Source organism: Carassius auratus, chromosome 21 (assembly GCF_003368295.1).
Source record: "Carassius auratus strain Wakin chromosome 21, ASM336829v1, whole genome shotgun sequence".
NCBI classification, from domain to species: domain Eukaryota; kingdom Metazoa; phylum Chordata; class Actinopteri; order Cypriniformes; family Cyprinidae; genus Carassius; species Carassius auratus.
Window position 1 is genome coordinate 24,676,602 of NC_039263.1, and position 140,000 is coordinate 24,816,601.

The window sequence follows — 140,000 nt, forward strand, 5'->3', positions numbered from 1 at the left end:
ACCAATATTCAAATATAGCCACATTTGGTAGAAATAGTGACAAAAAAGGCAAAGTACTGTAAAAAATACAATACTGTTTTGTAGTTATGCAGTACTGTTTAAATTACTGTGGAAATTGCATTACGGTACATTGCTGTAAAACCAAAAAATTCAGTCACTTCCTGGCAACCATGCTGCCACAGAAAAATGGTTAACAGTGTGGGTGTGTGTTCATTGCTGTATTTGTGAAACAGAAGCAGAGCAGAAACTGTTTTGCATAGGACTAATCATCTGTTTTGCATAAAACCCATGATATGTTTTTCATAGTGCATTATTTAAAGTGAAAAAGAGAGGCAGCTATAAAAATAACAATAACACAAGGTAAGGGTACTTACCTAAAGTATATGTACATGGTAACAAATAAGAAACACGACTGTACTTACTACAACAGTCGTGCACGCATGGTAATTCATTTGTACATACAGAGAAGTGTGGGTAAGAATGGTCACTTAGATTCTGACCTTAATTATGATAGCTTTTTTTCTAAACTTAATCTTCCAAACCTTAGTGAATCCTCTAGGTCTGATCTAGAATCTGTACTTTCAATTGAAGATTTGTTAGAGGCAATTCATTGCTTTTCATCTGGGAAAGCAGCAGGCCCGGATGGGTTTGGCTGTGAATTTTTTTAAAGCTTTTAGTAAGAAGCTGGCCCCTTATATGCTGAGAATGCTACAAGATCCAATGCAAAGGAAAGGCTTCCTGATTATTTGTATGAAGCAAATATTGTGTAATTCCGAAAAAAGGAAAAGCTGAAACAGATCCGGCTAACTATAGACCCATTGTTCTTTTAAATTTTGATCAAAAAGTTTTGACTAAAATATTGGCTTCCAGATTAGCACAACATATCTCAACAATTATTCATCCTGACAAAAATGGGTTTATTCCAGAAGGTTTTTCCATTCTGTAATGTCCGCCTACTACTTAATATTTTATATTATGATCATCAGTTAGCCGACCATTCTGCAGCCGTTATTTCACTAGATGCCCAAAAAGCCTTCGATCAGATTGAGTGGCCATATATGTTTGAGACTTTGAAAACAGTTCGGATTTGGCGACAAATTTATCAACTGGTTCAAAATTGCTTTACTTCCGTCCGTCCTCATCTGTATTGACCAATGTATTAGATCCAGCTCTTTTGAACTGAACCGGGGTGTACGACAAGGTGATCCTCTTTCACCTCTACTTTTTAACATTGCGCTCGAGCCATTAGCGGTAGGAATTAGAACTCATCCACATATCCATGGAATCTCTTTGGGCAATGCTGAAAATATGATAAGCTTATATGCAGATGATCTCTTACTGTATATCACAGATCCTGTGGTTTCTGTCCCGAAAATCTTAGATTACATTGACACTTTTAGTAAACTTTTAGGATACACCATAAATTGGAGTAAAAGTGAATTTTGCCCCTAACAAATAAATTAAGTGATACTTTTTTGAGCAGTATACCAATTAAAATAGTGGATGATCACTTTTACATATCTCGGACTGAAAATTTCAAAGAACCCTAAGCAGCTGTTTAATTTAATTTTTTTTAGACATGATTAATAAACTTAAACGAAGCATTGAAGCCTGGAAACTGCTTCCCTTTATCGCTAATTGGCCGTGTGAATGTGATAAAGATGATTACTCTTCCTAAAGTTTCTATATCTTTTTCAAAATCTCCCCAATTTTTTTGCCGGCAACTTTTTTTAAGCAACTTGATTCAGTAATTCTTTCATTTGTATGGAATGGTAAAACACCTCGCATAGCAAAAGCCCACTTGCAAAAACCTTCTGATTGTGGAGGCCTTGGCCTTCCCAACCTTAAGCATTATTATTGGGCAGCAAATGCCAGGGCTCTCACTTTCTGGCAAAAGGGGTATTCTGGATGATATGCTACCTGAGACTTCTCCTTTATGGGTACGTGCAGAGGCGATGTCAGTGCCAGAGTCTTCTCTCCCAGCTTTACTTTTTACAGAGTGTAAATCTATAAATAAATTAGCTAGCAATAATTTTGTATTAAGAAATTCCCTCAAGATTTTGAATCAGATCAAAAAAATCTATAAACTACCAAAAGTCTCAGTCAATACACCAATATCATGCAATCCTTCGTTTGAGACTTCTCGGATTGATGGAGCTTTTTCAGGATGGAGAAAAAAAGTTTTATGCTGTATAGGAGATCTTTATATAGCAGATCAATTTCCATCCTTTTTGCAGCTTAAAAATACATTTGTTCATCCCCGCAGTCTCACTTCTTCCATTATCTGCAAATTAGAAATTATGTTAAAGAAAAATATTCCACAATTTATAAATAAACCTGAAAGCAATGTTATTCACACACTTTTCTCCTCTAATCCTGAAACTAGACATTTGGTATCTCGTTTTGTTCATGCTTTTACAACACCTATAAGCACCAAGCACCTTAAAATAGCCTGGTCTACTGAATTAAGCAACGACGTGTCTGATGAGATCTGGGAAGAAGGTCCGTCGAGAATAAAGAGTTGTTCTGTAAATTCAAGATATAAACTAATCCAGTTCAAAGTTATGCATCGTATTCATTACTCCAAAACTAGATTGAACAAAATATTTCCCTCAGTTTCTTCTCAATGTGATAGGTGCAAGATAGCAGATGGGACATTGGCACATTTATTTTGGTTTTGCCTTATTCTTTATGATTTTTGGTCTAACATTTTTGAATTGTTTTCAAGCGCATGTGGAGTTAACATTCAGCCCGACCACAATCTGGCCATTTTGGGCTATTCTGATGTTATGGATACTATCCCTCGTACTCATCAGCACGCGCTAATGGTAGGCTTAATCGCAGCCAAAAAGATTATACTCCTCAATTGGAAAACCTCACAAGCTCCTTGTTTTCAGAGATGGTTAAATGAGATGCTTCATATCATTCAAATGGAACAGCTACATTTTGGTGAGCTTGGCGCACTAAAAAGATTTGAAGCCACTTGGGGACCTCTCTTGAGTCTTTTGGAAGTTCAAAAATAATATACTCTGTAATCATATCCTTTTATTTTATTTATTTATTTATTTATTTATTTATTTAATTCGTACCAGTTTTATTTACTTCTCCAATGGTGATATTACTGATTTACAACACAACTGTGAATATTGTCAGTTATGCCTACTCTCAATAATTATTATGTATATATATTTGCTGACTGAGGCAATCCAGATGTTTTTTTTTTGTTTTGTTTTTTGTGTGTATCCTTGTTGTCTACTGTTGGTAGTTTATTTATGTTTCTGTGTTTGTTAATGCAACTTTAAAACTTTAAATAAAATATATATATAAAAAAGAATGGTCACTTAGAGGTAGTGCCTGTACATATTAACTAATTAGATACTTTACTGTTCTTTATAATGTATATACATGGTATATATGCAGTTCTTATGGACAAGTGGGTACAAACAGGCATGATAACCAATAAGACACATTACTGTATAAACATGATTAAGTTTAACAAAGTTTGAAAAACTTCCGTAAATGGTGCACCTTATATTGCAGTCCTATTTCCATATACTTACTATGTACGTACTGGTGTATGTACCTATTAGTTCATGTACAGGGCATGGACCAAGGTACATACTGAGTCAAGTCCTGTGTAAACCAGTATGTACATACACACACACACACACACACACACACACACACACTCACACATATCAATCTACACTTAATACACCACATTGACAATACAAAAAAAAAAAAAAAGTATAATGCTACTAGCTATTAGTATCTGCATTTGTGTTAAGCGATGTTAAATGTGTTCTGAGTTTTTCACACAACAGAAAAATTTTATTAACACCCCAGCCAAATTTGAATGATAAAAAAAACTAAAATAAGTCATCAAAATCTTGTGACAAATGCGTAGGAAAAAAAATAAGCTCTCCGCTCTCTAGGGGGCGTGTCCGCTGTTGGCATTGAAACCACGCCCACTCATGGGAAAGCTGCCATATCTCTCAACTGTTGAATACCACTACAACCTGAATGGATACTACTGATACTTCCACTAGTAGCTTTTTGAGTTATAAAGCCATACTGGTTTTAGCGTGGAAGGTCATTATTTAATTGTAGAAACATGGCAAGTCGAAACCTTATCATCTTCGAGGTGAAAGTGCAACCTCCCGTTCTCTCATGAAACCACTAAAGCTTCAATTCTAGACTTTAGAGCCTGGCTCCAAAGGGAAGTCAGTCCATAGATGTCCCATGTTAAAATGGCCAACTTTGCAGCAGAAAAAAATATATTTGCAACCTTTTTTTTATTATATTAAGCCTTAAAGTTCTGCATAATTAAGGGTGTGGCTACTTAAGTGATAGGTGGATTGACGCTCTGCTCTAGAGTGTGAAACTCGCTAGACTGTAAAACTTTAATGAATTAAACGTCTCCAGTTGTGTTCATTGCAATGGATTTTATCAAGTTACAAGAAAAAGTAGGAAAATGATTTTAATTGTGAAAAGTTATATATAAGCCAGGCTAGAACAATGACCCCAACGAATAACATCGGTCCATACTCTCTAACACAAATAACTGGCCTGGTGGGCATCTGGGCAGAGGCATTACCTCTTCTAAGGCTGTGCAGACCTTTGCCTGGACTTCCCATATGATTGTGGAGACAACGAGTCTCTCAGGTATAATACATTTGGGTGCTCAGAGTAGACAGGTGCTCAGAAAGTTCAAAAATGCAAGACAATGTATCGGGTTTGATGTTCTTGGAATCCAGACAGTAGGAAAAATAGAAAAGTAGGAAAGTCAGAATGACCGAAAAACAGTGCCCATCGAGCCTGCCTGAAGTTAAGTCATTAAGTCATCTGTGTCACATGAAGCGACCATGAACTGACGTGTGGAATCAGGGGACACGAGAATGGGAGCACGAGAATGAACACACTTGACCACCTGAATGTCGTATTAGTGGAGTTCAAGGCAGTCAGAGGAGTTGATAGTTGGCTGAAATTGCAAATGAAACGCCGGTAGAAATTGGCGAATCCCAGGAACCTTGCAGGCCCTTATGGTAATCCGGGGTTGGCCAATCCACCACAGCCTTATCCTTATTGGGATCCATACACATTCCCTTGGACAAGATGATGTACCCCAAAAACGGAACTGACTGTGCTTGAAACGCGCACTTCTCTACCTTAATAAAATACCCATTCTCGAGCAGGTTCTGGAGCACTCAACTGACGGGCTGAACATGTTCCTGAAGAGGAGAGGAAAATATCAATATGTCATCCAGGTAGACATATATAATCTGACTGACCATGTCTATCAGCACTTCATTGACTAGTGCTTGGAAGACCGCAGGGGAGTTAGATAACCCGAAGGACATAGCAAGATATTCAAAGTGAAGAGTAAGAGCAAGTCTCAAATAAGACGGGACTGCCAACGGTCACTCTTGGCAGTGCAGTAATAAATAAGCAGCCGATTCCTTGGTGCTCCAAGCAGCGAAATCCACAAAAGGTGAGAGATGGAATCCACAGGAATATCCAAGGCAAGAGAAACTCGAGTACACTCAGTAACAACACCAAACAATCTGACAACACAGGTCGGAAAGCACAGATATTAAATAGCTGGGCTGATAGGCCACAGCCGGTGCTAGTCAGGTGATGACACTGATCACCGGCAACATCCACATCCACACATACATCCCCTAAATGATCATTAACTCATTTTTGACAAAAATAAAGTTATGGCATGTTGGCTTTGCACAGCAGCACTGCTATCACTATCGTCAAGCTAGGTGAGTGTGGTTACATTCATGCATTTAGCAGACACTTTTATCCAAAGCCACTTACAGTGCATTCAGGTTAACAATTTTTACCTATCATGTGTTCCCTGGGAAGCGAATTTTACGAGTGACGACACAGACACTACATCCATGTTTTTTTACAGTCTATGGTGTGGCTCATGGTTGCTTAGCAATGCCAGTCACCAAGAGAGTGCATGCTCCAGTGCACTTTAAAAAGAAAGTGGGACAACTCACGTTTCCATGCGTTTTTAGATGCAAATTGTAAATGCTCCATGTTTTTCAATTGCATGTAGTCTTTAATTTGTACAGTGGCATAGCCAGGATGTTTTCATAGAGCTTGCCAGGAAGGGGCCAACAACCAGTTTTGTTGGGTACAGAAATCTTCATTCTTTCAATATAAAATGTGTTTATAAAGTACTACAATATTTTAATTCCTGAAACACAACTGAATACAATTGATTTATATTTAACTGTAATTGAGGAGTTTGTGAATTATTAGGCCTATATCACATAATACTGAGTGAATATGACATTTTAGTATTATTCCTCACCTCCAACCATTAAAAAATAAAGTAGGTGACTATTGCTTTAGTACTCACTCAGCTTGGTTCTTATTCTCAAAACCCTCAAAAGCTTGTTCTCCAACATTCCATACTCAAGGATGAGACATGCAGATAGTTATAAGAATGTAAAAAATAAATCGACAGCACATAAATACCTGGATATAAAATGTGTTATGTTATGCATTTGAATGGTTCCATTTCTTTTTGTACTTTTCAAATAAAAAAAACACACATATTTTCTAGTATAAATGTACTGTGCTCATATTTACTTGTGCATTCAATTAGAAAATTAAAAAAATACATTTCAGCTTGTGCATTTTACTGTGATCTGGAAATGCAGACTATATTTTAGTGCATTTGAGAGACATTCTGAAATGTAATGCATGCATGCAAAGTTTGCAGCTTTAATCCCCTTTTTGGTAGATGGTAATTTAAGATGGTTGACAGGGCAGGAAAGTTTGTTTTACTGACATGCATCCTAACAACATCTCATCATACCACAGTTCATTGTTGTTGTACTGAAGCTCATTTGGCTGCTGAGCCTTTTCTGCGTTCATTTGAATCACACCTGGCCATGAGTTAAAGCTGAAATGCGCGTCTGAAATGTCTCCCGTTTGACGAAGATGCAAACAAATGTGGCGGTTCCGCATCTTAAACAATGCTAATAAATGGACAAAAAACTTTGGGTGGGGGGAGGGGGGTTGGGGTCAGAGCACTTGGGGTATTTCTTGAAAAATTAGCTGAAAAATAAGTAGCTTCAGAAAAAAAGAAATTACTGCAGCAATGTGGCTTGGCATGGAGTGGATCAGTCTGTGGCACTGCTCAGGTGTTATGAGAGCCCAGGTTGCTCTGATAGTGGCCTTCAGCTCTTCTGAATGGTTGGGTCTGGCATATTGCATCTTCCTCTTCACAATACCCCATAGATTTTCTACGGGGTTAAGGTCAGGTGAGTTTGCTGGCCAATTAAGAACAGGGATACCATGGACCTTAAACCAGGCACTGGTAGCTTTAGCACTGTGTGCAGGGGCCTGTTGGAAAATGAAATCTGCATCTCCATAAAGTTGGTCAACAGCAGGAAGCATGAAGTGCTCTAACACTTCCTGGTATACGGCTGTGTTGACCTTTGACCTCAGAAAACACAGTGGACCAACACCAGCAGATGACATGGCACCCAAACCATCACTGACTGTGGAAACTTTACACTGGACCTCAAACAATGTGGATTGTGTGCCTCTCCTCTCTTTCTCCAGACTCTGGGACCCGGATATCCAAAGTGAATGCAAAATTTACTTTCATCAGAGAACATACCTTTGGACCATTTGGCAGGAGTCCAGTCCTTTTTGAAGCGAGACACTTCTGACGCTGTTTGTTGTTCAAGAGTGGCTTGACACAAGGAATGCGACAGCTGAAACCCAAGAACCACTACACACAGACATATACAAGACGTATATGTCTGTGTGTAGTGGTTCTTGAAGCACTGACTCCAGCTGCAGTCCACTCTTTCTGTATCTCCCCCACATTTTTGAATGGATTTTGTTGCCATATAGTGAGACAACATCTGTGTTACAAAGTGTATTGCTAATGTTGCTTGCAGTGTAGGAATACCGATGCAACATTGCTGTAATACAAACCAATACAGATTTAGTTAAATGAAAGATGTAAACCCAGACACAAATTAGTTAATTGGCGGTCCAAAGGGGAATCAAATCATTTTACTATATTTACCTATGTAATTAATTTTGGTGAACCACCATTTTAAAAACTCTTTGGGACTTAAATATTACTGAATTCCAGGAATGGCCCATATAAATCTGAGCATCTCCTCACAGAAGAGACTGAGCACTGTTTGTGCAGAGATTGTACAGTTAGGAAATGGCCCTGATTGGTCCTCATGGGGGTCAAAATCTTGGTTTCCATTATCCTTCTGCATGCATTTTGTATTATTTAATTTGTGACTTGTCAAAGTGACTTATTTTTTGCTCTAAGATCTACTAGTAAAAACAATAATGACATTACGTCAATAATGTCATTGACCCCCTGAGGGTTTTCTGAAGCACCTCCTTTCACTGAATAGTTTAAAATGTCCTGTATCACACCCTGGCATAACCACACAGAAGAGAAGCAGCACAGGTGTTTGTCCATCTGATTCTGACGTTTGACAAATTTAAAGTCTTAGTTCGATTTGATCAGTGCTCATGGAGCTCAAAGTTCTCTTGCTTTCTATTATATATTTGCATACATGTGGTAAGTACATCTGTAATTAAAAGTGATATGATTTTCATGGCTTGTTCATTTGCTTTAATTCAAATTATATGACTTTTTGTTCATTTTAAAGTGTGAAACAGACTAATTAAGTTTTTAAAGTTGCACAGGAAGATAAAAACAATCAAACCTGCATTTGATAAATCACAATAGACAGGTTGCTAACTGTATAATTTACAGTAGACAGCCCTGTGTTTTGAGATATTGAGATAAACATATTCTTCATGGTCTCTGAGCAAATGAGTTACAACTGTCACCTTTATTTGCCTGGCAATGAAATAAAAACCCAATGTTTTGTATAATAATAATAATAATAATAATAATAATAATAATAATAATAATAATAATTCCTTACATTTATATAGCACTTTTCTAGACACTCAAAGCGCTTGTATGTTTGGTTACAGATGCCTCTGAACTCAATTTCACTGTTACGACACAGCCTAATAAGACAACAGAAAACTCCAGTACGGGATGGAAAAACTCTTCAGAAAAAGCAACCACAACCAGTTACCCAAAAATAACTCCAGGTAAAGTTTCCAGACTATATTCCAAATTGAGGAGCTCATTTGTTGAGTGTATAAAATGGTAGAGTGGGGGGGGGGGGGGATGACAGGAATGTTAAGAAAAATTAATACAAGACGTAGTCAGCCAGACGATGAACATTATTAACAGCAATTATTATATGATGCAGTCACACTTGTAGCAATATTTGTTAGTTCTGTTGTTGATTCAGGGTTAGCATCATCTGGGGTCCTCTGAGGGTCAGCATCATCTCTTCTCAGGTGTTCTGGATCCAGACTGGAGCTTGTGTAAATCCTAGTTACCAAAACAGAGAAACAAATAGAGACATCATTAGCATAGCTGCTGTTCCAACAAAGTAAAATTAATTAGTTTAACCCAAGCTAAAGAATAAGAATGCGTATTTGATCAGATACAACTGCAGTCACAAATTAAGAGATGCATTATTCAAATGCTTGGTGAAAGAGATGCGTTTTTAATCTAGATTTAAACAGAGAGAGTGTGTCTGAACCCCGAACATTATCAGGAATGCTATTCCAGAGTTTGGAAGCCATGTTTCTGAAAGAAAACAGTGTTTGTTATAGGAACACATGCAACTTGATGGACAGAACCACACGCTTGTATTTCAACGTTGCTGTTAATGTTATGGTTATTTTAGCAAATAGTTTGCTCCAGAAATTCAGTTCAACAGCCTTACGTTGAAAATGGTAGATTTTATCACTCGACGGAATCTACACATGCATTTTAGGTCAAGTCAAGTCAAGTCACCTTTATTTATATAGTGCTTTAAGAAAAAGGATAGTTTCAGCAACTGAACATCATTAATTAGGAAAACAGTGTCTCAATAATGCAAAATGACAGTTAAAGGCAGTTCATTATTGAATTCAGTGATTTCATCTCTGTTCAGTTTAAATAGTGTTTGTCCATTAATTTGCAATCAAGTCAACGATATCACTATAAATGAAGTGACCCCAACTAAGCAAGCTAGAGGCGACGGCGCCTGAAATAGCCCTGATTGGTCCTCATGGGGGTCAAAATCTTGGTTTCCATTATTCTTCTGCATGCATTTTGTATTATTTAATTTGTGACTTGTCAAAGTGACTTATTTTTTGCTCTGAGATCTACTAGTAAAAACAATAATGACATTACGTCAGTAATGTCATTGACCCCCTGAGGGTTTTCTGAAGCACCTCCTTTCACTGAATAGTTTAAAATGTCCTGTATCACACCCTGGCATAACCACACAGAAGAGACGCAGCGCATGTGTTTGTCCATCTGATTCTGACGTTTGACAAATTTAATGTCTTAGTTCGATTTGATCAGTGCTCATGGAGGTCAAAGTTCTCTTGCTTTCTATTGTATATGTGCATACATGTGGTAAGTACATCTGTAATTAAAAGTGATATGACTTTCATGGCTTGTTCATTTGCTTTAATTCACATTGTATGACTTTTTGTTCATTTTAAAGTGTTAAATAAACTAATTAAGTTTTTAAATTTACACAGTAAGATAAAAACAATCAAACCTGCATTTGATAAATTACAATAGACAGGTTGCTAACTGTATAATTTACAGTAGACAGCCCTGTGTTTTGAAATATTAAGATAAACATATTCTTCATGGCTTCTGAACAAATGTGTTACAACAGTCACCTTTATTTGCCTGGCAATGCAATAAAAACCCAATGTTTTGTATGTTTGGTTACAGATGCCTCTATACGCAATTTCACTGTTACGACACAGCCTAATAAGACAACAGAAAACTCCAGTACGGGAGGGAAAAACTCTTCAGAAAAAGCAGCCACAACCAGTTACCCAAAAATAACTCCAGGTAAAGTTTCCAGACCTCCAGAAGCAATTTTTAACATCATGTAACATGAAATCATAGCTACAGTACATAATCCAATATTCCAAGTTGAGGAGCTCATATGTTGAGTGTATAAAATGATATACAGTGTGATATACAAATGTGCCGTCCTAGTTTTTGATACGCGACGCGCCAATGCACGCAATACTATGTGTTGTCGGTGGGGGCGACATTGCAAGTATTGTACAATAATTCAAGTATATTGTGTTTACAGAAGAAGAAGGTCTGAATACAATGGTGGGCGAATATGAAAAATTATGCGAACTTATACGTATTCATCCACATTTATCTCTGCATTGCCTTTGTTGCCACCGATGTAAAATCAGCAACAGAATACACTCCTCTTCAGTTGCCATTGTGATTAGAATATCATGTGACCCGACTCTACTAATATCACCCGACTCTACTACCCCCTGTTGCATGAGCGGTGTATTGCATACATGCATCGCCCGTGACGCTTGCATCCACTGTTTAGACTATGAAAGGGAGCGCGTCGCTCGCGTTGCTTGCTCGCGTTGCTTGCTCGCGTTTCTCGTGTTGACTATGAAACGGCCCTTAGTCACAATATGACATAAATTATAAACCAAGTATGACATAAAACATGAAAGGATGCTATCAGTATTTTTACTGTAAATGAAATGTTTGTTGTAGCATGAATTGTTTAGCTCAACACCATCATCTTAAAAACCTTTTCACACTGCGCTTTTACTTCGAGCTATGAAACTTTGCCCCGAAGAACGACTTAGCATCGATTCTGCAGTTAACACTGCGTCAAATTTTTTTAGGTGAAATCCATTATGTAGTCTAATCTATTTTTGTCTTTCTACCAGCCAGTGATGTTCAATTCGATTCAATTAATTTCAATTCAAGTTTATTTGTATAGCGCTTTTTACGATACAAATCATTACAAAGCAACTTTACAGAAAACTACGTTTCTGCAATATTTAGTAGTAGCTTATAAGTAGTGACTGTCAGTTTATCTGCATATGACAGGATTTTTAAGAAAAATTAATACAAGACGTAGTCAGCCAGACGATGAACATTATTAACAGCAATTATTATATGATGCAGTCACACTTGTAGCAATATTTGTTAGTTCTGTTGTTGATTCAGGTTTAGCATCATCTGGGGTTCTCTGAGGGTCAGCATCATCTCTTCTCAAATGTTCTGGATCCAGACTGGAGCTTGTGTAAATCCTAGTTACCAAAACAGAGAAACAAATAGAGACATCATTAGCGTAGCTGCTGTTCAGTAAAATTAATTAGTTTAACCCAAGCTAAAGAATAAGAATGTGCATTTGATCAGATACAACTGCAGTCACAAATTATGATATTAATTATTCAATTGATTGGCGAAAAAGATGTGTTTTTAATCTAGATTTAAACAGAGAGCGTGTCTGAACCCCGAACATTATCAGGAACACTATACCATAGTTTGGGAGCCATGTTTCTGAAAGAAAACAGTGTTTGTTATAGGAACACATGCAACTTGATGGACAGAACCGCACGCTTGTATTTCAGCGTTACTGTTAATGTTATGGTTATTTTAGCAAATAGTTTGCTCCATAAATTCAGTTCAACAGCCTTACGTTGAAAAGGGTAGATTTTATCACTCGATGGAATCTACAAATGCATTTTAGGTCAAGTCAAGTCAAGTCACCTTTATTTATATAGCACTTTAAAGAAAAAGGATTGTGTCAAAGCAACTGAACATCATTAATTAGGAAAACAGTGTGTCAATACAGTTCATCATTGAATTCAGTGATATCAGCTCAGTATAGTTTAAATAGTTTCTGTCCAATCATTTGCAATCAAGTCAACAATATCGCTGTAGATGAAGTGACCCCAACCAAGTAAGCCAGAGGAGACGGCGGCAAGGAACCGAAAATCCATCGGTGACAGAATGGAGAAAAAAACCTTTGGAGAAACCAGGCTCTGTTGGGGGGCCAGTTCTCCTCTGACCAGACAAAACCAGTAGTTCAATTCCACGCTGCAGCAAAGTCAGATTGGGTATTCTTGCTCTGTCCAAGCAATAAATTAATGAACCACAATTTTAAAAACTCTGGGGGATTTAAATATTACTGAATCCCATATAAATCTGAGCATCTCCTCACAGAAGAGACTGAGCACTGTTTGTGCAGAGATTGTACATTTGTGAAATGCCCCATGATTGGTCCTCATGGGGGTCAAAATCTTGGTTTCCATTATCCTTCTGCATGCATTTTGTATTATTTAATTTTTGACTTGTCAAAGTGACTTATTTTTTGCTCTGAGATCTACTAGTAAAAACAATAATGACATTACATCAATAATGTCATTGACCCCCTGAGGGTTTTCTGAAGCACCTCCTTTCACTGAATAGTTTAAAATGTCCTGTATCACACCCTGGCATAACCACACAGAAGAGAAGCAGCACAGGTGTTTGTCCATCTGATTCTGACGTTTGACAAATTTAAAATCTTAGTTCGATTTGATCAGTGCTCATGGAGGTCAAAGTTCTCTTGCTTTCTATTATATATGTGCATACATGTGGTACGTACATCTGTAATTAAAAGTGATATGATTTTCATGGCTTGTTAATTTGCTTTAATTCAAATTGTATGACTTTTTGTTCATTTTAAAGTGTGAAACAGACTAATTAAGTTTTTAAATCTACACAGTAAGATAAAAACAATCAAACCTGCATTTGATAAATTACAATAGACAGGTTGCTAACTGTACTATTTACAGTAGACGGCCATTTGTTTTGAGATATTAAGATAAACATATTATTCATGGCCTCTGAACAAATGTGTTACAACAGTCACCTTTATTTGCCTGGCAGTGCAATAAAAACCCAATGTTTCGTTTGGTTACAGATGCCTCTGAACTCAATTCCACTGTTACGACACAGCCTAATAAGACAACAGAAAACTCCATTACGGGAGGGAAAAACTCTTCAGAAAAAGCAACCACAACCAGTTACCCAAAAATAACTCCAGGTAAAGTTTCCAGATCTCCAGAAGCAATTTGTAACATCATTTACATTTACATTTAATCATTTAGCAGACGCTTTTATCCAAAGCGACTTACAAATGAGAACAATAGAAGCAGTCAGGTCAACAAGAGAACAACAACAGTATACAAGTGCTTTTTTTTAGTTAAATGAAAAAGACAAGAAAAGGAAAAGTGCTGGTGTTAGTTGGTTAAGTGCAGGCGAAAAAGATGAGTATTTAGATGTTTCTTGAAAATGAGTAAAGACTCAGCTGTACGAATTGAGATTGGGAGGTCATTCCACCAGCTGGGCACAGTCCAGGAAAAGGTCCGTGAGAGTGATTTTGAACTTCTTTGGGATGGCACCACAAGGCAACGTTCACTTGCAGAGCGCAAACTTCTGGAGGGCACATAAGATTTAACCAGTGAGTTTAGATAAGTCGGTGCCGTGCCAGTGGTCGTCTTGTAGGCAAGCATCAGTACCTTGAATTTGATGCGAGCAGCTACTGGATCCAGTGTAACCTGATGAGGAGAGGAGTAACATGAGCTTTTTTTGGCTCATTGAAGACAACCCTCGCTGCTGCATTCTGGATCATTTGCAGAGGCTTGACAGTACATGCAGGAAGGCCCATCAGGAAAGCATTACAATAGTCCAGTCTGGAGAGAACAAGAGCTTGGACAAGAAGTTGGGTTGCTTGCTCTGACAGGAAGGGTCTAATCTTCCTAATGTTGTATAAGGCAAACCTGCAGGACCGGGTCGTTGTAGCAATGTGGTCAGTGAAGCTTAACTGATGATCCATCACAACTCCTAGGTTTCTGGCTGTCCTCGAAGGAGTTATGGTTGACGAGCCCAGATGTATAGAGAAGTTGTGATGAAGCAATGGGTTAGCTGGAATCACCAGGAGTTCAGTCTTTGTAAGGTTAAGCTGAAGGTGATGGTCATTCATCCAGCTAGAAATGTCACTCAGACAGGCTGAAATGCGAGCAGCTACCGTCGGGTCATCTGGCTGGAATGAGAAGTAGAGTTGGGTGTCATCAGCGTAGCAATGATAAGAAAAGCCATGCTTCTGAATGACAGATCCTAAAGATGTCATGTAGATGGAGAAGAGAAGTGGTCCAAGTACTGAGCCTTGAGGAACCCCAGCAGCAAGGTGGTGTGACTTTGAAACATCACCCCTCCAAGACACACTGAAGGATCTGTCAGAGAGGTAGGACTTAACCCACAGGAGAGCACTTCCAGAGATGCCCATCTTTCTGAGGGTGGACAGGAGAATCTGGTGATTCTCCTGATGATTCTCATGTAACATGAAATCATAACTACAGTACATAATCCAATATTCCAAGTTAAGGAGCTCATATGTTGAGTGTATAAAATGGTAGAGTCTGGGGAATGATGTTCACCCCCCCCCCCACACACACACACCATGAGGACTGTGTATTTTTTTCTGTGAAACTAAAGTTAAATGTGATCAGAAAAGTTATTGTAGTTTTATTGACAATGTGACAAATTATAAATCAAGCATGCTATCAGTAGTTTTACTGTAAATGAAATGTTTGATGTAGCATGAATTATTTAGCTCAACATAATCATCTTAAAAATCTTTTCACACTGCACTTTTACTTCAAGTTATGAAACTTTGCCCTGGAGAAGGACTTAGCATCGATACTGCTGTTAACACCGGGTCAAACATTTTTAGGTGAAATCCATTATGTAGCCTAATCTAGTTCCTCTTCAGGAACTCGAGCTGTGTCAAACAACGCTTTGGGGAATGTGCTTATCATGTGCGACTCTGAATATCGTGTGTAATCAGTCCAATGGAAGAGCGTGACATCACATGCAGGTGACGTAAGCGATCAGGAAGCTATAAAAGCACGTGCAGCACAGCTGGCGTTAGCTTCGCATCTTTCAGCAAGCGCTCTGTGTGTGAATTTCACTTGTCTTGTGAGTCTTATTTACTGTTGTCTGTCCAGTTAGAGCTCCAAGTCATGTCGAAGAGCAAGGCGAAATCTAAACATATTGAAGGCGAATCCAGATCGCGTTATAGGTTTTGTGTTCCTCCCTGCCCACGATATATAACGAGCTGGGATACACACATATGGTCTGCCTGGGAGCGAAGCACGCTGAGTCGGCTCTCCACATTCCGCACTGTGAGAGAATTTTGGTGCAGCTGCTTTGTTCTGGGAGGGCCCTCTTCGAGGAGGTGGCCTTTGCCAGCATTCCCGCGGTGCTGGTCCCGCTTCTGCCGAGGCAGAACGGCAGCTGCACTCATGGGGTTCGCAAGTGGATTTGGTGGAGGCAATGGAGACGGGCGAGTCCCTATCTCCTTCCTCTTCCGCCAGATCTGGCGCCCAATCTCTGGAGTCGGAAGCACGCTCTGCGGTTCCTTCCACCCAGGGAGAGGGATCAACACTCCGCCTCTCTTCCTCCGAGGAGGTTGATGTGGAGTCTGTCGACAGGGATTCGCCACCCCACTCGCCACAGTATGAGGAGCTTTTGGAGGTGGTGACTTGCGTGGTGGCCAAATTGAGTATTGATTTGCCCGTTGAGAAAACAACTGAACCGCAGCGAAGCAAGCTTGATGAACGCTTCCTGCGCAAGAGTCAACCACCTCCTAGCGGGGGCCTTCCAATCTTTCCTTACCTGCATGAAGAGATCGCCAGGTGGAAACGCCCATTTTCAGCCCACCTCTACATCCCCTCATCTGATTATTATGGCAATGTGGTGGGGATGGGAGAGTATGGCTATAGAGCGATGCCCCGGGTGGAACAGATGCTCGCGAGCTATCTGTCCCCCGGTGCTGCATCGTCTCTGAAGGCCCCCGGCATTTCCCTCCAAACCGCTCAGAACAACATCGGCTTTGGTGACGAGGTAGAGGAGATCAAGTCCCATGATATCTCAGAACTTAGAAGGACCACTGATCTCCGCCACCAAGGAGACCGCCCGAGCGATTGGGCGGTCCACGACAGCGATGGTGGCTGCAGAGAGGAACTTATGGTTGACCCTGTCTGAAATGAAAGAGCGGGACAGGGTCTGCCTCATGGATGCGCCGATTGAGCCTTCTGGCCTGTTCAGCGACGCATTCAATTCTGTCGTCGACAGGTTTCAGGAGGCCTGCAAACAGGCGGCGGCATTCCATAAGTTCCATCGTCGCTCTCTAGGGGCATCTGGGTGGGAGATGCCCCAGCCGCACCCTAGCTCCTCGTACCATGAGGCCCAAAAACAGAGCGTCGCCTTTCATGCTCCTCTGCGTTGGGAACGAGAGTCTCAGCTCTCGACCGAGGTCTTCTAAGCCCAAGCAAGATCTGAGGGCAGTCATTGAAGCTAAGAAGTCCTCGGCCAAGAAGCCCTGACGCCAGAAGCCCACGGTGCCCATCTCCCCTCAGAGCCCTCTGGGGGCCGATCTGCCAACCCTGCCAGTGTTCCCGGGTGCAGCGCTCCCCAGCAAGCATCGTTCTCAGTATTAGAGCTGTAATCGGGCCTTAAAAGTTAGGCCTGACAGGACCCGAGCCCGACAGGTTTCGGCCCGAGCCCAACAAGTACATTTTGATTGACAGCTTTTTTAAAGCCAGAACCCGTTTACAGCCCGACATTATTCAAATGTGCGCACGCACACAGCTCTTTTGCCTTTTGCCAACAATGAGTAATTTATTCATGTTTTAACATCATTTACTCATAACTAACGTAGACTAGACCACTTGGAAGTTGGAATAAAGAAATAAAATAAGTCCTGTGTCACATCGTAACATCTCAGCATTCTAGATATAGGCTCATTTAACCTATAAATAGACCAACGCACCAATAAAAACGAGTCTTTAAAAAAAATTAAATTAAGATAAATTTTAAATTAAGATGGGTATTTGGCAATAACGAAATTAAGATAAAGGCTGCGCCGGATTTGCTTTATTTAATAAAAGAATAATGCCAACATTAGCATAAATACTCTGTAAACATTATGCATTTAAGACTCAATGAATATTTAGTTATCATTTGAAAAACCTTTACTCACAGAGATTAGGCTAGGTCTACATGTTTTTGTGGAGGAAAATGAATGAATCCCCTGTACATGTCTTCAGCGCGCTCCTGCGCTCACTGATGGTGCGTCATTATTCACTCATTATTCTCATTATAAGCATGGTCAAAACTTTTCCACACCTCAGACTTTGCTTTAGTTGCTGGTGCAACCAAAACGTAATCACCAGAGGCAAGCCTCCGTTACACCTGCTCAGCATTCATTTTCGCATCTTTCTAGCGCTAATCAAAACACATCACATGACCGCTAGTTTACCTCGCAAACCGGAGCGCAAGCCCGAGCCCGGCCCGAGCCCGCGTAAGATGATAGAAATTAAGCCCCGTCGGGTTCAGGCAAAGATCTTCAGCTCTACTCAGTATCTTCCACTCGTGCGGCTCGTCACCGCTGTTATTCAAAGGGGTCATTCCGATGATAGTCTGCCCCAGGCAGGGTCTGGTTATGGAACAGGAAGTGGAAACCCTATTAGAGAAGGACGCCATCGAGGTGGTCCCTCCTCAAGACAGGGAGTTCGGGTTCTACAGCCGATATTTTATAGTTCCAAATAAGGATGGGGGTTACGTCTGTTTGTAGACTTGAGGGTCTTAAATCGTTCAGTTATGAGATTGAAGTTCAAAATGCTCACCATCAAGCATGGTGTAGCTCAGATCAGGTCCGAGGACTGGTTTGTCACAATAGATCTCAAAGATGCATACTTCCACATATCCATACTTCCAAAACACAGGAAGTTTCTGAGGTTCGCTTTCGTGGGCGAAGTCTACCAATATCGAGTACTTCCCTACAGCCTTGCACTCTCACCCCGCACATTCACAAAATCTGTAGACGCATGCAGGGCATCCGCATTCTCAACTATATCGACAATTGGTTGATTTTAGCTCAGTCAAAGCAGGTTGCGGCTCGACATCGAGATGTCATTCTCACACATATTTGGGAGCTGGGTTTGAGACTGAACGCCAAGAAGAGTGTACTTTCTCCGGTTCAGAGAACCACCTATGTAGGCGTAGTATGGTATTCGACCGCGATGCAGGCACGATTGTCCCCTGCTCATATCGAGTCGATCCACATCTCAGTCGAGAGAGTCAAAGAAGGCCAGTCACTCACTGTCAAACAATTTCAAAAAATGTTGGGTCTGATGGCAGCTGCGTCCAACGTGATACCTCTTGGCCTGCTGTACATGAGACCTGTACAGTGGTGGCTCAAGACCAAGGGACTTTCCCCGAGAGGCAATCCACTTCGCACTATCAAGCTCACGCAGCGCTGCCTCCGTGCCTTAGACATGTGGAAGAAACCTTGGTTCTTGAATCAGGGACTGGTGCTGGGAGCTTTTTGTCGCCGTGTAATACTACACTGTAAAAAATTGTCCCGTTAAATAACAGTAATTTACTGGCAGCAGGGGTTCCAGTAAAGTACTGTTAATTTACAGCTTTCAACCATTAATTTACCACTCTTATTTTTTAACAGTATTTTACCGTAAATTCTACCATGGAAATTAACTTCACTCCCACTGCTTCAAACAGTTCTAGTTTTTAAAACTAGCATTCCTACGATGTTAATACTATGAACTTATTTCATTTGATTCCACTGAGAAGGAATATTTCTTAATATAACGATGCAAACACTTAATGTGCAGTAATAAAGTAACTAAATACATGACTTTTACTCAAATCACTGCAGCTCATTGTCATCTACGCCGCACATGTATGTGCTGGAGTACTTAACACAGAGATCACCACTGTATCAGCGACTCCACATTTACTGCCTTTATATAAAGCAGCAGAAAATCTGAATTTGTTGCTCATCATTGACTGAAGCACCGGCTCTACTCTCCAGCACAATGGTGAACAACAAAACTACATTAAACTAAACGATTTCTCTTGTGCAAACACACATTAATACAGTCAAGTTCAGTATTTACTCTCATTATCAGTGTATGACTTTGCCTAATTTTTTTCTATGGATGTTCACAATTATTTTAGTTAAATGAACTTTTTTTTCATTTGGTAAATCTGACGTTTACATTTTACAGTATATTACTGTTTTTCCTTGACTTAACGGCAACAAACTGTAGAAAAACACTTTTTTTTTTGCTGGCAACCATTAATTTACGGCAAGAAACAGTAGAAAAACAGTTATTTACTGGCAGCAGGGGTGCCAGTAAATAACTGTTTTTCTACAGTTTGTTTCCTGTAAATTAATTACAGTTTATTACTGTTAAATTATGTTTCATGCTGTTTTTTCTTTATCTTAAATCTTTAACCCTTTAAATCCCACAAGAAAATCCTCAGTTTTAAATGAACACTTATAATGTGTGCACACTACAGAGTGCTTGAGTAACACTGAATCAGTGAAGTTAATAAGATAATTATGTGATTAATTGATGATTGAGCATTAGTGATAAACACCTGCAGAATCACTGAAGGAAAGAGAAACACAAGAACTACAAATGACTTCACCCACAGCCTTAGATGAAATCAACTGAATAAAAGAATACATCAAATCTCTCAAGATCTGATTAAACAACTACTAAAACAGCTTCACCAGATTCACATTACTAACCAGACTGACTTTATTTCTGTTAGATGTCTACAGAAGAACTTATGGAGAGTTAAATAGGTTTAGGTGTTTTTTTTTCACTACCATGATGGAGATCAGTGTTTACTTTAGTTGGGCTCTTGAACGTGACTTTTCAACAACTAAGGTTTTTTTTTTTTTACATGCTGTAACAATGCGCCTTTGGAACCTGTTATAGCAAAACAAAAGTACACAGAAGAGAAAAAATCTGATATTGTTGTTTATAGATTGACAAGAACAAATACTATTATTTCTGATCTAATCCCATATCTATTCTCTTATTGAATATTGATACTACAGCATGAGAAGGAACACTGCTGAGCCATAAGTTATGAAAGACTGTTAAGAAAATGTCACTCATAATAAACAAAAAAAACCTTTGCTGAAATTTAGACAGAAATATCAAGAATCAGCGTATGAATCACAACAATGGTGACAATCCACAAAATAAATAAACAGATCAGTTCTGAACATCACAACACATGCTACTAAAACTTAAAACAAATGCCAAATTATAAGCACATAAGAATTCAAGAAAATAAGTGAACAATTCAGGGGCATAATTTATTCATGCCGCAATGCATGCTGGGAATCATGGATGAGTTTTATCCTGTGCTGGTACCCAGCATGCATTGCATCATGAACCTTTTGATTGTCACCATTGTTGAGATTCATATGCTGATTGTTGATTTCTCTCTTTGAGTGTTGTGGAGACTGCTGCCCGAAATATTTTTTTTTACTAAAACTAGTCATTAACCTAGTCATTACTTTTCAATCTTACAAAATTGAGGAAACAAAAAAAAAAATTTTCAACACCAAATTAATATATGATTACTATAGCAACACTTTAAGTCAGTCTAGTAGATCATGCCTGACAGAAACAGCCATAATCACTTGACTATCAAAATTAATGTTGCTGTAACAGATGTATCATGAAGATACAAATACAGCAATGAAGCAAAATGTAAAGTGCAAAAGTCAAGGGTCAGGAGCCCAACTAAAGCAAACACTGATCTCCACAATGGTAACGTCAAACAAAACTGTAACATTATCATCTAAATCTCTGTAATTCTCAGTAAGATCTTTCGATCTCTGATCTCTGATCTGATAGAAATAAAGTCAGTCTGGTTAGTAATGAGTGAAGTTGGTAAATCTTCAGTTGATTTCATCTAAGGCTGTGGCTGAAGTCAGTTGTAGTTCTTGTGTTTGTCTTGTTTCTCTTTTCTTCAGTGATTCTACTCATTAACAGCAGCTGTTGATCATTGTCTGAATTCACTCATTAATTTTCATTCTCTCTGTCAGGTGGACTATATTAGTAAACTCATGTGGAATAGTGAATGAGGGTGTAGGGTGTGATTTGAAACACAGCCGCTGAGTGTCGACTTTGAACGTTGTTAATTTACGATATATAGCAGCAGGCTACCTTCTCGAAAACGATGAATATTACCCAGAATGCACTGTTTTAATGAAAAACAGTATGTTACTGTCGAAATTTGGCCGTTTTTTTACAGCGATTTTTAACAGTGTAGCAACGGATGCATCCCTCACTCATGAGTGGCCACCCTGCCCGTGGTCTGTTGAGCGGTCGCCATCTGACATGGCATATCAATTGTCTAGAAATGCTAGCAGTTTATCATGCACTGAAGCACTTCCTCCCAGACCTAAGGGGTTCACCATGTGTTGGTGCGCACCGACAACACATCGGTGGTCTCTTACATCAGCCACCAGGGAGGTCTGTGTTCGCGCCTCTTGTCCTTAGATCCTTGTGTGGTCCCAGAGCAAGCTCCTCTCATTAAGTAGTATATATTCCTGGCAAACTAAATATGGGAGCAGACATACTGTCGAGACCCTGCCTCGGCCCGGGGAATGGAGGCTTCACCCCGAGGTGCTGAAGCAGATATGGAGAGTTTTTGGCAGGGCTCAAGTAGACCTTTTTGTGACTCAAGATACATCTCAATGTTCCCTTTGGTTCTCTCTAGTTCATCCAGGTCCTCTGGGACTGGACGCTATGGTACAGACCTGGCCAAGACACCCCTTAGTTACACATTTCCTCAGCAGTACGAGGCGGAGACCTCCAGTACAGTCCCGTATTCCCCCGTGGAACGTTTATTTGTATAGCGCTTTTTACGATACAAATCATTACAAAGCAACTTTACAGAAAATTACATTCCTACAATATTTAGTAGTAGCTTATTAGTGGTGACTGTCAGTTTGTGTGCGTATGACATGATTTTTCAGGAAAATTAATACAAGACGTGGTCAGCCAGACGATGAACATTATTAACAGCAATTATTATATAATGCAGTCACACTTGTAGCAATATTTGTTAGTTCTGTTGTTGATTCAGGGTTAGCATCTTCTGGGGTCCTCTGAGGGTCAGCATCATCTCTTCTCAGATGTTCTGGATCCAGACTGGAGCTTGTGTAAATCCTAGTTACCAAAACAGAGAAACAGATAGAAACATCATTAGCATAGCTGCTGTTCCAACAAAGTAAAATTAATTAGTTTAACCCAAGCTAAAGAATAAGAATGCGTATTTGATCAGATACAACTGCAGTCACAAATTAAGAGATGCATTATTCAAATGATTGGTGAAAGAGATGCGTTTTTAATCTAGATTTAAACAGAGAGAGTGTGTCTGAACCCCGAACATTATCAGGAATGCTATTCCAGAGTTTGGAAGCCATGTTTCTGAAAGAAAACAGTGTTTGTTATAGGAACACATGCAACTTGATGGACAGAACCGCACGCTTGTATTTCAGCGTTACTGTTAATGTTATGCTTATTTTAGCAAATAGTTTGCTCCAGAAATTCAGTTCAACAGCCTTACGTTGAAAAGGGTAGATTTTATCACTCAACGGAATCTACACATGCATTTTAGTTCAAGTCAAGTCAAGTCACCTTTATTTATGTAGCGCTCTAAACAAAAAGGATTGTGTCAAAGCAACTGAACATCATTAATTAGGAAAACAGTGTGTCAATAATGCAAAATGACAGTTAAAGGCAGTTCATCATTGAATTCAGTGATTTCATCTCCGTTCAGATTAAATAGTGTCTGTGCATTAATTTGCAATCAAGTCAATGATATCGCTGTAGATGAAGTGACCCCAACTAAGCAAGCCAGAGGCGACAGTGGCTAGGAACCGAAACTCGATGTGTGACAGAATGGAAGAAAAACCTTGGGAGAAACCAGGCTCAGTTGGGGGGCCAGTTCTCTTCCAGTTCAATTCCAGACTGCAGCAAAGTCAGACTGGGTGTTTTTGCTCCCATGTAAACCCAGACTCAAATTATTTAATTGGGGGTCCAAGGGGTGGTCCAGTTAGGAAATGGACCCTGATTGGTCCTCATGGGGGTCAAAATCTTGGTTTCCATTATCCTTCTGCATGCCTTTTGAATAATTTAATTTGTGACTTGTCAAAGTGACTTATTTTTTGCTCTGAGATCTACTAGTAAAAACAATATTGACATTACGTCAATAATGTCATTGACCCCCTGAGGGTTTTCTGAAGCACCTCCTTTCACTGAATAGTTTAAAATGTCCTGTATCACACCCTGGCATAACCACACAGAAGAGAAGCAGCACAGGTGTTTGTCCATCTGATTCTGACGTTTGACAAATTTAATGTCTTAGTTCGATTTGATCAGTGCTCATGGAGGTCAAAGTTCTCTTGCTTTCTATTATATATGTGCATACATGTGGTAAGTACATCTGTAATTAAAAGTGATATGACTTTCATGGCTTGTTCATTTGCTTTAATTCACATTGTATGACTTTTTGTTCATTTTAAAGTGTTAAACAGACTAATTAAAATCATAAATTTACACAGGAAGATAAAAACAATCAAACCTGCATTTGTTAAATTACGATAGACAGGTTGCTAACTGTATAATTTACAGTAGACAGCCCTGTGTTTTGAAATATTAAGATAAACATATTCTTCATGGCTTCTGAACAAATGTGTTACAACAGTCACCTTTATTTGCCTGGCAATGCAATAAAAACCCAATGTTTTGTATGTTTGGTTACAGATGCCTCTATACGCAATTTCACTGTTACGACACAGCCTAATAAGACAACAGAAAACTCCAGTACGGGAGGGAAAAACTCAGCCACAACCAGTTACCCAAAAACAACTCCAGGTAAAGTTTCCAGACCTCCAGAAGTAATTTTTAACATCATGTAACATGAAATCATAGCTACAGTACATAATCCAATATTCCAAGTTGAGGAGCTCATATGTTGAGTGTATAAAATGACGGAGTGGGGGAAACACCCACCCCCCCCACACACACACACACACACACACGCACACACACCATGAGGACTGTGTATTTTTTCTGTGAAACTAAAGTTAAATGTGATCAGAAAAGTTATTATAGTTTTAGTCACAATGTGACATAAATTATAAACCAAGTATGAAATAAAACATGAAAGGATGCTATCAATATTTTTACTGTAAATGAAATGTTTGTTGTAGCATGAATTGTTTAGCTCAACACCATCATCTTAAAAACCTTTTCACACTGCGCTTTTACTTCGAGCTATGAAACTTTGCCCCGAAGAACGACTTACCATCGATTCTGCTGTTAACACTGTGTAAAACATTTTTAGGTGAAATCCATTATGTAGCCTAATCTAGTTTTGTCTTTCTACCAGCCAGTGATGTTCAATTCGATTCAATTCAAGTTTATTTGTATAGCGATTTTTAGGATACAAATCATTACAAAGCAACTTTACAGAAAACTAAGTTTCTACAATATTTAGTAGTAGTTTATGAGTGGTGACTGTCAGTTTGTGTGCGTCTGACAGGATTTTTAAGAAAATGTAATACAAGACGTAGTCAGCCAGACGATGAACATTATTAACAGTAATTATTATATGATGCAGTCACACTTGTAGCAATATTTGTTAGTTCTGTTGTTGATTCAGGGTTAGCATCATCTGGGGTCCTCTGAGGGTCAGCATCATCTCTTCTCAGATGTTCTGGATCCAGACTGGAGCTTGTGTAAATCCTAGTTACCAAAACAGAGAAACAAATAGAGACATCATTAGCATAGCTGCTGTTCCAACAAAGTAAAATTAATTAGTTTAACCCAAGCTAAAGAATAAGAATGCGTATTTGATCAGATACAACTGCAGTCACAAATTAAGAGATGCATTATTCAAATGATTGGTGAAAGAGATGCGTTTTTAATCTAGATTTAAACAGAGAGAGTGTGTCCGAACCCCGAACATTATCAGGAATGCTATTCCAGAGTTTGGGAGCCATGTTTCTGAAAGAAAACAGTGTTTGTTATAGGAAAACCTGCAACTTGATGGACAGAACCGCAGGCTTGTATTTCAGTGTTGCAGTTAATGTTATGCTTATTTTAGCAAATAGTTTGCTCCAGAAATTCAGTTCAACAGCCTTGCGTTGAAAAGGGTAGATTTTATCACTCGACGGAATCTACACATGCATTTTAGTTCAAGTCAAGTCAAGTCACCTTTATTTATGTAGCGCTTTAAACAAAAAGGATTGTGTCAAAGCAACTGAACATCATTAATTAGGAAAACAGTGTGTCAATAATGCAAAATGACAGTTAAAGGCAGTTCATCATTGAATTCAGTGACGTCAACTCAGTTCAGTTTAAATAGTGTCTGTGCATTAATTTGCAATCAAGTCAACGATATCGCTGTAGAGGAAGTGACCCCAACTAAGCAAGCCAGAGGCGACAGCGGCAAGGAACCAAAACTCGAGAAGCAACACAGATGTTTGTTCATCTGAATCTGACGTTTGACAAATTTAAAGTCTTAGTTCGATTTGATCAGTGCTCATGGAGGTCAAAGTTCTCTTGCTTTCTATTATATATGTGCATACATGTGGTACGTACATCTGTAATTAAAAGTGATATGATTTTCATGGCTTGTTAATTTGCTTTAAATCACATTGTATGACTTTTTGTTCATTTTAAAATGTGATACAGACTAATTAAGTTTTTAAATTTACACAGTAAGATAAAAACAATCAAACCTGTATTTGATAAATTACGATAGACAGGTTGATAACTGTACAATTTACAGTAGACAGCCCTGTGTTTTGAGATATTAAGATAAACATATTCTTCATGGCCTCTGAGCAAATGAGTTACAACAGTCACCTTTATTTGCCTGGCTCTGCAATAAAAACCCAATTTTATGTATGTTTGGTTACAGATGCCTCTATACGCAATTTCACTGTTACGACACAGCCTAATAAGACAACAGAAAACTCCAGTACGGGATGGAAAAACTCTTCAGAAAAAGCAGCCACAACCAGTTACCCAAAAATAACTCCAGGTAAAGTTTCCAGACTTCCAGAAGCAATTTTTAACATCATGTAACATGAAATCATAGCTACAGTACATAATCCAATATTCCAAGTTGAGGAGCTCATATGTTGAGTGTATAAAATGATGGAGTGGGGGGAAACACCCCCCCCCCCCACACACACACACACACACACACGCACACACCATTAGGACTGTGTTTTTTTCTGTGGCTGGGTCCATCTACAGCAGGTGATGAAAACAGTGTTGTACTTGCCAAAGCAAGTTTATTCACATGCATTTTAGTGTATTGTAATTACCTTGCACTTAGACTGCACTTCTTGACCAAAATGACAAAGTAATTAACTGCAACTGTTTCGTAAACACTAGATTGTAACGAGATGTTCAATGTATACAAACGTTTCCAACATGTTTTGATGTAGGCTAAAGCTGTGTATGTTTAGTTATAATTTGATTTTAACCCAATGACACATACTGTACCAGGTTTTTGTGTTGGGGGCTGCAAAGTGGACAAACCAGTTCTGGGTTAGCTAGGGTAGTTAAATGTGTGATTGCAATATGTAAATGTCCTTGTTTGATTAAAGCCATTATCAGCGTGATTGCAAGGTGACTTACATCGTAAACAATATAATTCCCAATGTCCATATGTGTGCACAGAGGTAAATTGTTCAGGTCTCTGTGCCGCTGCAGGGAGCTGCCTGAGAGCTTTTCCAAACACCGCTGTTTTGCGCTTGGTGTGAGCTTGTTCCTGTAAGGTCCCTTTTCTTTTGCCTTATGTTTTTGCATTGCTTTACTTTCTTCCTTTTCTTTCTCGTATTCGTAGATCTGTCTCGATCTGTTCCGCCGACAAAATAAATGCGCAAAAATGAAAGCGCTCTGAAATGTTTAGTCGCGCCTTTGTGAAGTTCTGAAGGCATTGCCCCTGGCAACAGATAGCGTATCCTGCCATGATGGCCGATTGGCTCAGACCCCTCCCAAATCAACCCAAATCGGCACGTGACTCATCACTCTCAATAACAACCACTGTTTTCTTTCAGAAACATGGCTCCCAAACTCTGGAATAGCGTTCCTGATAATATTTGGGGTTCAGACACACTCTCTCTGTTTAAATCTAGATTAAAAACGCATCTTTTTCGCCAATCAATTGAATAATTAATATCATAATTTGTGACTGCAGTTGTATCTGATCAAATGCACATTCTTATTCTTATTTAGCTTGGGTTAAACTAATTAATTTTACTTTGTTGGAACAGCAGCTATGCTAATGATGTCTCTATTTGTTTCTCTGTTTTGGTAACTAGGATTTACACAAGCTCCAGTCTGGATCCAGAACATCTGAGAAGAGATGATGCTGACCCTCAGAGGACCCCAGATGATGCTAACCCTGAATCAACAACAGAACTAACAAATATTGCTACAAGTGTGACTGCATCATATAATAATTGCTGTTAATAATGTTCATCGTCTGGATGACTACGTCTTGTATAAAAAAAAAAAATTTAAATCCTGTCATATGCAGATAAACTGACAGTCACCACTTATAAGCTACTAATAAATATTGCAAAACGTAGTTTTCTGTAAAGTTGTTTTGTAATGATTTGTATCGTAAAAAGCGCTATACAAATAAACTTGAACTGAAATGAATTGAATTGAAGTGAATCGAATTGAACATCACTGGCTGGTAGAAAGACAAAACTAGATTTGACTACATAATGGATTTCACCTAAAAAAAAATTGACGCAGTGTTAACTGCAGAATCGATGCTAAGTCCTTCTCCGGGGCAAAGTTTCATAGCTCGAAGTAAAAGCGAAGTGTGAAAAGGTTTTTAAGATGATGGTGTTGAGCTAAATAATTGATGCTACAACAAACATTTCATTTACAGTAAAACTACTGATAGCATCCTTTCATGTTTTATTTTATACTTGGTTTATAATTTATGTCACGTGACTAAGGGCCGTTTCATAGTCAACGCGAGAAACGCCAGCAAGCAACATGAGCGACGCGCTCCCTTTCATAGTCTAAACAGTGGACGCAAGCGTCACGGGCGATGCATGTATGCAATACACCGCTCACGCAACAGGGGGTAGTAGAGTCGGGTGATATTAGTAGAGTCGAGTCGCGTGATATTCAGATCACAATGGCAACTGAAGAGGAGTGTATTCTGTTGCTGATTTTACATCGGTGGCAACAAAGGCAACTCAGAGATAAATGTGGATGAATACGTATAAGTTTGCATAATTTTTCCTCTTTGCCCGCCATTGTATTCAAACCTTCTTCTTCTGTAAACACAATATACTTGAATTAATGTACAATACTTGCAATGTCGCCCCCACTGACAACGCATAGTATTGCGTGCATCGGCGTGTCGCGTATCAAAAACTAGGACTACACATTTGGCTACGCACCGACGCATAATGGCGGCTGAAGCGTGACGATGCATAGCCTCGCGGATGCGTATGCGTACAGATGCGTTGACTATGAAATGGCCCTAAAACTATAATAAAAGTTAAATGTGATCAGAAAAGTTATTATAGTTTTAGTCACAATGTGACATAAATTATAAACCAAGTATGAAATAAAACATGAAAGGATGCAGTGATGTTTACTGTAAATTAAATGTTTGTTGTAGCATAAATTGTTTAGCTCAACGCCATCATCTTAAAAACCTTTTCACACTGCGCTTTTACTTCGAGCTATGAAACTTTGCCCCGAAGAACGACTTAGCATCGATTCTGCTGTTAACACTGCGTCAAACATTTTTAGGTGAAATCCATTATGTAGCCTAATCTAGTTTTGTCTTTCTACCAGCCAGTGATGTTCAATTCAATTCAATTCAAGTTTATTTGTATAGCGCTTTTTACGATACAAATCATTACAAAGCAACTTTACAGAAAACTACGTTTCTACAATATTTAGTAGTAGTTTATGAGTGGTGACTGTCAGTTTATCTGCATATGACAGGATTTTTAAGAAAATTTAATACAAGACGTAGTCAGCCAGACGATGCACATTATTAACAGTAATTATTATATGATGCAGTCTCACTTGTAGCAATATTTGTTAGTTCTGTTGTTGATTCAGGGTTAGCATCATCTGGGGTCCTCTGAGGGTCAGCATCATCTCTTGTTAAATTACGATAGACAGGTTGCTAACTGTATAATTTACAGTAGACGGCCCTGTGTTTTGAGATATTAAGATAAACATATTCTTCATGGCCTCTGAGCAAATGTGTTACAACAGTCACCTTTATTTGCCTGGCTCTGCAATAAAAACCCAATTTTATGTATGTTTGGTTACAGGTGCCTCTATACGCAATTTCACTGTTACGACACAGCCTAATAAGACAACAGAAAACTCCAGTACGGGAGGGAAAAACTCAGCCACAACCAGTTACCCAAAAATAACTCCAGGTAAAGTTTCCAGACCTCCAGAAGCAATTTTTAACATCATGTAACATGAAATCATAGCTACAGTACATAATCCAATATTCCAAGTTGAGGAGCTCATATGTTGAGTGTATAAAATGATGGAGTGGGGGGAAACACCCCCCCCCCCACACACACACACACACACCCACACACACCATGAGGACTGTGTATTTTTCTCTGTGAAACTAAAATTAAATGTGATCAGAAAGGTTATCATAGCCATTGTATTCAAACCTTCTTCTTCTGTAAACACATATACTTAAATTAATGTACAATACTTGCATTGTCGCCCCCACCGACAACGCATAGTATGTGTTATGTGTTACAACAGTCACCTTTATTTGCCTGCCAATGCAATAAAAACCCAATTTTATGTATGTTTGGTTACAGATGCCTCTATACGCAATTTCACTGTTACGACACAGCCTAATAAGACAACAGAAAACTCCAGTACGGGAGGGAAAAACTCTTCAGAAAAAGCAGCCACAACCAGTTACCCAAAAATAACTCCAGGTAAAGTTTCCAGACCTCCAGAAGCAATTTTTAACATCATGTAACATGAAATCATAACTACAGTACATAATCCAATATTCCAAGTTGAGGAGCTCATATGTTGAGTGTATACAATGATAGAGTGGGGGGAAACACCCCCACACACACACACACACACACGCACACACACACACCATGAGGACTGTTTATTTTTTTCTGTGAAACTAAAGTTAAATGTGATCAGAAAAGTTATTATAGTTTTAGTCACAATGTGACACAAATTATAAACCAAGTATGAAATAAAACATGAAAGGATGCTATCAGTAGTTTTACTGTAAATGAAATGTTGTTGTAGCATGAATTGTTTAGCTCAACACCATCATCTTAAAAAACCTTTTCACACTGCGCTTTTACTTCGAGCTATGAAACTTTGCCCCGAAGAACGACTTAGCATCGATTCTGCTGTTAACACTGCGTCAAACATTTTTAGGTGAAATCCATTATGTAGTCTAATCTAGTTTTGTCTTTCTGCCAGCCAGTGATGTTCAATTCAATTCAATTCGAGTTTATTTGTATAGCGATTTTTACGATACAAATCATTACAAAGCAACTTTACAGGAAAACTACGTTTCTACAATATTTAGTAGTAGCTTATGAGTGGTGACTGTCAGTTTATCTGCATATGACAGGATTTTTAAGAAAATGTAATACAAGACGTAGTCAGCCAGACGATGAACATTATTAACAGCAATTATTATATGATGCAGTCACACTTGTAGCAATATTTGTTAGTTCTGTTGTTGATTCAGGGTTAGCATCATCTGGGGTCCTCTGAGGGTCAGCATCATCTCTTCTCAGATGTTCTGGATCCAGACTGGAGCTTGTGTAAATCCTAGTTACCAAAACAGAGAAACAAATAGAGACATCATTAGCATAGCTGCTGTTCCAACAAAGTAAAATTAATTAGTTTAACCCAAGCTAAAGAATAAGAATGCGTATTTGATCAGATACAACTGCAGTCACAAATTAAGAGATGCATTATTCAATTGATTGGCAAAAGAGATGTGTTTTTAATCTAGATTTAAAACAGAGAGAGTGTGTCTGAACCCCGAACATTATCAGGAATGCTATTCCAGAGTTTGGAAGCCATGTTTCTGAAAGAAAACAGTGTTTGTTATAGGAACACATGCAACTTGATGGACAGAACCACACGCTTGTATTTCAACGTTGCTGTTAATGTTATGGTTATTTTAGCAAATAGTTTGCTCCAGAAATTCAGTTCAACAGCCTTACGTTGAAAAGGGTAGATTTTATCACTCGATGGAATCTACACATGCATTTTAGGTCAAGTCAAGTCAAGTCACCTTTATTTATATAGGGCTTTAAACAAAAAGGATTGTGTGAAAGCAACTGAACATCATTAATTAGGAAAACAGTGTGTCAATAATGCAAAATGACAGTTAAAAGGCAGTTCCATCATTGAATTCAGTGATTTCATCTCCGTTCAGATTAAATAGTGTCTGTGCATTAATTTGCAATCAAGTCAACGATATCGCTGTAGATGAAGTGACCCCAACTAAGCAAGCCAGAGGCGACAGCGGCAAGGAACCAAAACTCGAGAAGCAGCACAGATGTTTGTCCATCTGAATCTGACGTTTGACAAATTTAAAGTCTTAGTTCGATTTGATCAGTGCTCATGGAGGTCAAAGTTCTCTTGCTTTCTATTATATATTTGCATACATGTGGTAAGTACATCTGTAATTAAAAGTGATATGACTTCCATGGCTTGTTAATTTGCTTTAAATCACATTGTATGACTTTTTGTTCATTTTAAAGTGTGATACAGACTAATTAAGTTTTTAAATTTACACAGGAAGATAAAAACAATCAAACCTGTATTTGATAAATCACAATAGACAGGTTGCTAACTGTATAATTTACAGTAGACGGCCATGTGTTTTGATATATTGAGATAAACATATTTCTCATGGTCTCTGAACAAATGTCTTACAACAGTCACCTTTATTTGCCTGGCAATGAAATAAAAACCCAATGTTTTGTATGTTTGGTTACAGATGCCTCTATACGCAATTTCACTGTTACGACACAGCCTAATAAGACAACAGAAAACTCCAGTACGGGATGGAAAAACTCTTCAGAAAAAGCAGCCACAACCAGTTACCCAAAAATAACTCCAGGTAAAGTTTCCAGACCTGCAGAAGCAATTTTAACATCATGTAACATGAAATCATAACTACAAGTTCATAATCCAATATTCCAAGTTGAGGAGCTCATATGTTGAGTGTATAAAATGACAGAGTGGGGGGGAAACACACCCCCCCACCCCCCCCACCCCCACACACACACATACACACACCATGAGGACTGTGTATTTTTCTCTGTGAAACTTAAAATTAAATGTGATCAGAAAGGTTATCATTGCCATTGTATTCAAACCTTCTTCTTCTGTAAACACAATATACGTAAATTAATGTACAATACTTGCAATGTCGCCCCCACCGACAACGTATAGTATGTGTTATGTGTTACAACAGTCACCTTTATTTGCCTGCCAATGCAATAAAAACCCAATTTTATGTATGTTTGGTTACAGATCCCTCTATACGCAATTTCACTGTTACGACACAGCCTAATAAGACAACAGAAAACTCCAGTACGGGATGGAAAAACTCTTCAGAAAAAGCAGCCACAACCAGTTACCCAAAAATAACTCCAGGTAAAGTTTCCAGACCTCCAGAAGTAATTTTTAACATCATGTAACATGAAATCATAGCTACAGTACATAATCCAATATTCCAAGTTGAGGAGCTCATATGTTGAGTGTATAAAATGACGGAGTGGGGGGAAACACACCCCCCCCACCCCACACACACACACATACACACACACACACCATGAGGACTGTTTATTTTTTTCTGTGAAACTAAAGTTAAATGTGATCAGAAAAGTTATTATAGTTTTAGTCACAATGTGACATAAATTATAAACCAAGTATGAAATAAAACATGAAAGGATGCTATCAATAAATTTACTGTAAATGAAATGTTTGTTGTTGCATGAATTGTTTAGGCTCAACGCCATCATCTTAAAAACCTTTTCTCACTGCGCTTTTACTTCGAGCTATGAAACTTTGCCCCGAAGAACGACTCAGCATCGATTCTGCTGTTAACACTGCGTCAAACATTTTTAGGTGAAATCCATTATGTAGCCAAATCTAGTTTTGTCTTTCTACCAGCCAGTGATGTTCAATTCGATTCAATTCAAGTTTATTTCTATAGCGCTTTTTACGATACAAATCATTACAAAGCAACTTTACAGAAAACTAAGTTTCTACAATATTTAGTAGTAGTTTATGAGTGGTGACTGTCAGTTTATCTGCATATGACAGGATTTTTAAGAAAATTTAATACAAGACGTGGTCAGCAAGACGATGAACATTATTAACAGCAATTATTATATGATGCAGTCTCACTTGTAGCAAAATTGGTTAGTTCTGTTGTTGATTCAGGGTTAGCATCATCTGGGGTCCTCTGAGGGTCAGCATCATCTCTTCTCAGATGTTCTGGATCCAGACTGGAGCTTGTGTAAATCCTAGTTACCAAAACAGAGAAACAAATAGAGACATCATTAGCATAGCTGCTGTTCAGTAAAATTAATTAGTTTAACCCAAGCTAAAGAATAATAATGTGCATTTGATCAGATACAACTGCAGTCACAAATTAAGAGATGCATTATTCAAATGCTTGGCGAAAGAGATGCGTTTTTAAACTAGATTTAAACAGAGAGAGTGTGTCTGAACCCCGAACATTATCAGGAATGCTATTCCAGAGTTTGGAAGCCATGTTTCTGAAAGAAAACAGTGTTTGTTGTAGGAAAACCTGCAACTTGATGGACAGAACCACACGCTTGTATTTCAGTGTTGCAGTTAATGTTATGCTTATTTTAGCAAATAGTTTGCTCCAGAAATTCAGTTCAACAGCCTTACGTTGAAAAGGGTAGATTTTATCACTCGATGGAATCTACACATGCATTTTAGTTCAAGTCAAGTCAAGTCACCTTTATTTATGTAGCGCTCTAAACAAAAAGGATTGTGTCAAAGCAACTGAACATCATTAATTAGGAAAACAGTGTGTCAATAATGCAAAATGACAGTTAAAGGCAGTTCATCACTGAATTCAGTTATGTCAACTCAGTTCAGTTTAAATAGTGTCTGTGCATTAATTTGCAATCAAGTCAACGATATCGCTGTAGATGAAGTGACCCCAACTAAGCAAGCCAGAGGCGACAGCGGCAAGGAACCGAAACTCGAGAAGCAACACAGATGTTTGTCCATCTGAATCTGACGTTTGACAAATTTAAAGTCTTAGTTCGATTTGATCAGTGCTCATGGAGGTCAAAGTTCTCTTGCTTTCTATTATATATTTGCATACATGTGGTAAGTACATCTGTAATTAAAAGTGATATGACTTTCATGGCTTGTTCATTTGCTTTAAATCACATTGTATGACTTTTTGTTCATTTTAAAGTGTGATACAGACTAATTAAGTTTTTAAATTCACACAGGAAGATAAAAACAATCAAACCTGTATTTGATAAATTACAATAGACAGGTTGCTAACTGTACAATTTACAGTAGACAGCCCTGTGTTTTGAGATATTGAGATAAACATATTCTTCATGGCCTCTGAACAAATGTGTTACAACAGTCACCTTTATTTGCCTGGCAATGCAATAAAAACCCAATGTTTTGTATGTTTGGTTACAGATGCCTCTATACGCAATTTCACTGTTACGACACAGCCTAATAAGACAACAGAAAACTCCAGTACGGGAGGGAAAAACTCTTCAGAAAAAGCAGCCACAACCAGTTACCCAAAAATAACTCCAGGTAAAGTTTCCAGACCTCCAGAAGCAATCTGTAACATCATGTGACATGAAATCATAACTACAGTTCATAATCCAATATTCCAAGTTGAGGAGCTCATATGTTGAGTGTATACAATGATAGAGTGGGGGGAAACACCCCCCCCCACACACACACACGCACACACCATTAGGACTGTGTATTTTTTTCTGTGAAACTAAAGTTAAATGTGATCAGAAAAGTTATTATAGTTTTAGTCACAATGTGACATAAATTATAAACCAAGTATGAAATAAAACATGAAAGGATGCTATCAGTAGTTTTACTGTAAATGAAATGTTTGTTGAAGCATGAATTGTTTAGCTCAACACCATCATCTTAAAAACCTTTTCACACTGCGCTTTTACTTCGAGCTAAGAAACTTTGCCCCGAAGAACGACTCAGCATCGATTCTGCTGTTAACACTGCGTCAAACATTTTTTAGGTGAAATCCATTATGTAGTCTAATCTAGTTTTGTCTTTCTACCAGCCAGTGATGTTCAATTCGATTCAATTAATTTCAATTCAAGTTTATTTGTATAGCGCTTTTTACGATACAAATCATTACAAAGCAACTTTACAGAAAACTAAGTTTCTACAATATTTAGTAGTAGTTTATGAGTGGTGACTGTCAGTTTATCTGCATATGACAGGATTTTTCAGAAAACTTAATACAAGACGTGATCAGCCAGACGATGAACATTATAAACAGCAATTATTATATGATGCAGTCACACTTGTAGCAATATTTGTTAGTTCTGTTGTTGATTCAGGGTTAGCATCATCTGGGGTCCTCTGAGGGTCAGCATCATCTCTTCTCAGATGTTCTGGATCCAGACTGGAGCTTGTGTAAATCCTAGTTACCAAAACAATTCCAGACTGCAGCAAAGTCAGATTGGGTGTTCTTGCTCTGTCCAAGCAATAAATTCATGTCTTTGAATATGTTCATCTCATTTTTCAACCAATCAGTTGATGTCAGAGCGACCCATTTCAGGAGCTGACAATAAAAAAAAAAAAAAAAAAAAGAATCAGTCAAGTCTATAAAAATACATAGTTATATTTAGAAGTAAATATAACTATGTATTTACGGGAAAGTCGTGGCCTAATGGTTAGAGGGTTGGACTCCCAATCGAAGGGTTGTGAGTTCTAGTCTCGGGCCGGACGGAATTGTGGGTGGGGGGGTGCATGTACAGTTCTCTCTCCACCTTCAATACCACGACTTAGGTGCCCTTGAGCAAGGCATCAAACCCCCAACTGCTCCCCGGGCGCCGCAGCATAAATGATGAACACTGCTCCGGGTGTGTGCTCACAGTGTGTGTGTGTGTGTGTGTGTGTGTGTGTGTGTTCACTGCTCTGTGTGTGTGCACTTTGGATGGGTTAAATGCAGAGCACAAATTCTGAGTATGGGTCACCATACTTGGCTGAATGTCACTTCACTTTCACTAAATCTGCATATTATAATAAAGCCATTCTAACATCTTGTGTTTCTGCTGCTTCATCAAAGTCTAATATAATTTAGTGTGATGGTAACATGTTGCCATGTAGTAAGACAACATCTGTGTTACAAACTGTATTGCTATTGTAGGAATACAGATGCAACATTGCTGTAACACAAACCAATAAAGATTAAGTAAAATGAAAGATGTAAACCCAGACACAAATTAGTTAATTGACAGTCCAAGGAGGGATAACATCATTTTACAATATTTACCTATGTAATTCAATTTGGTGAACCACCATTTTAAAAACTCTGGGGAACTTAAATATTACTGAATCCCAGGAATGGCCCATATAAATCTGAGCATCTCCTCACAGAAGAGAATGAGCACTGTTTGTGCAGAGATTGTACAGTTAGGAAATGGCCCTGATTGGTCCTCATGGGGGTCAAAATCTTGGTTTCTATTATCCTTCTGCATGCATTTTGTATTATTTAATTTGTGACTTGTCAAAGTGACTTATTTTTTGCTCTAAGATCTACTAGTAAAAACAATAATGACATTACGTCAATAATGTCATTGACCCCCTGAGGGTTTTCTGAAGCACCTCCTTTCACTGAATAGTTTAAAATGTCCTGTATCACACCCTGGCATAACCACACAGAAGTGAAGCAGCACAGGTGTTTGTCCATCTGATTCTGTCGTTTGACAAATTTAAAGTCTTAGTTCGATTTGATCAGTGCTCATGGAGGTCAAAGTTCTCTTGCTTTCTATTATATATTTGCATACATGTGGTAAGTACATCTGTAATTAAAAGTGATATGACTTGCTTTAATTCACATTGTATGACTTTTTGTTCAGTTCAAAGTGTGAAACAGACTAATTAGGTTCATAAATTTACACAGGAAGATAAAAACAATCAAACCTGCATTTGATAAATTACAATAGACAGGTTGCTAACTGTATAATTTACAGTAGACAGCCCTGTGTTTTGAGATATTGAGATAAACATATTCTTCATGGTCTCTGAGCAAATGTGTTACAACTGTCGCCTTTATTTGCCTGGCTCTGCAATAAAAACCCAATGTTTTGTATGTTTGGTTACAGATCCCTCTATACGCAATTTCACTGTTACGACACAGCCTAATAAGACAACAGAAAACTCCAGTACGGAGGGAAAAACTCTTCAGAAAAAGCAGCCACAACCAGTTACCCAAAAATAACTCCAGGTAAAGTTTCCAGACCTGCAGAAGCAATTTTTACATCATGTAACATGAAATCATAACTACAGTTAATAATCCAATGCTCCAAGTTGAGGAGCTCATATGTTGAGTGTATACAATGATAGAGTGGGGGGAAACAACCCCCCCACACACACACACACCCACACACCATGAGGACTGTGTATTTTTTTCTGTGAAACTAAAGTTAAATGTGATCAGAAAAGTAAAGTTATTATAGTTTTAGTCACAATATGACATAAATTATAAACCAAGTATGAAAAAACATGAAAGGATGCTATCAATATTTTTACTGTAAATGAAATGTTTGTTGTAGCATGAATTGTTCAGCTCAACACCATCATCTTAAAAACCTTTTCACACTGCGCTTTTACTTCAAGCTATGAAACTTTGCCCCGGAAAAGGACTTAGCATCGATCAAACATTTTTAGGTGAAATCCATTATGTAGCCAAATCTAGTTTTGTCTTTCTACCAGCCAGTGATGTTCAATTAGATTCAATTCAAGTTTATTTGTATGGCGCTTTTTACGATACAAATCATTACAAAGCAACTTTACAGAAAACTAAGTTTCTACAATATTTAGTAGTAGTTTATGAGTGGTGACTGTCAGTTTATCTGCATATGACAGGATTTTTAAGAAAATGTAATACAAGACGTAGTCATCCAGACGATGAACATTATTAACAGCAATTATTATATGATGCAGTCTCACTTGTAGCAATATTTGTTAGTTCTGTTGTTGATTCAGGGTTAGCATCTTCTGGGGTCCTCTGAGGGTCAGCATCATCTCTTCTCAGGTGTTCTGGATCCAGACTGGAGCTTGTGTAAATCCTAGTTCCCAAAACAGAGAAACAAATAGAGACATCATTAGCATAGCTGCTGTTCCAACAAAGTAAAATTATGAAATTATTAAGAATGCGTATTTGATCAGATACAACTGCAGTCACAAATTATGAGATGCATTATTCAAATGCTTGGTGAAAGAGATGCGTTTTTGATCTAGATTTAAACAGAGAGAGTGTGTCTGAACCCCGAACATTATCAGGAATGCTATTCCAGAGTTTGGGAGCCATGTTTCTGAAAGAAAACAGTGTTTGTTATAGGAACACATGCAACTTGATGGACAGAACCACACGCTTGTATTTCAGCGTTGCTGTTAATGTTATGGTTATTTTAGCAAATAGTTTGCTCCAGAAATTCAGTTCAACAGCCTTACGTTGAAAAGGGTAGATTTTATCACTCGATGGAATCTACACATGCATTTTAGGTCAAGTCAAGTCACCTTTATTTATTTAGTGCTTTAAACAAAAAGGATTGTGTCAAAGCAACTGAACATCATTAATTAGGAAAACAGTGTGTCAATAATGCAAAATGACAGTTAAAGGCAGTTCATCATTGAATTCAGTGATTTCATCTCCGTTCAGATTAAATAGTGTCTGAGCATTAATTTGCAATCAAGTCAATGATATCGCTGTAGATGAAGTGACCCCAACTAAGCAAGCCAGAGGCGACAGCGGCAAGGAACCGAAACTCCATCGGTGGCAGAATGGAAGAAAAACCTTGGGAGAAACCAGGCTCAGTTGGGGGGTCAGTTCTCCTCTGACCAGACGAAACCAGTTGTTCAATTCCAGGCTGCAGCAAAGTCAGATTGGGTGTTTTTGCTCTGTCCAAGCAATAAATTCATGTCTTTGAATATGTTCATATCATTTTTCAACCAGTCAGTTAATGTCAAAGTGACCCATTTCAGGAGCTGACAATTAAAAAAAAAACAGTCAAATACATCATTATATTTAGAGGTAAATCTGCATATTATAATAAAGCCATTCTAACATCCTGTGTTTCTGCTGCTTTGTCAAAGTCTAATATAATTTAGTGTGATGGCAACATGTTGCCATGTAGTACGACAACATCTGTGTTACAAACTGTATTGCTATTGTAGGAATACAGATGCAACATTGCTGTAACACAAACCAATAAAGATTAAGTAAAATGAAAGATGTAAACCCAGACACAAATTAGTTAATTGACAGTCCAAGGAGGGATAACATCATTTTACAATATTTACCTATGTAATTCAATTTGGTGAACCACCATTTTAAAAACTCTGGGGAACTTAAATATTACTGAATCCCAGGAATGGCCCATATAAATCTGAGCATCTCCTCACAGAAGAGAATGAGCACTGTTTGTGCAGAGATTGTACAGTTAGGAAATGGCCCTGATTGGTCCTCATGGGGGTCAAAATCTTGGTTTCTATTATCCTTCTGCATGCATTTTGTATTATTTAATTTGTGACTTGTCAAAGTGACTTATTTTTTGCTCTAAGATCTACTAGTAAAAACAATAATGACATTACGTCAATAATGTCATTGACCCCCTGAGGGTTTTCTGAAGCACCTCCTTTCACTGAATAGTTTAAAATGTCCTGTATCACACCCTGGCATAACCACACAGAAGTGAAGCAGCACAGGTGTTTGTCCATCTGATTCTGACGTTTGACAAATTTAAAGTCTTAGTTCGATTTGATCAGTGCTCATGGAGGTCAAAGTTCTCTTGCTTTCTATTATATATGTGCATACATGTGGTAAGTACATCTGTAATTAAAAGTGATATGACTTGCTTAAATTCACATTGTATGAGTTTTTGTTCATATTATAGTGTTAAACAGACTTATTAAGGTCATAAATTTACACAGGAAGATAAAAACAATCAAACCTGCATTTGTTAAATTACGATAGACAGGTTGCTAACTGTATAATTTACAGTAGACGGCCATGTGTTTTGAGATATTAAGATAAACATATTCTTCATGGCCTCTGAGCAAATGTGTTACAACAGTCACCTTTATTTGCCTGGCTCTACAATAAAAACCCAATGTTTTGTATGTTTGGTTACAGATGCCTCTATACGCAATTTCACTGTTACGACACAGCCTAATAAGACAACAGAAAACTCCAGTACGGGAGGGAAAAACTCCTCAGAAAAAGCAACCACAACCAGTTACCCAAAAATAACTCCAGGTAAAGTTTCCAGACCTGCAGAAGCAATTTTTAACATCATGTAACATGAAATCATAACTACAGTTAATAATCCAATATTCCAAGTTGAGGAGCTCATATGTTGAGTGTATACAATGATAGAGTGGGGGGAAACAACCCCCCCCCCCACACACACACACAAACACACACACCATGAGGACTGTGTATTTCTCTCTGTGAAACTAAAATTAAATGTGATCAGAAAGGTTATCATAGCCATTGTATTCAAACCTTCTTCTTCTGTAAATTAATGTACAATACTTGCAATGTCGCCCCCACCGACAACGCATAGTATGTGTTATGTGTTACAACAGTCACCTTTATTTGCCTGCCAATGCAATAAAAACCCAATTTTATGTATGTTTGGTTACAGATCCCTCTATACGCAATTTCACTGTTACGACACAGCCTAATAAGACAACAGAAAACTCCAGTACGGGATGGAAAAACTCTTCAGAAAAAACAGCCACAACCAGTTACCCAAAAATAACTCCAGGTAAAGTTTCCAGACCTCCAGAAGCAATTTTTAACATCATGTAACATGAAATCATAGCTACAGTACATAATCCAATATTCCAAGTTGAGGAGCTCATATGTTGAGTGTATAACATGACAGAGTGGGGGGAACCCCCCCCCCCCCACACACACACACACAAACACACACACCATTAGGACTGTGTATTTTTTTCTGTGAAACTAAAGTTAAATGTGATCAGAAAAGTTATTATAGTTTTAGTCACAATGTGACTTAAATTATAAACCAAGTATGAAATAAAACATGAAAGGATGCTATCAATATTTTTACTGTAAATGAAATGTTTGTTGTAGCATCAATTTTTAGCTCAACACCATCATCTTAAAAACCTTTTCACACTACGCTTTTACTTCGAGCTAAGAAACTTTGCCCCGAAGAACGACTCAGCATCGATTCTGCTGTTAACACTGCGTCAAAACATTTTTAGGTGAAATCCATTATGTAGCCAAATCTAGTTTTGTCTTTCTACCAGCCAGTGATGTTCAATTCAATTCAATTCAAGTTTATTTGTATAGCGCTTTTTACGATACAAATCATTACAAAGCAACTTTACAGAAAACTATGTTTCTACAATATTTAGTAGTAGTTTATGAGTGGTGACTGTCAGTTTATCTGCATATGACAGGATTTTAAAGAAAATTTAATACAAGACGTAGTCAGCCAGACGATGAACATTATTAACAGCAATTATTATATGATGCAGTCACACTTGTAGCAATATTTGTTAGTTCTGTTGTTGATTCAGGGTTAGCATCATCTGGGGTCCTCTGAGGGTCAGCATCATCTCTTCTCAGATGTTCTGGATCCAGACTGGAGCTTGTGTAAATCCTAGTTACCAAAACAGAGAAACAAATAGAGACATCATTAGCATAGCTGCTGTTCCAACAAAGTAAAATTAATTAGTTTAACCCAAGCTAAAGAATAAGAATGCGTATTTGATCAGATACAACTGCAGGCACAAATTAAGAGATGCATTATTCAAATGCTTGGTGAAAGAGATGTGTTTTTAATCTAGATTTAAACAGAGAGAGTGTGTCTGAACCCCGAACATTATCAGGAATGCTATTCCAGAGTTTGGGAGCCATGTTTCTGAAAGAAAACAGTGTTTGTTATAGGAACACATGCAACTTGATGGACAGAACCACACGCTTGTATTTCAGCGTTGCTGTTAATGTTATGCTTATTTTAGCAAATAGTTTGCTCCAGAAATTCAGTTCAACAGCCTTATGTTGAAAAGGGTAGATTTTATCACTCAACGGAATCTACACATGCATTTTAGGTCAAGTCAAGTCAAGTCACCTTTATTTATGTAGCGCTTTAAAGAAAAAGGATTGTGTCAAAGCAACTGAACATCATTAATCAGGAAAACAGTGTGTCAATAATGCAAAATGACAGTTAAAGGCAGTTCATCACTGAATTCAGTTATGTCAACTCAGTTCAGTTTAAATAGTGTCTGTGCATTAATTTGCAATCAAGTCAACGATATCGCTGTAGATGAAGTGACCCCAACTAAGCAAGCCAGAGGCGACGGTGGCAAGGAACCAAAACTCGAGAAGCAGCACAGATGTTTGTCCATCTGAATCTGACGTTTGACAAATTTAAAGTCTTAGTTCGATTTGATCAGTGCTCATGGAGGTCAAAGTTCTCTTGCTTTCTATTATATATTTGCATACATGTGGTAAGTACATCTGTAATTAAAAGTGATATGACTTTCATTGCTTGTTCATTTGCTTTAATTCACATTGTATGACTTTTTGTTCATTTTAAAGTGTGAAACAGACTAATTAGGTTCATAAATTTACACAAGAAGATAAAAACAATCAAACCTGCATGTGATAAATTACAATAGACAGGTTGCTAACTGTACAATTTACAGTAGACAGCCCTGTGTTTTGAGATATTAAGATAAACATATTCTTCATGGTCTCTGAGCAAATGTGTTACAACAGTCACCTTTATTTGCCTGGCAATGCAATAAAAACCCACTTTTATGTAATTTTGGTTACAGATCCCTCTATACGCAATTTGACTGTTACGACACAGCCTAATAAGACAACAGAAAACTCCAGTACGGGAGGGAACAACTCTTCAGAAAAAGCAGCCACAACCAGTTACCCAAAAATAACTCCAGGTAAAGTTTCCAGACCTGCAGAAGCAATTTTAACATCATGTAACATGAAATCATAACTACAGTTAATAATCCAATGCTCCAAGTTGAGGAGCTCATATGTTGAGTGTATACAATGATAGAGTGGGGGGAAACACCCCCCCCCCCCACACTCACACACACCATTAGGACTGTGTATTTTTTTCTGTGAAACTAAAGTTAAATGTGATCAGAAAAGTTATTATAGTTTTAGTCACAATGTGACACAAATTATAAACCAAGTATGAAATAAAACATGAAAGGATGCTATCAGTAGTTTTACTGTAAATGAAATGTTTGTTGAAGCATGAATTGTTTAGCTCCAACACCATCATCTTAAAAACCTTTTCACACTGCGCTTTTACTTCAAGCTATGAAACTTTGCCCCGAAGAACGACTTAGCATCGATTCTGCTGTTAACACTGCGTCAAACATTTTTAGGTGAAATCTATTATGTAGTCTAATCTAGTTTTGTCTTTCTACCAGCCAGTGATGTTCAATTCGATTCAATTAATTTCAATTCAAGTTTATTTGTATAGCGCTTTTTACGATACAAATCATTACAAAGCAACTTTACAGAAAACTAAGTTTCTACAATATTTAGTAGTAGCTTATGAGTGGTGACTGTCAGTTTGTTTGCGTCTTACAGGATTTTTCAGAAAATGTAATACAAGACGTAGTCATCCAGACGATGAACATTATTAACAGCAATTATTATATGATGCAGTCACACTTGTAGCAATATTTGTTAGTTCTGTTGTTGATTCAGGGTTAGCATCATCTGGGGTCCTCTGAGGGTCAGCATCATCTCTTCTCAGATGTTCTGGATCCAGACTGGAGCTTGTGTAAATCCTAGTTACCAAAACAGAGAAACAAATAGAGACATCATTAGCGTAGCTGCTGTTCCAACAAAGTAAAATTAATTAGTTTAACCCAAGCTAAAGAATAAGAATGTGCATTTGATCAGATACAACTGCAGTCACAAATTAAGAGATGCATTATTCAATTGATTGGGGAAAGAGATGTGTTTTTAATCTAGATTTAAACAGAGAGAGTGTGTCTGAACCCCGAACATTATCAGGAATGCTATTCCAGAGTTTGGGAGCCATGTTTCTGAAAGAAAACAGTGTTTGTTATAGGAACACATGCAACTTGATGGACAGAACCGCACGCTTGTATTTCAGCGTTACTGTTAATGTTATGCTTATTTTAGCAAATAGTTTGCTCCAGAAATTCAGTTCAACAGCCTTACGTTGAAAAGGGTAGATTTTATCACTCAACGGAATCTACACATGCATTTTAGTTCAAGTCAAGTCAAGTCACCTTTATTTATGTAGCGCTTTAAACAAAAAGGATTGTGTCAAAGCAACTGAACATCATTAATTAGGAAAACAGTGTGTCAATAATGCAAAATGACAATTAAAGGCAGTTCATCATTGAATTCAGTGATGTCAACTCAGTTCAGTTTAAATAGTGTCTGTGCATTTATTTGCAATCAAGTCAACGATATCGCTGTAGATGAAGTGACCCCAACTAAGCAAGCCAGAGGAGACAGTGGCAAGGAACCGAAACTCGAGCGGTGGCAGAATGGAGAAAAAAACCTTGGGAGAAACCAGGCTCAGTTGGGGGGTCAGTTCTCCTCTGACCAGAAGAAACCAGTAGTTCAATTCCAGACTGCAGCAAAGTCAGATTGTGCAGAAGAATCATCTGTTTCCAGTTTTTTTTTTTAGGTTATTTTTGCAAACAGTTTGCTCCAGAAATTCAGTTCAACAGCCTTACGTTGAGAAGGGTAGATTTTATCACTCGACGGAATCTATTCATGCATTTTAGGTGTTCTTGCTCTGTCCAAGCAATAAATTCATGTCTTTGAATGAGTGCATCTCATTCTTCAACCGAACAGTTAATGTCAGAGCGACCCATTTCAGGAGCTGACTATAAAAAAATAAAAAAATCAGTCAAGGCTAGAGGCTAGAAATCTGTCGTTACATTTAGAATTAAAACTGCATATTATGTGCAGGCTAGATTTCTTTCTATCTGACCCCCTACACCTAGTTTTGACGTCCAGGTGTGGGTGGGTAAAATAAAACCTTTATTAGGGTGGTCACAGAAAAGTTAAAGAGAGAAAATATGATGTGTGAGATTTCCTTCACATTCCATCACATGGGGAAGTCGTGGCCTAATGGTTAGAGGGTTGGACTCCCAATCGAAGGGTTATGAGTTCTAGTCTTGGGCCGGCAGGAATTGCGGGTGGGGGTAGTGCATGTACAGTTCTCTCTCCACCTTCAATACCACGACTTAGGTGCCCTTGAGCAAGACATCGAACCCCCAACTGCTCCATGGTGCTGTAGCATAAATGATGAACACTGCTCCGGGTGTGTGCTCACAGTGTGTGTGTGTGTGTGTGTTCACTGCTCTGTGTGTGTGTGTTTCGGATGGGTTAAATGCAGAGCACAAATTCTGAGTATGGGTCACCATACTTGGCTGAATGTCACTTCACTTTCATTCAGCAGCAGCAGCTCTTAAAGAAATAGCACCTTCCGAATCAGAAACAGAGATATTAAGATAAACATATTCTTCATTTCCTCTGATCAAATGTGTTACAACAGTCACCTTTATTTGCCTGGCAATGCAATAAAAAACTAATGTTTTGTATGTTTGGTTACAGATGCCTCTGAACTCAATTTCATTGTTACGCCAGAGACCAGTGAGACCGCAGAAAATTCTTCTGGGGATATGGTGTTGTATTTGGAAAATTATCCTGTAATAAACTTTGCATTACAAGAATCCACAACCAGTTACTCAGATATACCTCCAGGTAAAGTTTCCATACTTCAAAAAACTATTTGTAACATATTTTGACATTAAATCACAACTACAGTTGATAATCCAATATTCCAAGTGGAGGTGCTCATATGTTGAGTGTATAAAATGGTAAAGATTGGTAAAAATAGAAAGCCCCCCCCACCCCCACACACACCTTGAGAACTGTGAAACTAAAGTTAAATGTGATCAGAAAAGTTATTATAGTTTTAGTGACAATATTACAAATTATAAACCAAGTATGAAAAATGGCAACACCTGATCACATGCATATTAAGATTGGACAGTTACAGAAATGCACGCATTCTATAGACAGAAGTGTCAGCATCTGAGGGGAAAAGGTCAAATAATGACATCTTGTGAAGAAGAGAGTGTTTCAGTATTATAAGTACAAAACATCAGTTGTAGAAAACTTGATCGTACATTCTGCAATAAGTATATGAGGATGCGAAATGCTAGAGCTGTTATGTAAACAGGTCGCGAGTTTCGTCCATCTAATGACACAGACACCGCGAATATGCAAGCAAGAACCTTAACCCAGGGCTTAGGAAGTGTGAAACTTGAAACAAGGTAGAAAATGTGGTGCATGTGACTTCACTGACCTGTTAAGTGGAATTTCCTGAAGATACTGCCATCGTCGAAGAGTGGAAAGCCCTCTTTCACCTATATTTTTCTGGTGGTGTTGAGAAGTTTCAAAGTTGTTATGCATTTATTTATTTATTGCATGTTTGTTTACAGGTAATATCATTGAGCTTATTACCACCAGTGAAGCATTTAATACATTTAGAGAGCCAAGTAACTGCACCGATCTGAATTGCAACAAGACTCAACAGAACTCATACAGCCTCTCAGAGAAGTCTGTTAACTTCCTCAAAGGCCTGCTGGTCACACGCATCATGCCCTCGTTCTACATCATCTTCCTCTTCATCGGTTTGCCCCTGAATGCTTTGGCCTTCGTCACGTTCACCTGTAAGATTCGAGAGAAGAAACCAGCAGTGATCTACATGACTCACCTGGCGTGTGTGGATCTGCTCTTCACCCTGCTGCTGCCTCTGAAGATCCACTACCAGATGAATGCTTCAGATTGGGTGTTCGGTGAGGCGGCGTGTCGCTTGATCACTGCAGCGTACTACTGCTACATGTACTGCTCCATACTGCTGATGATGTGCACGAGTTTGGACAGGCTTCTGGCCGTGGCGTTTCCCATTCCTTCTTTATCCTGGAGGAGCGCACGGAAAGCCACATACATATGTGTGCTGGTCTGGCTGCTGTCGCTCGCTGGTACCGTGCCGCTTCTCACCATAACACAAACATTCAAGATTAAGGATGTGGGGGTCACTTGCCACGATGTGTTGTATCAAAAAGAGATGTATATGTACCTGTTCTCCTTCCTCTCCTCTTTCTACTTCTTCTTGCCGCTAGTCGTCACCTTAGTGAGTTACACTACCATCATATATGTGCTCACTAACAAGCCTGATCACTTGGCATCATCATCTTCAGGAATGGAAAGGAGAGCTGTGATTATGGCTATAGCTGTGCTGAGTGTGTTTGTTATGTGCTTTGCACCAACCAATATCATCTTGTTTTATCACTGTGTTAGTTTAACCACCGGGGGCAGCACTGAGGGGCAATATTACGTGATTGCTCTGTGTTTGGGGAGTGCAAGTGTTTTTCTGGATCCTCTTCTCTACTACTATGGCTCATCTCAATGCAGAGAGAAGATCAGCTCTCTGATCTGGTGGAGGAAGCCTAAAAACCCCACCACACTATCAAACACATAAAGTCAAACAAAATCGCCCGAATTGAGCTGCAAGTGCACTCAAGCTCACATTCACGATTAGCATCTAAATTTAACATCTGTGAACAAGCAGTGCAAAAGTGCATGCACACATTGATTTATCTTCTGCAGGTTTAATGGTCCTTTACCCACTTGTAAACTCTTGTATGCTTTACTAAATATTTATTTATAAATGCACATTCTTTATTGCTTTGATAATTGGTTTTTTTCCAGGTTAAGTCAACTGCATTTAATTGCAAGTTTTAAATGACTGGAATGATATGTTTATTTTTAATGTTAGTTGCAAATGTATAAACATATAACGTGTAGCATGTATACAACTATATTGCATCGTTAAAGCTTGAATACATTGTATTTTTAACACAAAAATTGAAATGCATTTAGCTTGTATCTCAAGGTGTCTGTAAAATATATATATAGTCTTGATTTTTGTTGCATGATCATTGAAGCATGTATCAATGCTGACAATTGTAACTTTCCTATTTATAATCTACTGTACTATATAAATAAATAATAAAAATAAATAAAAACATATATTCCATAAAAGTCATTTTTAAGAACAGTCAACAAAAGTGCACTTAGTAGTGTAATATTTCCTTACAAAAAAATAAGTTCAAGAAATGTGTCCTACTTGGTAAAAACATCCTGACCCAGGTTTTGCACAAGCAGCGATTCAAATGTCATAGATAAATATTCAAAGACACATTCCTGTACTTTAAAATAAGTTATTCACAAGTTTCTCATTCAGACTCACAGACTGCAGTAAGTCTGTAACTCTCATGGCTATGTTGTGTTAAAGGGCATGTTTACATCTGGTCACTTCGTGTGCTTTCTCTGATCACATATCTGATTTGTTATAACGTTTTCATTTACATTTGGCCACATAAATGTCTGTTCGCAAAAACGGATATAAATCGGTTCTTCAACTCCCTCACTATATGCAAATTTAATGGAGTTCACATCAACGAAACAGCAGATGCTTACGTATGTGAAGAAGTGAAAACTTGTAATAACTGAGTGCGCTATTCATCAAACTGCAACAATCATCATGTTTTCTGAGCTGTTAGAAGCTGGAATTTCATTTGTATCTCTTAAATAAATTCTTAATAACAAGGAACATAAAACAACGAAGGCTGTTATAAAATGTTTACACTTCACTGGACTTTATGAGAGCATTTAACCTCTAGGAGGAGTTCTTCAGATGGCCTGAGGAGGGCAGCAGTACGCCTTTGATGCGTCGAGTCTGCCGCAACTCTTAGAAAAAAGAAGACGAAGAAGAAGAAATAACTTTGTGCTGCCTCTGGTTGTAAACTGCAGAGATTTAATTCCTTGAAGAAATTGAAGAAACTTTCACAGGTAAGAATGTGTTAATTTGTTGTTGTTTTTTTTTTTTATGTATTAACTCAACATTATCGGTTTTTGAACTATAGTGCCTTTTAAATGTCGTGTTAGCTGATGGCTTCGGGGTCTTGTGTTTAACAAAATGAACTAACGTTACTGAAATAGATATTTATACAACCAAATTCCATTTATACAACCATATTCTTTGGTATAACTAGGGTTGAAGAAATACTCGCTCTTAAGTGTTCACGGACCTGCTTTGACCGTTTCTAGCGGATGTCCACAGAAAAAAACGGATCAAATGTTTACTCCTCTAAAACGACTCTAAACCTGCTGTTTTATAGACTGTGAGTACATTCATTTGATTATTTAGAGGATAAAACGAAATCTATCTACTTTTGTAGTCATAAATTAAACTGCTGACTCTAAAAAAAATGATCTGGTTTGTTTTAGTGAATCTAAAACGCTTCGAGCAGTCATAAATGAATCCTTAATTATTAATTGTTTCATGTCCATTTTAAAAAATAACTTTGAAATGTTTGTACTTGTTCATGAATCGTATGACTGTTGAAATAGTTCACTCATTCACTAATCCCTATATAGTGTATGGCTGTATAGTGCCGATCTGAATCAACAGAGTCGCGAACAGGGTCCGAAGCAGGGCCGCGGGAAGTAATTTTGAACAGGGGGTGCTGTGCATTTTTTTTTTTTTTTTTTTTTTTTTGACAAAAAACCTATGAGCCTATATAGGCCTATTTAAAATACATTTTAAATATAAATACATTGAGATTTACTACTTTTATTGTCATATACACTTCAGTGCACAGCCAGCCAGGGTCTGAAACGTACAGACATCAGTTCTCAGATATGCGCAATGGGTTATTAATCTGAAGCAGAAGCAGAATCAGAAATAATAGTTTAATAATCGAAAGAAAACTAAATAATTACTTTCATTACAATTTCAGATAGCCTATACATACATGCAACATATTAAGATACAACAAATAATATTACAACAAAATATAATATTAATCAAACTTCACAATAACGCTAAAACAATGCAATCGATTTGGTCAGCTGGCTTGAGTCACTGCACGTTTATGTCACGTTTATGTCACACGCAACTCTATTAACTCCAAAATCTTTTTACGCACACCACAAGGAAATAATCTCTGACTATTTAAGCAATTTGTTTATTGAACAGTTCTCCACATCCATTACGCAAAGAACACACGCACAGTATAAAGCTTTCATCTCCAACCTTTTTACACAAACCACAAGGAAATAATCTCCGACTATTTAAACTTTATTTTAACATTTCTCCACAATAATTACGCAAGGAACACACGAACGAAATAATACTCTCCATCTCCATCCCCACCACCTTATAAAAATACTATAATAGTGTACTACTTACAATTGCTTGGCTAGTCAAAGCTGATCCCACACTTGTTGCCAAAAAATAAATGTTACAAGCGCGGCAGCACCATGCTCTTACCTGAGCTACATGCAGGCGGGGTGCCCTGGACTGGTTACAGGTGTCCAAATGTCGAGGTGCGCTGTATTATATAAAGATGGATGTATTCTGCATGGAACGAGCGGGAAACCTCGTTACTCGGCGACCAAACCTGCCTGCCTGACGTCGACAACGTAACTTCCGAACCTGTGTTGATTAGGCCTCAAAATATGAAATTAAAATCCAAAATATACGTAATAGCCTACGTGTTTCAAAATCATTTTCTAAAATATTCATAAGGAATTTATAAATTGTGCAAAATATTTTAATAGGCCTACATTTTTTTTTATCTCCCTCTCCAGCACCCCCACTTCCCGCGGCCATGGTCCGAAGTGCCGATCTGAATCAACCCCGAGTCGCGAACAGGGTCCGAAGTTCCGATCTGAATCAACAGAGTCGCGAACAGGGTCCGAAGTGCCGATCTGAATCAACAGAGTCGCGAACAGGGTCCGAAGTGCCGATCTGAATCAACAGAGTCGCGAACAGGGTCCGAAGTGCCGATCTGAATCAACAGAGTCGCGAACATGCTCCGAAGTGCCGATCTGAATCAACCCCGAGTCGCGAACAGGCTCCGAAGTGCCGATCTGAATCAACCGAGTCGCGAACAGGCTCCGAAGTGCCGATCTGAATCAACCGAGTCGCGAACAGGCTCCGAAGTGCCGATCTGAATCAACCGAGTCGCGAACAGGCTCCGAAGTGCCGATCTGAATCAACCGAGTCGCGAACAGGCTCCGAAGTGCCGATCTGAATCAACAGAGTCGCGAACAGGCTCCGAAGTGCCGATCTGAATCAACCGAGTCGCGAACAGGCTCCGAAGTGCCGATCTGAATCAACCGAGTCGCGAACAGGCTCCGAAGTGCCGATCTGAATATATTATAAATATTACCATATATTATACTTAAGGAGATCATTAATTAAACACAATTTGGAACTCATGTCCACAATATTTTTGTGTTGTGTCTTAATTTGATTAATTATTAGTATTTAAAAATTACATTAAAATTTTTTTATTTTACTCTTTATTTTACTATTAATTTATTCTTCATTTTTATCTATTCTGTATTATACCACCCTTTATATTACATATTCTTCTTGTTATTATTAACCTATTGTTGTTCAGTTATTTATTATGCTATTATTCATATTATACATAGAATTTAATAAATCTATTATATATCATATGTTATTGTACCGTTGTACTCGCTTTTCATATTATTCACTTTACTTTAAGTTGTAATACATTTACTTTTTAATATAACATCACATTTACTATATTTCTACTGTGCACTGTCAGTGCATATTTTCATTTTCACTGGATCCATAGCCTCATCAGTTACATGTGTTATTATTTGTTGTATTCTTCTGTAGGCTAAAGTGCTATCAAAATGAAAAGCAGACTTCAAGTGTGTGATTTTGTATTCACTTGTTTTATTAAATTTTCTCAACGATAGTAAATTATTAGTTTTTAAAGATGTATTATTTAGGTTTTATCCCAGTACTTTAAAGGGAATGGGCTGTGTTCTGACCTGAGACACAAGAAAGAGAGAAAAAAGAAAGAAAAATGCTGCGATTGAACACAGAGAAAGCAATAAAACAACTACATATCATGTACTGTACATTCAAATGACATTACATGAATATGTCACAGTTATACTAAATTAACAGATTTGTAAACTGAAAAAATCAACGAAATCATCAAGTGAGACAAATGTGAGCTTTCAATTAATAATTTTCCAAACCTAACTAAATAACTGGAGGCAAAGTTTTTTTTTTAGCTGTTTTTTAACCTCTGAAATCGGTTGGTAAGTGAGAACGTTATCGTGTTTTTATTCAGTAAAAACTGCACCCTCCCCCGTGTTTACTTTCATTTGTTTTAAGGCAGTCTTGCCCTCACTAACATGGCTCAAAGCGGCTAATGAGGCGTCTAGGTATTTATATGTCTATGCTCAGAATTCGGATAGAATACAAAATGGCTGACACCCCATATAGAGCTTGGGAAACTACGTCACTGCGCATTGCATTCTGGGTAGTCGCGGCCGTGTTTGGGGACACGCTCATCAGTAAAAGTGAAAGTGACATGTTATACAGATCAAGTGTAAGATAACATATAAAGAAATACTCAACAAGGAAACAAAGACGCGGTATTTAGAAAAAATCAAGACAATCAACGAACTCAATCTGCACGAACACAAAGAGTGGTCGGATGATCTTAAAGAGCTGCCGCTCGTAACCTTCCCCAATGTGTTTTCTAACCTTGTTTGTAGTGTCAGAGCGTACACCTCTGATCAGTTTAAAAATGATAAATCTCTCGAGTCTCACCTGCAATTTACAAATGGATTGGTGCAGAACCTACACATTTTCCGCGTCAACGAGCGGAAAACTGTTGTCTGCACAAGGGTCTTGAATTAATCAATTTTAACAATTGTCTTTCTATTTACCTTTTTCACTTATTACATTATCTATGTTCTTGATACTTGAAGGTTACTGTACTATACTTGAAGGATACTTGAAGTGCACTGAAGTTTTTACTGCCCTACCTGTGGTCTTGATACTTGTTCACCTAATTACCTTTTATGTGTTACACTGTCCCTTTACTTTTTAATATGCGTTATTGTAAACTGTACAAATTAACCTCATTGTGTTATGATGCACAAATAAAGAGATACAGAATTGATCAATTTTGCCGTTTATTACTGTAACAGGTGGTATGCAATATGCATAACACTGATAATGCAGGAGATGTGGTTCATGCGTAGGTAACATTTAATGTAAGTCTGTCAAATCGATTAATCACATCCAAAAAAAGGTTGTTTATATAACATACATTTTTGTATATTTATAAATACATATATAAATGCACATACATTCGTGTGTATATATCAGACCAAAGGGACAATCCTTCTTTTCCTTCTTACTGCTGCTAACCAAGCTATGTGACGCCGCTTTGTTAACTCGGAGACCTGAGATCAAGGTGCGGTTTTCCAGCGGAAAAGCTGAAAAATCTCACTCCATTCAAATTATTTTTCCATGCCGGTCATGAGTACGAGTGTGGCAGTTAATTACACAACAAGCTTTTACCATTGTAACTTATTTTTTTGCTGTAGAGAGCAAACAAAACAGTCTTTTATCAATCCATACAGCAGCGTCCGTGTCCCAAAGTCCCAGAATGCATTGCGTTGTTGACGTCATGTTCCCAGACTCTATAGTGCACTATATAGTGGATAGGGAGTGGTTTCAGACACAGCATGTTAATTGCTGGTTTCTTCCATAGTGCTTAAGGATTATGGGTTATATATCATTGAATGGTGTTTTATCTAAATTATTAACACATTTTTGTTCGTCTGACATACCATAGTAATGTTCTAGATGTTCTAGTTTTATTTTCAAAACATTGTTTCCTTTTCAAGGGAACTTCGAACTGCGTTCTCTAGGGGTCACTATAGGGAACGCTAAATGTTGATTGCTTGTGTTTCAGACGGTTGCATATTTTACAAGTAAACAGATGAGTTAAAAACGTCTCAGTTTACTTAGTTAACCATGGTTCCCTGAGTAGGGAACGAGCCACTGTGTCCTCTAGGGGACGCTATAGGGAATGTCCACTGATCTGTGGGAATGCCTCATCATTATCCGTATCTGAACCTGCTTCGAAGAACACCAACAACATGTTGTCCAGGATTTCTGTGGTAATGTAGCGAGTGGGCAGAGCGTGTTTAGCTCCTGTGGGAACATGGAAAGTATCTGATGAGAAATTTCTCCCTATCAGTAATTTCCCTTTGTTTATTCTTCACTCTGGCTTGAATTTATTTATTTATTTTTATAAAACATAAAACACCATTCTCATCCGCATCCACAGATTCCAGCATATTAGTTATTCCAAAATCAAGGGGATGCATGAAAATGGTTATGAGATTTTGCCCCTTGTTGAAGAAAAGCTGCCATGTATTTTCGTCTGCCATGGATCTGAGGAAATCACACAAGTCTCGGGGTTTTGTTTCCAGAAGATAGACTTTATTTCAGAAAGAAATGAAGCCAAGATGTTCTCTGCGAGATCGAATGTTATGTGGTATCTCCTTATATACCCTATACAGGGCGTTTCCAAATAGTCAAACTTTTCTTTATGTTTACAATTTTAATATCTCCCTAGAGGGAAGAGGCCCCCTCCTTAATTTGGTATAGACAAAGGCCCTGTCTGTATGTGTGACCACATGTTTCTCGTCTGGTCTGTACAATTTGGCCACGTGGGCTGATTCCTTTCTATACTTAATCTATAGGATTATAATGGAATAATAACTAGCAACAAAAAATGGCAAGATTCACATTGATTATACTTGATTAATTAAAATCTTATTAATAAAAATCTTCCACAGCTGCCATGCTACTCTCCATGGGGGAAGCATCTTCTCTTAATATGCAAGTCTTTTAGGATACATCTTGCCTTTTAAACTCAGATACCTCTGTCGAGACAGTGGTTGAGAAGTTCAGGGAGGCGGATTTTGCCAAATTTTGAATGAATGAATCAAAAATAGGTCACTGCACTTAAATCAAATCACGATATGGACTAATATCTGTAAATATTAAACCGGAACAATCTATTTAAATACGAATCCTGATTAATGAATGGAGCAGAAGCGTGACTTCCTTTATTAACACACACTGAAGCGGGCGTGACGCTCGCGGTGATTTCAGCATCACATACACCGAACTGTAAAGGTACGTCAACCCGTCAAAATAAAAGTCCGGTTAAAGACTATTGTTCAGCACAATGTACATAGCCTACTACTTTTTTTTTTAAAGGTTTAATCACACAACATTTCTTCAATGTTTTATTTTTAATAGTAAACCAGCTTTGTTTACCAAAAAGTTAATTTTAAATTATTAAAAGTTAAATTGAATTAATGTTTTATGTGTTTAATTTGCGTCTCAGAAAATGCTTTATTTAAAACCCCAACTGAATGGCACTTCATTCATCTTTCAACTTTGTCATTGTTCACAGTACAAGTACAGACAGAGAAACAGTGGGTAATAATGAAATGTTTATTTTTGATGTAAGCATTGCATTCTATGCATTTAAAAAATACAAATATGCCAGATATTACATGTTTAGGGCCCAATAATGTGTTTTATTTTTTCTTCATCATAGGTTTTATTGTTACGTAATTCTGTGTTTTAGCATGTGTAATTATTTAAATGCATTAAAACAACTTAATTTGTTAACTTTTTTTTCTTAAAATAGCCTTATGTTAAATATTTTTTCCCCTCTGAAATTCTGCGCATTTAAATTTTTCTGGTTAATAAAATAAAGGCATAAAACATTCATTTAATGTGTCTTTTAGTTATTGAAAATTAAGCAAACTTAATTTTTTTGGTTAACAAAGGGGATTAAAAATAAAACATGGAGGAAATATTGTGAATATTCCTTTAAAAAAATTGTTTGTTTAATTTTAATAGTAGTAGTAGTAGTCTATGTACATTCTGCTGAACAATAGTAATAGATTTCTGGCAAATACTTGTATTTAAACTAAACCAGACTTTTATTTTGACGGGTTACTGTACCTTTACAGCTCTGTGTATGTAATACTACGGTATATGATGTGATCTATGATGCTAGTTTTACTCAAAGCAAATGGTCAAATCCTCATGAAGCGACTCACTGATGTATTCACTTCCTCATTTAGTGAGAGGAATAGTCTTTTCCGTCTTAATATTTACAGATATTAGTCCATATCACGATTTGATGTGACCGCAATGAACTACTTTTAATTCATTCAAAATTTGACAAATTCCGTGACATTCCATGTTAAACTGTAACATTGCAGAAATCATAGGGCACTACAGTAGACATCTGCCTGCTGTTCGTCTGACTCCTTAAAACCGAAGTATCTCCATATAATGGAGCCAGTTGTCCTGTTTTTGATACTAGTTCTGTAGCTTCTGGCCTGGTTGCGGATGCCGCCATGTTTAATGAGACAACACGCGAGGGGAGAGGGAACAAAATCAAGGAGGCGGGGGCGAGCACAGCACAGAGAAGGCAAACAAGCGAAGTGGCGGAATCAGAATTAAATATAAACAATATATATATATTATATTAGTAATGTGCTGAATGGTTATGTGTATAATCCTTCTGTGAGATTTCTTTGCAGTTTTTTTTCCGGGGTCTGTGGGTGTCTTTTCTAAGGTAGGTCGTCTGTGAGCACCACCTTGGCTGGATTCAGAACCAGGTGCTCTACTTGCAGTGTTACTTCACTCATCGATACTTCACCAGCCAGTATGATAGCCCTGGTTCTGGCTTCATGCTTCCTGGATCATGTGGTCAGGTCGTAGGCTTCTGCGGAAACTTTCTTGATCATCAGACCCCCGGCACGATACTGCAAAATTTCCTGGAGGCTTCCTTGTCACCTGAATATCCCCTCTCGCTGACACATCGAGCGGGAAGTATAGGTAGCATTTGCAAGAACCTTTTTGTGTAATGCTGTCTCTGGCAGTGCTCCCCTCGCCTTTGAGGGTTGTTTTTGAGCTTGCCTCTCCCTTTCGGTTCAGCACCTCTATTATGCTTGTTTCGTTTTGTGTATACTTTCTGAACCCACATGATGGTAAGTGTGCACGTTGAACACCTTGCACACTTTCTAAAACAAAGGTGGTATGTGTGCACACAAGACTCTGTGCACTTTCTGAAATCCTGCACAGTGAGGGTTACGCTCTCCGCTTCGTTCCCTTTCTCTGAGTTGGTTAGACCCCAGAGTCCTGCACGGGTCCATTTTTGGAGACCTGCGCACGCCCGTACCCACAAAGGTCAGCACCAGATCTGACCCCACATCGACCCATTAATATTTGGCCAGTTACCCGATCTGTGCCTGCGATAAATCACACACACGCTAAAATCATTCCAATTAAAGTGCTTTATTTTTTATCTCACACCTTTCTCAACATCACAACGGTGTCATTAATGTGCTAATGAAACAGGCTAAAGTGCGCTTTGTTTTGTAGCCTACCATCGGCATCTAAATAGGCTTTGGAACCTGATAACTATACTCAAATAGACCTATTAATGAAAAAAAAGAACAAGAAAAAAATACAACCTGATCCTGTCGCTCACAAACTATGCATTTACTTTCCTTTAAGGTTACTGTGCAGGAAAATGATATCGTCCACAGTCCCAGGTTTAAATTGTGTTCTCCGTTCTTGAATTACAAATTCAGCTGTGGAAAAGTCTCTCACTCACAGCGCTGTCGCACTGTCGCAGTGGTGTTGACATTATGGGTCAAATGTCTTACCGTTGTTGCATATGTATGATGGTAATTTAGACATACAAATAGGGCACATATTTTTTGTCCGCGCTACAACCCACCCGCAAGGAATTAATTATCCACCCGCATTTCCACCCGTTAATTTTAGGAATGTCACAATCCACCCGTTTTAGTCACTTTTATGCGGGTACCCACTGGAGGACTCTACCTTAGCCTACAGTCAACCAGTGTGTTTCTAGTAACACACTTACAAGCATCACTCCCCTCATTGTTGTAAAACTAAGGGTATAGGAAGTATAGGTGGCATTTGCGAGAATCTTCTTGTATGATGCGGTCTCAGGCAGTGCTCCCCTCTCCTCAGAGGATTGTATTTAAGCTTGCCTCTCCCGTTCGGTTCAGCACCTACTGCGATGCTTAGGAAGCTTTAATCACACATGCTAAGCTCTGTGTACTTTCTGAAATGCATATGGTGGTAAGTGTGCACATTGAACACTTTCTAAAATCCATGTAAGTGGTTAGTGTGCATACAAGACTGTGCGCACTTTCTGAAATCCTGTATGGTAAAGTTACGCGCTCCGCTTTATTCCCTCTCTTTGAATTGGTTAGACCTTGTTTCCTTGGAATGCAATCAGCCAGTGTGTCTTAATTAATACACTTCAAGTATCGCTTCCATCAACATGAAGGGGTATTTGGGCGGTTGTCGTAGTAGTTTAGCAGTGCTCCCCTTTACCCAAAAGGGTTGACTATGAGTGCGCTAATCTCTTTCTGGATTCAGAGTTCTCCTCTCATGTGAGATTGAGTCCTCTGTTTTTGCACCAGAGTGCTCCAGCATTATAACCGTAGATCGAGTTGATGACTGTCAAACATATTGTTTTGGGATGCACCATTCCATCTATGAGCTGCTTCATCAGAGTGCCATGAAAGCCGCCCCTAGAACAGTATTTAAAATCCATGTTATGGTAAGTGTGCACGTGAAGTGTACAGGTAACTTAGGTATGTAGCCTAGGCCTTTGGCCATTAGGGATAATGTCACGGACAGCCATCTAATGTCCCAGGGGCAACTCGCATGGGAATGGTAGATTTGATACTTATCGTTCACCAAGGTTCTGGCCTGCACTCCCCTCAGCATGGTGGCATGGGTATACTGTTGCCCATAGTGACCCCTAGAGGACACAGTTCAAAGGGAATGTTTAGGATAAGAGTAGAGAGCAAGACACCGTGCCCTCTAGGTTTCTTACCATGCTTCGGACGAAAGAAGTGAATGACTTGTTCTCCTGGTACCTATTTATACAATATTTGCACCAGTAGTGACGTCATAGGCTGTCGCCGGTCAACATATTGTTGGTGTTTTTCAATGAATGCTTCAGACACGGGTCACAACGAGGCGTTCCCCATAGCGACCCCTGAGGACGTAGTGTTTTATTCCCTACCATTGTTACATAAGTAAGCTGAGACGTTTGTAACTCATCTGTGCAACAGTCTGAAACACAAGCAATCAACCCTCAAAAATAATCTTTTAGCTTCTTCTGTTAAAAGAGCTTAATTGACACCTTCAGAGTTTAAATGCTGGGGAATATTCCCATCTTCCCACAGCTGAAGAAGAAACAAGCAGGAGGAATTACTCCAGGAGAAACTTCTGACATACTATTGGAAAGATGGAGTTTGAGGAAGAAACCTGCAGAATTAAAGATAAAGATACAGAGGAACAAACAGGTTGTGTTTTCCTTCATTCTCTTTAATGACTGAATATTAAGATGAAAACTGATATATAACAATACATTTAAAACTAAATATGAGTAGACTCTGCAGTAAACTAGATTTGTGCCAAATTTAGGCTGATGTAGGGCTGCACGATGTGTCGTTTAAGCATCTGTATCGCGATGTATGAATCAACGATCGCAGGATGTGTGATGTAGGCTGTTATAGTTGATCCGTTATTCATTAACTGTACGGGCCAGCTGCTCCCCGGCCCTTGAAGAATGTGATTCGCGGATTAATTGCACAGCTTAACCATCATGGAGTGAAAGTTTTGACAGGGCAGAGAGAGCGAGAGAGAGAGAGAGAGCGCGAGAGGGCAGAGAGAGAGCGAGCGAGAGGGGGCAGAGAGAGAGAGAGCGCGAGGGGGCAGAGAGAGAGAGAGCGCGAGAGGGCAGAGAGAGAGCGAGCGAGAGGGGGCAGAGAGAGAGAGAGCGCGAGGGGGCAGAGAGAGAGCGAGCGAGAGGGGGCAGAGAGAGAGAGAGCGCGAGGGGGCAGAGAGAGCGCGAGAGGGCAGAGAGAGAGAGAGAGGGCAGAGAGAGAGCGAGAGAGAGAGAGAGCGAGGGCAGAGAGAGCGCGAGAGGGCAGAGAGAGAGAGAGAGCGAGGGCAGAGAGAGCGCGAGAGGGCAGAGAGGATTAAATTCACATTTATTGTTACAATTAACCTGTTACAGGAGATTTACAAAAAACACAAACAATAAAATAAGATAAGTAACTACTTTCCCCCTCTTTTTTTTTTTTTTTTTTTTTTAAAACCTCAAGATCAATTCATTATCATACAGTGTACATAATACTTCATTTATTCCCCATAGTTCTCTAAAGTTGGGTAAAGATTCCACCATCTTGTAATATGCATACTCCACCCTAATTCGAGAAGCTACCAAACCTAAAAACATAGGCAAAACACTTATTGACCTTTGCCCCAGCAGTCTGTTTTTTCTTGTCTTCCAAATAGCCAATTTTGCAGTGCCAGATAAAAATTAATTAAAACAGTCACATTTTTCTTTTGAACTGAATACTTTGGCCCGAAAATGAACAATTGAAAAGAAAAATCTACACCCAGGGATAAAAAACAAATGCTTAAAAAATCAAAAAGATTGACCAATCGTGAACACTGTACAAAAAGATGAAAAATTGACTCAGTCTCAGAACAAAAAGGGCAACCCACCCCAACCTTAGGATTGAGGTGTACCACATGTCTGTTTGTAGCTATTGCCCCATGTACAATCCTCCACTGGAGGTCTCCTGTCCGCTTGTCAATCGGACATTTGTACAGGGTACGCCAACTGCCTTTAGGAGAAAAATCTGATCCAAAGAACTGTGTCCATCTTGTTGAAGAAACTCCATTCAAAAATTGCATGTTGGAGACTTTAACACATATCAAATAGAGTGATTTCTTTCCAGCAGAATCAAAGCTTTCCAGAACTGGTGTTTTCAGAGTCAGTAAACAGCTTTCATCTTCTACCCAGTCGTCCACAGCTGCTCTTACATTGATTAAGGGAAAAAGATGACCATACCCCTCAACCCATTCATTTAGGACATCTGGGTCTTTCAAAAAACTTGATAATCTGTCCTCAAATCCTTGAAAATATTTGCAGTACACTGTTGTAAAAAACGGATCGACTTCACACCGCTTCTTTGGCTCAAGTCTTTCAAATCACTTTTCAGGATATGTCCCAGCTTACTGCACCCAGCCGCTAACAGTCGTGCTCGCACATTTTCAGATGACAACTGTCTTGAAGATAAAAAGGAGTTGAAAAACAAAGGTTCCTCTAACAACCAATCACCAGCAGGTGTATTAGGTGATCTTGATACGATAAAAACCTTCCAGGCCTCTAGCACAGATCTGTAAAAGGGGGGTAGATCCACTATTTCTTTCTCTTGCAATTGCATTAAAAACAAATGTTTATCAAACCCCATTCCACCTGCTCTCCTTAAAAGAGCTGTTGCAGTGTCCATCCAGGCAGAGTTTTTATTGAACAAGAATCTTTGGGCTGTTTGGAGCCGAAAAGTCATTATCCTGGATTTAATATCCACCAAGCCCTGCCCGCCTTCCTGCACTGGAAGATACAAAGCGGCTGCTCGAATCCAGTGTTGTCCTGACCAGAAAAAGGTCACCAAACTCCTTTGAGTGCTTTGAATCAGTCCTGCAGGTGGCTGCAGTACGCACAGCTTATGCCAAAGCATAGAAGCGACTAAATTATTAGCGACCAAAACTCTTCCCCTATAGGACAGCTGGGGTAGCAACCATTTCCAGCGAGACAATCGGGTACACACTCTTTCCTCTAAACCCTCCCAATTTAACTTTTGAAACTCACTTGTCCCAAAATAAATACCTAAAATCTTTAACCCCTCTTTTTTCCATGCAAGACCCCCTGGCAACTGTGGAAGATTCTCATCAAAAAACTGCCCTGCCCAAAAGGCCTCACTTTTATCCCAGTTCACTTTCGCAGATGAGGCCTTTTCATACACATTAAGTGCACTAACCAGGGCCTCGATGTCTCTTTCATGATTAACAAACACTGTCACATCATCAGCATAAGCACTTACAGTAATACTTGAACTCTGAGATAAACCAGGAAAAATAAAACCAGACAAAGTTCTACGTAAGTTAAAAAGAAGAGGCTCAATGGCAATGCTATAAAGTTGCCCTGATAAAGGACAACCTTGTCTGATACCCCTTGAAACTGGGATTGGTCTGCTTAGCCCACCTCCCACTTTAACAATACAAGCAGCACCGGAATACAGCAATTTGACCATATTTAGGAAAGAATCACCAATACCAAAAGCTTTTAAAACATTAAAAAGATAGCCATGATCAACCCGATCAAAGGCTTTCTCTTGGTCTAGAGAAAATAAACCAACTTTCAATTCAAAACTTTTACAAATATCTAAAATATCCCGAATTAAAAACAAATTATCCATTATTGTTCTCTCTGGGATACAATAAGTTTGATCTTTTTGTACAATAAAGTTTAGGTATTTTTTTAATCTATTAGCAAGACACTTAGACATAATTTTGTAATCAGTGGTCAGTAATGCAACAGGTCTCCAATTTTTTAAAAGAGATAAATCTCCCTTTTTTGGTAATAAAGATAATACAGCACGTTGACAAGATATAGGCAAACAACCATCCTTTCTACATTCACAGAAAACCTCATATAAGTCTTGTCCAACAAAGTTCCAAAAATGCTTGTAAAATTCGGAGGGCAACCCATCAATACCGGGAGATCGTCCAATGCCAAGCTGACCAACTGCAGTAGTGAGCTCTTGAAGAGAAAGTTCACTGTCCAAATCAGTCTTAGAGTCCGAGTCTATTTGAGGCAAATCTTGTATTAGCTGTTCGACACAATCAGTGTCACATTGTTCAGCAGCATAGAGACTGGAATAAAAATCAACTGCATGATGCCTCATCTCTGTAATATTACTGGTCACCCTCCCATCAGGAAGGCGAAGACATGACATCTGTTTCTGTTGTGCCACTTTGTGCTCCAAATTAAAAAAAAAAGCACTAGGAGCATCCATGTCATTAACAGAGACAAACCGAGACCTCACAAGAGCTCCCTTCACCCTTTCATTTAAAAACAAACCCAGTTCTCTCTTTTTTTCTTGCAGATTGTTAAACAGATTACAATCATATCTATTAATTAGATCCACCTCCATATTTGATATGTCCTTTTCAATTGACTGGATCATTTCTCTTAGTTTAATAGTGGAATTAGCAGTATGTTGCAAACAAAACATTTTAATGTTTGTTTTCCCTATTTCCCACCACTGTTTTAAATTCTCAAAAGTGCCTTTACACAATCGCCACTGTTGCCAAAAAATCTCAAAATGTTTACAAAAATTAAGATCCTGAAGTAATTTAGTGTTAAAATGCCAATAAGATGACTTCTTTGTACACTTGGACATATTTATAATAAGAGAAACCAAATGATGATCTGTGTACCCTACTGGAGTGATAAAACAATCAATACTCCGACTGCTAAGAAAATTAGACATATATATCCTATCTAGTCGAGCAGCACTGACTTTATTATTTGCCATTTTTATCCAAGTATATTGTCTCGCTTGTGGATGTTTGATCCGCCACATATCTAAAAGGTCTACTTCTCTAACTATTCTTGATAATTGAGATGAAGACTGAAGGTGAGGTTCTTCATTTGTGCGATCAATAGTGAAATTCTCAGTACAATTCCAATCGCCTCCCATGATTATATTTCCATCAGCACAGGAACTTAGAGCACTTCTTAAAATACTGAAAAAAATTAATCGTTCATGTCCCACATTAGGTGCATAAGCATTTACAAAGTAAAAAATAACTCCATCAATATCAGCCTTTACTATTACTAATCTTCCATTTACAGGTTCCTCTTTTTTTAAAAGATTAACTCTTAGATCTGGAGAAAATAAGACTGCGAGCCCAGCACTCACATTAGTTTTATGGCTAAGTATGTATTGGCCTTTCCACCATAATCCCCAGTCTAGTTCATTAGCAATATCGCTATGAGTTTCTTGAAGGAAAATAACATTTAGTTTTTTTTGCTCTATTGTTTCAAACACAAGAGCTCGCTTACATTCATTCCTTCCACCATTAATGTTAAGTGAGCCAACCCTCAAGACTTCCATAAAAAATACTGGAAGAAAGAGCAGACAGGCAGAAAAAAGCAGAAATAAAGAGAAAGACACCATGTGATGCATGAAAAGAGCATTAACTAAAGTACTTTTAACGTTCTCTTTTTCTCCATTTTCCGATCCTTTCTAACTGTGGTTAAATGCTTCTTTAAACGAAACCGCTTCTTTTCGCTCAGGAGATCAACCCCCACATTCTTCTGAAGAAAAGTAACTGACTTTACGAATTTTTCTACATCAGGAAAAAATTCCTTCACATCAACTTGTTTTCCAAAAGTATTATCTAGAAACTGATCAATTTCCTCTAAAGTATATAGAGAGAGCTCCTTCTGGGGATCTTGAGAGTTCTCTTCAAACCCACACTGTGAACAAGAGTCCATCTCCAGAACAGAAGCAGACTCATCTGACAGACCATCCTCTGCTGCTGTCATCAAGTCTGTTCGACTCTCCTCTGCACCACACGGCGCAGAAGCAATACTTTGAAACACACTCTCGTCACATTTATCATCCTGTTCAACAACTAAACGTGCTTTACTCTTAACCGCATCATCATCATCATCATCATCAGCAGTAGCATTATTTGAACTTGTTGCCGCTACCACCGGCATCTCTGACGTATTCACTGCTACATTTAAAGCTATATTTAGCTCTGCCTGCCTTACCTCCGTGACGCCTATAATCTTCTCCTGTCCCGTTTGTATTGATGAAACCTGAGCATCGGTCTCTATCACATCCACTTGGCCAACGTTTTCCTGTTCGCGATCTTTATGCGGACACATCTGCCGTTTGTGGCCAACATCGCCGCATACAAAGCAACGTAAACTTCCGGTAGTTGCATAAATCATATATGCTCCCCCTTCATGTTTTATACGAAAAGAAACATTAAGTGTACGATCAGGTGATTCTAAAAACATGTAAACCTGTCTCCTAAAAGACATGACATGCTTCAATGCAGGGTTCTTACATCCCAACGAAATCGCTCTGAATGGACTCGCAATCTTACCAAACCGCACTAGTTCACGCTCTAACACGTCATCAGAGATGAACGGCGGCACGTTCGAAATCACTACTTTACTAGATGCATTATGCAGCGGTGTTACTTGCACTAATTCATCTTTAATGATAAGCCCGTTTTCGATCACTTGATTTACAAGTTGTTGTTGTTTTAAGAAAACGACAACAGCTCTATTCATTCTAGACGCAGAGGAAATATTCTCATGTCCTACCTTCTCTCCTACAGCGACTAAAACATCCTCCACCGTCACTCCGTCCTCCGGCACGCACCTGAAGCCATTTCGCAGAGAGATGGATGGCGTCTCCACGTGGAACGCCATCCTCCTCTCACACGACTCCCACTTTTTCCACGAGAGAAATAATAAACTAATAACAATCCATACAAACAAATAAACACAACAAAAAATAGAGAAAAAGAAAGAAAAGAGAAAAAAAAAACAAACAGGTGAAACTATCACAGCTTTACTCCCACCCAGCACCACTCTCGCCCAGAACCTCCCAGCATCCACCACGAGAGAGAGAGAGAGAGAGAGAGAGAGAGAGAACGCGAGAGGGCAGAGAGAGAGGGCAGAGAGCGTGAGAGGGCAGAGAGAGAGAGAGAGAGAGAGAACGCGAGAGGGCAGAGAGAGAGGGCAGAGAGCGAGAGGGCAGAGAGCGTGAGAGGGCAGAGAGCGAGAGAGAGAGAGAGAGAACGCGAGAGGGCAGAGAGAGAGGGCAGAGAGCGTGAGAGGGCAGAGAGCGTGAGAGGGCAGAGAGCGCGAGAGGGCAGAGAGCGCGAGAGAGAGAGAGAGCGCGAGAGAGAGAGAGAGCGCGAGAGAGAGAGAGAGCGCGAGAGGGCAGAGAGCGCGAGAGGGCAGAGAGCGCGAGAGAGAGAGAGAGCGCGAGAGAGAGAGAGAGCGCGAGAGAGAGAGAGAGCGCGAGAGGGCAGAGAGCGCGAGAGAGCGAGAGGGCAGAGAGCGCGAGAGGGCAGAGAGAGAGAGAGAGAGAGCGCGAGAGGGCAGAGAGAGAGAGAGAGAAAGAGCGAGAGGGGGCAGAGAGAGAGAGCGCGAGAGAGAGAGAGAGCGAGAGGGCAGAGAGAGAGAGCGAGAGGGCAGATAGCGAGCGAGAGGGCAGAGAGAGCGCGAGAGAGAGATTAGAGAGAGAGATATTTTAACTATTATTATAATTTTGGTGTACTTAATGTTCAAAATCAATTTCTATGTTGTTTTTTGATGCTTTGGCAATACAAAATGTATTTTTTTGTCATGCCAATAAAGCTTTCTGAATTCTGAAGCGAGAGAGAGAGAGCGCGAGAGGGCAGAGAGAGCGCGAGAGAGAGAGAGGGAGGGAGAGAGAGTGAGATTGAGCAAGCGAGCCCCGGCCGCATGCTCACCGTCTTCAACACGAGCGCTGTCTTGCTCTCTCTCCCTCACGCATATTAATTAATTCACACAATGGTGTCGATATTTAAATCATTTAAAATGAGAATGTAAGTGTGCTCACCCCATTTTTATTTGTAAGAAAGAATTTGATTAGATTTCATATCACAATATATATCGCAATGTAATTTTTTCCCAATATCGTGCAGCCCTAGGCTGAAGTATAGATTTTTTTTCTCATTTGTGTTGCTTTAATATTTTGATTTCAGACTCCGTGGAAGCGAATGAAGACAAACAGCATCAGTTTCAAAAACCTTATCATTTCATAAACGAAGATGAAAATGCCACCGTTTTACAGTCTGAAAAGAATTTCACACAAAAACAAACTGGAACAACTGCAGTCAAAGGATCTTTCACCTGCTCTCAGTGTGGAAAGAGTTTCAAACTTAAATCAAAACTACAAATACACCTGAGAGTTCACACTGGAGAGAGGCCTTATGCATGCACTCAGTGTGAAAAGAGTTTTGGTAGTAAAGCAAGCCTAAATGAGCACATGCGAGCTCACAGTGCAGAAAAACCCTTCACATGCACTCAGTGTGGAAAGAGTTACAAACATAAATCAAATCACAAAATACACCTGAGAGTTCACACTGGAGAGAGGCCTTATGCATGCACTCAGTGTGAAAAGAGTTTTGGTAGTAAAGCAAGCCTAAATATACACATGCGAGCTCACAGTGCAGAAAAACCCTTCACATGCACTCAGTGCGGAAAGAGTTACAAACATAAATCAAAACTACAAATGCACATGAGAGTTCACACTGGACAGACGCTTTATACATGCACTCAGTGTGGAAAGAGTTTTGTTGTTAAAGGATACCTAAATGAGCACATGAGAATTCACACTGGAGAAAAACCCTTCACATGCACTCAGTGCGGAAAGAGTTTTGTATCCAAACATATTCTGAGAAAACATCAGCTCTCTCACACTGGAGTGAAATCATTCAGCTGTGATCAGTGTGATAAAACATTTGCTTCTGCGTGGAGCATGAGACAACATCTTAATAGTCATGCTGGTGTGAAGCCTTACATTTGCTCTGATTGTGGAAAGAGTTTTACACTACTAACAACTTTACAACATCACCGGCTTATTCATACTGGAGTGAGATCTCATATGTGCTTTGACTGTGGAAAGACATTTCTTACATCTAGTAGTTTAAAAAAACACCAGTGGATTCACACTGGAGAGAAACCGTACAAGTGCTCGCTCTGTGGAAAGAGTTTCACTCGCTTCGAAGGCTGGAAAATTCACGAGAGAGTTCATACTGGAGAGAAGCCCTACCAGTGCTCTTCATGTGGGAAGAGTTTTGCCACATCATCTACTCTACGGACTCATAAGAAAAAGCATTGCCCAAAGTTGTCTAAGTGAGCAAAGTTCATGTTCATATCCATCACTTACAAGCAGTGGCCGCTGGTTTAAGTTAGCCTGGGAAGATACATTTAAATGTACATTGCAAAATAATTAAGAAATTGTATTATTTAGTCATACTATTCGACTGGTAGTCATGTTAGCAGTTATTAAAAATCAATGTTTTTTTGTGTGTGCGGGGCACCGAACAAATTGGTCATTTAGGTCTGTAAACTTTTGAAACCCATGTGTCTTGAGGCTGAGCTCTAATTGGCTTGTACCAAATTGTCCTCAGATCCTCCCACTTTAGATCTTAGCGAAATAATTTAGTTTGTATGTTTTTTGGCCTTGTGTGATTTGACCGTTCTTGACTTTCAAATTTGCGCAGGATCTCTTCTGAGATTAATGAAAATTTTATTTTATCTTTAAAAAAAAAATCCTTTCACAAGGCATTCAAATGAAGAAGAAGAAAAAGCTAGGACCGAGTTGGCTAGCTGGATGCGATGCAAGTTATGCCTTTTGTTTTCTCTGTTTGTTACGTCAGAGTCTTGTCACCGAACGTTGTGGGCAACAACACAGAAGCAAACTGAAACAATGCAGTTTAACTCCAGGCGATCATCTGAGGCCAAGCACCATTGCTTGTGTAGGTGATGCAGTTAAACAATATGTCCCTTTTCAAGTAAAATATGAGTCATAATCAGTAATTATCATTATATGCACAATATTAAAATAGATAAATAATATAGTGCACCTTCTTTAGTTGGACATACATTCAGTTATATCTGAATACTTGACATATATTGTCAATACCATTAAAAATGAATGGTCTAGAAGTATTTTATTAGATTAGTTTTTGCATACTTGTTATATTGGGCTTTATTAAACTTTTACAAATATAATGTCTTTATATATGCAATTTTTTTTTTTACTACAAGTCAATGTATTGAACAATTCTCGCAGTCTTTAAACTGAGATCTTAAAGGGTTTGCCATACTGTGGCTCTCTTGTGTGGACAACATGATAATGATTGCCTTCATGACTAAATTACATTAATATAATTATTGATTTATTTTTTAATTATTATTATTACAAATGTTCAGTGTTTACTTTACTGATACACTCACATTAAACAAACTCAAATTCACTGATTTGATGTCTTATTTCATGCTTTAACAGTTGAATTTTCAAAGAAATCATTCTTTAGGCAAAACATTCAATGCTAGACCCTGAAATGCATTGTGCAATTTCCAGTTCATAGTTTAATATTAATACAATTTTTTTCAGTGTCATCCTAATATGTCATTTCTTCAGCTAATATGAATGCTGGTGTTTAAGTGCTCTCGTAGGGAAAGCCAAAGGATATTGACGTCATTGAGCACTGTTGGGGAATCCTGGAGTGTGATGTATGAGGGAAACCCATTACAACTCTTAATGGAATATTAGTTCTGTATATTAGCGTTGGGTAAAATAGAATTGAAACGAGTAACAGCGAAGATGTTGAATTAAACAAACACAATCAGCGTTTCCTCATATAGGCTTACTTACTGGCCCTGATAATAACTTCTGCTTACCACTTGCTCCATTTATGCAAATCAGTTTTTGTGAACGAATGACTAGAATTTTTAAAGTCAAATAAAATGTGCCAAAAATTGCAAAAATGCCTAAACTGCAGCCCTAAAAATGCAAGCCTTAAAATTCAAGCACTGTTAATTCAATTAATTATTTTTTCAATTTTCAGTGCAATTAAATGTGCTTTTTGTTTCAAAGACATTTGTCATTATTTTATTTCCAGGAATAAAGGCAGGTATTATTTTGCAAAACAGCCAACACTAAAGAACTCTAAATAATTTAGAGAGGAGGGATTGTGTGGTGATTACCAGGTTACGGTTGGGGCATTGTGCACAGAATTATGGTCTATTGCAATTGTTGGAAAGGATTCGGAAAGCAGATGCTTATTTGGTGAAGTGGAAACTGGACCATGTAATAACGGAGTGTGTTATTCCTAGAACTACAACAATCATAATGTTTTCTGAGCTGTCGGAAGCTGGAGTTTCATCTTTATCTTTTATCTCTTGAATAAATTCTTAATAACAAGGAACATAAAACAATAAAATCTGTTATAAAATGTTTACACTTCACTGGACTTTCTGAGAGCATTTAACCTCTAGGAGGAGTTCTTCAGATGGCCTGAGGAGGGCAGTAGTAGCCTTTGATGCGTCGAGTCTGCCGCAACTCTTAGAAAAAAGAAGACGAAGAAGAAGAAGAAACAACATTGTGATGCCTCTGGTTGTAAACTGCAGAGATTTAATTCCTTGAATAAATTGAAGAAACTTTCACAGGTAAGAATGTGTTAATTTGTTGTTGTTGTTGTTGTGTATATGTATTAACTCAACATTATCGGTTTTTAAACTATATTGTCTTTTAATTGTCAAGTTAGCTGATGGCTTCAGCGTCTTGTGTTTAGCAAAATGAACTACTGAAGTCTATTGCAGAAATAGATATTTATACATTTATATTAACCAAAATCCCTAAAGTCTTCGGTATAACTAGGGTTGAAGAAATACTCGCTCTAAAGTGTTCACAGACCTGCTTTGACCGTTTCAATATAGCGGACGTCCACAGAAGAAAACGCTAATAATAATAAAGGTATAATACATATCTAATGTATATTCCTCTAGATGTCGCCATTTGTTTTCTTTTTAACCACGTGAGTTTATTAAAACGACTCTAAACCTGCTGTTTATCAGACAGTGAGTACATTCAGTTGATTATTTAGAGGATATAACTAAATCTAACTACTTTTGTAGTCATAAATTTGACTACTGACTAGGCTACAAAAATAAAACAAACTGGTTTGTTTTAGTGAATCTAAAACGCTTCTCAGCAGTCATAAATGAATCCTTAATTATTATTTGTTTTATGTCCATTTTAAAAATAACATTCAAATCATTGTAGTTGATGCTCATGAATCGTAAGACTGTTAATGGCTGGTTTCTTCCATCACAGCGCTTAAAGATTATGGGTTATATCATTGAATGGATTTTTATATAAATTATTAACACATAGCACATACTGTAGTAATGTTCTAGATGTTCTAGTTTTGTTTTCAAAACATTGTTTCCCTTTCAAGGGAACGAGGCACTGCGTCCTCTAGGGGACGCTATAGGGAATGCCCACTGATCTGTGAGAATGCCTTATCGTTGTCCGTTTCTGAAGCTGCATTGAAAAATGCCAACAACATGTTAGCCAGCCACAGCCCCTGACGTCACTACTGGTGTGACTGAAGTATAAAGAGAACACGTCATTCTTTTCTTCATCTTCATTGTTTAGTTTGAAATGTATAGCGTTTAGGAGTGCATGTTTCTCGCCAGAGGCTTTGCTCTGATACCTGCAGTTCACACAGCTCACATACTGTGGTGTGTGTGTGTATTTAAGAGCAAGCGCAAGTGTTTAGCTTTCGAGGGAGTTGGATGCGCTCTGCTGCGCTCATTAGACGTGTTTCCACCACAGGAACTTTACCCAGGAACTAGGGACTTTGGGCTGGTACTTGCGCCCCGTTTCCACCGCAGGAACTTTACCCAGGAACTAGGGACTTTGGCCTGGTATTTGGTCTGTTTCCACCGCAGGAACCAGGAACTAAATAAAGTTTCGGGTAAAAAAATGCACCTCAGAAAGTCCCTGCTGGCGACTTTTGGGGGTGGGACTTGGGCGCTAAACATCCTGATTGGTTGAGTTCACGCAGCATTGGTTGAGTTCAACCACCATTTATTCGGATCATTTTCAAAATATTAGTGTTATTGTGTCATGAAATGTAATTTTAAAAGTATTTCAGGCGAGAATGTAGTTGTTTAAAACTCAAATCTGTGGTTTATTTAAAAAGACAGCACCTATTTAAAAATGTGTTTCGCCAATCCCGGAGAGGGTGAGCTCCACGAGATCAGCGGGAGTTCAGTGCTTATGTATCCGCTGTGAGCAGCCTCACCTCGGCTAGACCTGAAAATAAAAAAGGCAAATTTATATAATATTTTGTTTCATTGTAATGGCTGTATATACATTTCCCTGAACTAAGTACATTTCTGCAGCTGTTATTATGTTTAAATGAAAACGAAAGGAGTCAATGGTATTTGATATCCTATTTTGTTTTATTGTAAATGTACAGTGAGGAAAATAGCAGTAGTCAAGGCGAGCTGACTGAAGTTAAGGCCGGCGAGACACTGGATGCGTGGCGCAAGCGTCTCAGCTGCGTGGCGTGTCCGTTTTTAATTCGGCTCCCATGTTAACAGGTTAGAGCTTGCAGACTGCCTGTGTGAGACGCGCGGAAAACGCGTGCATGCTAGAAATAGAACCGACGCCTATTTTTCACGCGACACGCAAGTGTGTTGGAAGCATTTCCAGGCAAAATAAAATGTCATTTTGTACACAAATATATATTGATGCATGACATTTTGATGTTTGAAAATCTATAGGTTGACACAAATTCAGATGTAAATGTAATTTAAAAAATAAATAATCATCGATTTTCAAATATTGCACCTGTCAAACATAGTCTATTTTGCCGTCAATACTGTTGACGGTGTAATTTGTCAGTAGGCGTAGGTGTAGGTGTGTAAAAAAAAAAAAAAAGTTTATATTGTTGTCATGAAGACGAGCCTGGTCTGTCGGCGGTCTCCCTCTATGTCCCCTACAGCAGCAGCAGCACGCCAGCGCCGCTTCTGGTGTGTAAAGACACAGAAAAAGCGAAGCAGCCGCCATGCAACTGACGCAGCAGAAATGCCAAGCAGTCAGTGTGTCTCCGGCCTTAAGTTCACTGCTGTTTGCAGATTTACCGGACGTGAATCATAACGGACATAACACTCCCGAGTCGAATGTGCAAAGTCTGAACTACCGAGGAGGATGCACGTCCAAAATCAGCGTAACTTTGTATTGAGAAATGCGTGCAGACCTACGTCACCAGTCTATTTGCCTAATCTTCCCAGTACTTTACACTGTGGTGGAAACGCAGGAAGCAACAGGTCTTGGGGGGGGGAAGTTCCTGGGGAAAAAAGTTCTTGGTACAAATGTTCCGGTGAATTTCAGTCGAAACGCGGCATTGGTGTGTTTCCACCGCAGGAACCAGGAACTAAATAAAGTCCCAGTTAAAAAAATGCCCCTCAGAAAGTCCCTGCTGGCAAGGTAGGACTTTTTCAAAGTTCTGGAACTTTTGAGGGCTGGACTTGGGCACTAAATACGCTGATTAGTTGAGGTCACGCAGCATTGTGATTTCGACCTCCATTTATTTGGATTATTTTCAAAATATTACTGTTATTATGTCATGAAATGTAGTTTTAAAAATGTGTTTCAAAGAGGTCAGAAACGGTCAGCTCCACGTGATCATCGGGATCTCAGTGATCATGTATCCGGCGAGAGCAGCCTCACCTCGGCTAGATCTTCTGACATTCGCTGCTGGCTCTGATGTCTCTTTAGTGGTTAAACAAAATAAAGTTCCTGGGGGGAAAAAGTTCCTGGTACAGATGTTCCGGGAAATTTTGTTGGAAACGCGGCAATTGTTATGCATTTGCGAGACTACTATTTCTTTGGCAATGTAGTGAGTGAGCGGAGCATGTTCTCCTGCGGGAATGCATGCTGTGCGTTGAGAACATGGAAAGTGTCTGACGGGAAATTTCTGTTGAGACAGTGGTTGAGAAGTTCAGGGAGGCAAAGGCGTGCTCAGCAGCCTTCAAATCCTTCGTTCCATGAAGGTCCAGGTCATAGCCCGTACAACCCCGGTGGGTCCTGGCCCTTCTCGATCTGAAGATCAGAAATGGGCACAGAAGGATAGTGTCACGGCTCGCTCCCCTCCCCTGCCTGCTGGTAGGAGGAATAGTGGGTCAAAAGGAGGTGGCAAGATAAGAGATATGATCCAGAAGAGGCATCAGCGCTTTCTGGAATAGAGTGATTTTTCATTCTGGGGTTTAACATCTGCCTTATCTTTCCCTTTGTAATTCCCCTGTAACCACCATCTCTCCACCTGACCGAGGTTAGGTAGGAACTTCCTGCATTAGTTTCCTATGCTTGACCTATTATGTTTTGTTGGTTCTATGACTTCATAGTAGCCACCTTACTGATGGTCCGGCCTGGAGGCTTGTCTGGGTCACTGCTTGAGCGGTGCTCCTGTGCATATATATATATATTATATTATATTATATTATATTAGTAATGTGCTGCATGGTTATGTGTATAATCCTTGTGTGAGATTTCTTTGCAGTATTTCTGGGACGTGTGGGTTTCTGTCCTTTCTAAGGTAGGTCCTCTGTGAGCACCACCTTGGCTGGATTTAGAACCCTTGACTTGCAGTGTTACTTTACTCATCCATACTTCACCAGCCAGTATGATAGCCCTGGTTCCGGCTTCATGTGGCCAGGTCGTAGGCTTCTGCTGGAGCCTTCTTGATTATCAGGCCCCCAGCACGGAACTGCAAAATTTCCTGGATGTCCGGCAAGGTCGCCCTGAGGGGCTTCCTTGTCACCTGAATATCCCCTCTCGCTGACACATCGAGCGGGAAGTATAGGTAACATTTGCAAGTACCTTCTTGTGTAAAGCTGTCTCTGGCAGTGCTCCCCTCGCCTTAGAGGGTTGTATTTGAGCTTGCCTGTCCCGTTGGGTTAGGCACCTACTGCGATGCTTAGGAAGCTTTAAGTACACACGTTAAGCTCTGTGTACTTTCTGAAATCAACATAAGTGGTAAGTGCACGCTTATTTTCTGAAATCCTGTATGGTAAGGGTTACTCGCTCAGCTTCATTCCCTTTCTTTGAGTTGGTTATAGCTTGGTTCCTGCTCCATCTCCGTATCCTCAGGATACCTATATAAATAGGGTGTTGCTACTAGGGACAGTTCCTTCAGCAAGCTAATGCAAGAGCAAGTGGCAGCCCCTGCTGCTGTCCATGGTTCTGGTCTGCACTCCCCTTAGCATGGTGGTGTGGGCATACTGTTCCCCATAGTGACCACTAGAGGTCCAATCTGAAGTTCCCTTGAAAGGGAACGTTTTAGGTTACTTATGTAACCATGGTTCCCTGAGTAGGGAACGAGACACTGTGTCCTCTGTTTCTTGCCATGCTTCGGACGCAAGCTTCAAACGAATAAGTAAATGACGTGTTCTCCTGGTGCCTATCTATACTATAGTCGCACCGGTAGTGACGTAATAGGCTTTTGCCCAATCAACATGTTGTTGGTGTTTTTCAATGTATGCTTCAGACACTGATCATGACGAGACATTCCCCATAGCGACCCCTAGAGTACGCCGTGTCTCATGTAACCATGTTTCCCTGATTAGGGAATAAGTAACCTGAGACGTTTTTAACTCATCTGTTTACTTTTAAAATATTATGCAAAAGTCTGTAACACAAGCAATCAACCCTCAACAATATTCTTTCAGCTTTATCTGTTAAAAGAGCTTAATTGACACCTTCATTGAAGCAGCTCATGAGAGTTTAAATACTAGGGAATATTCCTGTCTTCCACAGCTGAAGAAGAAGCAAGCAGGAGGAATTACTCCAGGATAATACTAAAATACTGTTGGAAAGATGGAGTTTGAGGAAGAAACCTTCAGAATTAAAGATGAAGATACAGAGGAACAAACAGGTTGTGTTTTCCTTCATTCTCTTTAATGACTGATGAGGAACATTAAGATGAAAACAATACATTTAAAACTAAATATTAGTAGACTCAATAGTAAACAAATTGAGGCTGAAGTATATTTATTTTTTCTCATTTGTGTTGCTTTTATTGAATTTTGGGAATTTATTATTTTATTTCAGAGTCAGTGGAAGCAAATGAAGACAAACAGCATCAGTTTCCAACACCTCATCATTTCATAAACAAAGCTGAAGACACCACCATTTTACAGAATGAAAAGAGTTTTGTGCAAAACCAAACTCAAATAATTGAAGTCAAAGGGTCTTTCAGCTGCTCCGAGTGTGGAAAGAGTTTCAAACTTAAATCAAAACTACAAATACACCTGAGAGTTCACACTGGGGAGAGGCCTTATGCATGCACTCAGTGTGAAAAGAGCTTTGGTAATAAAGGATGCCTAAATAGGCACCTGCGAGTTCACAGTGGAGAAAAACCCTTCACATGCACTCAGTGCGGAAAGAGTTACAAATATAAATCAAAACTACAAATGCACATGAGAGTTCACACTGGACAGACGCTTTATACATGCACTCAGTGTGGAAAGAGTTTTGTTGATAAAGGATACCTAAATGAGCACATGAGAATTCACACTGGAGAAAAACCCTTCACATGCACTCAGTGCGGAAAGAGTTTTGTATCCAAAATGTTTCTGAGAAAACATCAGTTCTGTCACACTGGAGTGAAATCATTCAGCTGTGATCAGTGTGATAAAACATTTGCTTCTGCGTGGAGCATGAGACAACATCTTAATAGTCATGCTGGTGTGAAGCCTCATGTTTGCTCTCATTGTGGAAAGAGTTTTACACTACTAACAACTTTACAAGTGCACGAGAGTATTCATAGTGGAGTGAGATCTCATATGTGCTTTGACTGTGGAAAGACCTTTCTTACATCTAACAGTTTAAAAAAAACACCAGAGGATTCACACTGGAGAGAAACCGTACAAGTGCTCACACTGTGGAAAGAGTTTCACTCGCTTAGAAGGCTGGAAAATTCACGAGAGAGTTCATACTGGAGAGAAGCCCTACCAGTGCTCTTCATGTGGGAAGAGTTTTGCCACATCATGTAATCTACGGACTCATAAGAAAAAGCATTGCCCAAAGTTGTCTAAGTGAGCAGTTAATGTTCATATCCATCACTTACAAGCAGTGGCCGCTGGTTTAAGTTAGCCTGGGAAGATACATTTAGTTCAAGTTCAAGTCTGCTTTATTGTCAATTTCCACATGTACAGTACATACATACAGAGAATCGAAATTGCGTTACTCTCAGACCCCGGTGCATACAGATAACATTAACATTAAAGCCTAAAAAAATAACTAGATCAAATATAAAATGTAGATACAATTATACAATAAGGGAATTATAAAAAAGACAAATAATAAAAATAAAAGTTAAAAATAAAGTTAAATAAAGCAGCGCAAGGTAAATGACAGATATAGTGCAAATCAATGAAGTGAACAACAGTGCAGTTAAAGATTTTTTAGTGCAAAAAAATCACTTATTAAAAATATCTTAAGTCTGATTAAAGTGACAAGTGACCAAGAGCAGTTATTTAACTGACTGATGAGGTGGTTCCATGCCAAATGAGGTAGTGAGCGGTGAGTGAGAAGACCAATGCTGCACAAGTGACTCGTGCATGTCATCATATAATTAGTGTGTGGGGGGGGGGGTCATAGTTCAGTGGTGCCTGGGGAAGAAGAGGGGAGGGGGGGCAGGTTCGGGAGGGAGTTCAGCTTCCTGACAGCCTGGTGGATGAAGCTGTCCTTCAGTCTGCTGGTCCTGGCCTGGAGACTCCGCAGTCTCCTCCCTGATGGTAGCAGGCTGAAAAAGCTGTGTGATGGGTGGGATCACCTGTGATGCAGAGGGCTTTGCGGGTGAGACATGTTCCATAAATGTCCTGGAGGGAGGGGAGAGAGACACCAATGATCTTCTCAGCTGCTCTCACTATGCGTTGTAGAGTCTTTCGGCAGGACGCGTTGCAGGCACCATACCACACAGTGATGCAGCTCGACAGGATGCTCTCGATGGTGCCTCTGTAGAAGGTGTACATGATGGGGGGTGGGGCTTTGGCTCTTCTCAGTTTGCGGAGGAAGTAGAGACGCTGTTGTGATTTCTTGGCTAGTGCTGCAGTGTTTTCAGTCCAGGGGATGTGCACGCCCAGGAACTTGGTGCTGCTCACTCTCTCCACAGTCGCACCATTGATGGTCAGAGGAGCATGCTAAGTGTGCGCTCTCCTGAAGTCTACAACAATCTCCTTTGTCTTCTCCACATTCAGGGAGAGATTGTTGTCACTGCACCACTTGGCCAGGCGGCTCACCTCACTCCTGTGGTTTGTCTCATCTTTGTTGCTAATGAGACCCACCACAGTCGTGTCATCTGCAAACTTAATAAAGAGGTTGGAGCTGTGTGACGGTGTGCAGTCATGGGTCAGCAGAGTGAAGAGAAGGGGGCTCAGCACACATCCTTGGGGGGCCCCAGTGTTCAGTGTGATGGTGCTGGATGTGTTGCTGCCGACCCGTACTGCCTGAGGTCTTCCAGTCAGAAAGTCCAACAGCCAGTTGCACAGCGAAGTGTTGAGCCCCAGCTGACTCAGCTTGTAGATGAGCTGTTGAGGGATGATTGTGTTGAATGCTGAACTGAAGTCTATGAACAGCATTCTGACATAAGAGTCCTTTTTTCCAGATGGGTGAGTGCTGAGTGGACGGCAGTGGAGATGGCATCATCGGTCGACCGGTTGGACCGATATGCAAACTGGAAGGGGTCCAGGGAGGGGGGGGGGGGCAGACTTGATGTGGTGCATGACTAGCCGTTCAAAGCACTTCATGAGGATGGAGGTAAGTGCAACAGGACGGTAGTCATTGAAGCAGGATGGAGATGGCTTCTTTGGGACTGGGATGATTGTGGTAGTTTTAAAGCATGTGTGAACAACAGCCTGACTCAGTGAGATGTTAAAAATGTCTGTGAAGACATCAGTGAGTTCTGCTGCACAGTCTTTCAGTACACGCCCAGGGATGTTGTCAGGACCCGGAGCTTTGCGGGCATTGATCCTGCTGAAGGATCTCCTCACGCTGTCTGGGGTCAGCGTCATCACCTGGTCGCCGGGAGGAGGTGGAGTCTTCTGTGCAGTGGTGCTGTTTTGTTGCTCAAAGCGAGCGAAGAAGGTGTTCAGCTCGTTCAGCAGAGAGATGTTGTTGTCACAGGTCCGTGGTGGGGGCTTGTAGTCCGTAATGGTCTGTATCCCCTGCCACAGGTTCCTAGTGTCTCTGCTGTCGCTGAATTGATGAGCTATCCTCCTGGAGTGCTGCCTCTTAGCCTCTCTGATGCCACGGGACAGGTTGGCCCTAGCTGTTCTCAGGCCCACCTCATCTCCAGCCCTGAAGGCAGCATTCCGTGTCTTCAGGAGTCTGTAGACCTCCCCCGTCATCCATGGCTTCTGGTTGGCCCGGACAGTGATAGTTTTTGTGATCGTTACATCATCAATACACTTATTGATGTAGGCAGTAACAGTCTCTGAGTACTCCTGGAGGTCAGTGGTGTTATTGCATGTGGCAGCCTGTTTAAACATGTCCCAGTCAGTTGTGTTGAAGCAGTCCTGAAGAATCTCTGATGATCCTTCTGGCCACACTTTAATCTGTTTGTAAACTGGTTTGGCGACTTTAATGAGCGGTCTGTATGCAGGCATTAGCATAACAGTGATGTGATCTGAGGTTCCGAGGTGGGGGAGGGGGAGGGCTTTGTAAGCTCCTCTCTGTGTGGTGTAAACAAAGTCCAAAATATTATTACCTCGTGTTGGAAAGTTGATGTGCTGGTGTATTTTTGGAAACACACTCTTAAGGTCAGCATGGTTGAAATCCCCAGCTATGATGAGAAAAGCATCCGGGTGTGCTGTCTGCTGCTCACTGATGTGTTGGTACAGTTCATTAAGTGCGTCGTTCCTGTTGCTGGTGATGTTGAATGGGGGAATGTACACTGAAATGAGCAGTATAGCAGTATATTCCCTCGGCAGATAGAACGGCCGGCACTTAATAATCATAAACTCCACCAGGGTTGAGCAGTGTTTGCTGATCACAACAGTATCGCGGCACCACGCGTCATTGATGTAAACACAAAGCCCGCCGCCGCGGGTTTTTCCTCCCGCGACGAGAGCTCTGTCCGCTCGATAGCACGTCAGCTGGTTGAGCTGAATAGCGCCATCTGGAATGCTGTTGCTGAGCCATGTTTCCGTGAACACAAAAACACAACAGTCTCTTACAGTCCTCTGAGTTGAGCGTAGTAAGCGAATGTAGTCCAGTTTATTGTCCAACGAGCGTACGTTAGCCAGTACGATGGTGGGGACAGATGGCTTGTGTGGGTTAGCCGTTAGCCTAGCCCAGATACCTCCGCGCTTCCCCCTCTTCTGCTTCCTCTCATGCCGCTTGTGGCGCCTCCGCTGCAGGCGAGATGCAGTAGTGGGGGTCGATGATGGTGAAGGCCTCCGTAGCAGATCGAGATCCCGCAGCTGTTCCGCTTGCGTGGAGTTTAACTGTAAAAATGCGGTTCTGCCGACATCTAGCAGAAACTAGCGACTGTATTTGCGCTTACAGACAGGTAGACGCGACGACAACGTGCAAAAAACACGAAAACACCGTTCTGTCGGGACAGAGAGAAGTCGCTGCGTGTGGACGCGCCGCCATCTTGGATTTTTCCCTTAAATATACATTTCAAAATAATTCTGAAATTGCATTATTTATTCATCATCATTATTTATGCATCGATTAATCGAATGGTAGTCATGTTAGCACCTATTAAAAATTAAATCTTTTTATGTGTGTCAGGGGCGCCGAACAATTGGTGTCTGTAAACTTTTTAAAAAGCATGTGTCTTGAGGCTGAGCTATAAAAGGCTTGTTCCAGATTGTCCTCAGACCCTCCCACATTTGATCTTAGTGAATACATTTTGTTTTTATGTATTTTGGCGTCATGTGATTGGACCATTTGAAGGATGCAGTGCAGTATCTCTTCAGAGAAATGTGATTTTATCTTTACAAAAAAAAACTTTCACAAGGCGTTCAAAACAAGAAGAACCAAAGAAGCTTGGACGGAGCTGGACGCGATGCAAGTCATGCCTTTTGTTTTCCCTGTTTGGTATTTCAAAGTCTTGTCACTGAAGCATTGTGGGCAACGACACAGAAGGTAACTGAGACAAGCACAATGGCTTGTGTAGATGATGCAGTTATGGACGTGTCTCTTTTGCAGTAAAATACAAGTCTTTATGCAAGTATCGTTATATGCACAATATTAAAATAGATAAATAATACAATGGCCCTTCCTCAGTTGGACATACATTCAGACTGAAAACTTGACAAATATATTGTCAATACCATTCAAAATTAATGGACTAAGTATTTAGGAGATTAGTTTTAGTATTTATAGTGCAAATAGCTGCTGCCAGATGAAAATTAAGAAATAAATTACTTCTAGGTGTATATGACTATTTCATCGATTTGCTACTGAAGGCCTTTGTTCACCCCTCGGATGGATGCGCTTTTTATTAAACTTCTCATGGACTGGTGTTGTGCCATCAAACAGCTTGAAAGATCAAAACAACTCCAACTTAATTAGTCTAAGAAGTCATATACACCTTGGAGGACTTCAGGGTAATTTGTGGCTTAATTTTCATTTTTGGATAAACTAACCCTTTAATATAAATGGCTATTTTTTTAATGATTACAAATGTTCAGTGATTACTGATATACTCACATTAAACAAACACATTCACTGATTTGTGTCTTATTTCATGCTTTAACAGTGGATTTCAAAAAGAAATCACTCTTTCAGAGACCAAACGTTTGTCTAAAGGTTAAATATAGTTTTACAAGAAAGAAAATCATGCCATTCTTTACAAGTTTAAGAGATTTTGTGAAGTCTTGTTCCTCAAAATAACTTCAAAGTGTTTCAATATGACATTATGATAATAGCTGGTCAGTGCCACAGATTTTCTAATAATTTTCACTATTTGTGTTGATTTCAACCACGTGGTCCAGTAATTGTCTAGAAATCTGCTGCTAATATCAGATTGTGAGTACATTCATTTTTTTTATTTATACAAACGTGTTCATAAAATAAGGTTTTTATGGATTTTCTATCTGTTGATGCTTTACTATAGGTGTTGAGCACATTGAAATTACTTTATTGTATTGAAATCACTCAGTGTTCATGACTGTGTCAAAGCAGCCTTACAGTATCAAACTGGAAAATAGTGTCAATAATGCAATAAAAGCCAGATTGTCCCGTACATGTTCCTCCGCTCTTGCTTCAAGGTTGAGTGGTTCAGGTACGTCGTCATAGTCATAGTAGAAGTCTTCCATTGAGAAGAGAGAGATAGTGAAGCCTCATTCACAAAAGCAGGGCTCTTGTCGAAGGCCTTGAAGAAAACCGAGCTCCTGCAAGTTTTCAGCAGCCGAAGGCTCGCTTTACTACACTGCCTGCAAATATGTGATCGTTTCTTGAAATAAAGGTTCATTTAATGTGTTGTAAACCTGTGTGTATGTGTATTTATGTACTTTTATAATTCCCTCATGTTTCATTTACTCATTTGTATTCATGTTTTCCCTTGTTGTCAGAAAATAAAATATAATTATTTTTTAAATAATTAATTATAATTATACATTTTATACATAACAAAAATTATACATTTTTCTTTTATGCCAAAAATCATTAGAATATTAAGTAAAGATATTTTGTAAATGTAAATGTATTTTGTAAATTTCCTACTGTAAATATATCAAAACTTAATTTTTGATTAGTAATATGCATGGCTGAGTGCTTCATTTGAACAACTTTAAAGGCAATTTTCTCAATATTTAGATTTTTTTTTTTCTCCATTCTCAGATTCCAGATTTTAACACACCATAATTACTGCTCAAATAGTATTTAGTACAAATAGTATTTATTTAAAAATTTATATTAGAGAACTAAAATATTCAACTTATTTAACTGAAAAAAATTCAGCTGTGTGGTCACACTATAAGTAAGCAATGAATGACGGTTAAGAAAACAATATTAATGGTGCCTCTCCATCGCTCTCAGAATAAAATTATACTGTAAATGTCATCGACATAATCGATGTATAATATGCTCAGATGTTTACCAAAAATTGCTGAAATACCTGTATAATGACGCTGTTGTATATCGTACCTAAACCCATTCAAATGTATCGTCAGTTTGTTTGGAGAGTTCTATGAATCACGTGACGCCGGCGAGATCAAAGAGAGACGTCACGCACATGGACCGTTGGCTAAACGTCTGATACATATGGACACGAAAGTGCAAACACTTCAAGAATGTCAAAGTCTTTATCGGATAGGATGCAAATGCAAATATTTCTTAAAAAAAAGAAAATCCCAATTTAAAAATACTTTTAGGTATAATATTATTTTCCCCAACACATCTGAAAAAGTGTAAGAAAAAAAAAAAAAAAAAAAAACTGCACACGTTTAAAAAATAATTTATTGTTCATTATGTACAGGAAATAGAAAACAGCGTAGAAAAGTCATTGTCCAGGAAACTCTGTACACTGCATTGAGAAGAAACTCTAAACTGTACAGAACTCAAGAGTACCGACACAAACCCACAGAAACCAGATCAAGACCCTCAGTCCACGTGAAACCACATCATCAGTCCTGTGACGTCAGAGGGATTGTGGGTAATCCGTACCGTGACTGCGTCCGTGAAGCTCTTTGGTTTGTGAACATGATCATCAGGAATACTGAGACAGGAGGAGAAGCCACTGAGACCTGCAGGTTTTACAGGGTTTGGGCTCTCGTCAGCTGGTTTGAGAGTCACTGAACCAGATTAAACCAGACCAGACCGGTCTAAGCTGCTCGTTTGAGCCGTTCGGGGGGAAATAAAACAATAAAATAAAGATGCATCTCATTAAAGCTGCTAAATACTCAGAGACGGTTGTCAATAATGCATAAGAACTACAAGAAGAAGAAGAAGAATAACACAAAGGCATTGATGCGTGTAGATGGTTTGGTCCGGTGTGAAGGCAGCGCTAACGAGACGAACACTGAACACATTAATACTGACGATCTGTTCACGTCTCTGTCCTGCTGCTCAAATAAATACACAAACCTGCAATAATGCAATTCAGAAACAACACAAAATCATCACAAAAATAACAGTCCGCCGAGATCTAGTGGTGGAAAACTGCTTTTTTGAGGTTAATATCATGGCTGTAAGATACGATTGGGGAATAAATAATGCATGTGTTTGTGTTGAAGAAAAGCTATGATGTTTGGTCAATGAACACGACTCGCAGCTTAAAAACCAATAAAACCTGTCAGGATCAGACCGGAGATGATCGCAAAGAAGCTGCATCCAGTAAAAATCATCATTAACATTCAAACACAAACTCAAAGCCATAAAAACACGCTGATCGATAATCACTGATTCCCACAGAACTCATGATTCTCACACACACTGCAAAAAACACTTTCTTAGTATTTATCTTTAGAATTTTGTTTTATTCTTTCCAGTACAAATATCTAAATATTCTCAAATTGAGATCGATTTACCAGAGAAACTAAATTAAAAATGATTTTGCTCATTTTGATCGGATAATATTGTTTTCTTACAGAAATTAAGCAGGTTTAAGCTAATTTTTTTATTTATATAGAAAATGTAGTGAAAAAATAAAAGTACAAAATAAAAAGAACAGATATAGTGATGAATAACTGCATACTTTGATGTACAATAATGTTGACTATAAAAAAATAAATATAATAAAAAAAAAATAAAAAAAAACTGTAAACTGCTTTTATGCCTTGATTTAAGATACAACATTTAGATTTTTATCAATAGAATTATCAAAATGAAGCAAGTTCATGATAGGAAACGGAAAAATGAATTTTTCTCTGTAAGTATATAATATATATATATATATATATATATATATATATATATATATATATATATATATATATATATATATATATATATATATATATATATATATATATATGTTAGAGAGAGAGAGAGAGAAAGAGAGAGAGACATGAAAATAGAAATAGCGATTAAAAAAGGCATGTTCAAGATTAATAACAAAAAAGATCACTATCAATAATGAATTTTTAGCATCTTGCATAATAAATTTGTCAAATAATGCATGTGTATGACTACATCACAAGTCTGAAAAATGATCAAAATTAAGAGTTTATGCTTAAAACGAACAAATATCTGGCAGTGTGTAAAAAAAATAAAAAATAAAATACAAATAAACAATTTAAATGGAAACTTAATTCTTAAATATTATAAAGAACATAAAAAATGTTTTGCAAAAAAAAAAAATCTAACTGATACTTGTACTTGTTTTAAGCAGGAACTCGATAAATTTTGATGACTTTGATGAGAAACTGTATTTGTGAATGTATAGTGATGTCAGAATGATCAGATGTTTGTACTGGAAGAGCTAAAAACAACCAAAGACACAAATACTAATGAAGAAGCAGATGTTGTGCAGTGTGGAGGTGAAGAGAGGAGAAACATGATGCTGCTGGCCACAGGACGCTGAGAACACACACACACACACACACACACACACACAGGCGCGTCAGGAGAGCGTGCAGTCATACGACCCCTCCTCCAGCGGCTCCTGCTCCTCCGGCTGCGGCGGTGTGTCGTCCAGGGGTCGAGCGCTGGCTCCTGTGGGGCCGTCCGAGGGCAGCGGGTGAGCAGCGGTCAGTTCCTCAGCTCGGGGCAGCAGCAGAGGAGGATCGCTCAGTTTGGACGTTCCGGTCAGCTGGAAGGATTCGGCCTGGACCTGCTCCACAGGAACCTCCAGGAGCTTCAGCAGCTGAGGACCAATCAGATTCAGGAACGGCTTGTAGCCCAGACTGACCACAAACACAGAAACACACAGAGAGAGAGAGAGAGAGAGAGAGAGAGAGAAATTCATACTTTTATTCATCAAGGATGCATTAAATTGATCAAAAGTGACAGTTAAAATATTGATAATGTTCCAAAATTGTTCTATTTATTAAAAAAAGTGCTGCTCTTTGAACTTTCTATTCATCTGTGAATCCTGAAAAGTAAAGTGGTATCACAGTTTCCACAGAAATATTGTGCAGCACAACGGTGTTCAACATTGATAATAATCAGAAATGTTTCTCGAGCAGTAAATCATCATATCAGAATGATTTCTGAAGATCATGTGACATGTGAAAATACAGCGGAGCATCACAGAAATACATTACACTTTAACACAGATTCACACAGAAAACAGATGTTTAACATTAGAATAATATTTCACAATTTTAAAGATTTTTGATCAAATAAATGCAGCCTCGGTGAGCAGAAAAGACTTGATTAAAACCATTAAAAACTATTACAGATACAGTAGTGCATACATAAAAAAGGCATTTTTGGATATTTAAATTATCTTTATTTTCTCATTAAATGTATATGGTTAGCACTTAACACATTAAACGAATAGATGAATAATGCCAGTGATACTGACCAATCAGACGAGGCCCAGAGGTCGACAGCTTTCAGGCCGGCTCGGATGCTCTGGACCGTTTCTGCTGGGACTTCTGGACTGTCCAAAAAGCCCACGACCTGCTTAATGACAGCGGCGTCCCGTAAGATCAGCCCGATGACCACACACCACTCCAGACAGCCGGCCTCCATGAAGACGTGCAGCAGATACCTGTCAATCACAGTCTCGTCAGCACCTCGTCATCAGACGCTGCACACACACACACACACACACACACACACACACGACTCCTCGATCATTCATCAGACTCACCGCAGCTGCACCTGACTCTTGTGAGGACCTTTATTGGCCAGCTCCATGGAGATGTGCTCCAGCTCTGATTGGCTGAGACTGAGGGTGGAGACATTCTCGTCAACCATCATCCAATCACCATCCACCATGGAGCTGGTCTCAGTGAGGTCTGTGGCTGAACCGATGCTGCACTCCTCTCCTGATGAACAGAAATAACATGAGACAGAGCCAGAAAGAGAGAAAAACACAGACAGGTTTAACACAAACCTTTGTTGATGAGAGGAGAGAGAAACGCCTCCTGCGTCTGTGGCCCTCCGTGAGAGGAGGCGGAGTCCAGTTCCTTTGAGACCGCCCCCAAACTATCCAGCCAGCTGTGATTGGCTGTGGTGTCCATGTCACTGTTCAGCAAACTGTCTGCAGACTGAGACTTCAGCAAACGAGGACTCAACACTAATGAGACAGAGAGACAGAGAGAGAGAGAGAGAGAAAAATCACGTGATTGGTCAGCCATAACAGCTCATTTACATATAGTTACAAACACAGCCTGGGAAAAAAATACAGGTCAGTTAAACCCTAGTTTAAAGAAATACAGACCAAAATTACATTTTAAAATAAAACAATTGTAAACTTTCTATTTTTTATTTATATATAACAATTAGAGAAAATAAAAAATAAACAATAAATAGAACAATAATTTAATAATTTACACACACATACACACACCAAAACAATTACAAAAATATTGTAAAAAAAAATATATATATATATATTGAATTAGATTTTTATTATTTTAATTTTTTAATTCATATCTAACATTTAGAAAATGAAGAATTTTATTTTTATTTTCATTCATTACAAAATAATTATATGAAGAAAAAGAATTATATTAGAATAATCTAATTTTTTTTTTATTTGTATTTAGATATTTAATATAGAGAGAGAAAAAATATAAATTATACAAATGTGTGTAAATATATATATTTTGTGATTTTACAGGTGGAAAACATTCACACACCTGGGCGGCAGCGTCCGTTCTTCAACGGCGAGTTAATGGAGCATGCTGGGATTACAGGAAATGGCCACAGGAAGTCCTTGTGCAGGCATTTGAGGGCGGTAACGAAGTCGTCGATCCGTGCGACCCGCGTGCGCTCTCGACACAGCCAGCCAATCAGCTCGAAGCCCAGCTGGGCGGAGAAACAGCCCAGATCCCGCAGTCTGACCTGCTCCAGCAGGTGCCGCGCGTGACGCCACAGCATCATATCAATGTAGAGATTCTCCGCTGAGTCAGTGTCCTTACACCAGCTGAACACACACACACACACGATCATCATCATATACACTCAACCGTGTGTGAGTCAGTGTTGGTCAAGATACTTCAAAGTACAAGTTATTTAGGGCTGCGTGATTTAGAGAAAATATAATTATGATTGGAATGGGAAAAAAGCTAAAAAATTAGCAAAAATAATAGTAATAATAAAAATGAGGATGATGATAAAAAATTATAATAATAATTGTTATTACTTAAAATTAACACAAAAACATTTTATTACTATTTATAAAATAATAATAATAATAATAAAAAACACTAGAATATATTATAAATGTTATATTATTAAAAATAATTGTATTGGAAAATACAGGAGGAGTATTTCAGGAAACTGTAAACGACAATACTAATATTGTTTAATTTATCTTAATTTTTTATTTTGAAAAAAGCTTCTCTTTTGTTGACAGCAGCTGGTTTAGAAGTGCTTCGAATTACAAGTTTGAGAAAAAGGTTTATTTATTCCTTCGCTTTGATTCCAGTTTATTTGCGATGAATCATACAGTCCTATTAGTAATATAAAGTAGGTCTTCTCACTTCTATATCAGAGCTAAAACAGCCTCGACCAGCAGCATCTAAATACATATTCTGATTAAAGAAAGAAAGACGGACACGAATTGAAGAATCTTTGAAGAACTGTTCAAACAGACTGATTGACTCAGATGAATCGGAGCGAGCGAGTGCTTCATTATCTGAGACACACATCTGAATCAGGCATGTTGTGTTACCCTTTGGAGGACGGTCCAGACGGCACGCTCAGGGTCTTCTGCAGGTTGAACTTTCCTCCAGCGATGCTGTCGGCCGACTGAGACAGACTGATGCTGCGGTTCCTGAAGAACTCGAAGCCGCCCGTGGAGCTCTGCTCCTGCAGCACACACACACACACACATCAGCACAGGAGCTTCAACACACACACATCTCATCTCATCATCTTCATCTCACCTGCGTGGTGGGTGTGCTGGGCGGAGTCTCGTTCTCCCCTGAACCAATGGCCTTCAGGAAGCGGATCATGTGACGACACAGATCCCATTTGCCCTGCTCCAGAGCCGTGTTGAAGAGCAGAGTGGCGTGCTGACGGCTGACCGCAGGGACCTCCATATTCTGAGAGGAAACATACATGCATAGAAAAAGATGTTCTTCCATCATTACAAGGAAAGCGGCTTAGTAAACCCAGGGTTTAGAAACACATGATTGTTCAATTACTTTATTCACCCAAGAAAAATTAAATAAAATTGGAAATGCAAAATCATTAAAACTTTTAAAATAAATTAATGAAACAAAATATCTATTTTATGTGTTGACTCTAGTCTTAATATGTAATAGTATATTTAACTGGTAAAACATCCTACATTACAGATAACGAAGCTACTTCACATTCTCCAAAACAGAAAATTGATTAAACATATTTAATTAATCATTTAATTACCTAATTAAATTAAATAAATAAAAAAGTAACATTGCTTGAGTTAAGAATTGGATCTAAAGCAGATTTAAAGATCACCTTTTATTCAATGCATGGCTCAAATGTAAAAACTATAAATGTTGAAAAATTGGGTTCTTTATGTTTTCAGTATTGTCCAAACCAGGAGCCAAAATCTCTACATTTAAGATTCATAAGTAACATAAAAAATACTTTTAATACTTTTTTATTAGTTAATATTCATTGTTTTTATGAGTCAGAAAACATGTCATTTAAGTTTTAACGTTTCACAATAATTGATATTAATTTGAAATAATTCATCCTTTAAAGAAATAATACACATTTGTAGGAATATATATGTCATAAGGGTATTTTAATGATTTTGGCATAAAAGGAAATGGATAATGTATTTGTCTTCAAATATACCCTGCTTTTGTGCTGCAGGTCACGTATAAACGGTGAGCAGCTACAGTTAAGGGTGATTGTAAGTGAGGTGTGTGTTGTGTATGTGGTCTCCTCCTGACCTGCAGGATGATCAGGTAGGACGCGGCCGTGTCCAGATCCTGTGCCATCAGACACTCCTCGAACAGGTCTTTGGGGTTCCCCACGGCGGCGAACAGGTAGTTCCACAGCGCGTACTCGGTCTTGCGTGCGCAGTGAACGATGGTCTGCAGGAAGAGCGGGAACTCGGTCACGAACTTGGCGACGGTGGGCAGCAGCGGGTCAGGGATGGGCTCTCGGGACGTGGCCTCCTCCTCCAGCACCACGTGCACCATCAGCTCCAGGACGTGAGGGAAGTACGGCAGCGAGGCACAGGACTGCGCCAGCATCAGCGCCTGCTCGCCCAGGTTACGCACCAGCAGCTGTCTCAGGATGTGATGGAGGTAGATCTGGGACGTCCGCTCCACCGTGCAGAAGGGGAAGAGCGCCTCGAGCGAGGACGAGCCGGTCCCGTCGAACAGCACCGTCTCGTTGGAGGCGCCCAGGATCAGCGCGTCCTCGAACAGCACGGTGAGCGGGTAGATGTTGATGAGGAAGGGCAGCATGATCCGGCGCGACAGGAACGAGTGCGGCTTGCGGTGGTCTCTGGGGAACAGAGGAAGCCACACCTTCATCCCCGCCTCGCCGCACGACAGCCACAGAGCCTCCATCAGGTGGCGTTTCTTGCGGTTGCTGCGGCACGTGGTCCAGACGTTCTCCACGCACTGAGCCAGAACCACCGGAGGACAGAAGGGAAGCTGCCAGACACAGAGGACATCATGGAGTGCAACGGTGATGACACAGAGATGATGTGTGGCGCTTGAGTGGTTACTTAAGAACATGTATTCCTGTATTATTTGATGTGATAAATGTGATCATTTTAAAAGAAGCTGAAATAATGCAGGTTGCTGGATGATTAACAACCTTGCAGCTCGGTCTTAAATGGTGTATCTTTTAAAACGAACAGGACGTGTACTTCTGTAACACAACTGTCTCACTCTCTGGGATCGGGAAGGGGCGGGGCATCAAACTCACCAGCTTGGTCTGATTGGCCGGCGTGTCCTTCTCTCGAACCTGTGGGCCGGATCGGTCTCTCTGCAGCATGATCAGCTGACCGGCCAAATTCAACAGGATACTCTCCGCCGAACAGGCCTGACACACACAGATAACTCATGAGAATATATACTCGTGTGTGTGTGTTTATGTACTCTGTCTGTGTGTGTGTACCTGCTGCGGGGCTTTGAGCGTGATGCCGGTCTCCGTCCGGACTGATGTGAGGGTCACAGACACCACCAGAGCGGGGTGAGGAATATAGCGGGACATGGACACCTCCTGCAGCAGCTCCACGCTGACCGACGGACTCGGACTGAAGACAGAGAACGGTCAAGAAATGTTAAAGACAAATACAACAAACACCCATTCAGCTTACAAGAGTCTGAGTCGTACACAGAGGTGCCCAAAACTGTTAAAGCTCTTGGCATATTTAAGAGTTTTCAGTTGTTTTTGTTGGAACTACTTGCAGTGGAAGGAATCTGCCAAACACTGAATATAACATTATGACATGCCATTTATTTCTATAAAAATAAATAAATCAAACTGAAAAATAAATAAATACACCTACATGTACATAGTCATTAGATAAAGCAAATTTGTATATAAAAACAATTAAATAAAATATTAAAAATGAAAACAATTAAACAAATAACATGCATAGAGACACATTTGGAAATGTTTATTATTAAAAACTAAAAACAAAAAATAAATAAGCATGCATATACTACAAGACAAATTTGGAAATCCTGAATTGTGTGTGTAAATATTGTTGCATGTGTGTAAAAAGCAAAAACACTAACAATCAGAAAAGTATATAATTTGTAAATGAAAATCTATTTATTAATTTAATCTTTTAAATCTAGCACTAACTTTCATAAAGTGAATATGACACAGTTCAATAATAATTGTGATTTATGGATTATTACAAAATAAACCAGTGTGTATAATCGCTGAGGATCTATTTAATGACTGTAGCTCTGTATGATGTGTGATGTGTGTCACCTGTCGTGTCGTCTCTCGATGCTGTAAAGACAGATGGAGCAGTCGGCTCTGAACAGGATCACCACGTCACGAAACACGTTCAGCAGCAGCGTGTCGCTCTGAAGCTTAGTGACGCTGGCAAACACGTTATCCAGGTTAGATGTGCGCACGTAAAACCTCAGCTACAAACCAAGAACAACAAGAGTCAGCTGATCAATGACCGGTTCGGTCGACACTGATGAATCAGAGGAACGTTATTCAGTCGCTCTTGCCTCTTCCTGCCGGTCAATGAAGTTATAACAGGCAAGAACAACAAAGTCCTCCCACCACGTGAGACCCCCTGTCACCGTCATATTCTGCTCCTGAAACACACACGTGATGTTAGAAAGCTTCCACTTCCTTTCACAGGAGAAGACGGTGGTGTAGGTGTGTTTACCTGTGTGACGTTACCAAACAGTTTCCATTTCCTGGTGTATAAAGAGTAATGTGCAAATCCACGGCGGCCAGCTATAGCCACACACTGACCAGACCAGTCTATAGCTGCGAACTACACACACACACACACACACACACACACACACACACACACACACACACACACACACACACACTTCATGAGTGCAACATAAATGGAACATTTATTGAAATGCTCATTAACATATGTCCGCCCACATTTACATATCATTACATATTCATTATGCATCAACATCTCCAGCACTGCTGCTGACACATTGAACTACACTATTATACAGCGGTTAACCAATCAGAAATGAGCTAATTTACATATACAAGTCTTAAAGGAACAGCAGCAGGATTAGGAAATGGTTATCAGAAACTAAACTGTAAGACAAGAAAGCTTTACTAACATGCATCAACCTAAAGAAATTGTTCACGCAACAATGACAATTTGCTAAAAACTCATCTATATGTTGTATGGGAGTGAATGGGTGCCATCAGAATGGAAGTCCAAACAGCTGATAAAAACATCACAAACTCCAGGTTTTTAACTCAAATATGAGTCCATAATACATAATAAAGCTTCCTTCATCTACTATTGTCTCTCACATTAAAATCCAGCCACATATTTGTTTGTGAGCCATTTTGATCTGTGCAGATTTCTCTCCTGATTCAGACCAGAACACTTTTTCACTGGAGGAAGTGTTATTATGCACTTGTATTTTAGTTAAATAGTGATGAATGCGTTTCATCTTTTGTGTTCTCCAGATGTTCACTGATGGACTGGAGTGCTGTGGATTATTGTGATGTTTTTATCAGACTCTCATTCTGACGGCACCCATTCACTGCAGAGCATCCGTTGATGAGACACTGACGCAGTGCTTCATTTCTCCAAATCTGAAGAAGAAACAAACTCATCCTAATTTTCAGCGAATGTTAATTTTTGGCTGAACTGTTCCTTTAGGAGTCGGTTCTTACCCTGATGGGCCAGTTTGTCTCTAGATATGTGCTGTGAATCTGTGAAGAGAGGAACAACAGGTGTCAGACTCCTAGATGCAGGCTGTGTTCTCGACAGTGAATGTGTGTGTGATCCTGTACCTGAACCACCTGCCAGTGCTTGTGGCCCAGTAAAGTGCTGAGACCCTGAGAGAGAGGGGCGGACGCTGACGGCCGGGGCACAGGACTGCCACTGTCCCGAGACGAGCTCTTCTCAGACACACTGTGAGCCTGGGTCGGGTCTCCACAGGTCAGATACAGACGATCCTCTCCGTGGAGCAGCACCTGCTCCTGATTACTCTGATCACACACACACACACACACACACAGAACCGTCTCACTCACTGATATCTGACACACATCGGATCACGCTGCATGTGTGTGTTTCTCTCACGGTGCACGGGTTGACGGTCAGCGCGCTCTTAATGAACTGAAACTGCAGGATGCCGGTCTGCTGGAGTTTCTCGTCAGGATCCGGAGCCGTGTCTGTGCTGGCGATCACCCACAGATGATATCCCTCCACTCCCCAGCTCTAAAACACATTCACATTCACAGATGAGCTTATCAAATCAGACCTACACTGCACTCAGTGTTTATCTGTGATCAGTCCTTGCACTGCCTGGAAACTGAACCCAGTATCTTTGCATTCCTGGCCGAAATGATTTAGTGTTTGACCAGTATTGATTTTTTTGATGGTCGATGATCTTAGAAAGCAGGGTGTCTGATTGCACATGTACACACACACACATATATAATTACAGTAACATAACACACACTCACCATAGAGCTGATCTTCAGAGGCTCTTTCTTCGTGCCGTCTGAGTGACAGCTGCATCAGGAAAACACCCAGAAAATAAAGAGAAACGTCAACATTCAGAGCTCATCATTAGTTGCTGGAGGGAAGCTCCTTGTTAAAGAGTTTGTCAAAGGTTTGCAGCGGCGTGCGTGTGTTTGTGCGACTCACGAGAAGTCCTCTCCGAGTGTGCAGATGAGATGAGCTCCAAACACACTCCACAGAGACAGACCTCCACAGTCCCACGTCACCATCACCACACTGCAGTCTGGAGACCAGCGCAGCATCTTCACAGACCCCGTCTTATTCCACATATCTGACCACAGCACACACAAACACTGAATCATGGGAAATGTTCGGCGAGTTCGGGTTGTTTTTCTTTAGTAGCAACGAACAGACAAAATATACAAATGACTGAACTAAATAACAAAAATACATAAATAAAAAAAAAACTGCTACAATATTATACAGACAAACACACTTATAAAAAAAGTTATACTAAATTGATATATTTTTTTTCTTTAAAAAGTAATTTTATTGTTTTGTTGTGAATATAAAAAGTTAAAAGCAAAATTAAAACAAAAAAATAAATGAAGCTAAAATGTTGTTTTGTGTAAATTAAATTGGAAATAAATCTAAATCTGAAAAAAAAGTAGAACTGAATAAAAATAAAAAGGGTTTAACCTGTTAACTGCCACTCATGTTTTTGAAGATAGACTTGAATGTGCATGATACAAACCTAAATTTTTATAATTCATGACTGAAAACATTTTGCAACATGATATTGATGTGCCATTTACATGGTAATGCAATGTCTGATTTTAAAATAGGTTTTAAAAGGATGAATTTTGAGATTTTATGTTTTCAAGTGATATATAACTTCTGATGATTTCTAAAATGTGATGCAATGAGGAAGTCTTTTTTTTTTAAACAAAGGTCAAAACTCCTTTTGTAATGTAGATTTCTGAGGGTGCACTCTTGTCATAAATTGATCTATTACTTTTCCTACATAATTTTTAACAAAAAATATTGGTATAATATATATTTGGGAGTCTTAGACCTTTCCAACGATATATAGTGTGTCAAAATTAGATTAAATTTGATTGTAATATAGTATAGTCAACGTAGGTGTCCCGTATATGGGACGGGGTGACATTTAACAGGTTAAAAAAATACATGTCAAAAAAAAAATTAATCGAAGCATATAACAATTACAGAAAAAATGCTAATCCAAAATATTAATAAATACTTAATAATATTATTTAATAACACTATAAAACAACGGTTACTAAATTGTTTAGGTATTGCAAATTATCGTTTCTTTAATTTAAAGCCATGCCAGTTAGCATGGGTATTTTCATGGCTAGTAAAATACGAAACGAAGAAGACAAAAAAAAAAAAAAAATATATATATACTTTTTAAACAAATCTAAAACCAAATCAACAGAGGCTCTAAAAGAGTTAAAATAATCTTAAAATAATCTGGAGTATAAGTGAAAATCCTAAACCATGGCAGTAAAAGAGTTTCAGTTGTATGCATCATATCTAATGAGCATTGAAAGTGTCTGATAGATGACAGAGAGACAGAAGACATCTGATCTCAGAACAGCACTGGCTGGACTCTAATGGCTGCTCTGACACACTGCTTTAGATCAGTTCATCAGGTCAAAAGCTGAACAACAAGAGTCTAGGCACTGATTTGACTCCTGTTCCCACAGCAGCCATCAGGGGGCGTCAGAGGACCAGACACTCAATCAGAGAGCATTGTGGGTCTGAGGTTCAACATACTAACAGCAAATAAAAGAATCATCCAGCGTGTGATAAAGGCTGCGTGGCTTCTGTGGATTGTGGGTGGACTGATGTCACTTCCTGTGGTCTGGCTACTGTTTAAAGAGTAAACATCACGAGTGACGAGTGTGTCTCTCACCTGGGTAGTGTTTCGGGGTTAACTCCAGCTTATGAGAGAGCTGCATGGATCCTGTAGAGCTGTCAATCATGTACACCAACACTGCCCCGCTGCGACACACACACACACACACACACACACACACACACAATAATCACACCTCAGACTGGATCAAAAGTTTGAGAACAACTACACAAAAATACTACTATAGATACACTACTGTACAAAAAGGGGGTTAATTTTTGGGGGTAAAGAAACTGATTTTCATCAAGGATGCATTAAATGAATAAAGAGAGATATTTCTAATGTCACAATTTCACAAAAGATTCTATTTCAAATAAATGGTTAACTTTCTATTCTATTCTATATCTGTGAAGCCTGAAAAAATTAAAAGTACCACGGTTTCTATTATTCCTCTAAAATACTGTTTTCAATATAATAATAATCAGAAATGTTTCTTGAGCATTAAATCATCATATTATTCTGATTTCTGAAGATCATGTGACACTGAAGACTGGAGGAAAGATGCTGGAAATACAGCGGAGCATCACAGAAATACATTACACTTTAACACAGATTCACACAGAGAACAGATGTTTTAGTATTTCAAATTTTTACTTTTCTTTCTGATCAAACACACACAGCTTTGAAGAGCAGAAAAGACTTCCTTAAAAAAAAAACATAAAAAAATAATAATCTAAATGATCCAAATTTAAATGCTAGTGCGTTTTCATTAATTTTTTATGTTTTCTTTAAACTTTTCATAACTTTAAAGGGTTAGTTCACCCAAAAATGAAAACTAGCCTGTTTTACTAACTCTCAAAGCATCCTAAGTATATAACTTTATTCTTTCAGAGAAATCCAATCAGAGTTATATTAAATGTTCCTTGCTCTTCCAAGCGTTATAATGAGAGTAGGCGGGTGTTTTTGTTCAACAGTCCAAAAGTAGTCAAACAAAGTGTGAAAATCCTTAATAATAAAACATGTCTCACACACACCTCCCGGGGAGAATAAAGTCCTCCTGCAGCGAATCCATGCACAAGGAAAATATTCATATTTAATATGTTATAAATACTTTTCTCACTTCTGTTGACTGTCGTGTGTGTAAGGAGGTCTTGTTGACCCCCAGGAAGTGTGTGAGGCATGTTTTATTATGGATTTTCACACTTTATTTGACTACTTTTGGACTGTTGAACAAAAACACCCGCCTACTCTCATTATAACGCTGGGAAGAGCAAGGAACATTTTAATACAACAGATTATATTCATCTGAAAGAATAAAGCCATATACACCTAGGATGCTTTTCCTAGGGCTAATTTAAATTTTTGGGTGAACTCTCTCGTTAACATGTTGATATTTCCAGATTTCCTAAATAAAACACACACACACACACACACACACAAAACACACACCTTGCGCATCCGAAGGCCATGAGTCTGTATTTGTTGTTGACGGCGACACACGTGCCATCAGAGACGTCTGCGGCCCAAACGCCCTGCAGCTGCTGCACACACACACACACACACACACACACACACACACAATATTAGCACATCAACACAAGCATTACACAAACTAGCCGCGTGTCGTATTCTCAGAGCCGCCACAAGAGGCGCTGTTACAGACATGAGCGTGAGCTCTTCTTCTACAGTCAGATCGACTCCAGCGTCTTACTGAATCGTTGACATGTTTATACAGCTTTCTGATTAATACTGATTTCATAAACTCTCTCTTACGTCTGTGGCGAGTCTGTTTGAGGTTGGCGTGATGAATCCGAGTCGCCCGTCATCAAACACCACTGCATATCCATCCAGAGTAGCGCAGTACTCCATATCCCTGATATAAACACCGTCCAGATCCAAACACGGCCCTCCTGGAGCAAACACACAGACACGTCTCACACACACACGGAGCAGGCGTGTCTCTGGAGGGAGATTGAGAAGTGTGTCTGACCTCTGGAGGACTGCAGGTCGAGGGAGAAGGGGATGGTGCACAGGTTCACTGCTCTCCGGCCGTTCCTCACACTGTCCCAGTGCAGCGTGTGCAGATAACCGTCAGCCGTCGCCACTAACAGATCCTCCTGCAGCGTCTGCAGACTGACACACACACACACTCACAATTAAACTAAAATTTAAATGGATTAATAATCTAAATATAAAAAATAAACACCATATTTTTCGGACTATAAGTCGCACCTGTCACGCATCAGTCCAAAAATACGTCATGATGAGGGAAAAAAACATAAGTGCATTTATTTAGAAGCAAGAACCAAGAGAAAACACTACCGTCACCAGCCGCGAGAGGGCAGTGAACAGCATAGACGGTAATGTGAACTCTTGGTTAATTTCTCTTGGTTTATGTCAAATTCATTTTGATAAATAAGTCGCACCTGACTATAAGTCACAGGACCAGCCAAACTATGAAAAAAAAAGTGTGACTTATAGTCCCGAAAATACGCTAATTAAGAACTTAAACAGCGCATCAATGACATTAAAATAACGCTGGACACACACCTTTGCATACAGATGTTTTATAATATATTACACAAATACAGACTTTTATTTTCCCCCCAGATTGATTGATCGATCATGTGACACTTTGTACAAATGGTCAAACTACCAGCTGATTGGAGCCTCCAGGTCGATGGGTTTCTTCATCTCTAGGGTCAGAGCTGGAGCGCACTGTTCCTCTTTATAACCCGGAGTGACCTTAACACGAGCGCCCCTACACACACACACACACACGGAGAGCGAGAGAGAATAAGAAGAATAACATAATCCGTTTAGTCTGAGAGCTCATAATGCATCACCATTATAAACACACTCATAATTATTCCCAGCTCATTATTATTGACAGATGATTACAGGAAACCATGAAGCACAGAAACACACAGAGTGTGTGTCAGACACGTCCTGACATGACAAACACCGACCTGAACACTGAGATCTGAGGAACAGCAGTGTGTGTGTGTGTGTGTGTGTTTCAAAGAGTCTAATTGAGGTCAGTGTGTGTGTCACTAAACTGCCGTGGGCTACAGGTGTGTGTGTGTGTGTGTGTCTATGGACATGTTTTTGCAGGAAAGTCGACCGAAGCATGTTCTACTCTAGAAACATCACCAGCTCATTGTTCTGGAAAAGGAAAAAACACTTCCAGAGTCTGATTCTGTCCTTCAAACATCGCAACGCATCATGATTCAGTTCACGACAGTCTTGTGGAATTCTGAACATAACATTCGTGCCTAAAACCAAAACCAAACCTGCTGAGCACCAAACACCACATCAGTGTTTGTCAAGAGGAACAGCATCAGGAGGAAGAACAATGACAGCGGGACTGAGGAACAGGAAGAGGAAGTGATGCTGGGTGTGTGGAGGAAAGGTCAAGGGTCACTCACTTGGGATAGACAGGCTCGTACAGGTTCTTCTCATCTGAGCCTCCGATGATGTCAAACAGCAGGACGTAACCGTTCGCAGCCTGGAGAGAGAGAGAGAGAGAGAGAGAGAGAGAGAGAGAGAGAGAGAGAGAGAGAGAGAGAGAGAAAGAGAGATGAAGGTGATCAGGTGTCAGCAGTGTAGAGTAACACACACTGATTAGCCTAACTGTTCCTGACACACACACTCCTCTCAGACTGATGAAACAGCACTCTAGAAGTCTAGAACAGCATTTCTCAAACACCAGGCCTTAAAATGACTTAAAACCAAGAAAGAAAAAAAAAAAAAAAAAAAAAAAAAAAAAAAAAAAAATCACACTTAAACTAAAAGAATCTTTCTTTTCCTATTTTTTTTGTTCACACATCATTTTATATAAAATCCAGGTGTCACAGTGACTTGGAAAGCCTGGATATGAAAGGGAATTATTTTTTGTATTTTATTTGTTTATTTTTTTAAATGTGAACATCTACACTTTGGATTTTTTTTAGGCCCTGGAAAATTTACATTTTATTAATTCTTATTAATTTTTCAATAATTAATTATGAATTCTTTGCATGAAATCTTCAAATTATGTCTAGCGCTAAAATATTTTATTAGGCAGATTTTTTTTTTATGAATTAGTAAAAAAAAAAAAAAAAAGGTGTAAAAGCTGTTACTGAATTCTAAGGAACTAATACATTTTTTAAATTACTCATTTAGTCATATATATTTTGGGGTTTTAATGCAACTAAGTTCCGGTAAATTAAAAATATTAATTAAAATGTAAATAAATATAATAAATAAAAAACATAACCAAATAAATAAGAAATAGTAGCTAAATAAATAAATTCACAACCTGAAAAGTGACAGACAGGGAAATATAACTGTAAATGTAAATAATCAAACTCAACAGCCCATATTTATTGTGAGTAGTTTGTAAAGAGAGCAGAATAAACAGATAACGGAGGTAAATAATAATAAAACCCCCATGACTGTCGTAGTTATCAGAGATTGTGTTCAATCCTCCAGCTTTCAGCACAAGTGACCGCCTCAGATTAGACGGAGGAGACATGGACAGGTGTGTGACGCGTCTGATGAAAACAGGGCTGAAGGGTGAAGCACAGGCGTGCTGTTATCATGTGTTCCCTGAAGCTCAGACTGCGCTCCACACAGTAAATGCCATCAATTATTCTCCCAGAAATGCCAAAAATGACAGAACGCTCAAAACACTTCAGACCAAACAGAATGGAAAAGCCGTCACCATGACGACCGCATGCAAAAAAGGAGGGAAAAACTGTGAAAGACTCATTAAGAACACTGACATCTGAAAGAAAGACGACGCCTACAGATCCAGAAAAAAACAAGAACATTTACCATCTGCCATTCAATACGAGACGCTCTGATGCACTGTACATCCATCATCAGGGACGTCAGTGAAGACATTTCTAATCTCACAAAGATTTCTAATAAATGCTGCACTTTCTATTCATCTGGGAATCCTGAAAAAATCTAATGCATCACGGTTTGGACAAAAATACGTGACACTGAAGACTGGAGGAATGATGCTGAAAATACAGCTGCACATCACAGAAATAAATTACACTTTAACAGAGATTCACACAGAAAACTGCTGTTTTAAATGATAAAAATATTTCAGAATTTAATGCAGCCTTGGTGAGCAGAAAATACCATATAGCAAATCTGCAGACTTGTTTTCTTGAGACAGCAACTGGTCTTTTTTTCTCTTTTTCCGTATTTTTCTAAAAGTGCTGCTGGTCTGAGTGTTGAACACACACACACACCACACGTGGCTCAGAGGACTCAAATACTTCAGACACACGTGGAAAGACTGAGAGCTTCAAAACAAGTGGAAAAGACTTCACGAGAGAGAGAGAGAGAGAGAGATGAACTTCCTGTAGAGTTCAGCGCTCGGGACGGACTGTTTTCGTCAGCTGGAGCGAGACGCAGCCAAAACTCCCAGAACTGAGCTCGACGCTCTCTGTTTACTGCGCTCAGAACAGACAGAAGCAGAGAAGAGGAAGTGATGCGTTCCTCAAAATGTCATCATGCGGCAGACAAAAGTCAATCTCAGTTTCTGCTTCTGCATTGTTTCGAGACGTCAGATGTATTTGAGTCACTTCGTTCAGATGAATCCCTTCAATATAAGAACGAAAGGATAGAGGCAAAAACAAACATTCAGTATGAGACTCTGTCGAGGGTTTGAACAAATCACTCGATTGATCCGGTTCTTCAGAATGAATCCTCTTAATATTGGACTGGAGTTGAATTGAAAGTCAAAATATTTACAAACTGTAGATGAGAAACCTATTGAACTTAATTACAAACTATAAACATGAGAAAAGTTGCCTTTGCCACCAAATGAAATACGCTGAAAATTAATTGAAATAAAACATTAAAACTGAAAGAAAAAGAAAACTATTTAGAAATATTCCTAAAAAATAAAAAATGACAGAATCTCAAATACGATACTAAAATGTAAACTTCAAAAACTAAAAGCTTAATCAAAATATTAATAAAAATTGCACTTATAAAATGTGTATAATGTATATATGTAAATCAACAATACTAATATTACATTGCTCACAAATGCGTTGCAATAAAATCAGTCACTCTGATAACTCAATTAATTCAAATTAGTCACAAATTAGTTGGAAACACTGAGTTATATCAATCACAAAGAGTGTTGCTGTTATTAAACAAATCATTTCGCCTCGGCAGCAGAGAGGAGTTCAAGCTGAAGTTATAAAATTACTAACTGAAATGAAACTGAACTAAAATTATTAATTACAATTGTAAAAAAAAAAAAAAAAAAGAATAACAAAAATTTACTAAAAAGTTAAACAAAATAGGAGAATGTAATATTAATAATAAAAGCTATTTCAGCAGTTAGGTCTAGATGCTCCATGAGTGTGAAATGTGTGACACACACACACACACACACACACACACACACACACAGGGTCAGTGCGGTCTGTCATCATGGACACTGATGATGTGTCTGAGTGACAGCTGTCAGTGATGCGTGGTCTTCTCTTGAGCTTCATGTAACAGAGAGAGAGAGAGAGAGAGAGAGAGAGAGACAGAGAGAGAGAGAGAGCAGGAGACATCAGATGAGCACAGAGACGCTCTCCTGCAGGCCTGAACCTGAGACCCTCAACAGCCAAACACACACACACTCAAGAGGGCAAATAGGATATATATTTATATATATATATATATATATATATATATATATATGTGTGTGTGTGTGTGTGAATGATATGATAAAAGGATTAAATCTTAAAATACTATTTTTACTATATAAACATATGTTACGCTGGAGCGCAGAAGCAGTCATAAGTAGCACAGGTATATTTGTAGCAATAGCCAACAATACACTGTATGGTTCATTCTTAATTTTCCTAATATGCAAAAATCATTAAGATATTAAGTTAAGATCATGTTCCATACAGGTATTTTGTAAATTACCTACTGTAAATATATCAAAACTTAATTCTTTATTAGTAATATGCATTGCTAAGAACTTCATTTTGACAACTTTAAAGATGACTGTCCTCCTAACAAACCAGACATTAATGGAAAGATTATTTATTCAGCTTTCAGATAACGTATAAATCTCAATTTCGGAAAAATTTACCCTTTTGTGCTCCATGGTCACATATTTACATTATGTATATTTAAAAAATGACCCACACATAATTCAATAAATAATTTAAGTAATTTTCTATCAGACATTTCTAGCAAAAAAACACCACTCTAAACAAAGAGTTTGCACAGAAAGGCTAATATAAAAAGACTTCAAATAATTTGCAATTCAATAAATAAATTTTTCTTGCAGAAAATTCCAGCAAAAAGAAAAACCCTGAACTATTTCTTCAAAAATAAAAAATAAAAGTGTAAAGGTCCCTAAGGAGTGAGATGCCTATGTAGGCAGCAGACATTAAGACAGCTCACTAGGGATTGAACACGGTCTCAAACACACAATCATTCTAGACTCACAAGACAGATGTTCATTCAACAAACTAACTAGACAAACTTTAATATTTAGTGCTGTGAGGGCAGACGAACATCTGTCATCATCTGAATCATTCATACAGACACACTGAACAATGATGAAACTGAACTGATCTCTTATCAAGAGTTTTAGTGATTGTTTCTACAAAGACTCCGGTGGTTTCAGAGTAGTAACACTAGCTCGCGAGCAAGCAGTTAAACAGTAATACGAGAAATAATCCTGGAATGCAGATCAGAGCGAGTCTCTCAGAAAACTGCTTCCTGTTAGTGCTGACAGAGGAATCAAACCGCAGCGCTCCAGAGCTCACAACACCACGAGAGACGAGGGACGAGGTTTGGCATCGCTGCTACTCAACCTGAACAGGATTTGAATGGTCATCAAAAGAGCAGAAACATTTGCATACCTGAGAGAAAGTGCTTTACAGTTCAGTTCATATCACACACAAACAATACCAGCAGAGCAATAAAAAAAAAAAAACTATAACTGACAGGTTGTTTAAAATCAAAAAAAATTTTTTTTAAACTAAAACAAATTTTATTCAAATAAAATCTAATATAAAAATAAAACATTAAATTAAAATAAATATATTTTAAAATCTAATATAAAAATCAAATAAATTAAATAAAAAATGAATTCTAAAATATGAATAAAATATAGAAACATAAACAACCTAAATCTAGAATAAAAAGAAAAAGAAAATCTAGAATAATACATAAAATATAAAACAACACTAAATACATTTTGAAAAGAAAAATCTAAAATAATTTGAGTTAAAATGTATATAATATAAAATAGTATCAACAAAAACCTAGAAAAGATAAGAATCCAGTATGATATCTGAATGAAATCCCATAGTGAAGGGAAACAGACTGCTGCGGTCTAACTCTACAGTCTCCAGTGTTTCTACACAACACCCTCATTAACTGTGTCCTGAACCGGTGTTTGCTGAAGGATGACTGCAGGAGTGAACCGGACCAGCAGCAGACCTGATCACACACACACACACACACACACACACACACACACGGGGTAATGGACCGTTTCCAAGACTCATATCACTTCTGATTACAGTCTTCAGGCATCCGTGGAGGCAGGAGACACACACTGCATGAGCAGCATGAGATTATTCTGATACTCAGGACACAAACTTTAAACATGTTGGAGAGACGACTTCTGCTGCTGTCGATGCTACATCACCTGGTCTCGTGGTTAAATACAGGCATGTGCAGCATAGTGTGTGTAGAAATGCAGGGTTATGAATTAAAGGAACAACTCTGAAGCTGTACATTTAAAAAGGTTATAATTAAATGAACCTGCACTTAAACTGTCCCAGATGAATGAACAGTGTTTGTGGCTGAGGTTGTTATCAAGGCATCAGGTTGAGCGCTCGGCACATTTACATCCACAGGAAGATAAACTCGTCAGAACACACTGAAAACACTGCAGTCAGCCGTTCTCAGGCTGTTGATGTGGTGACACCAAACCAGCTCAGATTTGAGACGCACACCATTCTCCATCAAACCGCTGCATGTTTCTGACTTCCTCTCTGCTCACATGCAAACAAACTCCAATCTGACAAATGAGTCCCAACACGTGCTTAAACACACAGACAGACAGGAATGTGGCTCGATCTGTGCTGTTAAACTGATGTCAGACACATTTCACATGTGTAACATAATAACTCTCTGTGGATAACCCAGAGCAGAAACACACAGGGTCGTGTCGTCAGCTGAGATCCCTCATGCTCCTGCAGGAACTGAACCAGCAACCACGACAAAACTGATCAGATTCAACTGATACTGAACTAAACTTCAGCAGACACAGACTAGACAATACAGAAAAAAACACTATGAAACAAGCACCGTTCCATAAAAATGACAGACATTAATATTAGTATAGTAATTATACAGCTGTAAATTTTAATCATATTTTATCTTAAATACAGTTTTCTTTTTATGCATTTCTTTTTATTGGTTTTAGTCATTTTTAATACGTAATATTTGAATAATATTTAATTACTATTGCTATTTATATGTATTATTATTATTATTATTATTATAATAGCCACACTGATATATAGTCACAAAATTTGACAAATTGTCAAGCCCAATTACATACAAAGAACAAAATATCCCAGATATTTCTGTCAAATTAAAGCCAAAATATTAATATTCTAATGTCAAATAAAATTGTTCTTATATTAAATGTTTTTTATATATTATATTTTTGTCTTAAGTTTTTTCTTTTACTTTATTTATTTTATTATAATAATAATAATAATTATTATTATTATTATTATTATTCACAAATGTATTTTTCTAAAATAATATTTTACAAAAAATTGAATCTATACAAATATACGTTTATTATTATCATCATTATTATTATTATTACTGTAATACAAAAATTTATTTTTCTAAAATTATATTTTACAAATAATAAAATAAATCCTATACATAAAGGTTATTATTGTTTTTAAAAAGTTTGTTATTAGTATTGCCATATTGATATTTTAACAAATGTTGTCCAACTTCTGCATCCTAGAGCCCTAACCCAGCAGGAGAACAGATTGAGACGAGACGGCAGAAGAGGACGCTGCAGGCGGTGAGAGAGCCTCCAGTTATTTTTAGGGGTGTGGGATCTTCGTGCAGGTTTATCACCCGCGGCCCACACAGCTCTGTTCCTGGGACGTTCCTCTACGGTGAATGAAGTTCACTGAACTCCTGGGAACATTTCAGAGGCATTGAAGCCAGTATTACCCATGATGCTCCATCCATCAGAAGCTCACAGGCTGTGTGGAGGCGTCTGGTGCGTGGGAGAACAGACTAAACATCCCGAAGCGCCCGCTGCTATCTGCCCTCGCTCTGTGAACGCCTTCACGAGACACCAGCGAAAGATTAAAGCACACGAGAGAGAGGAGCATCAGATTCAGAGCGCTGTGCTCTTTCATCTCAACTTCACTGATAAAACATACCTGTGTGTTCAAACCTGAAGAACAAGCACTCACAAACATGCTGCCAGGTCACATGACAACAACAACAACAATAATAATACATTTATATATAATATACACACTTTACACTGTACACACTTAATATTTTATATTGAATTTTGTAATATTATTATTATTAGTAGTAGTATATTGTAAATTATAATCTTTTATTTTAATGAAAAAATAAATTTATACTTTTTACTTGATATAATTAACTATTTGGGAACATGGAGATATTTCACAATGATTAAATATAACAAAGATGATTTTAAGATTATTGTTATTTATTTTAAACTTTCTTCATAGAGAATTGAGTATGAAAACATGATTAAAAAGGATATTTTTTTATTTCTTTGTGCAGTGTCCTTCTTTTGTCTTCTCTTAATATTGGGTGAAAAGTGAAGGAAATACCAGTTCAGAATCATTCGGTAAACAAATATCCCATGATCCTCTGGGCTCTCACTTACAGTGTACACAGAGGCAATCAGAGCACTTCTCTGGAGTATTTACTACCCTGGATAACAAAATCAGCGTTAAACTCTTTAACTACAGGTTTAAACTAAAACTACAAACAGCACATCTATTATTGTAATGCATAATGAAGATTTCAGTGTCTAGTCTGGGATATATATCTGTGACATCTAGAAGCAGCTGACCCGTGTTCATGTGTCCTTCATCAGGGTCTGGTGTAAGAGAAGCTGCAGGCTGGAGAATCAGACCCTGTCAGTCGACTAGTTAAACCGGCCGTCCTCGCTCCTCCTCTGATCAAGACTAAACACTGACTGTTGATCCAGACACAGAGGAGTGTGTGTTGTTGTTCTGCTCTGGAAACACTGAGATCAGGTGTCCGAACACACGGATGATTCGGACCCGTCTGATGGACACAACCAGACCCACAACAACAACAACAGCACCTTAAACATGCTGCTTATCGCACAAGATGATGAAAAAAACTGTGAGACAATCACCACAAACAACGCTTTTCCTTGTGGGTACCTTAAAATAGACCAAGTGTATTTTTATTTTTATTAAATACAAACAGGGTATGGAAGGAATTTGCTGCCAATTTTACTTATATATTTACTCAAATGTATTTATTTTTTTAAATAAATTACAATAATTTAAAATAAAAATGTAATAATGTAATAGTGTACTAGCAACAATAAATGGGTGAAAATAAAAATAAGAAAAAAATTCCCACATGACTAAATAAATAAAATGTATTAAATACAATAAATTACAATACATTTTAATAGGATTAATTAATTTAACCTTAAACAGTTTTTTTCCCCCATTAAAAATAAATAAAACCAGCTCAAAAAAATAATTGAATAATCAGTTTATTTAAACACCCACTTAAATATGATAAATTAATTACAAAATAAAAATAAACAAAATACAATAAATGTAAAAGCAATTAAATATAATAAATTAGTTGTTTTTTGATAAAGGGGGAGGTAATTATAAAAATATACATAAAAATATAAAATCTTTTTTTAATATAAGTTTATTTAAAATTTCTATTTTAATTTGTAAATATATATATAAAATGCATTATTTCTACAATAATCATCAATAACAGCCCAGTACTGTAGTGTGACAGAGTGAGTGTGAGTGACAGATGTGAGCGTGTGAAGACTCTCTGCTCGTCTCCGTCTCTCTGTCTCTATTCATACAGCAGTTATCAGCCAAACAAAAGAGACAGCACAGCGTTTGTTCTGCTCACGGTACGCACTGATGGACGCTCACATTAACATTTAAACAGTCGTCTCCTCTGTGAAGGACACGTGTGACTGGAGTAATTATGCCGCCTAACTTCACCCACAATGCCTTAAAATACCGCTGATGTGGGCGACTCGCTAGGGCTGTTAGCGCTGAGATTAGCGCTGTTCTGCACAACGACAGAGAAACTGTCAGCATGAGAACATTCAGGGAAAATGTGGTGACAATCAATCAATCAGTCTCCACACACAAGACATGTGTGCAAAACTATGGGATAAAGTCACCCGAGCAAAACAGCTGTGTTGGTATCTCTGTATGATGTATCGTCTCAGAGATCACTGATCCTCACAGGAGAGACAGAGGGGTTTCACTCACCGTCACTGCGATCATGGAGTCATCGGGCTTCCATTCCACCTGCTGATAGAAGCCGAACTGTGCGGCCGCTTTCCCAGACTCGATATAACTGACGATCAACACGCTGGGCTACAGACAGACAGAGAGACAGAGAGAATTAGACATTCACTGGCGTCCGTGTGCTTTAGTCATGTACAGAGACAGTCATCACTAATACTGGAAGAGTTGAAGAGTTAGTTCACCAACCTCATGTCATTTCAAACCCCGTAAAATCACCCCGAAACACAAATGAAGATATTTTTGATGCATTCTGACTGAATGATCATTTTTGGTCCTGCAGCGTTTCAATGATTGAACAGATCATGAGTGCGCACTAAGTGATCAGAGGAAACATTTCCACTTTCTGGACAATAAAACCGCTGGAATAAAAGTCATTGAATCAATGCTTGCTTGGCTATTTTCATGCATTACCTTTCTTCTGAGAAATCACAATCTTGTGCCAAATCATAATTCCAGTTTAATGTGCAGCTCTAGCTAATAACATTAAGCACACCCTAGCAACTGCACAGTCAGCAAACTGATAAAAACACAAAAATCAGAACACCTAGCAAACGAAGGCAGATTAGATTAGATTAGATTAGATTCAACTTTATTGTCATTATGCAGAGTACAAGTACAGAGCTAATGAAATGCAGTTAGCATCTAACCAGAAGTGCAAGAATATAGTGTTTTATATACATAAAAGTGCAGAGTAAGTAAAGCTATGATATACAGAATGTACAGTGGAGTTGCTATATACAATATTGATCAGAGTATATACAGAATATAAATATTAATGTAATGTAGGGATTGTATGTACATTATGAACAGAGCAAAGAATGATTATATATACACATTATGAATAGCAGGAACTTGAGAACAGTAATAATAAATACAGTTGAATGAGTGTGCAAAAGTATTGTTTAACAATTATATGCAAAATAACAGTAGTGCAATTATATTTTTTGTAGAATAGTTTACTGTGCTTGTACAGTAACAGCTTTAGACAGTTTATAGTGTAATGGATTTAACCATGTACAGTCTGTGCAAAATATGAGTAGTGCAATACATGTATGTAAAGTACTGTGACCAGTGCAGTAAAAAGAGCAGGTGCAGGTTAGATTGGTGGTGTGGCGTTCAGGAGTGTCACAGCCTCAGGAAAGAAGCTCTTCCTGAGCCTACTTGTTCGAGAGCGTAGGCTTCTGTAACGCCTGCCGGATGGAAGGAGGGTGAAAAGTCCATGGTTAGGGTGAGAGGCATCCTTGATGATGTTTCTTGCCCTGCCCAGACAGCGCTTCTGGTAAATGTTCTCGATGGATGTTAACTGGGTGCCGGTGATCCGTTGAGCAGTTTTCACCACCCGCTGGAGTGCTTTGCGGTCAGATGCGGAGCAATTGCTGTACCACACTGAGATGCAGTTTGTGAGTATGCTCTCAATGGTACAGCGGTAGAATTCAGAAAGGATCCTAGGACTGAGGTGAACTTTTTTAAGGCTCCGTAAGAAGTAAAGGCGCTGCTGAGCCTTTTTGACCAGGGTGGAGGTGTTTAGGGACCAGGTGAGATCATCTGAGATGTGGATGCCAAGGAACTTGAAACTCGACACACGCTCCACTACAGCTCCGTTGATGTAGATGGGTGTGTGTGCATGATTCCTAGTCCGCCTGAAGTCCACAATGATCTCCTTAGTCTTCTGGGTGTTCAGTTCCAGGTTGTTGGTGGCACACCACTCAGCCAGGTGCTGCACCTCATCCCTGTAGGCTGACTCGTCGTCATCCTTGATCAGACCTACCACCGTGGTGTCATCTGCGAATTTGATTATGGTGTTGGAGCCATAAACAGGAACACAGTCATTGGTGAATAGGGAGTACAGGAGAGGGCTCAGTACGCAGCCTTGTGGCACTCCAGTGTTCAGGGTTATGATGGAGGAGGAGAGGTTATCTAACTTAACAGACTGAGGTCTGTTAGTCAGAAAATCTAGAATCCAATTGCAGATGGGTGTGCTGATTCCAAGATGGCTGAGCTTGGAGATCAGCTTGGAGGGGATTACTGTATTAAATGCAGAACTGAAATCTATGAACAGCATTCTCACGTGTGTGTTCTGACTGTCCAGGTGGGTGAGGGCAGAGTGAAGTGCCGTTGAGATGGCGTCCTCTGTTGACCTATTGTTGCGATAGGCAAATTGGAAAGGGTCTAATGTAGCAGGGAGACAGGATTTTAAGTGGGATGCGACCAGTTTCTCAAAGCACTTGGCAATGATGGGGGTGAGTGCAACAGGACGGAAGTCGTTAGGGACCGAGGCAGTGGATTTGAAGCAAGTGGGGACAGTTGTTTGGGCCAGGGACAGATTGAAAATGTCTGTGAAGACCTCAGCCAGCTGCTCCGCACAGGCTTTAAGCACACGACCAGATATTCCATCAGGGCCAGCTGCTTTCGTCCATTCACTTTACGCAGAGTGGAGTAAACATCTGATGTGGAGAGTGTGAGAGGCAGTTCACTGGGTTGATGCTCAGTTTTGAGTGAGATCTCCTTATTATTTTTATCAAAGCGAGCATAAAAGTGATTGAGCTCGTCTGGGAGGGAGGCAGAGCTGGAGGGGGGCACAGAGTTAGGAGGTTTGTAATCGGTGATAGATTGTATGCCTTGCCACATACGCCGGGGGTCTGAAGAATTGAAGTGTTCTTCAATCCTTTGTTTATGTGTGAGTTTGGCCTGGCAGATACCCTTCCTCAGGTTGGCTCTGGCTGAGCTGTAAGCCTCCTGGTCTCCAGACCTGAAGGCTGCATCTCTTGCTTTGAGCAGGAGGCGAACCTCTCTGTTCATCCAGGGCTTCTGATTGGGGAAAATTTTTATTTTTTTGAGTGTGGTCACTCTGCTTACACATCTGTTGATGTGCTCCAGGACAGAATTTGTGTAAGTGTCAATGTTAATCTGAGAGTTTATGGTGGCCTGGGCAGCAAACTCACTCCAGTCTGTGTGCTGGAACTGATGTTGAAGAGTGGAGTCTGCACCTTCCAGCCAGATTTTAACAGTCCTTATTGTAGGTTTCACACATTTGATGACCGGGGTATACTTGGGGAGCAGGAACAAAGAGAGGTGGTCTGACTGACCCAGATGGGGGAGGGGTGTGACTTTGTAGGCATCAGTCACATTAGTATAAACGTGGTCCAGTGTTTTATGTCCCCTTGTAGTGCAGGAGACATTTTGATGAAATTTAGGGAGAAAACATCTTAAAGTGCAGTGATTGAAGTCCCCAGCAACAATAAAGGCTCCATCCGGGTGCAGGGTTTGTAATTTGCTAATAGCAGCACAAAGTTCTTTCATAGCCACGTTAGCATTAGCGTCCGGAGGTACATAAACTGCAGCTGCAACAATGCAAGTAAATTCACGTGGTAGATAAAATGGCCTGCACTTGATAATCAGGAACTCCAGATCAGCAGAGCAGTAGGTATCAACAATGACAGAGTCTTTACACCATGATTTGTTAACATAAATGCATACTCCACCACCTTTGTTTTTACCAGAGGTTGCTGCTACTCTGTCAGCCCTGAAGAAAGAGCGTCCATCCATATGTACCACGCTGTTTGGGACATCGTTGCAGAGCCATGTTTCAGTGAAAAACATAACATTACAGTCCATAAGCCATTTCTGTGTGAGGGTCCAGATCTTTAGTTCATCCATCTTGTTCATCAGAGACCGTACATTGGCAAGGAAGATGATGGGCAGAGCTGGTCGATGTGGATTTCGTATTAGTGATCAGCGTTTCAAACTAGCCAGTTTGAAGGCTGATCACTAATACGATACAGTTCTAAAACTGTTCTCAATATTAAAGAATAGGAGAGAACAAACTACAGCTATAATGATAAAGGCACAGAAACAATATCACACAGCCAAGAATCTCAGAATGGACAGATGTGATATTATTTATCTGGATTTAGGGATGCACGATAATATCGGCACAACATCGGTATCGGCCGATAAAAGCTTAAAATGACCATTATCGGTATCGGCCGATATGAATATTTCTGCCGATGAGCCAAACCGATATTCTCCAAGTGAAATAATTGACCTGTTTTTCAGATGTGAATGTCTGTCTACATTTGTAAAATAATAAATTTATGGTAGAATCAGTACAGAAGAGATACATGGATTTCTCTTCAGTAAAATTAAAGTTTAAATATACTAGGGATGTCAACGATTAATCGATGATCGATTAATTGTCGATAAGAGATGCAATCGATTAAGGCTATAGATGGTCGGTTAACCGATTCAATGTTGGGCTGCGTGCGGCTCATGCGCACTCAACACGTGCGAGCGGCTGTGAGTGACGGTGACGATATATAAAAGCATCATCATTCATTCACAATGTACAAATTAAGCTTTTAATGTGATTTAAACTTTAAAGTACATTAAAATAGAAACAACATAAAAGTTCTTCAACATTAAATGCAATAGAAATGTAGTTACTAATCATTTCATCAGATAACTGTTTTATATCGTGCGCTTTGCAGGGCTGCGGGACACAGTGACAGGACAGGTAGTCTATTCATTCCTACAACTTGTTAATTCATTCCTACGAATTATTAATGTGGCAATTGTCCATGTTTCATTAATTTTGTTCCCTAAATAACCCATGATTTAAATGAAATAAGGGAACAAATTAATAAATCGAACGAATTCTTAATTCATGAAATCTTTAATTTCCCTTCCCATGTTTACCACAGTAAGAGATGCGAAAACAGTTATTAAAAGCGAAAGATAATAAAATAAACCTGGGAAATTAGAGGGTTAGACTATGAAGATTTAGGAAAAGAAACGATGCCTAAATATACTGAATTTGTGGAAATTCGTGACCAACCGGCAAACCAGAACAAAGCCGCGTAAATGAAGACTATGGGGTCCAAAAGCATGGTCGCGATCTAACATTTTCCAGTTAACCTATTATTCCTCTAATAAACAAAGCTTTTATACCACACTTGTCATAATCAGATCTTATCATTTCTAAATAAATAATTGCTGGATTCAAAACAGCGATTAATAGGCGCTGTGACCGACACATTCCTGGAGCATTCACTGCTGTCACTAAACGGTGACGCCGAGCATCGTTCACAAGTTTCTGCATGGACCTGACTATGGCACAGGTTCTAAGCCCTGGGACAAAATGGGATGCTTTAAGGAAAATTTATAGCCTACTAAGTAATAGGCCCAACATAAAAATAACAATTTGTTTTCATGTTTTTTTTTTTTTAAATAGGCTATGCGAAATATATCCGACTTAAATAGGCTAATTAAGATTAACGGATTTAAAACAGAAGTGTGGGCGCTCCATAAATTCACAAAAAAAAAAAAAAGGATGACAACGCATTCTGTTTGTTTGCTTTATTTTAAAAGAGCACAAATCTTCTGTTTTTATTGTGAGTGTGCACAAATGAAAGTAAACTCTTTTGCGGAAAATATATATATTTGTTTAATGTCTCAGCTGTTTCGATCGCCCCGGAGCCTGCTGCACACGTATATTCTAGCGATTCAAACTTACATCGCAGTCTGTTCATTATCAAAATAAAATGTCAACTAAACATTAAAATGTTACACTGGTCAGTTTAAATAGACCGTAGTATACCGGTCCACTCTGCTGTTATGCCAAGGACGTTTTTGCTCATATGAAGAGGATCATCTTTTCCGTCTATATGCGAATGCGTGTTAAGTACAAGCCTAGTTTACATTATAAATAATAGTTTAACATTCAAATACATTGCGAATATGGAAACATTTCGATTTGTGCCGAATGAGACATGAGCAATAACCTCCAAATAAATCTAGCCAAAGCCGCGCTCTCTCATCCTCGTCTGCACGCATGCACTGTCACGATCTAATGCGCTGTATGCCGGATTTTTAAAAATCTGACATTTTCTAGGACAGAATCCAGCAGGATCAAATTAATGTGAGCAACTGTGTTTTGGTGCAGCAGAGCCGATGTAGTTCACTTAATGTGCAGCGCAGTCACACGCGCTCCACATTTCGGATAATTTTATACAATAATGTCAGTTGAAAACATTGCAATTGTGCTTTAAAATACAACAACGAGCACCACAAAACCATTTAAAGATGCGCGTTCAGCGTTCTCCGTGCGGGATTGGAAACTGTCAACTAAGTAAAATGACCTCAAAAGTATGGCGCGCTCTCTTCATTTTATCAAATGATCATAATCGCATCTATTCATTTTATAATCCTGCTACTAGCATTTTATTCAGACTAAAACCTCTTTAATTCAAGTGAGAAAGCGTTTTGTGTGTGTGTGTGGCTTTTGCACATCCTGTCATACCGCTGACTGCGTGCCTGCAATAGACGCATTTTGCAGTATTATGGTTAACGATTAATCGATTAATTGATCGTTAATTTAAACGACGATCGATCATGGAAATAATCGAAATTTGACATCCCTAATCAGTATATATTTGTAAATATATCAGTATATATTTGTATATATATCGATATCGGTATCGGCATCGGGCAAAATTATTTAGAAAATATCGGCATATCGAATATCGGCCAAAATCCAATATCGTGCATCCCTATCTGGATTTGTTAAAAACCACTGGGTGGAGTTTTATCATTATAGGCTGGTTGTGCACACACACGGTCAAAACACTTTTCAGTTCAGACAACATGGAAAAGTGATTTTTGCATCCGATGACCCCTTTAAAACGATCATGACACCTTAGTTACTGCATTTCAACAGTTTGGCATCATGAACAGAAAAAAGAAAACCCTTCTCAAACGTGCTATAAACCTCTCAGAATACCCTCACAACCGCTTGGAAACACTGTCTTCAACTACATGAAGTAAAAAGAAAAACATGTTCAGTAAATATGAAACTGAAGTCTTTAAAGCCCAGAGGTGAAAGAGTCGTGAACAGCACAGATGAGAGAGGATCTAGATCAGTGCATGTCTCCACTAGCTGAAGAACATGAGCAGAACCAGGTCACTGCTGTCACTATTCAAGACCTTCCTTTAATGTTCACTGCTGATGTATGAAGAATCTGCAATGTGACGATTACAGCCAATACTGTTGAGAATAACCCAGAATACTCCTTTAATAAGATGCTGGAATAAGAACAATAAGTCTAATTTCATCTTACAAGCATATGTCTTGATCTTACAGCTCGACAGAGACAGAAAACACTCTCCCAGTGAAGTGAAGAGCAGCAGGGAAACACATCAGGAGAAGAGAGACGGATGTGTGGATGAAAACAGCGCTTGGCCACGAAGAAAAACACCCAAAAATGGAAGCAAAGTGCTGGTTTCATTCAGCCAAAGAGGAGCTAGAAACCTCAACACACACACACACACACACACAATGTTTACAGAGACTCTCCTCCATAGGCGTAATGGTTTACTGTACAAACTGTATTTTCTATCACCCTGACCAACCCTAAACATACCCCTCACAGAAAACTACGGTCACTTCTTGAATTTCAGAAACGTTCTTTATAAGCCTTTTGTTTTACAGGGACACAGGAAGCGTCCTCATAAACCATGTTTACGCTGTAGTACCATGTCATTACACACATCTGTGTCCTCATAAACCAGAGCAGTGCACCAGTGTCTAACACATGAGAATATAACACCAACACCACAGAATCACACTGCGTTTGTCTTTAGTGTGTGTGTGTGTGTGTGTGTGTGTGTGTGTGTGTGTGTGAGTGAGAGTGTGTGAGTGAGAGTGTGTGTGTGTGTGTGTGTGTGTGTGAGCGAGTGTGTGTGTGTGTGTGTGTGTGAGAGTGTGTGTGTGTGTGTGTGTGAGTGAGAGAGTGTGTGTGTGTGTGTGTGTGTGTGTGTGTGTGTGTGTGTGTGTGTGAGCGAGTGTGTGTGAGTGAGTGTGTGTGTGTGAGTGAGAGAGTGTGTGTGTGTGTGTGTGTGTGTGAGAGTGAGAGTGTGTGTGTGTGTATGTGAGAAGGTCGTTCCTAGTGAAAGCCTGCGTTTTGTTCAGGGGTCAGACAGGCTTCAGAGTTCACACGAGAGGAACAATCAATGGACACATTGTGTGTGCGTACGGTGTGTATATATAAAATGATAAACATGCATATATGAGAAATATATTTTAACTTAAATAATAACTTAAGAAAACAAAAGGAAAAACTAGGCAACAAGATGCCTATCCAGAGTTTCGGATCATAATTGTGCTGCACGAAAAGAAACAAGACGGCAGAAAGTGGCATCATATTTTGCTTAAGACTATTTTACAAAATGGGTTTAAATTTTATAGTTTCTCAAAAAAAAATCTAAATTCTTACGCTTGGTTAAGAGTTAAAATGAACATCACTATCTAGCAGACAAACATGCAGTTTAGTAATAAACATTAAAATGTGCAATTTGACAGACAAAAATTGACGGACAAAACAACTGCAGCATGCTAATAACAAACAGACCATTATCATCCGCTGGCGTGTAGAATAATATAATGATCATTCTTAACACTTCAATATTGAGTCTAGTGTGATCACTCACTCACTAAGCTTGAATAACTGTCTGGTCTGTTATTGTACATGCTCTGTTATCTGTTTATTTGTGATGACTAGCGTAAAACCTTTTGAAGGAATAGGAGCTTCACATTTCTCTAAGGCAGAACACTGGAGGAGTACAGGGGAAAAAACATAATAATAAAAAATAAAATAAAAAAAATTCGATATCACCATATTTTTTTTCTACAGTTTGCATTACAAGTTTTCTGAAATGTAATTAATTATGTTGTAATTATCATACATATCTAGAACATCTAAACATTGAATAACGCAAGGTTTTTTTTTGTCATTAGAACTAAAAGTTTTTCCAGAGGAGATTTTGGATTTCTATTTTAATCACTCCATAAATAAGAAAATACTGCCAACAGACAGAAAACAAACACATTTTCAGGAACATTCAGCATTCAGGAACTCCAAAATGAGAACAAAAAAATTACCTAAAAAATTACTAAATGATGGCTGTCTGTCATTGGTCAGTCTAACAGATAGTCCCGCCCCTCTATGACATGATTGGTGGATGTACAGTGACTTGAATTAAACAGTCACACAGCAAACTCACACAAAGCAGCTGTAAAGGTTATTATAATTATAGTTATTGTAGACTTACAGCTCACCTCTAGTCCTCATCTTACAGTTTCCTACACAACAGAGGACATATGATCTCACACACACACACACACACACACACACACACACAGAGAGAGAGAGAGGATTCATTTCACCACTGCAGTGCTGGTGTGTAATAAGTGTGAATCTCTCATTCAAACCTCCAGGAGTTGGACTCTTTCTGCGGTGTCTTTTGCTCCTCTAATGAGAGTCAGTGGCGTTTAGTTTCCAATGTTCTTCAACATATCTTCTGTGTTTCACAAATGAATTAAAGTCCTTCTGATTTAGAACAAAATAAAGAGTAAATGATGATGCAAAATGTTTTTTTTTTTGGCTGAAGAATCCCTTTAAATCTTGTTTCTGGTCCTGTTGAGTGATGTTAATGTGCCGCTCTGATCTCACAGCAGCAGATCACAGGAATCAAACCAGGTGTCAGTTCAGTGTGTGTGTGTGTGTGTGTGTGTGTGTGTGTGTGTGTGTGTGTGCGCGCAGACATGTCAAGACCAGACGCTTTGATATGCATGATCTCAGCACTTCTGACGAGAATGTGTGTGCGTCGTAAAAGAAACTCTTCCTCTCCAGCTTCATAACTCCACCTTCACAAACACACACACATTCCAGACACATTCCTTTCTATTTCCCTCCCATCGTCTGAGACGCTCTACACACTCGCTACAGAATAGCCTGGCATTAATGTCTGGAAGTACATGGGGGGCACTTCCTGTTAGACAGGAAGTATAAAGGATCACCTGGAAGTATTTTCCCAGACAGACTGACTCATATATATATATATATATATATATATATATGAGTGGAAAAGTCTTATTCTTACGAGGGAATATCAGTCAAAATCTGTCTGTGCATGATTGTACAGACTGTACTATAGTAAAACTGATTTACACAGGAACTGAACACAAAACTATCAGCACTGTGTGAACAAATGATGAAAACAGCTAAAGCACTTGAGGTCATGTACATCTTGATGATGGGTTTTTTTCAGCTTTTGTCTTCTGAAGATGTAAAAAGAAAAAAAAAACATTACTATAGTCACGCCGTTTGTTGTAGTTCTTGTAAAAGGCTTTTTAAAAATGAAATATCTCCCTTTGGAGTTGACTTTGAGATCTGTGTAACTTTGTAGATCTTTTTTATGCTCAAACACACACACTGACTAAAATTCAAAGAGAGAGAAAACATAATAGGAGCCCTATATTCTCTAAATCAGGCAGATCTGGTTTGAGTTCATACTCTTTACTCAGGGTTAAAACAGTTATCAGTCACAGAGTAAGACACGTTCTGTCTGTCAGTGTCATCAGAGACCACAGTTCACACTTCTTCATAACACCGAGACGTGTGAAAATAAAGCTCAAGTAGCTTTGCATCTGCAGCCCTTTAGTTTGCTCTCTGCAACAAACTGATGTTCTGGTTTCCTGAATCTCCTTCGAACGCTCATATAAACCTTCACGACAGTGTTTCCACAGAGCGTTTGACACACAGGTGAGAGTCTCCACGACGCCTCAAGACTCAAGTCCAGACAAGTTCAACTGAAACTGAAAACTCATGCGAGATGCTGTGAACTCGGGAAAACTGGGGGATTTTCTGTACTTTGACCAACTGAGCAACGACATCAGACGTGTCAACAACAAACAGCACAGACACGCACACAAATCAATCAGAAATCATCCATCTGATCTGGTTTGAATGGCTTTGAATCTGTACCTATGTGTCCAAACAATTCAATTCAATTCCACACTGCACATTCACAGCAGTGTGAAACAGATGGCATTCAAACCTACATCCACTAGGTTATCATTGTAACCACTAAACCACACACTTCAAACTCTTAAGCAATTGTTTAACTAGACAAATCAGATGCTGGAATTGTTCATATCTTGGTCTTTAACCACTAAACCACAAGAATAACACAACTAAGCATAATAGCATCCTGCATTTAGAAATCAACACGTGTAATTCAAGTGTTTAACTAGATTAACCAGATTCTAAAAGTTCACAACTCTTAGTTTTTAAGTAGTTTAACCAGCTGGTTTGAAGTCCCGATTCTTTTGAATAATCCATTCTTAAATTCGGAGGTCACAAATCCAGATCTTTTACCACTTAACCACATCACCCATCATTCCTGCAACGTTACCTCAAACCTTCCTGTTCTTTAACCACTACGCCACATCAGCACACCTTTAAAGACACAATAGACTGATCGGGAGTTAGTTTGACGATGGGATTCGAACCCACGACCTTCGAGTTACCCAGCATTTACACATGTATCGATTCGAAGCACGGTTCACGGGTGTGTTTGAGGAGTTTCTTACCCTGCTGAACCAGATGCTGATCTGGGTCTCGGACAGCACCGCCAGGTAGAAGCGTTGCGCGCTGGGCTCGATCAGGAAGGGCCGCTCGCTGCTCCGGAGCGGGCAGAGGAGCCTCCGCGGCCAGCCGCTCAGAAAATACATCACGATCCGGTTCCGAGCCAAATCACTGCGACACCGGGGCGGACAGACTCCCTCCCGCGGCCTCCATCCACCGGAACCGAACTACAGCTCGACACGGACTCGGTTCAGTTCAGTCCGGGATCATCGCAGCGGGATCCGGTGCCAGCTCGGATGATCTGAATCCAAAATCCGCTTTATTTGCGACTGCGAGCGAGAAAGTGTAGAAGTAAAGCCGTGTAACGTGTGTCGGCTCGGTGTCGCGGGGTTCGCGGCTCTCACTGCGCCACGGGACCGCTGGACTCTGTGATCCAAATGGAAGTTTTGGATCCGAATTTGTCCCGTGAATCCTCCACCGTCGCCATCTTTAGTCTCTTATTTATCTCCGGTCTGCTCGCTGCTTCTGAACGCTGTAGAGCGGGAACGGGATTTATACGCGCAGTTATGACCTTTACCGCCAGAAGAGGGCGCGAAGCGGCCCACAATACACTGCGGTTAACGGAAAACTAATTTAGATCGCACTGACAGGGATTTAAACGATTTTTACAAACTGACATTTTCTTATAACCATAACTTTATTTTATTGTTTTGGTTTACACACACACACACATATCTATATAGCGGAAGTTTTAATTATCACAGTAAGTTTGTCGCCTGCTCTTGGTCCCGCTCGATTTCTGATATTCATGACGTAACGTAACATGTTGGCGTAAAACGTCAGTTCCTCTGAGTTAGAATTCGAACGTCCGGTTCGATGCGCAGACCCGCGCGCCTCCTGCCGGAGAAACTGAGCAACTGCAGGCGTTAATATTGGCACTCATATAAATAACTAAATTGTGTAAAAATAATTATAACGTCTAAATACTTATAAAAAATATGTATTTATAAAATAAATGAATTTAAAAAGCTTGGTTTTGAATCAGTTCTTATTTTGAGTTATACTTGTGTTAGGCATTAATAAAATAGTTAGCACTGTATTTATTTATATTGTTTTATTTGATATTAAACAGGTCCAAAATGTACACTCACCGAGATCAACATTTTGGGATCAGTAAGATTTTTATTTTTTTAAAGAAGTCTCTTCTAATCTGGATTTACTTGAACAAAAACACAGAAAAAACACTAATATTGTGAAATATTATTGCAATTTAAAATACAGGTTTTCTATTTTAATGTATTTTAAAATATAATTTATTTCTGTGACCAAAGCTGTATTTTCAGCATCATTCCTCCAGTCTTCACACTTTTGAAAGGCAGTGTATATTTGCATTGTTTCCTGATTTGTAAACGTGATTTATTTGACATTAAAATCATTCACAATTGAAAGCCTCAGGAAAATAAACAACCAGCCACAAATAAAATAATTCAGCATTTATTTTAAATTAAGCATCATTAAGTTAAACACAGAAAATCCGCTCCGTTTTTTTTCCATTTAAAAAAAAATTATATATGTCATATATTAATATTAAATACGTATACAGACATAAAAAAAAATTATAATTAAAGGTATACTAATAAAATTATATATATATATATATATATATATATATATATATATATATATATATATATATATATATATATATATATATATATCGATTAATAAATATAATTTAATAAATATATTATGAATATAGTATATAATTAAATGTATATATTAAAATAATATTTAATATGGGTTAAATAATAATTGTTACTTAATATACAACGATACGACCAGGGCTTAAATTAAACCAGGATTAGGATTTAGCTCAATTACCACATTCAAATATTTTTTTATAAATGTACCACAGCAAAAAGAAAAAAAAAGCATCACTGGTGTGCATCTTGAGACAAAACGAAGGCACCGATTTATTCTGAGATCAATCCATGCAAGTTTCTTTCAGCTGAAACAGCTTTAGTCTAAGACTTGTCTGTGAACCCGGTGAACCATTTATATTATTAAATGATTTAAAGTGATGAGTGATTAACAGTGTTCTGCTCTTTCTGAGTCTCCTGCACAGCTGCTGGACTCCAAAAGCGGCTGATGAACGGAGAGATGATGGGCTCCAGGCTTGCTTTTTATACTTTTCATCTGAATCTTCACAATCATTTTAAATATCATGATTAATTCGGTCTGTTAGCTCGATGATCGCTATTTACAATCAGAAATCAGATCTAGAAACAAACACACGCTTCAGTTTTATGTTCTTATCATATATATATATATATATATATATATATATATATATATATATATATATATATATATATATATATGAACAGATACTCACATATTTAAATGAAAAATACGATAAAAGCCTTCAATCTGTGAAAAACTCACATTGTTGTGAGACGCTGAGATTGTGTCGTCAGAGTGACGCCGCTGGCGAAGATGTTACTGTCGCCACCCAGCGGTGGGGAGGAGCAACGACACACACAGAACTATAATAATAAAATAAAATAAAATAAAATAAAATAAAATAAATAAATAAATAAATAAATAAATAAATAAATAAATAAATAAAATAAAATAAAATAGTTATGTATGTATACAGTAATTCGCAATGACACCCACAGAACAAAATAAAATAAATAAAATAAAAAGTTCTGTCTAAACCTAGGGTTAAACCTAACCCTAACCCTAACCCAGTAATTAAAAAGACATAAAATTTAGCTGAACTATACAAATTTATGACAACATGCATTTGCACTATTTACATTTACATTTATTCTTTTTGTTTTCATCCAAAACAGCTTACATATCAAAAACAATGTCTCATGTAATCTGCAATAAGCGTTAACCTGCAACTGTTAGTTAAAAGAGTTATTTTTAACCGATTTAACCCATAACTATTAGTTTTTTTTTATTATCATTATTATATATATTTTTATGAATGAATTTGTTTAGGATGATTCAGTGATGCAACTTAAATAAAACCAGTCAGTTTAGATTTACCATTTAAGGATACGCTACTATTAACATTTTACTATATGTATATTGTAAATATTTATGATACAAAGCTATTAAAAACACATGATATAGAAAAACTAACCAAAGAAGTGCTTTTCAAAAAGACTTTTATTGAAATTTCTTATAAATCCACAGGAGAAGTCTTCATTTATATACAAAACTGTACAATTATTTGTGCAGTCTGAATATAGAAATCTACGAGCCGGACAGATGCAGAAGACACAGTCTGTGTTGGAAGATGCAAGGCCACTGAGTTCAGTTCATACACAGATAAAGGCAAGATTCAGCTTTATTTAGCTACACCTGAATTGACACCAAACACTTTTAAACCACGTTACATTCAGTCTTAAACACCAGCATTTGAACTCAAACATCTTTTTTTATTTCCATTCACATCCAAGCGAATCAAAGTTGAGTGCAATATTCGTTTTTTTGATTGATCTCAATCATGTCTGGCACATCAATATAACAACATAAAATAAATCAGAAACCTCAAATAAAATGGCTCAGAGATCGAACCCAGTGACCATCTCGAAAAACACAGTGCGTTAAACGTGCAGCTTCAGAATTAGATTCAATATCGTGGATTTTAGTGCAATATGATAATACATACCTTGAGTAATGAGAAGAGGTTATTATGTTATGATTTTGCACCGAAGCATCTAGTTTAAGGAAAGCCAGTATTAACACGTTAAACAGTAACATGGCAAAACATGCGTGTGATTCTGTGCGCTAAACCACGAGAACATACAGATTGAACCGCTCAAAATACTTCTGTATTAGTTCAGTAACACTACAAGAACTGCAATCGCATTACAATCCTGCAATCTAATAATACTAACAAACCTCTCCTGTAAAATCATTCAGACAGCGTCTGTGTTCAGTGTTTGAGGATCAAAGATCACATCGACAGACTGCAGACCTGAGATCACACTACAACTCAACAGTTTCTTTTTATGTTTTTTATTAATTCTCTTCTGCTCAACAAGCCTGCATTCATTTGATCTAAAATACATAATATAATACAATTTAAAATAACTGCTTTCTATGTGAATATATTTTAAAATGTAATTTATTTCTGTGATGAAAGTTACATTTTCAGCATCATAACTCACCTCATAACTCACAGTCACCTGATCTTTAAGAAATAGATTTCTGCCCAAGAAAAAAAATTCTTCTTCTTCTTCTTCTTATTATTATTATTATTAGCAATATTTAAAAGAGTTGAGAATTATTTTTTCATGTTTCTTTGATGAATGGAAAAATCTAAAGATCAGTATTTATCTGAAATAAAAAGCTAAAACGCATAAATCAGAATATTAGATTGTTTTCTGAAGGATCATGTGACTAGAGTATTGATGGAATCACAGGAATAAATTAGATAATAAATGTATTCGAACAGAAAATGGTAAAAATGGATTGAATAAATCCAGGCTTAGTGAGCAGACTTAAAACATACTGTTCAAAAACTTTTGACTGGTAGTGATATATTCCACAACATCAGATCAACAAATACTGAATTATTCAGTCGTAACTTTAGTATTGTACACTTCTGAAATCAAGGCACAGTGATGAGATGTCAGCTCTTAACTGAATTAAATCAACGCAGTGGTTTGTAACTAAAGGCACAGCAGGTTCAGTCACATGTGGGTTGTTCACACCGGACGCTTGCGTTAATGTTTGTGTATCACTGCTTCTGTTCTGTTGCACTGACCTCAGTCCAGCTGTTTAATGCAGGAACACGTCATGTGTGAACGGACCACTTGGTAACACGAATATAAAGTTGTTTTGTTTGGCCTTTTAAGAGGTTATAAGTTCTGAACATAGTGTCTGATTGTTAAAGGTGCTGCAAGTGATTTCAGGAGCTTATCAGCTTCAATCGGACACGCCCTTGACTCCGCCCACTATCACACACACACGCCTTCTGAGCTAAACCCCGCCCAGTAAATGACACACATGTCCCCTATATGACAAACCCTGCCACACACTCTGTATGAGAAACTCCACCCACTGAGACACACCCTCTGTGTCAAGCTCCGCCCACTGACACAAGCCCCTATTAAACTCCTCCCACTAAAAGACACACACACACCTTTTATATCAAACTCCACCTGCTAAGACAGACACGCCCTCTGTATCAAACCCCGCCCACCAAACCGAGGCCTGCAAATCTGAACATGCAAAATGACTGACAGGGTTTCTGATTGGCAAAAAAAAAAAAAAAAAAAAAAAAAAACAGGCCACTCCCCTTCACTCTTAAAAAAAAAAAAACTAAATTAAATTTGTTTGTATATGAATTGCATTTAACATTTGAATCACTCAGTTTTACCAAACCAAAGAACTTAATGTGATGCATATATGTCCGTCATGTATAAATGAAGCCAGTCAGATTTCTGTAATAGCACAAATAAACAGAATGTGTTCTAAATACACAATACAAGTAACCAGCTTTATATATTTAACATCAATAAATCAACTTGTTTAAATCTCATGCATTCAAACTAACTGAATATTGCTTGTTCCACAATCATATCTGATGTTTTAACTTTTGTATAAATGCATTTAGAAAAAAAAAAGATTATTTAAATAAAATCTAATAAATTCAAAAAGTTAATTATTTTTCATTTCATTCAGAAATCTGACCTCATTGTGTTTGACTGACCAATATGCATTACATTAAGTTTATATTAGTTTGTGTTAAAACAATATAAGCCATATTTTACATGCAATTCAAATACATAAATCTTAATTTCACTAAGTAACGAGTAATAAACGGACAGCAAGAGATGCGGGTGTCACTTGAGTCAGAATCGAGTGTGACGTGATTTCACAACATTTGATGAGTGATACTCCTAAACAATCACTGACAGCAGCTTTAAATTGGCTCAAAGTGTTCAAATATGAAAGGAAACAGATGCTGAATGAGCCTGAAGTGTGTGTGTTCTTCAGTCCTTCATCCAGATGCTCGTTTGCTCACAGCGTCAGTCCTGAGAAATCTGTGTGTGAATCAAGACGACTGACACACACACACACACACACACACACACTGCTCTTCTGAGAGTGACAGCATCTGTGACACACACACACACAGCTGCTTAAGACTCGTCCACAGGTGTCAGGCCGATATAAGTGCCATTTTTCTCGTCTTGATCGTCCGCTTTGTCGCTTACAGGAGCATATGATGTGTCTTTCTTCGCAGACGGCTTAAAGAAAGAAAGAAAACACAAAAGGTTGATTTAGTGTGTGTGTGCGTGTTACTAGTATGAAATACACTTGCAAGTACAAGAACATACTACAAGTTCATGTACTCGAGTACAACACACTCTTAGAAAAAAGGGGGTTCTATATAGAACCATAGGGTTTTTTACTTAACTCCAAAGAACCTTTTATGCTAAAAAGGTTCTATAATGACAAGAAAGAACCCTTTTGGCACAAAAGTTCTTTAGGCTATTATTCATTCATATATTACATTATTCTGGAACATTTTGTATTTGAAATTAAATTATTGTTTGTAGTAACTTAATATCACATTTTAATCATGCAGATTTTTGGAGAAAAACTTAAATGGCACTCTTCGTGTGATATTGATTAACTACATAAAATGATATAAATATATGACCCCCATATAACATTTTCTAACCCCCATATCTTGAATATTGTGATCATTCACATGCATTCATAAATGCATTTGAATACACGAATAATGCAGTGAAAGAACGCACTCAAGATGCACACGCGCACTAGTATGACTTCATCATGTAACTTTACATTAGCCTAGATGCGTGCACTTTTTAGGCACGATTTGTTTAGTTTTTGAATATACTTGATACTGTTAAAAGGCACATCATTAAAACAAAAAATACGAGTTCACATATCACACCTAAACACGCTTGGAAAACGTAATTAGAACTAGCTACTAAATTAGTTAAAAATGCCTATGCATATACAGCTATGATTCGCGAACCCCAAACTGAATCAAATGATTCGTGACCCTGCTCAAAACTTCGCAAGCTCCGAACTCCCGAAATGACTCAAATGATTCACGCTCCGAGCTCCCGAACTGATTCAAATGATTCGCGACCCCGCTCCGAACTCTAGAAATGATTCAAATGATTCGCGAACCCGCTTTGAACTCCCGAACTGACTTAAATGATACACGAACCCGCTCCGAACTCCAGAGCTGATTAAAATGATTCACGCTCCGAACTCCCGATCTGACACAAATAATTTGCGAATCCGCTACGAACTCCCGAACTCCCGAACTGATTCAAATGATTTCGCGATCCCTCTCGGAACTCCCGAACTGACTCAAATGATTCGAGAACCCGCTTTGAACTCCCGAACTGACTCAAATGATTCGAGAACCCGCTTTGAACTCCCGAACTGACTCAAATGATTCGCGAACCCCAAACTGACACAAATGATTCGCGAACCCGCTCCGAACTCCCGAAATGACTCAAATGATTCGCGAAACCGCACTGATCCCGCTCCGAACTCTCAAACTTACTCAAATGATTCGCGAACCAGCTCCGAACTCTCGAACTGATTCAAATGATTCGCGATCCCGCTCCGAACTCCCAAACTGACTCAAATGATTCGCGATTCCCAAACTGTGTGTGTTGTTCATTGTAAGCATACTTCAGAATCTCAGCAGAAGTACTTTGAATTTGGATGCTGCACTACTCACATACTAATTAATGATTCATGTTTAAAAGTGAAGTGTAAAATAAATTATATAAATATTTTATTTGACTAAGTAATAACAGTAATATTTCAGTCTTTATATATTAATAATTGAATTAAAAAATAAGCAAAATAATAATGTTTCTATTTAGATGTTGCTATTTGTTAAAATGTACATGGTTTCCAAAAACACTGTGAATGTAAACCGAGACAGCCATCACAGCTAAAATATAATGTGTACCAATAACCTCTTTTGTTGTTTTTGTGTAAACTGATATTGCAGATCTGGAGAAAAATGCACCAATATATATGGCAATATCAATCTTGATCTAAAGGAATAAATATCATACATTTCTGTAAATAACCGAGCGGCACTAGACAGATGACATTTACATCCAAATGCTAGTTAATCTAATAATTCCGAGCACAAAGTGAAGCCATAAATCGTTTCTACGATTAAAAGATTGTATATAGTGCATTTCAATGTTTTCTGTAACATTTCTTAAATGTGAAAACCTCAGAACATGTTTTTGTTGGTTTGACGGCAGCCTTAGTGTGTTTGAACCGAGCTGACACATTTTAGGGTTTCACTTTGGTGGGAAAGTGGAGAAAAATGGGTTTTTCTGAAAGGTCTCAAGTTTCTCACACACAGACGTTCAGACAGGGTGTTGTGTGTGGTTGTATTACCTTGTTCTGATTGAAGCGGATGACAAGAATGATACAGACGAGCAGCAGAATGACTCCCAGAGCCACGATGAGGAGCGGGAAATAAGAGACCAGAGTCACGATGAGCAGCAGCTTCTGAATCCTCGCCGCCGAGACGTCGTCAATCACCACCGACTGCAAACACAGCAGAAAAACACCCGGCGGTTTACAGGAGACGAAAGCGTTGGTCATTAATCATCCACTTCTGACGCTCACCTCATTCAGAAACAGAATGGGGAAGATGGTGCTGTTGAGATTCCTGGTCAAACTGAAGAAAAGAAAGGACACAGACACTCACGACTGTTTATCAACACACGATTAAATATATCGGACAGGAAAGCACCACTCACGGAAAGCCGGTCACTCTCTCGAGATGAATGTTGATCTGCGCTCGTTTCATGGCACGCACAGGCACTCCCATAGTCTGAGGAGAAACCAGGAGATCTGAGCCAGACTGAAGCCATCGAACCAGTTATATCACAAACACTGATGATAACCAGCACTTCAATCACAGCACAGCAGATCTTACAGGGTTCAGATCCAGAAACGTCTGGTGACGCTCGTGCACCGGAGAAATGCCATCGATGGCTTTGGCGTACTTCTCAGCGCCCAGATGAAAGTGAGGGAACGATACGACGACAGGAGCACCTGAGACACAATTACACCACAAAATCACTGTCTTTTTCTGATGCTTTAATCCAAAGACACTTGCACTGCAGTCAAGACATACATTTGATCAGTCCATGGATTCCCAAACTCAGATTCTCAGATTTTTCCTTTGTTGAAATTAAAAACTCTTATACTGCATGATGAAAATTACAAGTTAATATTTTTTTCACATGACATTATTTTCATGATGTTTAATTATTATCGTCGTAAAATAAGTAATGATTAAGGTAAAAATTAATAATATAAAATAGACATTAAATGATTAAATTAACTTGCATCACAAGAATATATTTATTTGTAAAATATTTCTGTTTAGAAAACAGCTATTTTAAATAGTAATATTTCACAATATTATCACTTTTACTCAAGAGACTTCTTTAAAAAATGGTTATTGCAAACAAATAAATGACTATATATATATTTATATATATATATGTGTGTGTGTGTGTGTGTGTGTGTGTTTTACAGAAATTTTGACTACACAGAAGAGACTTCTGAAAAAAATAATATATATATATTCATAAATCCAGTGTTTACATATTGTATATTCATGAATATGTGCTGTTCCTATTAAGTGAATAAAAAATAAATACTTTTTAATGTGTTTATAGAGTGAAATCTGGTATTTAGTTTCATGTATTACGGAATTACAGAATTATGCTCAGAACAACATACTATACACACTATTTCTGCAGTGTGCGATATGATTAATCACCTAGATGACCTTCTGCATGACCTCCTCAAAAGACTAAATAAACTGTTCAGCATCATGCAGCACACAGGCCACTGTTCCAGACTCTTCTTTATTCAGAAGTCTGTGACCTCGTCAGATAAAAGGATGTCCTCTAAACTCACAGAACATCTGTCATCACGAATGTTTTGTCGTCTAACAGCAGAAATGACGTCTCCTCCTTTGTCTTAATGCCTTCTCTGATACAAGCCCCCTGAGAGATGTAGAGCTTCATCCTGTCATGATGGTAAAGACGAACATCGTCTCACGAGAAGACCAGAGGAAATCCTCGAGCATGAAAACAATCAGGAGTGACTGCAAGTAACCCAGATGATTTAACGCCTCTGTTCTCAACACAGCAGGGAAATCAGACTCCTGCGTGACTGCGACAGAGGTGAAGTTTTTCAGCCCTATACACCTGTAATATGTCAGCACTTGAATGCTTTGGCAATATTGTAATCATGTGCTGATGCTCACATGAGCAATCAAACACACACAGATCTGAGAGGAAGGCCAGCAGTTATTATGTGTGCATGTTTCACTTCATGAATCAATCTAGTACTCAAAATCCATTTAGATTCAAATATATATCTTCACATCTGACATGAAGAAAGTCCCTAACAGACTAAAAATCCTCAGAAACACTTATTTACAGCTGCTTAAAACAGATAAAGATAATTCTGGACATGCAAGAAGCACTTTAGTAAAACTTTAGTTCTGATGAGCTTTTTGGGATTAATAACACATCTCGGGTAAGTCCTCATTCTTCACAGACTGTGTGTGTGTGTTTTAGTGGCTTTTGGGACACCATCAGATCTCTGTGCTCAGAAATGTGGCATGTGTTCAACATAAAAAACAGAAGGACGAGATGAGGAATGTGCTCGTGTCAGATCTGTGTAGCAGCAGATTTAAACGCTCAGAACACCCTAGCAACAGCATAGCAACAGCCTAAAACGCTCAAAACACCCTAGCAACTGCATAGCAACAGCCTTAAACACTCAAAACACCCTAGCAACTGCATAGCAACAGCCTAAAACGCTCAAAACACCCTAGCAACTGCATAGTAACAGCCTAAAACGCTCAAAACACCCTAGCAACTGCATAGCAACAGCCTTAAACGCTCAGAACAATCTAGCAACTGCATAGCAACAGCCTAAAACGCTCAAAACACCCTAGCAACTGCATAGCAACAGCCTTAAACGCTCAGAACAATCTAGCAACTGCATAGCAACAGCCTTAAACGCTCAGAACACCCTAGCAACTGCATAGCAACAGCCTTAAACGCTCAGAACAATCTAGCAACTGCATAGCAACAGCCTAAAACGCTCAAAACACCCTAGCAACTGCATAGCAACAGCCTAAAACGCTCAAAACACCCTAGCAACTGCATAGCAACAGCCTTAAACGCTCAAAACACCCTAGCAACTGCATAGCAACAGCCTAAAACGCTCAGAACACCCTAGCAACTGCATAGCAACAGCCTTAAACGCTCAGAACAATCTAGCAACTGCATAACAACAGCCTAAAACGCTCAAAACACCCTAGCAACTGCACTGAACACCCTAGCAACTGCATAGAAACAGCCTAAAACGCTCAAAACACCCTAGCAACTGCATAGCAACAGCCTAAAACGCTCAAAACACCCTAGCAACTGCATAGCAACAGCCTTAAACGCTCAAATCACCCTAGCAACTGCATAGCAACAGCCTTAAACGCTCAGAACAATCTAGCAACTGCATAACAACAGCCTAAAACGCTCAAAACACCCTAGCAACTGCACTGAACACCCTAGCAACTGCATAGAAACAGCCTAAAACGCTCAAAACACCCTAGCAACTGCATAGCAACAGCCTAAAACGCTCAAAACACACTAGCAACTGCATAGCAACAGCCTTAAACGCTCAAATCACCCTAGCAACTGCATAGCAACAGCCTTAAACGCTCAGAACAATCTAGCAACTGCATAACAACAGCCTAAAACGCTCAAAACACCCTAGCAACTGCACTGAACACCCTAGCAACTGCATAGAAACAGCCTAAAACGCTCAAAACACCCTAGCAACTGCATAGCAACAGCCTAAAACGCTCAAAACACACTAGCAGCTGCATAGCAACAGCCTTAAATGCTCAAATCACCCTAGCAACTGCATAGCAACAGCCTTAAACGCTCAGAACACCCTAGCAACTGCATAACAACAGCCTTAAACGCTCAAAACACCCTAGCAACTGCATTGAACAACCTAGCAACTGCATAGAAACAGCCTAAAACGCTCAAAACACCCTAGCAACTGCATAGAAACAGCCTTAAAGGCTCAGAACACCCTAGCAACTGCATAGCAACAGCCTAAAAAGCTCAGAACACCCTAGCAACTGCATAGCAACAGCCTAACACGCTCAGAACACCCTAGCAACTGCATAGAAACAGCCTTAAAGGCTCAGAACACCCTAGCAACTGCATAGCAACAGCCTAAAACACTTTAAACGCCCAAGCAACTGCATTGAAACATCAACAAAACAACAAAACATCAAAGCTACTCCAAGACAACTGCCTAAAATATTTATAACAGCCTAGTAACTCCATAGTAACTGCATAAGAATGCCGATTAGCAATAATTAAAGTATACAATTAAATAAATGTTTAAAGGAAATTAGAATGAAATTGAATATTAAATGAAACATATGCATGTGAGCTGTGTTCATGTACGTGTAAATCACATATAGACATTAGCGCACCTTTCCGACACACAGACACATCCATCACGCCGTCGTCTAGGCAGTTGTTCGGCGTCAGGCAGAATCCCTCGTTCTCCGGGTTGTTCTTGGCGCTGGCAAACACGGCTCGGGGCGGTGTGAAGCGGTACGCTGGGATGCCCTTCACCTCCACCTCCTTCTCAAAGCGCATGTGGATGGACCTGCACAAGAGTCACATAACAACACACGCTGAACACGACCTTTGACCCCTGAGCCTGTGTTCAATATTCAGTGTTCACTACTGAGTAAGCATTCAGAAACCTGCTTTTAATGGACAGGAAAAGCTGAGTAACAAACAGCGGTCTTGTGATCAAGCGTGTTTCTGAGCTGATTCTGATTAGAGGAAAGGAGTTTTCCAGACCGACCGCAGCATGATTAAACCGTGTACAAAGGTTACACACTCAGCTTCTGCGGCCGGCTTTCCCTAAAAAATCCAGGTGAGGAGTCAGTGGAAAAGGACAAGGACAGCACACTAAGCCAAGGGCCGCCGCTCACACTCGACTAGGTTAAAAGTGTCTTGAAAACCTTCCAGATCAGAGTCTGTTCTTCAGAAAACACGAGTGACGGCAGAACACACCAGATTCTTTCTGCACCGAACAAGACGGGCAGTTTAGGGCAGTTCCCACTGAAAACAGAGATCAGGGTGAGACGGACAGGTCAGCTGGATTTCAGGTCAAAGGTCAAAGGAAGGCCAGAACAGATATTATATGGTGTATTAAAATAAAAGCGTGCATCACTCGCCATTCTTCATCAGCTGACACACACAGAGAGGAAACTGAAGAGGAATACCCAAAATACATCCTAAATGTTAAATAAATAAGTAGATGACAATGCATTGTATAAAAATATATTAATAAGTATATATATATTTAGAAAAGATTCCAAAAACCAAACATACTGAATATAAAGCTGAACCACATTACTCTTAAATAAAATAACATTTAAATGTTAAATAAATAAACAAACAAACAAGTAACAGATAATAGATTATATACCAATTAAATATGAAATACGTTTGATAAAATTATTTAAAAGTTTCTAAAAGGCAAATAAAAGGTTACAGTAACATAAAAAAAGATTTTAAAACCCTCTAACATACACAGGGGAAATAAAAACAGAACTGCATTGCTTTAAATAATAATAATAAATAAATAAATAAATAGAAAATTGTTAAAAATAGACCTGACAATAAATAAATATATATATATATATATATATATATATATATATATATATATATATATATATATATATTTACTAATTCATTTTGTAAAGTTAAAAGTACCTTTTAAAAAAGCACAGAGGGGAAACTAAAATGTTTATGACAGTACTCTGAAGTCCGAATAAAAAATAAAAATGAAATAATAAATAAATAAATAATGCATTATATAAAATTACACAATTAAGCCTATACATTTTATACATTTACTTTATCACAGTTAAAATCTAAACCACAATACTTTAAATAAATAAAATATAATTATTAAAATAAAATGTCATACTACATTGAATATTTCTGAGTTAAACGAAAAGTAATAAAACAGATAAACTCCTTGATTCCTGTGTGTAAAGTGTTACTATTCTCTTGCTTAAAACGGCATGCTTATTGTAAAATCCCATCCCGCAGAATATTCCTGTAATGATATTAGAGAGAACTGGAGTAAAGACTAACGGTCAGGCAGGAAGTCATAAGGATCAGACCTTCGGCTCAGTCTGAAGCTGATTCTCATCAGTGGAGGAGAGGTCGAGCAGATGAATACACATCTACTGACTCAGCACTTCTGCGTTTCCACACATTATCTCATGATCATTATCTTCAGCTCCTCCAACAGTTACAGTAAATCACCACTGCGGCTAATAACAACCCAAGATTATCAGCAACTACTGTTCTAAAACCAGCCCCGCTTATCTTAAAAAGACATTTTAACTAAGGCCGTGTCATTATGGTGTGGATATATGTCAATTATACTTGATATGTTCATATAGAAGCAACTGGAGTATTATTGTGTGTTCAGATCTAAACTGGGTTTATCCAGGATTGAAACACAAACATGAACTATGGTGAAATAATGCACATGTGTACAGAAGGACTGTTTAAAATCTAGAAGCTCAAAGAGCTGACTGTGTCCAAATAAGATTTATTAAGAGAAACTAGCATTTCTGAAATGATCCACAGCAGGGTTATTGTTAACTCAAACCAAAACGATTTTGTTAACTGCTGGAATAAAACTAAATATAATCTTTAAATGCACAAAAAAAATAAAAAAAATAAATAAACGAAAAATAGAAATACCTTATGTTAAATCACTAAAATTACACATTGGAAATAAAAAATGAAATAAAATTAAAACAGATTTTTTTTTTACTTTAATAGGAATATAAAAAACAAACAAAATATTAACAAAAATGATGAAATCACATAAAAAAGATACTAAAATTGAAAATCAAATTAAAACTGGAAATATAAAAAAAAATGAAATGAAAATAAATTTTTCATATTATATATATCATGAATAATATGTGAATCAAAATTAATATAAAACTCGTTGTGGTGTACTCAAGTAATATATTCTGTTCTATATTGTAAAATAATTAGCAGCTATTTAATTTAAATATATATATATATATATATTTAATTTCAATAGCCTACATTTTTAAATATACATTTTATAATCAAATATAAATTCTAAAAATATTTAAATATACTATTATAAATAAAAATATTAAATATTGATTATTATAAGCAGCGGAAGAGACACTGGCATCCTCATGTACTAAATTTTATAAAGTTCCCATGAAAAAGCTGCGTTATTGATTATATTTCAGCATGTTCTGAAGATCCGGATGGCAGGTGATTTCTGATCCTGTTCTGATCGAGAGACACACGTGCTGCCAAACACACACTGACATCAGCGTTCAGAAATAAATAACCACAGGAACGGCAGATGAGAACCGCTTCAGGACTTCAGCTGCATGCTCTATTGTCCATAACACGACCAGACGCAAGGTCATCCTGGACAAAGGCTTCATTTCGACATGAGCTCTTCCACACATCAGAGTTAGCACAAGAACTGATGTTGCCACAGCACTGCTATCATTGACTAACGGAGTTGCATTAATACACTGCTGATGGAGTCGTCTGAACCTCTGTCTGTGTCTGTGTCTGTGTCTGTACCTGCAGAGGTCAGGGGAGAAGACGTTGAGCCGCTCTTCTTTGCTCAGGAGCGCGTGGAAGCCGCTCCCGTCGCTGCCGTTGATCATGTTACTCTGGTTGGTTCTCCAGAACGACAGCTTCCTGAGACACAAAGCACATCAGCCATCGATCATCTCCAGCTGTGCCTCGTGAAATATGATATTCAGGATATTCAGGAGAATCGGAGACTGTACTTTTCTCCATTCCAGGTGAAAATGCGTCCGAAGTCCATGTAGTTCTGCGCTCCGGTGTGATACACGAACTCACCGTCATTACTGCCGTTTTTCTGAACAGCCCAGATATGAGACAGATATGACAATACAAATACTACATCTGTTTTAATTATATTATATTATGAAACAATTCTAACTTATTTCATCAAATAAATCATAATATATTAATTTATAAAATACTAAAATATTTATAATGATAACAAAAATATAATTTAATTCATCAATATTTATTCATTTGCATTAATTGTATTATTCATTAATTAAATATACATATTCAAAACATTATTAAAATAATATATACATGTAACATTTTTAAAAATATATATATATGTTACAGTAATCTAATAAACATAAATATATTGTATAACAATAATAAATCATACTAAATAATAAAACATTAATTTTATAGTTTTTTTCTAAAACATGCATTTGTTAAATAAATGTATAAAAATAATTAATACATTAATTAATCTCTGAGGACAAACAGATACACACAAGACATCTTCTTGTGTGTGTGTGTGTGTGTGTGTGTGTGCGTGTCTAAGTGTTTGTGTGTGTGTATGCGCACATGTGTGTTTGTGTGTGTCTAAGTGTGTGTGTGTGTGTGTGTGTGTGTTTGTGTGTGAGTGTGTGTGTGAGTGTGTCCGTGTGTGTGTGTGTGTCTAAGTGTGTGTGTGTGTGTGTGCGTGCGCGCATGTGTGTGTGTGTGTGTCTGAGTGTGTCCGTGTGTGTGTGTGTGTGTGTGTGAGTGTGTCCATGTGTGTGTGTGTGTGTGTGTGTGTCTGTGTGTAAGTGTGTTTGTGTATGTGTGTCTGTGTGTCTAAGTGTGTGTGTGTGTGTGTGTGTGTGAGAGAGAGTGAGTGAGTGTGTCCGTGCGTGTGTGTGTGTGTGCGTGCGCGCATGTGTGTGTGTGTGTGTGTGTGTTTGTGTGTGTGTGTGTATGAGTGTGTCCGTGTGTGTGTGTGTGTCTAAGTGTGTGTGTTTGTGTGTGTGTGTGTGTGTGTGTGAGAGAGAGAGTGAGTGTGTCCGTGCGTGTGCATGTGTGTGTGTGTGTGTGTGTGTGAGTAATGTTACTGGAGAAGTATCCTCAGATGTGTGTGTGATCTGAGACTCACGTTTATCATGAGACCGAAGTACTCATCTGTGTCGGGCTTTATGCTTTTGAGTCTGGTGAGGAGCGGGTCCTTGAAGCCCCAGAGCATCTCCTCCACGGTGTGTGTCATGAACAGAGTCGTGCCGATGGAGCCCATGTACATAGAGATACCGGAGGAAACCCAGAAACCCAGGCCTTTGATCCGATTAATCACGGCCTGCTCGAGAAACCAGAACCTGACGATCAGATCAACCGGACACACACACACACACACACACACACACATACACTCACCACGGCTGGGATGTTCACCGTCGTCACCACATCCACCTTCGGATCTCCAACTGATTTCTCAGGCAAGAAGACAAAACTCTTGACTGTATAAGCTGAGACCTTCGTCTCGTTGTCCACAAACGTCACGTTGCGTTTGGGCCTGTACTGTCTGGAGCACAAGACGAGTTGAGCACAAATAACACATTACATCTTTAACTGGCATTGTGTACAGAACCAGTGAATGAAGATGAGCTCCAAACCAGTAAAACAGCATTTCAGGAATATAATATAACATAGTTCTAGTGCAATACGCATGAAACCAGCAAAACAGCATTTAAATGAAAACGATAGCACTGCAGAATGAGGCACACAGCTGAATAAAGCAAATGATGATTGCAGGACAGAATAAATGATGCAGGAGGACAGGATGTGATGCATAATATATGATATTTGCATGTCAATGATTCATGTTTCAGTCTCTACGGATCAAGATCAGATGTTTCGAGAGTGTATCGATTCCTGCCGGAGTGTTTTCTGTTTGCTCTGAATTACCCAAGCTCTGAGCAAACAAGCCGTGCAGAGAAATACAGGTCAGGCCGCTGAACTGTCCTTGGTGAAGCGTTAACGGCACAGACTTTGATATTTGTTTAGGGTGTGACATGATAAACCTGCCGACATGAGGAGAGCATGACTGCAAACATCCTGATCAAACATCACAACCAGCGCAGCGTTGCATTTAATAATACACACACACACACATTCTTTAGTGGAGACAGTCAGTATATGCAAAATAGCAGAGGTGGCTGAACGCTGGCAGTATTTACCAGCAAATGTTACATTTAAGATTTTAATTTACACACAATTAATTTTATAATTTATGTATAAGTAAATATAATAATAATATAATAATAATATAATATAATAACTCTACTAACTATATATATTTTATATTTGTATTTTATTTATTTTATTTGTATTTGTATATATATATATATATTATAATTTTTTTAATTTTATTTTAACTATATATATATTAAAATTAAATTAAATTTATGCATTTAGCAGACGCTTTTATCCAAAGCAACTTACAGTGCATTCAGGCTATCAATTTTTACATATCATGTAAATATATATATATTAAATATTTAAATAAAAATATGTTTTTAAAAATATATATTATTATTAAAAATTTATAATATTTTCAAATAATTAAAAAAATACTTTAGATATTTAAATAATATTTATTTTTGATAATATCTTAAAATATATTCATTTATTTAAAAAAACATAGGTAATATTTATATTTTATACATTTATTTAGCTACATTTATTTTTTATTAATTTATCTTAAAGATTTATATATATATATATATATATATATATATATATATATATATATATATATATATATATATATATATATATATATTAATATGTATATTTGAACCTTTCTAGACCCTTTTTAAATACATATATGTTCAGATGCATGATGGGATCGATGCTTAAGAAACAATAAGTTACATAATGCAGAGAGAGTAATTTATGGAGATTACACAAATGTTGCAATATTAGTCCAACAATATCTTTAGATAGCAGCTGTTTAACATCATAACTACTGGTAACGTTGTGAGGTTTTGTTAGTTTAACTCTCAATCTCAAATTAGAGAGCAATAAAACGCTGGAAGATGAATTGTGCTTCTCTCTGGTGCTCAGTCTCTCTGGTCCTGTGTAAGTGGATGAGTCTGAGTCTTCCCTACGCA

At 38.6% G+C, this 140,000-nt stretch overlaps 4 protein-coding genes, 1 long non-coding RNA gene and 1 pseudogene across 6 annotated transcripts in view; 4 read left to right on the forward strand and 2 right to left on the reverse strand.

The window, feature by feature from the left end:
- Positions 1 to 26,770: 26,770 nt before the first annotated feature.
- Positions 26,771 to 32,959, forward strand: LOC113039232 (uncharacterized). 2 transcript variants are annotated; one of them, XR_003274909.1, is made up of 3 exons: positions 26,771 to 26,881; positions 30,690 to 30,812; positions 32,867 to 32,959. It is a non-coding gene; the product is annotated as an uncharacterized LOC113039232 (long non-coding RNA). The 2 variants fall into 2 exon arrangements; XR_003274908.1 differs by lacking the exon at positions 26,771 to 26,881 and adding an exon at positions 30,165 to 30,281.
- Positions 32,960 to 47,739: 14,780 nt separating this feature from the next.
- On the forward strand, positions 47,740 to 48,767 carry LOC113039233 (proteinase-activated receptor 1-like). Its single transcript, XM_026197112.1, has one exon. The coding sequence runs from the start codon at positions 47,829 to 47,831 to the stop codon at positions 48,711 to 48,713; it is 885 nt and encodes a 294-aa protein (XP_026052897.1). The 5' UTR covers positions 47,740 to 47,828; the 3' UTR covers positions 48,714 to 48,767.
- A 1,229-nt stretch (positions 48,768 to 49,996) lies between these two features.
- LOC113039078 (gastrula zinc finger protein XlCGF52.1-like) lies at positions 49,997 to 70,122 on the forward strand. Its single transcript, XM_026196975.1, has 3 exons — positions 49,997 to 50,086; positions 60,425 to 60,544; positions 67,860 to 70,122. Exons 2-3 carry the CDS (start codon positions 60,487 to 60,489, stop codon positions 69,014 to 69,016), a joined length of 1,215 nt encoding a protein of 404 aa, XP_026052760.1. The 5' UTR covers positions 49,997 to 50,086; positions 60,425 to 60,486; the 3' UTR covers positions 69,017 to 70,122.
- Positions 70,123 to 70,484: 362 nt separating this feature from the next.
- Positions 70,485 to 77,965, forward strand: LOC113039080 (gastrula zinc finger protein XlCGF8.2DB-like; annotated as a pseudogene).
- A 7,698-nt stretch (positions 77,966 to 85,663) lies between these two features.
- Positions 85,664 to 120,981, reverse strand: LOC113039064 (RAB6A-GEF complex partner protein 1-like). The gene is made up of 26 exons (XM_026196940.1): positions 120,841 to 120,981; positions 109,374 to 109,481; positions 100,233 to 100,312; positions 99,461 to 99,565; positions 98,795 to 98,937; positions 98,578 to 98,714; positions 98,254 to 98,345; positions 96,862 to 96,950; positions 95,106 to 95,250; positions 94,922 to 94,970; positions 94,536 to 94,673; positions 94,244 to 94,441; positions 94,124 to 94,162; positions 93,126 to 93,236; positions 92,962 to 93,051; positions 92,711 to 92,871; positions 91,883 to 92,021; positions 91,691 to 91,807; positions 90,700 to 91,413; positions 89,698 to 89,856; positions 89,484 to 89,620; positions 88,447 to 88,733; positions 87,699 to 87,881; positions 87,453 to 87,630; positions 87,162 to 87,350; positions 85,664 to 86,538 (listed from the first exon to the last, which is right to left on the reverse strand). Exons 1-26 carry the CDS (start codon positions 120,979 to 120,981, stop codon positions 86,256 to 86,258), a joined length of 4,212 nt encoding a protein of 1,403 aa, XP_026052725.1. The 3' UTR covers positions 85,664 to 86,255.
- A 3,019-nt stretch (positions 120,982 to 124,000) lies between these two features.
- Positions 124,001 to 140,000, reverse strand: part of LOC113039073 (lysosome membrane protein 2-like) — a 23,167-nt gene continuing 7,167 nt past the window's right edge. Inside the window, exons 3-12 of the mRNA XM_026196969.1 lie at positions 138,262 to 138,409; positions 137,990 to 138,184; positions 136,836 to 136,927; positions 136,624 to 136,743; positions 133,431 to 133,609; positions 129,828 to 129,946; positions 129,649 to 129,722; positions 129,515 to 129,566; positions 129,281 to 129,433; positions 124,001 to 127,113 (exon numbers count right to left, since the gene is read on the reverse strand). Of these exons, the coding sequence (XP_026052754.1) occupies positions 127,006 to 127,113; positions 129,281 to 129,433; positions 129,515 to 129,566; positions 129,649 to 129,722; positions 129,828 to 129,946; positions 133,431 to 133,609; positions 136,624 to 136,743; positions 136,836 to 136,927; positions 137,990 to 138,184; positions 138,262 to 138,409 (1,240 nt within the window). The 3' untranslated portion in view covers positions 124,001 to 127,005. The remainder of the gene's footprint in view (positions 127,114 to 129,280; positions 129,434 to 129,514; positions 129,567 to 129,648; positions 129,723 to 129,827; positions 129,947 to 133,430; positions 133,610 to 136,623; positions 136,744 to 136,835; positions 136,928 to 137,989; positions 138,185 to 138,261; positions 138,410 to 140,000) is intronic.

What these genes read in the sequence shown, in the direction of transcription:
- LOC113039064 (XM_026196940.1), bottom strand. Translation starts at nt 120,981, where the DNA reads ATGTATTTTCTGAGCGGCTGGCCGCGGAGGCTCCTCTGCCCGCTCCGG. An exon ending in ACTCCATGATCGCAGTGACG is followed by an intron (nt 100,313 to 109,373) that starts GTGAGTGAAACC and finishes CTCTCTCTCCAG; the next exon opens with GCTGCGAACGGTTACGTCCT. An exon ending in ACACTCGGAGAGGACTTCTC is followed by an intron (nt 94,971 to 95,105) that starts GTGAGTCGCACA and finishes TTCCTGATGCAG; the next exon opens with CTGTCACTCAGACGGCACGA.
- LOC113039078 (XM_026196975.1), top strand. Translation starts at nt 60,487, where the DNA reads ATGGAGTTTGAGGAAGAAACCTGCAGAATTAAAGATAAAGATACAGAG. An exon ending in AGATACAGAGGAACAAACAG is followed by an intron (nt 60,545 to 67,859) that starts GTTGTGTTTTCC and finishes TTTTGATTTCAG; the next exon opens with ACTCCGTGGAAGCGAATGAA.
- LOC113039233 (XM_026197112.1), top strand. Translation starts at nt 47,829, where the DNA reads ATGCCCTCGTTCTACATCATCTTCCTCTTCATCGGTTTGCCCCTGAAT.